Below are 144179 nucleotides of genomic sequence, written 5' to 3' on the forward strand. Positions count from 1 at the left end.
TGCTCCTCATGAATGGATGTCCCAAACTCTGGGCATTTACATAATACGGTCACAGGTTTGCTTCACCTATATACTATCTATGCTTTTATCTAATTAATATTGATAACTCTATGGACTTACTTTTAAAACTTAAATTTATTTAAAAAGGAAACGCCACGTTCCTGACCTGAATGGAGAAATCCATACTATTTTTCCTTCTTCTTCCATGAGCATCAGTGATTCTTACCGTGGTCTGAACACAGTCCCTGCTGTTGACCTGGGGCTGAGCTCTCCTGACCTTGCAGCAGAGGTCAGACTGATTCTTGTGCTGCCCACTGCAATACCCAGAAATAACCAGCACTCAGGAGGTGAGGTGACACCATGGACAGGAAGGACATCGGACTGGCACCTGCTGAAGAGCTTCTTAGCAGCTATTATGCTGAGGGTGGGAAGGTAGGTGTGTGTTGGCCAGCTTTTTACCACCCCAGATCAATTTATGCACCACCTTTGGGAAACAGCTCTTTATGTATTTATTTTGAGAAGGAGTCTCGCTGTATCACCCAGGCTGGAGTGCAGTGGCACGATCTTGGCTCACTGCAAACTCCACCTCCTGGGTTCGAGCAATTCTCCTGCCTCAGCCTCCCGAGTAGCTGGGACTACAAGTGCGTGCCACCATGCCTGGCTAATTTTTTGTATTTTTAGTACAGACAGATTTTCACTGTGTTAGCCAGAATGGTCTCTATCTCCTGACCTTGTGGTCCACTCGCCTCAGCCTCCCAAAGGGCTGGGATTATAGGCGTGAGTCCCCGCGCCCGGCCTATTTTATTTCTAGGAAATACGGAGGCAAATATAAGACTCCAGTATAGTCATGATATTGCCCTTATGGCAGCATTTGCATATTTGGGATAGTCCTGTACCCCTCCTAGGCCTAGCTCTTGATTGCCTACTACCAATTATATTTGTCCTGGTTCTTGTTTATAGTATACTGTTATTTTTGTGTTTGTATTCTTGTGTCAAGCTATCTCAAAGCCTTGTGGAACAAGGCAAAGGATATAAATAAATAAAATATCTCACATGACCTTCTCTGCCCCACGTGTCATTACTGGCTTCATCTCTAGTTAGCAGATTAAATCGGGTATTGTGTGGAGGACAGTTCCAAAACAGATGTGTCAGTGATGTCTTATTATATGAGATCTGCTTTATGACACTTCATGATTTACGAAATCCTGCACAGAAACCATCTCATTTAGTAAGCATGATAACCCTGTGAAAAGGGCAGACTCGAAGAATTTGGTAGATGTGTCAGAAGTTCAGTTCTGAGCCCACGTCTCAAGAACTCACACTTTCTCTCTGTTTCTCTCTCTTCTCATTCTCATTTTTTTCTCCCTGTCTCCTTATCTTTCTCTCTCTTATTCCCTGCTTTTCCTCACTCTTCCTCTTCTCCCCTCCTGTCCTCTCTCATCTCTTTTCTCTCTCCTCCTCCTCCCCTGACCCCCGCTGCTTCTTCACTGCTATTATGAGAACAATCCAGGACTAGCCGACTTGGGGTTGAGATAAACTGCATGAAGTAGAAGTCACGTTGTCACAGTGGGAGCCATTGGCCCCCTTGCAGCACATCAGTTGACCACAGACGGATGGCCAAGGCCCACTGAGATCGGTTGAGCCTGACCCAGATCAGCAGACCCACCTAGCCACATATTTGTGAGAAATAGTAAGTAGTTATTATTTTAAGCCATTATGTTTTGGGTTGGTTCATTACATGCAATCGCCACCTGATACAGAGACTCAGAGACTTAGGTTACGTGACAGAATTGGTGGCAGAGCTAGGAGTAGAGTCAGGCTGCTGCTTTTTGTTTGTTTGTTTTGTTTTAAATTTTTGTGGCTACATACTAGGTGTATATATTTATGGGTACATGAGATGTTTTGGTACAGGCATGTACTGTGTAATAATCACATCGCGGAAAATGGGCTATCCATCCCCTAGGCTGCTGCTTATTCTTGGTCAAGGTGTTTGATACAATGCTCTGCCACTGAACTCATTTACCTGTCTTCCTCTTGACCAGCTGACCTCTTGTCCTCCGAAAAGTAAACTCTGGTGCATTTTGTCCCTCAGGGAGTCAATCGTGGCTGCATGGGTGGATGGATGAGCATTGTTTTGCAAAGAAGATCTATTTAAATTTTGTAAAATGAATCTCTTTTTTAGAAGAAACATCAAACAGTCTTTGGTTGTTCTGTAAATGTCTGGCATCTCCATCTGCCTGTTTTTTACATAAAATTTTCATAAACCAAAATCAAATGCACTTTATTTGATTTTTACATCTTAGTAGCAGTAATATGAGACCCTACACATTATCATCTAGAGGTCATGAGATCCATCAGAGTAATTTCCCGACATTGTTTTGACTTTCTGGGAAGCCTGAGGGAATGTTTTGAGATGGATGTCCTTCCCACCCCACTTTGGCTTGATGCCTCACTTCTGATTACTGTGGTGCAAAGATCTCAACCTACAGCTTATACTAGGCTTGATTTCTAAGGTCATGCCCAACTGCAGGCTTTGTAAAATCTCCTAACAACATAGTAAGAAAGGTCACTTAACAAAAGACAATTAACATGTTCCCTCCCCATTAATGAATTTTGGTATGAAAAGAAGCAAAAATAGTGCCAGAAATAAATTACTGGCTTATAAACATGTTTATTAAATGCATCATACTTGGAGCACCAAATGTGAGGAAGACAAAGGCTAAATGCCAGCAGCAGGGTTGCTTAGTACATTATTTGGCTTGTTGCTGGTCATGAGAGGCTGTACTTGGTGGGAGTTGCTGTGAAATTACATGTTTCTGCTGTTTGGTTCCTCAATGAACCATGATCGACTCTAGAAATTGTTTGGATAAGCTTTCCCTTTGGTGTTGATAGAAAAAATAATTCTCTTTAAAAAAAAAATCTTGATAAGCCCAAATATTTTTTGTGAACCCACAATTTATTTATGTCTTCATCAATAAAAGTGATTAATAAATAAATGTATCAAATGTAATTTGATTGCCTTTAATTCTCCCCTTTCTTCATATCTTACAAAAAATTCCTGTTGATTTAGGCTGACGACTTTGTCTATATAGAAAATAGAACCTAGAAAGATGATACTGTCTGTTAGCATTTCCAGTCGTATTTCTGCTGCAGAAATGGGCACATCTTACAATAAGCCTGCTGATTTGATTAGGCAGACTAATAATTACACACCGTAGCAACACCCTCATGCACAATCTCCTATTCAGAGATCTGGCATTCTTCCTGTTTCTTCTTTAGAATAATATTTTCTGGCTTAGTTGAGAAGAATAAGTCATTAGGAGCTCCAGTAAACAATTCTGCGTGGAGTGTCCATTTGAGCAAGCAGCTGTCCTTTGAAAATTGTCTCTATTGTTTGAGGCTCCCAATTTTGCAGCCAGGAAGTTATATAAAATCAATTAAGCCAGAGGATCTCTAGGTAATCAGCTCTGAGAACTGTTGCCCCAGCTGCAATTATTTGCCGACGGTGACAGCTTACTCCTTTATTGCTGTGTTGTTCGGCCCCCACTTTAGCCTTCACCTCCTGGCAGCACTGCGCCTCCCTATCCCCCACCCCTCTCGGCTTCTTTCCTTCACCACTCTTGTTGGTGCAGCCCAGGCTGCTGTCTCCCTGGGTCTCACCCCAGCTCCTGCTTTCAAGGGATGCAAGGAGAATGCCCTGCTGGGTTAAGAGGTTGTGGCTTTCAGTTCCTTCTCACCAGCAGGTAGGAAGCTGGAAGGAGGTACCACAAATTGCAGCTGTTGCTATAGCAACCAGAGCTGTTCCTCGGAAATGCTGTTCCAGAGGAAAAGCTCCTTGAGTCGTTTGATCTGTCTTTCTGTGTCTTCCCCTTTCTTTGGCCCTTATGAGGCACCTCAAGTGATCATCTCTAAGAACCCCACCCGCCTCCCCGCCACAAGGAAGTCACTCACACCGAGGATTCGACAACGGAGGAGCCTTCCCGCACTACTCCCCTCAGAGGCATTGTCCTTGAATAAGGCATACCGCAACCAGAAGAACATGCCATATCATAACGTCTAATATTATAATTCTATGCATCATTTGGCTGGGTGGGGAAAGTATTTTGAGGGGTAGGGTAGGGTAGAGAACTCATTTGTTCATTCATTGAGTGCTTATTGAATACTCACCAGGGAGTACCTGGCAAAATGCTAAGTACTGGGGTTTCAGAGACAAATATGACAATGTTGCTACCTCACAGTCTGGTGAAGAGGCAGATATAAAGAGAAATGTTCACAATAAGGCATTGCACGTGTTTGATAAAAGTCTGTCTGGGGCTTCTAGGGCATAAGGGAGGGCGTGTGTGGGCAGCTGGGAAAGCCACTTGATGTAAGTGTCATGAGAGAGAGAGGGTGTGTGGTAAGTGCACACATTACTTTGGAGGACTCTTAAATCTTCTCTTGAATCCAATATCTTACTTTCATTTATGGCTAGTTGGGCAACACCTTGGAAGGTCCAGAGAGGCTTTGTGAAGTATAATGTAAATACGAGGTAAAGGCAGCCGGTGATCTCCCCCTTATGAGTCCCTGGAAGGTGGTGATGATAGCCCTGGAAGCAGGGCTGGTGGGACTGGGAATGATCGGGGGTGGGGGGCATTCAGAGACCCTCATGGAAAGAAAGCCTTTGCTAGAACATTCAGCTAGACCTCGGGGAGCAGAGAAGTGGAATCGCTGGAGACTAGTGTGGGAGGAGTAGTCACAGAGCCCCTGGCTACAGAGCTCCTGGGTGTGTGGCGTTCGGGAACCTGAAACTGCGTGGGGATACTGATGGGAAAAGATCCGTCTGACTGTTATTAAGGGCATGTATGTAGTGTTATGGTTAACTGCAGGGCTTTGGATTCCAGCAGATCTGAGTTTGTCTTGACTCTGCCACCAGTAACTGGAGACTCTGGACAAGTAGCAATCCTTCTGGGCCTATTTCTTCAGGTGTAAAAGGGGATTATGTCCAGGGGCTGAATTGTGCCCCCCATTCACATGTTGAAGTCCTAACTCCAAGCACTTTAAAATATTACTGTATTTGGAGATAAAGCCTTTAAAGAGGTAATTATGTTAGAATGAGGTCATGACGGTGGGCCCTAATCCAATATGACTGGTGTCCTTTTAATAAGAGAAAATTTGGACACAGACATGTACAGAGGGAAAATGATGTGAAGAATCTGGGAGAAGACAAACCAGGGAGAGAGGCCTGGAATCGATCCTTTCCTCATGGCCCTGGAAGGAACAAACCCTGCCTACACCTTGGTCTCCAGAACTGTAAGAAATAATTTTTTTAAGCCCACCAATCTGTGATAGTTTGTTATGACAGCTCAAGTTAACTAATCTACAGAGTTATTGAGAGGATAAAATCGTCTAATTTATATGATGCACTAAAGCACATGATAATATTCATTATATGGTCGCTATAATTAGCAATAGCAGTAAGATTGGCTTTACTTTAATTAGGAACAAATCTTAACTCACTTGCATGATTGGATTATTAGGGTTATGAAGATTAATTGATTTCTCTGGTTAACTGAGTGTCAGAGGATGCTTTGTTTCCATTCTGGTGATAACATCTTTAAAACATGCCGGATCCATCTTTATACTAATTAAAATGGAATCTTTTTGTAATTTGCAGGCCTGAGTGCCTCTCTTTGATTAGAAGAGATTGCAACTGCATACATGCTCTTTCTGGAAAGTTTTGTTTTGTTTTTAGTAAGCCAATTATGTCAATGTTTTCTAATAATTTGCTCCTTTTTTCATAATAAAGTGCTAAAACTCAGGTTAGCTTTAAGGTTCTAGACAATTGGACAGATCTGATGTGTTAGTATTCTTTACTTTCCATGGGTACATTTTGCAAAACATAGTCTTGCATATTGCTGTACACTGTAAGAACTCAAACTTGTTTCTGGAACTTTAATTATAATAAAAAATATGGAAATTGCTATCATTGTCTTCATGAGTTATGGATCAGCTGCTTCTGAACAACTAACAAGTGTTTTTGGTTAGGAGAAGCACCATGCTCCCAACAACAACAACAAAAAAATACAGAAGAAACAGAATTATATTTACAACTTTCCAGATTATATTTCTCAGCTGGGTTTATGGGAGCTGGTACCAAACAGCAAATTGTACTTTATAACTTGCTTGTTTCCACTGATCTTTTAAGAGAGAACTTTATTTAGCATCTTTCTCTCTCTTGGGTAGGAGGTCACAGAGCAGATGATCTCTATTAGTTCTTATCTATCTAAGAAAATGCTGCACATGGAAATTCAAGGAAAGAAGAGTGACAAAGGATGACTATGGAAAGATACAATTCAGTCTCAGGAGGAGGGAACAAAGGACCAGTGGATCATATCTTTGAAAGATGTGGTGAATTGGCGGGGCGCGGTGGCTCAACCTGTAATCCCAGCACTTTGGGAGGCCGAGACGGGTGGATCACGAGGTCAGGAGATCGAGACCATCCTGGCCAACACGGTGAAACCCCCATCTCAACTAAAAAATACAGAAAAAAAAAAAAAAAAAAAAAAAAAACTAGCCGGGCGAGGTGGCGGGCGCCTGTAGTCCCAGCTACTCGGGAGGCTGAGGCAGAAGAATGGCGTAAACCCGGGAGGCGGAGCTTGCAGTGAGCTGAGATCAAGCCACTGCACTCCAGCCTGGGCGACAGAGCGAGACTCTGTCTCAAAAAAAAAAAAAAAAAAAAAAAAAAAAAGAAAGATGTGGTGAATTAAAATGCCACTCCTTCCATGAGGAGGTGGCACCTAGTACCTTACCGCATGAATTGGGACTATTCTGAGCTGTACTTGCAACTAGCTTTGGCCAGTAGAATGTGGGATAACAAACACTGTATGATTTCCAAGCAAGGCTTCAAGAGGACTTGCAACTTCTGCTCTCACTTTCTTGCATGCATCAGTGCTTGGAGACTTCCATGGAAGGAAGTATAGTCTAGTCACCTTGAAGATGACAGACCACATGAAAAGAGATCCAGATGACAGCCAGCATCAACTGCCAGACATGTGAGAGAGGCCATCTTAGACTCTCCAGCTCCAGTCCCAGACAGGACCAGGAGATGAACAATCTAGCCAAGTCCATCCCAAACTGCTAATGTGCAAACTCAAGAGTCAGTAAAAGGGATGTTATTTAAGTCACTAAGTTTTGGGCTGTTTGTTATATAGCAATAGGTAATTGATACAAAAGCACTTGAGACATAGAAAAAGCATTTTACAAAATTCAACATTGTCATAATAAAAACGCTCAATAAACTAGGAATAGAAGGGAATTTCCTCAACCTGATGAAGGATGTCTATGAAAACCCAGTATAAACATCATACTTAATGGTGAAAGACTAAATGTTTCCCATTTAAGGTCATGAACAAGCCAAGGATGTCCACTCTTACTACTTCTATTCAGCATTGTACTGGAGATTCTAGCCAGGACAACTAGGGAAGAAAAAGAAGTAAGAGACATCTAGATTAGAAAGGAAGAAGTAATACATATTATTTGCAGGGGACATGATCTTGTATATAGAAAATCTTAAGGAGTCCTCTAAAAATATTAGCAGAAATAAGCAAGTTTAGCAAGAAGCAAGACACAAAATCAATATACAAATATCACTTGCATTTCTATACACTTGAAATGAGCAGTCAAAAAATTAAGAAAATTCCATTTACAGCAGTATCAACAATAATAAAATACGTTTAAATAAGCTTAACAAAAGAAGTGCAAAACTTGTAAAACAAAGACTACAAAACATGGTTGAAAGAAATTAAAGATCTAGGTAAATGGAAAGACATCCATGTTCATAGATGAGAGACTCACTGTCGCTAGGATGGCTGTACTACTCAAACAAATCTATAGATTCAACACAATTCTTACAATCTTTTTCAAGATCACAGCTGGCTTTTTTGAGCAGAAATTGACAGGTTGATCCTAAAATTCATATAGAAATGAAAAAGACTTAGAGTAACTGAAAATTTCTTGGAAAAGAACCAAGTTGGAGGACTGACACTTCTAGATTTTGAAACTTACTACAAACCTACATAATCAAGACACTGTGTTACTGACATAAAAACAGACATATGATAAATGGGATAGAATTGAGAAATAAGACCTTGCAGTTATGCTCAACTGATTTTCAACAATGGCACCAAGCCAATTAAATTGAGAAAATACAATATTTTAAAGAAATTATACTGGGACAAATGGATATTCACATGCAAAAGAATAAAGTTGGAATCCTACCTCACATCATTGACAAACTAAAAATTGTTGACAAACAATCTAAAAGTGTAAAACTCCTAGCAAAAAACTGTAAAAACACATCAAGACATTGGATTAGGCAAAGATTTCTTTGATACAAAATCAAAGGCACAAGTGACAAAAAATATAAAAATTGAATTTTATCAAAATTAAAAATATTTATCCTTTAAATTACATTATGAAGAAAGTGAAAGAAAACTCTGCCTAATGTGAGAAAATATTTGCAATTCATATTTCTGATAAGGGACTTGTATCCAAAATACATAATGAAACTTACTACTCAATAATGAGAGAAATAACTCAATTGAAAAAAATGGGTAAAGGGTTTGAATAGACATTTCTCCAAACAAGATATAAAAATGGCCAATAAGGTCATGGAAAAATGCTCAACATCACTAATTATTAGGAAAATCAAAACTACAATGACATAACACTTTACACCCACTAGTATGGCTATGCTAAAAAATACAAACAGTTGTTGGGTAGGATGTGGAGAAACTGGGGCTCTCATGTTTTGCTGGCAGGAATGTAAAATGGTGCAGCCACTTAGAAAAACAGTTTGGTAGAGTCTCAAAATGTTAAACAGAGTTAACCAATGACCCAGCAATTCCAATCCTAGGTGAATTGCTTAAGATAAATAAACATATGTCCAGGCTAAATTTTGTGCATGAATGTTCAAAGCAGCATTATTCATAATAGCCAGAAAGTAGACACGACCCAAACTTCCATCAAAATGATCAACAAAATGTCCTGTATTCATACAATGTAATATTATTCAGCCATAAAAAGAATTAAGTACTAACAGTTGCTACAACATGTATATTATGCTAAGTGGAAGAAGCCAGTCACAAAAGACCACATATTTTATAACTTTATTTCTATAAAATGTCCAGAATAGGCAAATCTATAGAGATAGAAAGTAGATTAGTAGTTGCTTAAGGTTAAGGTCTAGGTAGGAAGGAGGAAGAGTGTGAAGTGGCTGACAATGGTATGAGGTTTCATTTTGGGGTGATGAAGATGTTCTAAATTTAGATTGTGGTGATGGCTGCACAATTCTGTGGATATACTGAAAATCAATAAACTGTGCATTTTAAATGGATGAATTTTACGGTACATGAATACTATCTCAGTAAAGCTGTTTTTATTTTTATTTTATTTTTTGAGACACAGTCTTGCTCTGTCACCCACGCTGGAGTGCAGTGGTGCAATCTTGGCTCACTGCCACCTCCACCTCCCGGGTTCAAGCGATCCTCCTGCCTCAGCCTCCCAAGTAGCTGGGATTACAAGCATGCACCACCTCACCTGACCAATTTTTGTACTTTTTAGTAGAGATGTGGGTTTCATCATGTTGGCCAGGCTGGTCCCGAACTCCTGACCTCAAGTGATCCACCTGCCTCGGCCTCCCAAAGGGAGTTACAGGCGTGAGCCGCTGCACTGGTCCCAATATAGCTGTTTTTAAAAGTACATAGGAGGCTGTTCAGCCTATGGAGTAGTCATTTTTTTGTTTCTTTACTTCTCTCATAAACTTTCTTTCCCTTAAAAAAAAAAAGAAAGTGCATAGAAGCTCAGACCTTTATATAGTGTAGTGCTTTTTGCTGACACTTCTACTTTATTCACCACAACCATCTAACCATCTTCAGTGCTCTGGAATGGTGTGATTTGGTTGCCATTTTATAAAACAGACCTCAGTGACATATCCTAAGGGCCCCTCCATGGATAATACCAAAATCTCATTTAAGATACCTGGCTTACCCAGACAGTGTCTAACATCACAGGCTTCATCAATGCAGCAAGCTTCAATAGTATGGACTCATGCCAGCCACCATTCTGTGAGCCAGGACACAAGGGAAAACTGCACACAGTCCTTTTCCACAGGGAGTGCCTGGCACATAGGGATTCAGCTCTACAAACAATTACTGTGTAGAGTGCTGTGATCACTGCCAGCTTAGTGGTAGGTAGGTGGGAAATCCGTGACAGTACAGAGGGAGGTCGAGAGACAATGCTATTTGGAAGAATCAGGTAAGATTTACCAAGAAACTAACTCAGGAGCTGGGCTTGAAGAATCAGTGGGAGATGGAAAGTAGTGCTTGTGTTGGTGTGCAGAGGAAAGAGCACTGCAGACCTGGACAATAGACAGAGACATTGGCATAGAAAACATGGTGCATGGGGATTTGGAACATCTGGGGAAGAGTTGGAGCTGGGGTTCCTGAAGGAAGAGTGGATGGAGAGGAGGCTGTGGAGAAGTGGCAGAAGCTGGTTAGGAAAGTTTTGCTGGTAAGGAAATTGTCCTTACTCTGGATGTGATAGGGTTGTGCCTGGGTTTTGGAGATATCATTCAAGTGACAGCGAGACAGAGGAACAAGATATAGGAGAAAAGAAAAAGGGTAAACAGATCAGGTGCATAATTATTAAACTAGTAGTGCAAATGAAAGATAGTGTCCAACAGTAATTTTTTTTGTTGTTTTTTTAGACAGAGTTTCACTCTGACACCCAGGCTGGAGTGCAATGGTGCAATCTCAGCTCACTGCAACCTCCGCCTCCCGGGTTCAAGCGATTCTCATGCCTCAGCTTCCCCAGTAGCTGGGACTACAGGTGCATGCCACCACACCCGGCTAATTTTTGTATTTTTAGTAGAGATGGGGTTTCAGCATGTTGGCCAGGCTGGTTTTGAACTCCTGACCTCAAATGATCAGCCCGCCTTGGCCTCCCAAAGTGCTGGGATTACAAACATGAGCCACCACGCCCAGCCCAACTGTAAATATTTATCAAATGATTGAATGACTCCAAAGTTGGTATATATTTCTTGGATTTCCTTTCCTCAGGGGATGAATGAAGATATAGATGAGTTTGAGGTAAGATGGATGGAGTTAAGGGAGTTCATGCCTGGAGATGTCTTTTGTTTTTTCCAGAATCTTGGTCTCAACTCACAACACTCACAAAGTGAGAGGGAGAAGAGGGAATGTACCTGGCCCTGAGAAGTCCTAGTGCATTTTTCTCTTTAGTTAAGAAGAATTTGCATGCCAGCAAGGCTTAGTGTTGCTGTTTCTACAGCAAATTCTCTTGAGTAGACGCTTCTCTGACAACTCCTCTTTTGAGATAAAAATTTTTGATTGAAAATTTTTATCCATGTTAGTGAAAGTAGCAAGTTGAAGAAGGATGTGTACTGACAAATTAAAAGCTTGAAAACAAGCAAAATGTTAGTATATGCTGCATAGAGATTCATACATGTAGAGTGAAAGAGATATGCATGGGACCCTCCCAGTTACCCTGATATGATCATAATACACTGTGTGCATGACTTGAAATATCACATGCATCCCATAAATAGGTACAGTTACTATGTGTCAATAAAAAATATATGCATGGAAATGGAAATATAACACAGGGTAGAGATTACATCTGGAAGAAAGTGAGGGGATAAAATTGGGAAGAGAAAACAGGGGTTCTGTCAACCGAATGTTCGTGTCCTCCAAATTTGTATGTTGAAATCCTGACCCCTAAGGTGATAGTATTAGGAGGTGAGGACTTTATATGGTGATTAGGTCACAAGGATGGAGTCCTCATGAATGGGATTAGTACCTCATAAGAGAGATCCCAGAGAGCTCCCTTCCCCTTTCTACTGTGTGAAGTTACAGTGAGAAGACAGCCACCTGTGAACCACAAGCGGGCCTTCACCAGACATGGAATCTGCCAGCACCTTAATCTTGGACTTTCCAGTGCCTGAACTGTGAGAAATAAGTTTCTGTTGTTTACAAGCCACTCAGTTTACTACATTTTGTTTTAGCAGTCTCAACAGAGTAAGGCAAGGGGTCTCAATTGGGCATTATGTATATATGGTTTATTTGTTAAACTGACTGGTGGGTGTATGGGGTTTTAATGTTATTGTGTATACCTTTTTGTATATAAAACATTTCCAAATAAAAAATAAAAGTATGCAATGGAGTTTGTAATTAGCAATCTTCGCTCTAGGCTAGAGCTTCCAAACAAATGTCTGCTTCTGTACTTGAGGGTCTAGACTTCAGAGCCAGACTTCTTAGGCCCCAAGCCTTACTCCATCACTCATAGCTGTGTGACATGGGGCAAGTCTCTTAATATTTCTGTGCCTGAGTCTCCCCATCCCTAAAATGAATCTTCCTAAATCTCAAGGACATTATAAGCATTACATGAGTTATTATATGTAAAGTACTTAAAATAGTGCCTGGCACGTGATCAATGCTTAAAAGATGTCAGTTGTTGTTATAATTTACACACCAAGTGACTTGCTGACATTGATTCTTTCAGTTTCTTCTCATGACCAAATAAATGTATGTGTTAGGCCGATTGTTCAGGGTAGTTATCCCAGGAAATGCTTTTTGGTATTGCCCACTGCACACTTTCTTTTAAGTGGTACAAAGCAACTTGTTTCCAGAGATCAGTCAGAGTGAAGAGCTGGGAAATGTTTGACTTTGGTTTTCAAAAGCCTAAGCCCTGAGCGCTACTGAGAGGACTCTGGATATAAAGCAAACATTTAGAAAAGCATGGAGGGAGTGAGAAGGTCTTTCCCTCCTCCCCAAGGCTAGAGAAAGATCATCAAGCTTGGGAGCAAGAGAAAAGACATCAGGTGGGTTTTAGAGAAGGGACTGATGCCTCTCCTTCTAGTCAGCATTCAGCAGCGGAGGCAGGACCTGAGAAGGGCCTGAAAATACAGAATGCCAAGTATCTGAATCTCCCTTCTTGAGCTGGAGTCATTGTTAGGAGGTTCCAGGAGGCCAGCTGGACCTGGAAGGACTGTGAAGGCAGGAATGGCAGCAATGACCCATCAAGACAGATGACATCAAGGGCTTGTCAGCTGTCTTTCCCTGTGGCATGCTTCTAATTCCCCACTGTAATCTCACTGAAACTTCAACCTGGGGTAAGGGTCACAGAGCCCGGAATTAACAAAGATCAAACTTTCTTCATTTAAAAATGGGCTCAAACTAGAAAGTGTTATAGGAAAACAAAGGTTATATTGCTTGGACCCCGGAGTTGGCAGAGTAAGATTCACATGCCATGGTAGGCAGTCTTCTAAGATGCCCCATTTGTTCTCACCTCCTGGTACTAATGCCGTTGCATAATCTCCCCATCTTGAGTGTGGGCCAGACCTAAGGACTCACTTAAAATGAATAGAATATGGCAAAAGTAGTGGAATGTCATTTCTGTGACTGGGCTACAGAAGACTGCGGCTTTCCCCTTGCTCCCACTCTCTCCCTAGCTCCTGTTGAGAAAGTCAGCTGCCATGTTGTAAGCTGCCCTATGGACAGACCCATGTGGGAAAGAAGTGAGGGCAGCCTCCACCAACAGCCAGCAGCAAGGAACGGAAGTCCTTAGTCTAACACCCCTTAGACAACTGAAGTTTGCCAATAGCCACGTAAGTGAGCTGGGAAGTGGATGTCGTTTCCTAGCCCAAACCAACATCTTGATTGTAGGCATGGGAGAGACACTGAACCAAAGGATCCCGCTGACCTGTGCCCACAGAAACTGTGAGACAATCAATGTTGCTGTTTGGTGCCACTACATTTTGGGTTTCTTGGTCATAAAGGAATAGATAATTGAACATATACACTACATATAGAAATAGTCATCTTTTGAATAGATATTATTTTCACACAGAGAATATAGCAGAGAAACTATGGGAAGCCCAATCCTTGGATCTCAAAATCCTTGCTTCTTGCTCCCTCAGTCACTTTTTGCTTTAGGTACTATATAGCATGGAGGCGGGGGATTTGGGTTTCAGAGCCAGTCCCGTTGCTAGAGAGGTACGTGGATGTGGATCATTCTTACCTGCCCTAAACCCATCTTATTTGACAAGTGGGGATACAAATAATACTTGCCTTTTAAGACTGTTGGGCAGACTTTCTGAAATCATGCAGGCGAGAAGCACTTTATAAACTCCAAATTGCTATGTAGTTTTAGTTATAATATTGTATTATATGAATCATACATTTTTATTATTTGTTAATTAGTTGTTTTCCTGGGTTAAGTAAGTATCCTAGTTTTCAGTCTGGAAAGACAAAATGAAAAATTTTTTTTAAAGTTATTTTTCACTACTTCTCTGCAGTGCAATTTTAGAACAAAAATATATCCAACACATGGGGCAGAAATTATTGTCTATTAATAAATGATGAACAACTTTTTGGAAGAGAATTGGTTTATAGGGAGACTCCTTGTACAGGTTAAATTGCCATCTATATAAAGTCTAAAGCAAGTCAGGATTTGAACCCAGGTCTGTTTAAATAATACATGCTCAATAAATATTTATTAAATGAATAATTGGACCCTAAGTTTGGAATCATTTTAGCATCTCTCTTCCTATTAGAATGAATGCAACTGTTTATGAGTCCTGATGTAATAACTAATAACATATTATGATGTGATAACTAATATATTATGATGTGATAATTAATATATTAGTAACCTTATAGTTTCCATCTTAATTTGGCTTACTCTACTTTTTCAGTACCCTTTTTAAATTAAAAAATTAATATCTATACTTCTAACAAAGGGTAACATTGGCTCTATTCTCTTAGGGCTGCCAGATAAAATACAGGGCACTCAGTTGTTTGGATTTCAGATAAATAACAAATAATTTTTTAGTATAAATATGTCCCAAATACTGCATGGGACATACTAAAAATGATTTGTTGTTTATCCAAAATTCAAATTTAATTGAATGTTTTGTATTTTTGTTTGCTAGATCTGGCAACCCTAATCTTCCTCTTAAACAAAACTAGAAGTATAGCATACTTTGTATTCATTATACACCTTTCTCTCCACCTTTCTTGCTCTTGTTATCAAAAATTTTGGTTCTGAACTTTTAAAGTAAAAATATTTTTTAAGAAAATAGCTACAATAGTAACATGTTAACAATTTATCTGATGATGGCTATTCCTTGATTCCCACTCCTACTGTATGAAATAGGAAAGACCAAACTATTTTTCCTACTGCCATGCTTGACACAGCACAGAAGACACGTGATCACCAAAATGTGTGTAGATTTTTTTTCCACACACCAAGCAATTTTCCAACTGTGTGTCTATAATAATTTCATTCAGTTCTGACACTACAGCTGGGCACAGTGGCTCACACCTGTAATCCCAGCACTTTGGGAGGTTGAGGTGGGTGGATCACTTGAGGCCAGGAGTTTGAGACAAGCCTGGCCAACATGGCGAAACCCATCTCTATGAAAAAGTACAAAAATTAGCCGGGCATGGTAACGCATACCTGTAGTCCCAGCTACTTGGGAGACTGAGGCAGGAGGATCACTTGAACCCAGCAGGTGGAGGTTGCAGTAAGCCGAGATCGTGCCACTGCACTCCAGCCTGGACAATGAGCAAGAACCTGTCTCAAAAATCATTGGCTTTTTAGATTAATTAATATTTATTTCTCCAAGACCTAATATCTTTAAATAAAAGAGGAAACTTAAGACCCCAACACAAATATTATTGCATCTTACTGAAGGAACCAGCACAAACCGAAGCCAATATGGGTCCTGTGGCATGCTAATTTGTAATCTTTCTTTAAACTAAGCTGAAGACCTTAAACCTCCTGTTTAAGGCAATATGGCAGAGATTGCTAGTTGCTACCCAATATCTTTCATAATAACAAAACACTGATTTTTTTGTTGGGCATATTGCCATCTACCTAAGATTACGTTTTTTAGCCTCCCTTGCAGACAGCTGTAGTCATGTGATTACTTTTTGGTCAGTGACATATAAGAAGCATTATGTAGGCCAGGCATGGTGGCCTACATAATCCTAGTACTGTAATCCTAGCACTTTGGGAGGCTGAGGCAAGTGGATCGCTTGAGGCCAGGAGTTTGAGACCAGCCTGGCCAACACAGCAAACTCCGTCTCTACTAAAAATACAAAAATTAGCTGGACCTGGTGGCGCACACCTGTAATCCCAGCTACTTGTGAGGCTGAGGTAAAAGAATCGCTTGAACCTAGGAGGTGGAGGTTGAGCTGAGATCACACCTCTGTACTCCAGCCTGGGGGACACAGTGAAGTCTTAAAAAAAAAAAAAAAAAAAAAAATTATATTCTATGTACAGGGACCTTTTTTTTTTATTATTACACTTTAAGTTCTAGGGTGCATGTGCACAACGTGCAGGTTTGTTACATTTATATACATGTGTCATGTTGGTGTGCTGCACCCATTAACTCATCATTTACATTAGGTATATCTCCTAATGTCAACCCTCCCCCTCCCCCCTCCCCACAATAGGACCCGGTGTGTGATGCTCCCCTTCTACAGGGACGTTTTAAAAAAGGGGGCAAGATCTTCTCTTCCTTTTTCTCAGTCCTTCCGCTTGGAATGCAGATGTGAGGGCCGAGGGCTAAAGCTTTGGCAGCCATCTTCAATCATCAGAACAAATGCCAAACCCTAGGCTTGACAGAAGATAGTGCTGCTAAGGAGACTTGCTATTTCCGGACCTCTTTACACAAAAGTAAAATGTGAAGTGTTGAGCCACCACTCCTGGCCTACATAATGCTTCTTATGTGTCACTGACCCGCAGTCACACAACTATAGCTGTCTACAAGGGAGGCTAAAAAATGTAATCTTGGCTGGGCATGGTGGCTCATGCCTGTAATCCCAGCATTTTGGGAGGCCGAGGTGGACAGATCATGAGGCCAGGAGATCGAGACCATCCTGGCTAACATGGTGAAACCCCGTCTCTACTGAAAATACAAAACAAAATTAGCCAGGCGTGGTGGCGGGCGCCTATAGTCCCAGCTACTCGGGAGGCTGAAGGAGAATGGCGTGAACCCGGGAGGCGGAGCTTGCAGTGAGCTGAGATAGTGCCACTGCACTCCAGCCTGGGTGACAGAGCGAGACTCTGTAACAACAACAACAACAACAATAAATGTAATCTTAGGTGGATGGCAATATGCCCAACAAAAAAATCAGTGTTTTGTTATTGTGAAGGATATTGGATGGCAACTAGTGGTGCCTTCCATTTTCCCTTAATCAGGAGGGGGCATAGGTCTTCAGCTTAGTTTAAAGAAAGATTACAAATTAGTGCATAACAGGACCCATATTGGCTTGGGTTAGTGCTGGTTCCTTCAGTAAGATGCAATAATATTTGTGTTGGGGTCTTAGGTTTCCTCTTTTATTTAAAGATATTAGGTCTTGGGAGAATAAATATTTATGAACCTACAAAACCAATGCTTAAATTAATTTAATTAATTGAGTTAAATTAGTCATTGGCTTTGTAGACCAGCTAACATCTACTGGCTACAGATGTCTTTTGATTAATCATTTAATTTAAACCATAATAACCTATTTAATAACCTATGAGTTTAAAAAAGCACGGGCCTGGGGCTGGAAGACCTGGGTGTGCCACATACGTTCTATAAGTGTCAAATGGAACATGCAAAAGGCTTCAATAAAAAGTCAACAAATAGTCAGCAAATGCTCAACTGCCTCCCTCTCTTCCTCCCTTTTTTCCATCAAGATTTCTGTGTGCTGGTGGGGAAACCTGGTTGGCACATGTAGTTTCACAATTACTTTTTTTTTTTTTTTTTTGAGGCGGAGTCTCGCTCTGTCGCCCGGGCTGGAGTGCAGTGGCCAGATCTCAGCTCACTGCAAGCTCCGCCTCTCGGGTTTACGCCATTCTCCTGCCTCAGCCTCCCGAGTAGCTGGGACTACAGGCGCCCACCACCTCGCCCGGCTAGTTTTTTTTGTATTTTTAGTAGAGATGGGGTTTCACCGTGTTAGCCAGGATGGTCTCGATCTCCTGACCTCGTGATCCGCCCGTCTCGGCCTCCCAAAGTGCTGGGATTACAGGCTTGAGCCACCGCGCCCGGCCTCACAATTACTTTTAATGCCAACGGTGTCTGGCTAAACTGAAAGGACGTTAACTGTGGCTACCATTTACTGCCTTGGGCACATCTCTGGTTGAGGTTGCCTGGATCTAGAGTTTTAAACAGAGCAGTTCTTACAGGAAGGCAGAGGTACAGTAACAGCTTAGAGAAAATTACACTCACATTTCTAGCTCTGGACCTAAAGGGCTGCCTTAATAATAATAACAATAAACTGTAGCAGGCTTTCAGCTTTGGCTCAAGAGTGGTTTGGGCGTCCTGTGGCATGTACTTTCTATAAAGGGCACACTGCTTCAGAGGCAGACCCACGAAAGACCCAGGAACATCCTCTTTGGCTCTGGACAATTCTCATCTTGTTTCGTTCGAAGCTGCTGCCTGAATCATGTAAACTGCTGACAACAAAGAGTAGAAGGAGAAGCATTTTTGTAAAACATCTGTATAGCGTCCACTTCAAACAGCAGTAGAGGGTGGAGGGGAAAATTAATGGTTGTCTTGACAGCCTGAATCTTTAAGCCGAGGCACTAAAAAGTACTTTTCACATCGTTAAATACAACTTCTCTGCCTTACTCAAAGTTGAGATGTAACAATGGCTGATTACTATGTATAGACTACTTTATCTTGACTATTTTTCAGTATCTCGCATGGGAGGATGTTAATTACAGATGTCTTTTGAGGCTTGGATAAAGCAATTTAAGTCTTCTTAATAGATTTCACATTAAATTGGTGAAAGTTGCCTACTAAAATGTTGACAGCCTCATTACATGTTAGGGATATTTATTATCTCTGGGAATTTCAGGGACCAAACATATGAGTAATTTTTGGCATGACCTTTTACCTAAATGCCTTTTATGTGGCGGGATGGATTCTTGGTTTGCTGAGTGATAAATGCGGGAAACCAGAGTTGTGTAGTGGATAGAGTTTTGGATTTAGGGTCAGACCACTTGGTTTGATCCTTGCCTTGGAAAGTGGAGTAAACTTGATAAGGGTGACTATGAGATTCATGATGAATAATTGTGGGTGTGAGGCATTGACTCAGGCGTTTCAGCTATGTCCTGCTACTTAATTCTCAGACTGGCTCTATAAGGTGTTCTGACTTTAATCTCAGAAAGGCTTGGATACCCTCACACCCGAGATTCACCTGCCACGTTCCCCTGTGCTACATGTCTTTGTGTGGAACACCTTATGCCTTGCAAATTACAAAAGGCTGTGTAAACATAAGAAACTGGCCTTGTCTTAACCCAACAGACATGGGGCGCACAATCTAAGCAGCTCCCCCAAGATTCATAGGCTTGGAGGCTGCTGGAGGGGAAAGGGTTTCTGCAACATGAGAGAAAAAATTGTCTTATGGGTATAAAGCTTACAATTTTGGAAATAATGTCTCCTGTAAAGGGAAAGGGAGTTTGTTTCAATCTGAGGAAAACTCCTGTTTTCAAATGTTCAAAGAGCTGATATGGCAGATCTTGGGGGTTGGCTGACTCAACTGCATTTCCAACCACATTCCCCTCATTTGTTTTTGTCTTAGAGGCTATAAAAGAAATAAGTCCATCTCATGAACTGATGGGAAGATAGCACAGCACTGTTTCACTCTGCAGTGTTGCCTCGGATGTTGAGCTCTGGAGGGTTGCAGTAGATCTGCCAGTGTCTCCTTGTGAAATCCCTGCCAGTCCCACCAGACAGACCCAGGTGCTCAAGCACTTTTAAAGGGAACATGTCTCCTCTTGAAAAAGAGAAAACCCTGATGTTGGGTCCAGGGGAAGATGTTACACAGCACCACGTAAGGCTTCATTGCCTCTTCATCACATTTAGAGGTCTTTCCTCCTCCAAAATCTCATGAAATCTGGCCCCAAATTCTCTTTGCACCTTTTCTTCTTCATTATCTCTAAGCAGTGTCTCCCCCTGCTTCCCCCTTCCCCACTTCTCTCACTAGGACCCTTTCCCCCCCACAAATAGTGCAATATCTAGGCCCAATTACCATAAAAGAAAGGAGAAGGAAATAGTAAATAATGTACTTAAAATTTAATGTTGGCATTCTATTATGATTCAAACAATATAGAAGTACAAAATAAAATATTAGTGTCCACGTCTCCCCTCTTCTCCCTCAATCTCTCTCACCAGATTTAAAAGACCAGCTTTAAAAGATGGACTTGGAACCTTCTAAACTGTCCTTTATGCAAATGTAATCTTCATTTTCTAGCTCTATATATAGCTTTAGCAGAGATGGAAAAACTCGATCTTTCAAAAGTCATCAGCAATGTGAGCCCATGGTTCCATTAGGTTGGTGCAAAAGTAATTGCTGTTTTTACCATTAAAAGTAACGGCAAAAACCAAACCACGATTACTTTTGCACTGACCTAATAGAAAGAGACTGTGATTTTTTTGGGAAGATGAAACCCTTTTGTGGGTTTTTTGAAAATGTAGAGAGAAGGTGCAGAGCCCAGTCCACAGTGAAGTTGTGCCTAAATAGCACTATGCTGCTTTGAATGATAAAATAAAAGGATGTCTTTACAGGGTGGAGAATGGTATAAGCCTGGACTCATTGATAATCTTCAGAAATACCAGGGAGGTCACTGGGATTTGGAGGCTACCATCCTGAGGATGAAGGCTTGAATTGTTCTAGTTAGATGCCAAAGGAACAGGTGGCCCCAAAAGGCCAGAGAACTGGGGTACAGCTGACATACCTACTTTAAAAGGGATTCTGTTATACAGACTGTTCCGTGCTTTAGTGCTTCCCCTTAGCATGCTACCTTAGACATCTTGCTCTGTCAGTCTTAGAGTGAGTTTACCAAAAGTTTCTGGTGATAGTGAGTGAGGTACTAGTGCAGACCACAAGAGTATAGCTCATTAATAGATGGAAATAAATGAAAATCAGTGGGCAGAGAAGTAAATTGACTTTGCCTCAAATGTAAATGTTCCTGCAGGAGCTGGAAGTGCATTTTAGTGACCTTTCTATGGCCACATAGAAAACACATCAGCAGATCAGAGCTTGTCTTCTTTCCTAGACTTTAATTTCCTCCTTTGAACAAAGGGACAATGAGGTGTCTGATTCAGAACAGAACATGTTGTACGGTTGTTAAATTAAATGTGAAAAGGAAAAGACTGAGGCTTTTAAAATGTATGCTCAATTTTTCCATCAACAGGAGGCCTCTGCAAAATTATCACCCACTCAATAAGGACTCTGTCACTGGCTTATCAGATGTCCCGAACCCTTGGGAAACAAGACTTGAGGTTAGTCGAGGTCTTTTTGTTGCTGGGCTACCCTAGCATCCCTGATTTCCTCTCTGGACTCTCTCGTTGGCTTACTTTCTTTCCTCCTTTTTATATACTTTGTATATACTTGTCTTTCTCTGAAATCCTTGTCCTTAGTATATCTGGCTCTCCATAAACATTCACCTGTTGCTCTAATTCCTGACACCCTCAATTTACAATAAATAGAAGGTTCTATTTGGAGTTGAAAACCTAGGTTGGAGCCTTGACTCTGCCATTTAAGTGGCTTTATCTTCTGGTTTTCCAACTGTAAAGTAGATTAGTAATGGGTGTTTACAATCCTTGGAATGACAATGGGTGACGTGTGTTTGAATGGATATGCTTTATAAACTTCCAATGATTATAGAAATGCAAGGCGTGCACACACACACACACACACACACACACGAGGAAGATAGCCAGCTTGAACAAAAGACATTCAGATTTATAGTCCCTGTTAGCATGGTTGTGACTTCATAGCATGCCACCTCTGGGCCCTGAAATAGATATGTAAGAAATGGCATTTTACAGATTCAGAAAACATTTAAACCCTCAGAATATTGCCTCTGGCAGGCTCCTTGAGACCGTCAAAATTCTCATCCAACCATGTTATTTTCTGGATGGGAAAACTGAGGGCAGGAACTGTCCCGGGGCAAAGTGCCAAACAGAGCGGAGCCGGGCCTGGATTGCAGGTTGTTTGATTCTCAGTTCTGGTCCTTCCTCTGTCTGTGATACAGTCTTGACTCTGACTTTGCTGAGCCCTGGAGGAAGATGAGTAGCCCAGGCTGACTCTCCTGATAAGATTGTCTCCGAGGACAATGAAAATGCTGTTGTGGCCCCCAGCCCCCAGCATTTACATAATGAGTTGTTTCTAAGGCATTTCCATTAAAAGAAAATATTTTTTGGGTATGAGGGAGCAGGGTGTTGGACTAAGCTCACGTCCCTCCCCTCCTGTTGGTACAGAAGACAAGGAGAGAAAGGACAGGGAAGACTGTCACAAAGAAGGAATTGGTCTTTAGGGCCTCATTCTGAATGTTTAGCTTTCTCTGTAATGTTGGTGCTTTCTCTTCCTTCATCTACCTACCATTTGATGTTGCCCTGGCGCCCTGAGGCAGCTTTACGATGAATTCCTGTGGATCCAAGCCTTTCCTGGCTCCCTTCCTGCATCCCAACATGTAGTTTCCATCACCCATTTCTATAGAACTCTGCTCTTACTGAGAAATTCAAGAACAATAAAGCCCAATGTCTTTGTTTTTCCACATGATAACTTTGCCTATCTCTCTGATGAATTGTATTTATTGTAAAACAGTATAATGAAAACAATAAATGAAAAAAATCCGCCCACTGTTCCACCCTCTAACATGCCAACTGTTTTCATCTTTTGAGTTTCCTGCCCATATGCTGCATGTTTTACAGAGCAGTAACTCATAGTGCATCTATAATTCAGCCCTCTGCTTTTATCTATTACATTCTATTAATTTATCAGGTTGCTACATAGATTTCAGAATCATGATATTTAGCTATGGTATAATGTTTCACACCATTGCTATATCATGATTTATTTAACCATTCTCCCTTTTTTGGATGTGTGAATTATTTCTGATTTTTCTCCATTATCAGTAATACTGCTTTGAAAAATGGATACCTTCACTTCTTTTATTCTTTTGAATGATTTCCCTAGAATAAATTCCAAAGAGTTAGATTAGTGAGTCAAAGAGTAAGAATAATTTGAGGGATGCAGAATTCACTTAACAAACACCAAGAGTCTGCTGTGCTAAGTCCTGAATTGTCCCAGATGAAAGTCACAGAGCTTATACTCAATAGGCCCATGGTTACAGCCTTGCCAATGCATTACAATGGAGCAGTCTCTTGTTGCCTGAGTTATCACCCCAAGTTCTTTGTTTCACAACTGATAAAATTAAGGAGCATGAACACTACAGGTGCAAATTTAATAAGCAAAAGAAGAAAGTTCTCCGCTGTGGAGAGGAGGCCTGAAAGAGGGTTGCTGTTTTTGCAGTTGAATGCAAAGTCTTTTATAAGAAACCAATGAGGGCTGGGCATCTCACCTGCATAAGGTGCAAATTTCTGGTCTTCCTAAAGCACATTTAGGCTCTTAGCTTAAGTTATTCCATATTACTTTGTTACCTTACTGTGCATGTGTCAGGGGATGGAATTTTCCATTGTGGGCATGTCTGGGCAAGTCACCTGTGTAGGCTTTCTTATCTGTGCGGCTGTGGGCATGTCTAGGCAAGCCCCCCTGTGCAAGTACCCTTGTCTGTGACTGCAGCTTGATTTTTGAGGCTGTCCTTTTGTTTGAAAGAGTTCAACCAAGGACCCACCCTAACTGCCTGCCTGACTGGTTTCTGCCTTTCTGTTCTCTCAACAGCATCTAGCAACAGAAATATCTGTCATAATAACCCCCTGTAAAAACCCCTATTTGCTACCTGTCTGCCAGGCACTATGTTATGAGGTGTCTATACATTTTATTATAACTTCTCAATATCACCAAGAAAGCAGTACTATTAGATTCCTATTTTGCAGATGAGAGAACTGAGGCTGAGAGAAATTAAGTAGCTTGTCCAAGGTCACATAGCCAGTGAGAGGCCCAGGTGGGATTCAAATCCAGGTCTCCCTGACTTGAAAGAATATGGGCTTCCTGTTAGTGCTACCCAGTTCCTCTTTATGTATAGGTATTTGCCAAACTATTTCCTCAAGACTGTGCAGTGCTGTAGTTTGTCAATTATCTGAGTCTCTCTCTCTTTTTTTTTTGAGATGGAGTCTTTCTTGCTCTGTCATCCAGGCTGGAGTGCAGGGGTGCGACCTCCGCTCATTGCAACCTCTACCTCCTGGGTTCAAGTGATTCTCCTGCATCAGCCTCCTAAGTAGCTGGGATTACAGGCATGCATAACCACACCTGGCTACTTTTTTTTGTATTTTTAGTAGAGACAGGGTTTTGCCATGTTAGCCAGCCTGGTCTTGAACTCCTGACGCCAGGTGATCCACTCGCCTGGGCCTCCCAAAGTGCTGGGATTCAGGCGTGAGCCACGGCACACAGCCAATGATCTGAGTCTTTGTATTTCATCTCCATGCTCACAGAATAAGGTATAATTATTTTCTTATGCAATTTCGTTAATTTTTCAAGTGAAAAGCTATAAGCATTATTGTGCTTTTAGAGAGTGGTTTTCAAGAACTTAACTAAAACCTTTAAGGAATACAGTGCTTCAGGGAGGGTGGAAAGGCTCACCCTCCAATACTGCTCAAATCCACTGATTATTCCTAGGGTTTTGCCTTGATAACAGGGTAGAACTCACTCACATGGATTCTGCAATGTGATTCTGCAAATTCCCTTATGTTAGGGATGATGATATTGTCTGTCTCAGATAATATCATCATCCCTAACATAAGGGAATTTGTGGGATGTACTCAGTCTTTATCAGATTTCAGTGGCTATCAGATTCTTTGGCTTATTGGCATATGAGCTGCATTGTAATGCATTTTGTTTTTCAATAACTTTCATTATACAAGGAATTCACATTTATTTCAGAAAAATCATAAAATCAAATAAGCCAAAATTAGATTAAAAAACAATTCTATCTTAGAGCTATATTATCACTGCCTCTATTTTGTAGTATACATTTCTTGCACATCTCTCATCATGCTTAATTTCCTGTGAACTGGTTTCTTCATTCAAGATGTAGCATACACATCTTTCCAAGTCAATAAAGCTATGTCTATAACATTTCTCAAATGGCTACACGGTGTTTCATTGTGCCATAATGTACTAAATAAATTCTCTATTATTGGATAGTTAGGTAGATTCCATCTTTTTGCTATAGTGCTGCAATGAACATTCTTACTGTTTAATCTCTTACCCACATTCTTAATTGCTTTCTCATAATAAATTCTTCTAAGTGTAACTGCTGGGTCAGAAGGCTTGTGTTTTTTAAAAGGCTTTTTATCAGTATTAATAAATGGTCTGCCACAAAGACTATCTCAGTTTAAACTCCTCAAACTCTTGAAAACACTACGTATAGTATCTGTTTTTTCCTGCCATCTTAACAGGCTTATATATGATCTCATTTTAGATTTAACTTGTATTTCACTGGTTACCATGAGGTTGAATATTTTTTCTTATGTTTATTGGTAAAATGCACTTATTTTAAATACAAGTTTGAACAAATGTATTTTCAACTTACCGTGTCTGTTTAAGCTAGCTTCAATGGACAGTGAAATCTGGAGGCTTTCATTCTAACAGTGGGGTTCTTTAAAGTGGTGCATCGAGTGCCCTGCAGAGAAAAAGATGACAGGAAGAGGTTTTTCTAGAAGTGGGATTTTAATGTGCTGCTGTGGCTGAAATCAGATTACTGTTAAATGAAAAAAAATGGTGAGAGTCACAGTGTTTTTGTGTTTAACCTAAAAGACCTTTAGCAGCTGTAAGTTTTTGAGTGCACTGTAGATACCAATTTATACACAAGCGAAGGGTAGATGCTGCTGACTTATTCGCATACCATTTCTATTTGGTGTTTAAATCTAGCAATCTCTTGCCAAATGTTACTTTCTTCTCAAGAAAGCCACACATTTTAATTAGGCAAGGAGAGAGTGGGATGTTCCCTTGCCTGCCGGATGACACCTCTTGGCGAAGAAAGGAAATTGCTAAAACATTAATACCATTTAAAATATTGTTGCCTTTGTTTCCTGAAATAAAATCTCTCAAGGACATCCCAGCATGACAGGGCTGTAGGAAATACTTCATATTTTTCTAATGCTTATTTTAGTGAACTTTTGATATTAATTACTATTATGAGGGTCCATATCTTTCATGCATTTATATTTATTCACTCAAAGAAAGTTTTTAGTGTTCAGTTTACGCCAGAGATGGTGCTAAGCAGTGAAGATTGTAAGACATGGTTGTAGTCCACAGGAAATTAAATCTGGAGAAGATACACGGAAAACTCTAATATAAAACAGTGAAACAAATGCTGAGAAAGAGAGAAACAAAATTTAGAGTGGGTCTAAAAGGAGAAATTGTTGCATAAAAAGTCAACTTTATGCCTCATTTCCTGTTTTATGGTATATAAGATTCAGACAAGTTAAAATACACAATTTAAATTGTCTTGTTAAAGGTGGTTACTTCTGCAGGGTGGGGTTGACATGAAGAAGAGGTTGGGCCTTTCCCTGCCTTATGCCTCCAAAGCAGACCTGTCACTGAATACCAGTGGGTGTCTACTTGTTACTGAAACACAAGGAGTTTGGTCTAGGTCCTGTTGCTTGCTGCATAGAAAGCCAATCACTGAGACAATGAGTGTTGCCAAGGATGAAAGCTTTAACTGGGTGCTACAGCTGAGGAGCTGGGCGATCATTCTCAAATCCATTTCCTGACCAGTTAAAATTAGGGGTTTATATAGCAGGGAAGAAATGTAACTATGTGTAAGAAAATAGGAAATAGGGAGGGGCAAGGAAGCAATCTTGATGCAGGAGGGACCTGGCATTTTATTGTTTGGGTGCCATGATCTGGTGAATTTTGGTTCTTCAATACTTTTTGAGAAGCCTGGGGTCCTTTTCTGAGGAAAAAAATTCAAATACAACAAATGTAAGTTTCAAGCTTTAAGACCAGAAGGGTCAATTTCTATGGTTTTTTTTTTTTTTTTTTTTTTTAAAAGCTTGTCTGTAGGACTATTGAGTCAGTTTCATATTAAAGTTTCTAGACCTCCTGTGTGCTGAAGGCTGGTCTGATGGACAGTGAATTAGTAAGAGGTCTTGTTTCCAAGCTTAACACCGTAGGATCATAGGGAGCTCTCCTGTTTCCTAGTTTTTAAAATATATTTATTTCTTTATTTTTATTAAAACAATTTTTTTAGAGACAGGGTGTCACTCTGTCATGCAGGCTGGAGTGTAGTGGCACAACCATGGCCCACTGCAGCTGCAAATTCCTGCCTCAGCTTCCCATGTAGCTGAGACCACAGGCATGTGCCACCACACCCAGCTAATTTTTATTTATTTTTTTGTAGAGACAGGATCTTGCTATGTTGCCCAGGCTAGTCTCAAACTTTTAGGCTCAAGAGATCCTTCTGCTTCAGCCTCCCAAAGTGCTGGGATTACAGGCATTAATCACCACACGTGGCTGTTTCCTAAGTTTTGACAAATTCAGTTATGCCCTGATATATGTCTATTTGAGTTGAGACAATTCAGCCTTACAGAATATATCACTTAAGCTCCCTACTTTCGTGTACGAGGCATTTCTTAGTACTTAGGAAGACTAATTTGGATTCAGGAACTCCTGAAGCCACTGAATGCCAATAAATGCGAGTTACCACACTGCATTCTGGACAGTTGTATATTTGGCTTATCTCACACAAAGATCTGCTGTCAGAGCATTGCTGGCTTCTAGTTTGTAATAGTGATTGTCTTGTGGATTATTTTTTTAAAATATATTTTGTCTTTTTTATTTGAGCTAAAGATCTAAGATTGAGTATTGTGTGTATGATCTATATGCTGGCTAAATAATATACTATTAATTTCAGTGGTAATTACATTTTCAGAGTAATTACTATGTCAAGGGTCCATAGCTTTTAGCAGATCCTTAAAGAGGTCAGTGATCCCCAAAAGGGCAAGTTGAATTTCAACCCTATGCAGACAGACAGGGAAGGTTTTCCAAAAGGCAGGGGGCTTTCTCAAGCTCTGTAATGAAACCAATATGGCACCTGCCTGTTCTTCCTGGTCAGCTCAGGCTGTGCTTCTGAAGAAATGCTGTGTACAGTCTATGTGACTGCCTGTGAATTATTGCTCATTTTTTGGACTAGATTGAACAATGTTAAATTGCTGCTATTTGATTATTTCTTACCTACAAAAATCCACTGCAAACGTTTCAACCTAATATAAAACCAAAGGACTTAGTTTGAGCCCTTTTGGGAGGCAAAGTGGAACTTTCTCTTAAATGCACTGTGACTCATCATTTTTCCTCAGGGGTGTGATGACAAACATTTGGTTTGTTGTTAAATCACAACAATCAGCCCTCTGTGTTATGAAGGAGACTAATAATTGACTCTTTTAGGGCAAGCCCCTAACCATGAGCAGCACGACTCCTGTGCTCCAGGGCCATCTGGAACAGATGCTTGGGTTGAAAGCTAAGAAAACATAGTTATTTCAAGTGCAAGCCATACTGGGTTGTGCCAAGAGGAACATAATACACGCGAGCTGGGGAATGCACTGTCCACTTTACTTGACGTAGTCTGCCCCCAACACAAATACTTTCTGTAGTTCATAGCCCCACGATTTGACAAGTGAGGAGAAACAGGAGTGAATACTGGAGAAATGCAACAGGAGTGATTAAAAGGCTAGAACATTATTTCTTTTAAAAAAAGAGAAAAAGCATTTAAAGGTCTTTAGCCTAGAGAAGAGAAAGATTGGAAGTGATCTGATAGCTGTCTCGTATTTATGCCCCACCGGGATAACTGCCATAGTTCTCCACCTCAACAGAGGCCCGACTAAGGGGAAATTGACTTCAACTGCAGTAAGAATTGGTATCTTCATCATTATGGTAACTAAATATAGAGGGTGCTAGGTGACATTTAAAAATCATCTTTCCCCAAAGAGCTGTGTAGGATCTTAGCATCATACTTTCATGATAGCATCTGTTTCATCCTTCATCTCTAACCAGTAGAAATAACTGTCTACTACTGACTTTTTAGGAATTAGGAACAGGCTGGTGGAAAGAGTTTGAGGGGGCCAGAGACAACCCTTATGTTGTCTTAAATTGAATGATGCTTGAGCTAAGTCCAGTTCTGGCTGTGGTTAAAATTGACAATCTGTCTAGATCTTTTTCTGCCTGCCAATGGAAGGGGAACCAGGAAAAAAACATTAGAAATTAAAAAAAACAACTTTTTGAAGTGAAGTCCGTACAATATGAAGTTAGCCATTTTAAAGCAAACCATTCAGTGGAGTTAGTACATTCACAATGTTGTACAACCACCATCTCTCTCTAGTTTCAAAATATTTTCATCAATCCAAAGTAAAACCCCTTACCTGTTTAGCAGTTTCTCCCCATCCTCCCATCTCCCTAGTCCCTGGAAACCACCAATCTATACAGATTTCTGTGTTCTGGATATTTCCTATAAATGGAATCATGCTATATGTGACCTTTTATGTCTGGCTTTTTTCACTTAGCATCATGTTACAAGGCTCATCAACAATGTAGCATGCATCAATGCTTCATTCCTTCTTATGGCCAAGTAATATTCTGTTATGTGGATATACTGCGCTTTGTTTACCCATTCATTAGTGGATGACTATTTGGGCTGTTTCTACCCTTTGGCTATTGTGAATATGGCTGCTATGAACCTGTCTGTTCATAACTTCATTTGAGTACCGGTTTTCACTTCTTTGGATATATACCTAGAAGTGAGAATTGCTGGGTCATGGTAAATCAATGTTTAATTTTTTAGGAACTGACAAAGTATTTTCCACAGTGGCAGAACCCTTGACATTCTCATCAGTAATATATAAGGATCCTAATTTCTAAACATCCTCGTCAATGCTTGTTATTATCTGACTTTTTTTTTTTTTTTTTTGGACAGAGTCTTGCTCTGTGCCAGGCTGGAATGCAGTACAGCCTTTACCTCCTGGGTTCAAGTCATCCTCTCACCTCCACCTCTCGAGTAGCTGGGACTACAGGCATATGACACTGTGCCTGGCTGTTTATTATTATTATTTCTTTTGTAGAGACAGGTTTTCCCTATGTTGCCCAGACTGGTCTCAAACTCCTGGGCTCAAGCAATCCTCCCCACTTGGCCTCCCAAAGTGTTGGGATTACAGGTATGAGCCACTGTGTCTAGCCTATCTGACTTTTTGATTCTAGCCATCCTAGTGGGTGGGTGGTAAGTGATATTTCATATAACTAATGATGTTGAGCATCTTTTCATGTGCTTGTTGGCCATTTGTACATATTCTTTGGAGAAGTGTCTATTCAAGCACTTTGCCCATTTTGTAGAAAATTGAATACTTTGTCTTTTTATTGTTAAACCATTATTCTATTTTAATTTATATTAATATATCATAGTCTAATTCTCCTCTAGCATATTTAGAAGATGTTATTAAGGTGATTTTTTTCTTTGTCATGGACTGGATAATCCTGTACTCTTATGCTTCTCAAATTTTAGCATGCATGAGAATCACTCAGGGAATTTGTCTTAAAACACAGATTCATGCTCCCCTCTTCACTCTCCTTCTAGGCTCTGACTCAAAAGTTCTAGGGTGAGGCCAAGAAGTTGCGTTTCTTACCAACCCCCAGGTGATGCTGATGCTGTGGTGCGTGGACCACACTTCTTGTAACATTGCTGAGATATTACCTAAATGTATTGGGTAATATCTTTCCAATGTCTGCCCCATTCATGAACTCCTGTTCTGAGACCCTCCTCTTCTTATTCCAAAATAATAAGTCCCTGTGGCAAGGTATGTATGACTCCATGACCCCTGCCCTCAGCCAGAGGCAATTAGACCATAGGAGGAGGCCTGACCCAAGCTGGACCAATCAGATTTTCTCTCTTGGGAATTTGGAATTCAGATTCAACGACGCTAGTCAATCTCTGCTGGTTTCATGAACTGAGTTGTGTAGGTACAGAGCTGTGGCATGCCCATTCTCTGTCATGTGCCTGAAAAACAGAAAGCCAAGCTGCAGAATGGTGAGTGAGAAGAAACACACTTATCAAGAGAATGGGAGATGAGGGAGAGTAATAATAACAGCTAATATTCACTGAGCAGTTATTATGTGTCAGGTAAATCTAAAAAATATTTTAGTATTATTTTTTAAAACAAAATTTATTTTTGAATAATTTAGATTTACAGCAAATTATAAAGATAATGTTGAGAATTCCTGTATATGTTTCATCCAGTTTCTCCTAATGTTAACATCTCAGATAACTACAGTACATTTGTCAAAACTAAGAAATTAACATTGGTACTTTGCTATTAATTAAATTTCAGACTTTATTTGGATCTCCCCAGTTTTTACACTAAGCTAATGTGCTCATTTTGTATCTCTGTGTTACATTTGGGTAATTCTCACGTGTGTTCTGATGGCTCCATAAACTAGCTGTGTCTCCATCTCTCTCCCTCTCCTCCAGCCTCCCTGTTCCCTGAGACACAACAATATTGAAATTAGGCCAATTACTAACCCTACAATGGCACTTAAGTGTTCAAATGAAAGAGTTGCCTGTCTCTCACTTTAAATTAAAAGCTAGAAATGATTACATTTAGTGAAGAAGGCATGTCAGAACCCAAGATGGGCCAAAAGCTAGGCCTCTTGTGCAAACAGTTAGCCAAGTTGTGAATGCAAAGGAAAAGTTCTTGAAGGAAATTGAAAGTGCTACTGCAACAAACACAAACGTGATAAGAAAGTGAAACAGCTTTGTTGATGATAGCGAGAAGGTTTGAGTGCTCTGGATAGAAGACCCAACCAGTCACAACATTCTCTCAAGCCAAAACCTAATGCAGCTCAAGGCTCTAACTCTCTTCAAGTCTGTGAAGGCTGAAGGAGGTGAGGAAGCTGCAGAAGAAAAGTTGGAAGCTAGCAGAGGTTGGTCATGAGGTTTAGGGGAAGAAGCTGTCTCCGTAACATAAAAGCATGAAGTGAAGCAGCAAATGTTGAAAGCAACAAAGGATTTTGAATATTACATAAACTTAATTGATAAAGTAGCAGCAGGTTTCGAGAAGATTGACTCCAATTTTCAAAGAAGTTCTACTGTGGGTAAAATGCTATCCAACAGCACTGCACCCTACAGAGAAAACTTTCGTGAAAGGAAGAATTAATCAATATGGCAAACTTCATAGTTGTCTTATTTTAAGAACTTGCCACAGTCATTCCAACTTTCAACAACCATCACCCTGATCAGTCAGCAGCCGTCAATAGGGAGGCAAGACCCTCCACCAGCAAAAAGATGACAACTTGGTGAAGGCTCAGATGATCGTTAGTATTTTTTAGCAATACAATATTTTAAAATTAAGGTTCCCACATGGTTTTTTTTTTAAAGCAAAATGCTATTGCACACTTAATAGACTATAGTCGAGTATAATATAAACGTGACTTTTATATGCACTGAGGAACAAAAACGATCACTTGTTCTATTGTGATATTCACTTTATAATGGGGTTTGGAACTGAATCCACAATATCCCCGAGGTATGCCTGTATTTTCTAGAATGATCCCAATTTGCATTTTTCTGATGTTTTCTGGATGAATACATTGGGGTTAGTGGTTTCTCGGAAGAACACCACAGAGGCGAAGTCCCCACCTCTTCACATCATTTTGGGGGTCCGTGACAGCGACACGACTTTCACAGGTGGTAATAACCTTGATAATTTGGATGAGGTAGGTTCTTCCAGGTTTCTTCCCTGTGAAGTTACTATTTATCTCTTTCTAGGCTTTATTCTTTGGAAGTGAGTCATCTTATAAGTCCAGCCCACATGCAAGGAGAGGGGAATTAAGCTCCACCTCATGGCTGGTGCTGGAGCTACACATATTTGGAATTTATAAGAAAGATTTGTTTTTTCTTTCCTATTTATTTGTTTCTTCAATCATTTATTTACATAAATATGGCCTCGTAAATACATTATGTTTTGGGTTGTAATCTAATACTAGGTTGTTTGTTTTGTTCCTCAAAATGTTACAGCTTCGGCCGTTGAGAGCTCTTTCAGTTTGGTTTCTGCATCCCTTTAACATAACTTTTCTTCCCACTCCTCCTTCTCTTCTTCCTTCTTCTTTTTGTACTTCCTCACTTTCCAGGCACTATTGTAAGAAGTTCGCATACATTAGTTCATTTAATACAGCAATCCCATGAGATAGGTTCCTAATATTATCCCCATTTTACAGATGAGGAAATTGAGGTACAGAGATAACTGTATGTTATAAGTGCATGTAGTCGTAGGCATGTTACAGAGAGCATGTACGTGAGAGAAGCTGCCTGGTGTCTGAGGGTTTTCTGGTTTGTGATTCCTGCCCCTCCTGAAACCTGCCCACACTCTTCTTGGGCTCCATGAGAAGTCTCTGTGTCTCAACAACACACCGTCTTCCTGGAGAGGCGGTTTGAATGGACTCTGTGCATTCTGCCAGACAGACCTGCCCACACCATGGCTCATGGAATCTTCTTAAAGCCTGAAGGAAGCTCAGTCACCATCATTTTATAGACAACATATCTAAAGTGAAATAAACATTGGTAGAAGGTCAGAAATTGGCCCATGGACTGCTAGTCCGGGCCAGTCCCACAGGATTTAGCCATTTACTGGTTAGAGCTGTGCATGAGAGGAAGGAACTTGTGGTTTAGGTGACGAGACAGTTGAGTGTTGAAATAAAACTACATGCCCAGTACAGTGGTGGCTCAATACCTCCTCCGGGAATTTCGGGAAAGGCTTCCTAGAACAGGGGCCATTTTAAACTAGGCCAACTGATGAGCATGATCAGGGATAGGTGGGTGGGAGAGGGACAGAGAACTCCAGGCAGGGGTCACTCAAGCACAGAGGAGGCATGCAGGCAAGAGTGGTGAGAGATGGGCCCACGCTTCCTCTCCCTTAGAGAAGAGGGTGGGAGAAATTCCATTACACATTGGTGGTAACATTTGCATGGGTTCGTAGTTGATAACGTGCTCATTCACATAAAACATGTGACTCCTCTGAACTCTATTCAGCACTAGCAAATGCAAGGAGGAAAGTTAACTTTCTTGTTCTGCTTAACCCTGGGAAACTCCATTAAACATCAGGTGGAAGTTGTAGTTTTTTCAGATAATTGTTGAAAGAACAGGCTACTTTCTGAAATGATACTTTCAGAAAGTATCTATGGCCAAAAAGGTCACATGAAGTGTTTGGCAACTTTGTAACATGCTGATTTTTATCTTTTACTTGCTTTACCTAGTCTCTTTTTGCAGGACCTCAGTGTACCCTGTCCCCAAAGCCACCCAAGTGAGTGGGAGGTCAGAGGTGCTCATCTGCCCCATCTGCTATTGGCGGGAGTAAGACCCACCAATCGTGCTCTGTGTGGCAGCTGACAAAATAAGGTCACTCTCAGACTCCCCCACATACCTAACAGATGTAAGTGATGTATCCCGGAGGGAATTGTGGATACTAATATGGACAAAAATAATTGTAATAGCTTACCTTTAAGCATTCACTATGTGGCAGGCAATGTTCTAAGCACTTCACATTTATTAGCTCAATTCTTCTACACCTATGTAAGAGGAATACTAATAATAGCCCCAATTTACAGATGAGGAAGCTGAGACACAAGGAAGTTAAGTAACTTGTCAACATCATGCAGCTAGTAAATGGCACTGTGAGTGTTTGACTCAAGGTCATCATAATTCACAACCTTCAATACTGCCTCTCCCATGTCTCTAACTCATGTGCTTTTGTTGTTGCTGTTGTTGTCTGTTTGAGACAGAGTCTCACTCACTCTGTCGCCCAGGCTGGAGTGCAGTGGTGCAATCTTGACTCACTGCAACTTCTGTCTCCTGGGTTCAAGCAATTCTCCTGCTTCAGCCTCCTGTGTAGCTGGGATTACAGGCGCCTGCCACCATGTCTGGCTAATTTTTGTATTTTTAGTAGAGACAGGGTTTTGCCATGTTGGCCAGGCTGGTCTTGAACTCCTGGCTTCAAGTGATGTGCACACCATGGCCTCCCAAAGTGCTGGGATTACAGGCATGAGCCACTGTACCCGGCCTCTAATTCATGTCGATACGTGAATTTCTCAGGTAATTATCTCATGGGATATTATCTTTGCAGACACATTTCTTCTTCTCCCTATATTCCTGGAAACTTCAGAAGTGTGGAATAGGCAGAGAAAACCAAATTCGTCAGCTGCAACTCTTACCCCTAGATGATTGGAAATGCGATGTAATGGAGAAATCTCTGCTCTTTCACAAATGGTGTGTGGGTCCCTCTGTGGAGACACCTACATTTTTTGAGAAGATACTGGGACAAGCTTACTTTGGTGAGAAATCTGGGCCTCCCAAGGTGGCTCTGTGGTTTCAGGAAGTAGTGTGTGCATTGGGGTGGGGTGGAGTGGAGGATGGGGGGCAAGAGGGAGGCCTTTAGAGTGAAATGGTGTGTGCGGTGCAGTGAGATCCCTCTTGCAACCTCCCCTCACTCAACCTTCAGTTAATCCTAACAAAGTTTTAAAATAACAAAAATGATTGGATTTTTATGTGAAAACTGGTAAAGGGGTATAGTCATTGATACAGGGCCAAGACAGAACCAGACAGGGTGGGCACAGGGAGGCCAATGTCTAGGTCCCAGAAGGATGTAAGTAAGAGAAAAAGCACTGGGTTTCTAATTTTCTGTGATGCACACTTATGGGTTATAAGTAATAATAATATAAAAGCTTAATTACAAAGAAAAGGGCATGTAATTGGCACAAAATCAGGAAATGACTGACTAAATCCCTGACCCTGGCCTCGCTGAGCTCTTGGTGTAAGAGTGAGGGCCCTTCCTGGGCCAGCTTCCACTGTCCTTGGATAAGCCACCCAAATTCTTCCATGGTTATGACCCCATGAGGGTCGTAACCAAAGCCCCTCTCTCTGTGCCACTGCCCTTCCCCTCCATAACACCTTTGCTCTCCTAAATATAAACAGCCATTTCTCCAAGACGGAAGTCTCTTCTGGCTTCTCACCCTTGGGAGTCTCTCTCCTCGCCACCAACCTACATATGTGCCTCTTTCTTGGTGGTACCCACTGGGTCTCTCTGCCTACCTCCACCCCCGGTGACAGGCCCATGGCTAAAAGCATTAGCTGGCCTGCTATTTCAGGCCTCCTTACCCTGCACTGCAATGACAAGGCATGAGCGTATGGCTCCTCCTCCCCAGCTGCCAGCCCTGCCCCCCAGTGCCCAGGCATGGCCATTACCCTGGAGAGTGTCAGCCACTCACTCTGCCCTTCATTTCAAGACAGAGAAGAAGCTCTGGCCTGCAGTAACTTCCACTGCAGTGGGCGCCTGTATACTGCCCACTTCCCCAGATCTCCCAAAACTGGTTGGTTATTCTCTGAAGTGGAAGGAGGAAAATGCATTCGCTTACTTGTAAGGATGTGTTTAAAATGATATGTATTTCCAGATCTGCAAATGTATAACCTGATGAATAAGTTGAACATGTGGAAAATAAAATTAATAGACTGAAAACACAGTATAATTATGAAAATAGGCAGTTTTCAAGTGGGTGATTACCCACTCTCCAAGCTGACACAGGCAGCTGCAGCACCAAAACAGACGACAAACTCAGGCACTATTAAAGGAGCTTCTCACCCCAAACCCCCACACAGACTGTTTCCTCCATCCTTCCACATTTGTCAGCATGTTCCTGATGTTCCTAAAGCCAGGCCTCTGGGAGGTGCAGGATTAGAGATGCACCCGGAAGCCTCACTTGGGAATCGGAATCCTTCAACCTTTCTGATCCTGCCTTATGTCAGGAAGATGGCACTACAAGACTGAAATGGTTGTTGCAGCTGTCTCTGCTCTGACAAGAGAAGAGCAGAGCTTGTAATGACACAGCCTTTCCAACATTTGCAAAGGGATACTTTTGAGAAAAATGTCCCACCTGAGTGAAACGCCGCACCACCGTGGCCATGAGGAGTGCTTGGGGGTTGCTCTTGGGCAATGTGGTTCAGGCTGGGAAACTCACCTTTTTCTCTCCTTTTTTCTCTGGCTCCTCCTTCTGTCTTCTCTGTGCCTTTGTCCTGCTTCCTCTGTTTTGTTTTTACCTCTTCTTTACCCTAGACTTGCCGAGGGTACTCGTAGCATTTATCTTCCTGCAGGTAGCACTCAGGGCACAAAAGCAGAATGGTTCTTGTTAGGATAGATGTGTGTGGCACTTTCCTGGAGACAGGAAGGGAGGATGAGAGCAGAGGTCAAGAGCCAAGGCACTTGGATTAAAGAAGAGCAAGGACAATTTCTATTCAGATGCTGCAAAAATGTTCAATAAAAAAGTAAAGAAAAGGCCAGATCCACTAAAGAATGAGGATTACCAGGGCAAAACTGGGGAGTGGTGTCAGGGGTGCAGCAGTGACAGCTAATGTGTAGTTGTAAGGATTTCGATCAAGGTAATTTTTGTATCAGTTTGAGCTTCATTCAGTAAAGAAAGAAGCTGAGTGCCATAATGCAGTTAGTGCCTGGATATGCTCTTCTGGTTGCAGAGGACATCCATCCTGACCCCTTGCTTCTCAGTTATTGAAGGTAAATCTTTCTCCTGCAGAGAAAGCCACCTCCGTGGAAGCTGAGCCCTGAAGAAGCCAGGCCCGTTCTCCCAACAAGGGCCTCTCACTCCATGCCAGCAACAAAGAAAGCATGTCTCAACCATAGTGTCCCAAGCATGGATTTTCTGTTGACCAAATCACTGAGGGCTGAAAGGCTCTCCTGAATATCTAATAAGGAAAAGCAGTCACAACAATATGCACTGGTTAGGCTGTCCCAACGCCGGGAGCAGAGGCTCGTTCATGCTACCTCAAGTAATGGGAAACTTGCATCTAGGATTCTAGGGAGAACTAGGGACTTAGTGACTTGTACAGGCCTCATGGACACTGAAATAAGATAAAAACAACCAGTTTCTGGTAGATCACGTGACCAGAGGTCCCTCAGAGTGCACAGCCACTCAGGGATGCAAGCCCTAGGGTTTTCTGATCCTAACTTGAATGCTTTCCTGGCTCCAGAACTCTGTGCCATACTCCTTCTGTGTTCCCCTTTGTGCATCCTCTTGTCTCTCCTTTCCTTAGCAACTAACTAATTCTCTCTACAAAATGGCAGTGTGCTTTTCTCAGAGCTAGAGCTCAGAGAGAGAGAGAGAGAGAGAGAGAGAGAGAGAGCACTCCCAAGACAGAAGCCACAGTTTTTTTTTTTTTAAAAAAATCTAACCTCAGAAGTGACATATCATCACTTCTGCCACATTTTTTTGGTCACAGGGACTAACCCTGGTAAATTGTGGGTTTCGCCTACTACAAGTATGTGAATTTCAGGAGGCACATGTCATTGAAGGCCACCTTGGAGGCTGGCTGCCACATCATCTCTAGGTACTGGATGTTTTCTGTTCACTATACTTACCATCTGGTAACTATTTCCACCCCACTCCACACTTCCGTCCGTATCATAGGGGCTGCAAGCCTGGGAACTACATTTCTCAGACTCCTTTCCTAGCAGGGTTCTGGCTACGGTTTAGATTTGGCCAACGAGATGATATTTGGGAGCCAGAAGGAAGTGGAAGCCTCTCGTCCCCCAGCATCAATGGCGGCTGACATGTGGGTTTCAGTGGATGCGAGTTTAGTGGTTCTCACACTCTGTGTCCCACTGACAATCACTGGCTTTGGGGTTGGGGGACAGCAATGACTCCAGCAGTGACTTCCGTAGCTTTCTGACCTGTCATTGGCAACAGCAGCTTCCTGAGCGCTGGATCTTAGCTTGTTGCCATATGACCCAAACAACCTCCTATTGGCAGCGCCCCTGACATTTGCTCTTTTAGTCCCTCTAACAGTTTTGAAAGCACAAAATTCCCTGTATTATTTTTCTTCTTACTTGCATACCAAGGAAGGTTTTTGTTTTCTCAGTCTGGGAGAAATTTACAGTAGCTGAGTAGTTAAACATAGGGCTAGACTGCTTTTTCAAATTGTATCTCTACCACTTATTTGTTGTGTGGCATTGAACAAGTTACCTAACCTTTTTAAGCATTAGGTTCCTCATCTACAAAATTGGGAAAATAATAGCACCTACATCACAGGAATGTTATGAGGATAATGCAAAAAAAAAAATGTAGCTTGTGCCTGGTACATAGTAAGCACTTAGTAAATATGCATTATTACTATTATTGTTATTATTATTGCTGCTGACATGGCAGGGTAGAGTGAGACCCCAGATCTCTAACACCCATGTGCAAGTGCATGAGGGTGCTTACTAGAAAGGCAAGAGACAGCTTCAAACTATTTGGCCTCCCCTCTAAATGGGATGTGGATGTGGTCATGAGAATTGAAAAGGAATGAGCATGCAGTTGGGAGTTCAATGGAAGTCAGCTTGGGAGCACTCCTGCCGGAGGCGAGCCAGGGAGAGCACCTGGCAGGTCAGTTCGGGGACAGGGCCAGGTTGGTGCTCCAGAATGACCCTCTGCAGCAGGCAGGTCTGACCCCTTAAATATATTATCACATGCTTTCACATGCTTGGACTATTTAAAAACCCACTATACATGGAATCGGCCTATCTACAATGGCTGGGAAATCCAGCAAGGTGTAGGCAAGACAGGGCTTCCTCTGTCAGGTTCAAAAGATTGTTCAGCCCATGATTGAGAGAGACATAGACAGGACCCAGATACTTCCTCCAGATCCAAGAGCCAAGATAAAGCACCTGAGCTCTCCGGAGGGAAACAATTCAGGTTACGTCCATAAATCAGACGGCCAGGGGACCTTCAAAGTTGACAGTGAGGCTGGGAATACCTTTATCTCATGAAGTACAGGAAGGACAAATGGCCTGCCCATGGTCACACAGAGCCCTTGGGCAAGTTTCCTCATCCCTATTCTAGCACATTCTCTTCTTCTTAAACATGGCAGCATAGAGGTGGCTGTACTAAAGTGGGGAAATGTCTCACTTTTGGTGAGTCTTCAGTTACTGGGCTCTTTGTTAAAGAGCAAGGGAAGGCTGAACTTGTCCCTTAATTTTTGAGATTTGTGTTGTGTTAGAGCACAAAAATGCAAGAAAGACTAATTTCTGGACAAGCATCCTAATTTTCACCATTTGTTCTTTGTAGAGAGAGCTATCAAGTTTCAGATAAAAGGGGTATAATTGTAATAATAAAAGGCAGAAGAGGTTCTTTACCTGGAGTCTAAGTATACCATAGGTGTTTTGTGACTCGCTCTCAAGTTATATAAGAAACTGTGTTTATGTGAGACTGAGGGCTAACAGCTTTCGATATATTCACAAGAGAATCCATGACCCAGAAAAGTTTAAAAAGCATTGCTGCTGAGTTTCACACCCCTTCAGCATTGGCTGGACTAGTGTATCCACTCATTAAGCAGACATTTATGGAAACTACTTGACAACCTCAAAGGCATTGAAAGCTCAGCATGTCTAAAATCGTCTCTTCCCATGCAAACCTGGCTCTCTTTTGGTGTTCACTGCATAGTAAGTGCTACCACCGTCCAGCAGCTCTGAAAGTCAGCAGCCTGGGAGTTATCCTTGGTACCTCCCTTTCCTCAGTCCCAATATTTAATCCATCAGCAAATCTCATTGATTTTGCCTCCCAACTTTCTCTCACACTTATATATGGCTCCATCCCTACTGCCCATAGATGGTCCAAGAGGCCATCAACTTCCACCCGGCCTCACACCAATCTCCCTGGACCCTTTCTGGCTCTTCCCAGCTCACCTTCTACACTGCAGCCAGAGAAGTGACCTCTTGGAAATGAAGCTGCAATCATGGCCCCAGTAACAACCCTCCTGTTCCTAGACCTTGCTGAAAACCTTTCTATTGATTTTCAGAGTGAATAAATCCAGAACTTCTTTTCAAGGCTGAGAAATAAAAGATTTATGCTCTGTCCTATGATGCGAGCTTTAATTGTGATGCAGGTGCACTGGGGAAAGCCACACTGGCCTTCATTCAGTTCCTCAAACCCACTGTGCTGCCTTCTGCCCATGGCATTTGTACAGGCTGTTCCTTCTGTCTGAGATGCTCTTTTCCTCCCTCTTTACCTGGTTTATTCTAATCTGTCTTGCACGTTTCAGCTGTAACATCACCTCCTCAAGAAAGACTTCCAGGATCACTCCCTAGACCAGGCACTACAGTCCTGCAGTTAGTGTTTTCTTCATAGGTTTTCTTTCATAGGTTTTTTTGTTTGTTTGTTTGTTTTGTTTTGTTTTTTAGATGGAGTCTCACTCTTTCACCCAAGCTGGAGGCTGGAATGCAGTGGCGCAATCTCGGCTCACTGCAACCTCCGCCTCCCGGGTTCAAGCGATTCACCTGCCTCAGCCTCCCAAGTAGCTGGGATTACAGGCGTAAGACACCATGCCCGAGCCTTAGTATGGTTTGTAATGACATATGTAGGTGACTATTTAGTTAATATCTGAATCTCTCTTTGTTATAAGCAAATCGTGTGTCTTCAGAGCCTAGAATGATGTTTGCCTCATTTTAAGTAGTCACTAAATATTTTCTGAATGAATGGATCAGTAATGAATGAATTGGGAAGATAAATGAGACCGTGCATGTGATGTTCTTAGTACAGTATTTGCATATTGTAAGCACCAACATGGTAACTATTTTTAATTCTGGAAGAAGTAAGCATTAATTCTGAGAAGTTACAGAATTAACTTCTAACTTCTAAGCATTTTTTTCTATTATTTAAAGAAAAAGTCCTGTGTTCAGATTCTAAGATAGTCACAGATATTCCCACTGGCAAACATGCAGCACCTTCTTGGGGGCTTTCTGAGTCATCTCAAGCCCACTTAACACACTTCCTTTCTTGGAGAAGTGTAGTACTGTGGCAAGTTTTCACTTGCCAATCTCAGTTGTTTTCCAGAAAATGCTGCCTGTCCGCTTTTCAGGTCAGCCGGTTATTGCCGTCTTGTAGAACAGTCACGGGCAATCTCCATGCAGGGCAAGCACTGAGAGACCCTGTAAATTAGTCTGACATATAACACTTAGAATGTGCATGATTAAGTGACTAGTGTTTTCTTTTCCAGAATGTTTATGTGCCTTTTCATAAAATCAAAAGCAAGCTTGTCATAATATATTAATACCTCATATTTTAGTATTTCCTAATAGCTGTAAAGTAACAATGTTTTATTTAAGCTTTTTATCATGGAGGATTTTAATCATATACTAAAGTAGTACTACCCCCAACCCCCACACTAACACCCATAGGCCCATCACCCAGCTTCCATAATTATCAACTCCTGGTCAATCTTGTTTCATGCATAACCCCTATGCCCCCGTCTCCTCACTGGATTGTTTTAAAACAAATTCCACCATCTTTTTACTGATTTGTAAATATTTCAGGATCTTTGAAAGTAATAAACCCTTATTAAAAAACGCAATTATCATAAGCAAAAGACTAACAAAATTTCCTTAACAAAAAAGACAAAAAAAAATTTAATATACAGTCAGTATACACATTTTCCCAATTTTCTCAATATTGATTTATGTATTATTATTATGGTTTGTTTGAATCATGATTGAAACAAGGTCCACACATTGGAATTGATTGATATGTCTCTCAAATCTTTTCCAATCTGTACATTTTCATTCCCCTTCTGTCTACTCTTTTTTCTACCATGTATTTCCTAAAGGAAACTTTATCCTGTAGGCTTTCCCATAATTTGCTGAAGAGTTTTAATATTCTTCCTCAAATGGTATTAAGTAATTTAGTAAATAAAAGGGGGAACAACAATGTCCTATAGCTGTTTTAATTTTTAATCCTTGTTTCTTTGATTTTTTAAAAACATGTTTTATAATATCTTAATTTACTTCTTTTGTATTGTAAGGGACAGGAAGTTGGAGGCTGCCCAATCCCCTTGTTTCACAAGTGTAAAAGTCAATGCCTTGGTGTGACGGGCATGAAACCATCCAGCAAGCTACTAAGACAGCTTCACGTCTGTCTCCAGGTCTGACTTCTTTCTTTCTTTTTCACAGCCCTTACTATTCTATACAGCGTCTATCAAACTGGGATGATTATTAGTTGGCCCTACCTCCCTCCCTCCCTCTCTCTCTCTCTCTTTCTTCTTTCTTTCTTTCTTTCGGGTGGGGGGGGCGGGCGGGGGAGGGCGAGGGAGGGCGGGAGGGGGGATGGGGGAGGGAGGCAGGAGGGCGGGGGAGGGCGGAGGAGGGAGGGGGAGGGGCGGGAGTGAGGGAGAACGCAGGCTGCTCGCCGGCAGGCCGGGCGGGGGGCGGGGCGGGCGGGCGGAGGGAGGGCGGGCAGGCCCGGGGGCCGACAGAGGGCGGCTCGCCGGCAGGGCCGGGCGGGCAGCTTGCGGGCGGGGTCGGGCGAGGTTTTCTTTTTTTTTTCTTCTTTCCTTCTTTTTCTTTCTTTCTTCTTTCTTCCTTCCTTCCTTCCTTTCTTTTCTTCTTCTTCTTCTCCTTTCTTTCTTTCCCTTCCTTCCTACCTACCCTCCCTCCCTCCCTCCATTTCTTTCTTTCTTCTTTCCTTCTTCTTTCTTTCTTTCTATCTTTCTCTTTCTTTCGTTCTTTCTTCTTTCGTCTTTCTTTCTTTCTCTTCCTTTCTTCTCTCTCTTTCCTTCTTTCTTTCTTTCTTTCTTTCTTTCTTTTTCTTTTTTCTTTCTTCTTTCTTTCTCTGTTTTTCTTCTGTCTTTCTCTCTCTCCTCTCTCTTTCTTTCTCTCTCTCTCTTTCTCTCTTTCTTCTCTCTTTTCTGTCTTTCTCTCTTTCTTTCTGACAAAGTCTATCTTTGTCACCCAGGCTGGAGTGCAGTGGCACGATCTCAGCTCACTGCAACTTCCACCTCCTGAATTCAAGTGATTCTCCTGTCTCAGCCTCCCGAAGAGTTGGCATTACAGGTGCCCACCATCACCCCCAGGTGATTTTTGTATTTTTAATAGACGGGTTTTCACCATGTTGGTCAGGTTGGTCTCGAACTCCTGACCTCAGGTGATCCTCCCACCTTGGGCTTCCAAAGTGCTGGGATTACAGGCATCAGCTACCGTGCCTGTCCTAGTTTGCATTTTCACAGTTTACTTTTATCAGGATGGTTGATGTTTCTAGTAATGACCCAAGAGACCAAAATGTAAGATTGTGTTTAGTGTTAGATTCATCCCATCACATTCCAACTCCTGGAAACTGGGCATTCTTGCGAGCTACACATTCTAACACTTCCTAACCTCATTTCAGTCTCAGTCTCATTCTAAACTGGACCAGTTTAGGAGGTATTTTTAGGAGGATTTTGCACACCTTCTTCTCTGCTGTCTGTCCACCTTTTTTTCTCAGTGGAACTCATAATATCTCTTATTTCAGGCAGGCAATACTTTGCTCCCTCATGTTGCAAGTCCTTAATTGGAACTTTTAGAAAGACGTTTAATCAGGTGGTGATAGATCAGGGTGAAGAAAGCATCAAACTGCAGTATCTGCACTTTTAGAACCACACCTCAATGTCTCAGTTTTTAAGAGTCTCCCAGCTTTGCTCATAGGCACTGCCAGGGCCGCATTTCTCTTTCCTGCCACCTCCATCCCTGTGTCCATTAGTCCCTGTCTCCAGCCCTTCTAAGCTCCCTTTACTGGAATTTTCTGAGGCAGTATCTGATGTGGCAAATCTCTTAATATTTAAAAAGAAGTTGAGAGCACAGACTAACACTTTGATTCCTTTATGACTATGTTGTCTTTTTATTTTTATTTTGGTAGTTCTGTTTTTTTTTTTTTTTAATACTTTAAGTTCTAGGGTACATGTGTACAACATGCAGGTTTGTTACATATGTATACATGTGCCATGTTGGTGTGCTGCACCCATTAACTCCTTGTTTACATTAGGAATATCTCCTAATGCTATTCCTCCTCCTTCCCCCCTCCCCACAATAGGACCTGGTGTGTGATGTTCCCCTTCCTGTGTCCAGGTGATCTCATTGTTCAATTCCCACCATTGAGTAAGAACATGTGGCGTTTGATTTTCTGTTCTTGCGATAGTTTGCTGAGAATGATGGTTTCCAGCTGCATCCATGTCTCTACAAAGGACAAGAGCTCATCCTTATTTATGGCTGCATAGTATTCCATGGTGTATATGTGTCACATTTTCTTAATCCAGTCTGTCACTGATGGACATTTGGGTTGATTCCAAGTCTTTGCTATTGTGAATAGTGCCGCAATAAACATACGTGTGCATGTGTCTTTATAGCAGCAAGGCTTACAATCCTTTTACTGGTATATACCCAGTAATGGGATGGCTGGGTCAAACGGTATTTCTAGTTCTAGATCCTTGAGGAATCACCACACTGTTTTCCACAATGGTTGAACTAGTTTACAGTCCCACCAACAGTGTAAAAGTGTTCCTATTTCTCCACATCCTCTCTAGCACCTGTTGTTTCCTGATTTTTTAATGATTGCCATTCTAACTGGTGTGAGATGGTATCTCATTGTGGTTTTGATTTGCATTTCTCTGATGGCGAGTGATGATGAGCATTTTTTCATGTGTCTGTTGGCTGTATGAATGTCTTCTTTTCTGAAGTGTCTGTTCATATCCTTTGTCCACTTTTTGATGGGGTTGTTTTTTTCTTGTAAATTTGATTGAGTTCTTTATAGGTTCTGGATATCAGCCCTTTGTCAGATGAGTAGATTGCAAAATTTTTCTCCCATTCTGTAGGTTGCCTGTTCACTCTGATAGTCATTTCTTTTGCTGTGCAGAAGCTCTTTAGTTTAATTAGATCCCATTTGTCAATTTTGGCTTTTGTTGCCATTGCTTTCGGTGTTTTAGACACGAAGTCCTTGCCCATGCCTACGTACTGAATGGTATTACGTAGGTTTTCTTCTAGGGTTTTTATGGTTTTAGGTCTAACATTTAAGTCTCTAATCCATCTTGAATTAATTTTCTTATAAGGAGTAAGGAAAGGATCCAGTTCCAGCTTTCTACTTATGGCTAGCCAATTTTCCCAGCACTATTTATTAAGTAGGGGATCCTTTCCCCATTTCTTGTTTTTGTCAGTTTGGTCAAAGATCAGATGGCTGTAGATGTGTGGTATTATTTCTGAGGGCTCTGTTCTGTTCCATTGGTCTCTCTGTTTTGGTACCAGTACCATGCTGTTTTGGTTACTGTAGCCTTGTAGTATAGTTTGAAGTCAGGTAGCGTGATGCCTCCAGCTTTGTTCTTTTGACTTAGGATTGTCTTGGCAATACGGGGTCTTTTTTGCTTTCACATGAACTTTACAGCAGTTTTTTCCAATTCTGTGAAGAAAGTCATTGGTAGCTTAATGGGGATGGCATTGAATCTATAAATTACCTTGGGCAGTATGACCATTTTCACAATATTGATTCTTCCTATCCATGAGCATGGTATGTTCTTCCATTTGTTTGTGTCCTCTTTTATTTCACTGAGCAGTGGTCTGCAGTTCTCCTCGAAGAGGTCCTTTACATCCCTTGTAAGTTGGATTCCTAGGTATTTTATTCTCTTTGAAGCAATTGTGAATGGGAGTTCATTCATGATTTGGCTCTCTGTTTGTCTGTTATTGGTGTATAAGAATGCTTGTGATTTTTGCACATTGATTTTGTATCCTGAGACTTTGCTGAAGTTGCTTATCAGCTTAAGGAGATTTTGGGCTGAGACAATGGGGTTTTCTAAATATACCATCATGTCATCTGCAAACAGGGAAAATTTGACTTCTTCTTTTCCTAACTGTATACCGTTTATTTCTTTCTCTTGCCTGATTGTCCTAGCCAGAACTTCTGACACTGTGTTGAATAGGAGTGGTGAGAGAGGGTATCCCTGTCTTGTGCCAGTTTTCAAAGGGAATGCTTCCAGATTTTTCCCATTCAGTATGATATTAGCTGTGGGTTTGTCATAAATAGCTCTTATTATTTTGAGATATGTTCCATCAATACCATGAGAGCTTTTAGCATGAAGGGCTGTTGAATTTTGTCAAAGGCCTTTTCGGCATCTATTGAGATAATCATGTGGTTTTTGTCTTTGGTTCTGTTTATATGCTGGATTATGTTTATTGATTTGCGTATGTTGAACCAGCCTTGCATCCCAGGGATGAAGCCCACTTGATCATGGTGGATAAGCTTTTTGATGTGCTGCTGGATACGGTTTGCCAGTATTTTATTGAGGATTTTTGCATCGATGTTCATCAGGGATATTGGTCTAAACTTCTCTTTTTTTGTTGTGTCTCTGTGAGGTTTTGGTATCAAGATGATGTTGGCCTCATAAAATGAGTTAGGGAGAATTCCCTCTTTTTCTATTGATTGGAATAGTTTCAGAAGGAATGGTACCAACTCCTCCTTGTACCTCTGGTAGAATTCAGCTGTGAATCCATCTCGTCCTGGAGTTTTTTTTGGTTGCCAAGCTATTAATTATCACCTCAACTTCAGAGCCTGCTATTGGTCTATTTAGGGATTCAACTTCTTCCTGGTTTAGTCTTGGGAGAGTGTAAGTGTCCAGGAAATTATCCATTTCTTCTAGGTTTTCTAGTTTATTTGCGTAGAGGTGCTTATAGTATTCTCTGATGGTAGCTTGTATTTCTGTGGGGTTGGTGCTGATAACCCCTTTATCATTTTTTATTGCGTCTATTTGATTCTTCTCTCCCTTCTTCTTTATTAGTCTTGCTAGTGGTCTATCAATTTTGTCGATCTTTTCAAAAAACCAGCTCCTGGATTCATCGATTTTTTGGAGGGTTTTTTGTGTCTCTATCTCCTTCAGTTCTGCTCTAATCTTAGTTATTTCTTGCCTTCTACTAGCTTTTGAATGTGTTTGCTCTTGCTTCTCTAGTTCTTTTAATTGTGATGTTAGAGTGTCAATTTTAGATCTTTCCTGCTTTCTCTTATGGACATTTAGTGCTATAAATTTCCCTCTACACACTGCTTTAAATGTGTCCCAGAGATTCTGGTATGTTGTATCTTTGTTCTCATTGGTTTCAAAGAACATCTTTATTTCCGCCTTCATTTCGTTATGTACCCAGTAGTCATTCAGGAGCAGGTTGTTCAGTTTCCATGTAGTTGAGCAGTTTTGATTGAGTTTGTTAGTCCTGAGTTCTAGTTTGATTGCACTGTGATCTGAGAGGCGGTTTGTTACAATTTCTGTTCTTTCACATTTGCAGAGGAGTGCTTTACTTCCAAGTATGTGGTCAATTTTGGAATAAGTGCGATGTGGTGCTGAGAAGAATGTATATTCTATTGATTTGGGGTGGAGAGTTCTGTAGATGTCTGTTAGGTCCGCTTGTTGCAGAGTTGAGTTCAATTCCTGGATACCCTTGTTGACTTTCTGTCTTGTTGATCTGTCTAATGTTGACAGTGGGGTGTTGAAGTCTCCCATTATTATTGTATGGGAGTCTTAAGTCTCTTTGTAAGTCTTTAAGGACTTGCTTTATGAATCTGGTTGCTCCTGTATTGGGTGCATATATATTTAGGATAGTTAGCTCTTCCTGATGAATTGATCCCTTTATCATTATGTAATGGCCTTCTTTGTCTCTTTTGATCTTTGATGGTTTAAAGTCTGTTTAATCAGAGACTAGGATTGCAGCCCCTCCTTTTTTTGTTTTCCATTTGCTTGGTAGATCTTCCTCCATCCCTTTATTTTGAGCCTATGTGTGTCTCTGCATGTGAGATGGGTCTCCTGAATACAGCACACTGATGGGTCTTGACTCTTTATCCAATTTGCCAGTCTGTGTCTTTTAATTGGAGCATTTAGTCCATTTACCTTTAAGGTTAATATTTTTATGTGTGAATTTCATCCTGTCATTGTGATATTAACTGGTTATTTTGCTCGCTAGTTGATGGAATTTCTTCCTAGCACCGATGGACTTTACATTTTGACATGTTTTTGCAATGGCTGGTACCTGTTGTTCCTTTCCATGTTTAGGGCTTCCTTCAAGATCTCTTGTCAGGCAGGCCTGGTGGTGACAAAATCTCTAAGCATTTGCTTGTCTGTAAAGGATTTTATTTCTCCTTCACTTATGAAACTTAGTTTGGCTGGATATGAAATTCTGGGTTGAAAATTGTTTTCTTTAAGAATGTTGAATATTGGCCCCCACTCCTCTGGCTTGAAGAGTTTCTGCTGAGAGATCTGCTGTTAGTCTGATGGGCTTCCCTTTGTGGGTAACCAGACCTTTCTCTCTGGCTGCCCTTAACATTTTTGCCTTCATTTCAGTTTTGGTGAATCTGACAATTATGTGTCTTGGAGTTGCTCTTCTCAAGGAGTATCTTTGTGGCATTCTCTGTATTTCCTGAATTTCAATGTTGGCCTGCCTTACTAGGTTGGGGAAGTTCTCCTGGATGATATCCTGCAGAGTGTTTTCCAATTTGATTCCATTTTCCCTGTTACTTTCAGACATCACACTCATCAGACATAGATTTGGTCTTTTCACATAATCCGATATTTCTTGGAGGGTTTGTTCATTTCTTTTTATCCTTTTTCTCTATACTTCTCTTCTCACTTCATTTCATTCATTTGATCTTCAATCGCTGATACTCTTTCTTCCAGATGATTGAGTCGGTTACTGAAGCTTGTGCCTTTGTCAAGTAGTTCTTGTGTTATGGTTTTCATCTCTATCAGTTCTTTTAAGGACTTCTCTACATTGGTTGTTCTAGTTAGCCATTCATCAAATCTTTTTTCAAGGTTTTTAGTTTCTTTGCACTGGTTACGTAGTTCCTCCCTTAGCTTAAGAAGTTTGATTGACTGAAGTCTTCTTCTCTTGACTTGTCAAAGTCATTCTCCATCCAGCTTTGTTCCGTTGCTGGTGATGAGCTGCGTTCCTTTGGAGGGGGAGATGCACTCTGATTTTTTGAATTTCCAGCTTTTCTGCACTGCTTTTTCCCCATCTTTGTGGTTTTATCTGCCTTTGGTCTTTGATGACGGTGTCATACTAATGGGGTTTTGGTGTGGGTGTCCTTTCTGTTTGTTAGTTTTCCTTCTAACAGTCAGGACCCTCAGCTGTAGGTCTGTTGGAGTTTGCTTGAGGTCCACTCCAGACCCTGTTTGCCTGGGTATCAGCAGCAGAGGCTGCAGAAGATAGAATATTGCTGAACAGCGAGTGTTGCTATCTGATTTTTGCTCTGGAAGCTTCGTCTCAGGGGTGTACCCCGCCGTGTGAGGTGTGAGGTGTCAGTCTGCACGTAGTGGGAGATGTCTCCCAGTTAGGCTACTCAGGGGTCAGGGACCCACTTGAGCAGACAGTCTGTCCATTCTCAGATCTCAACCTCTGTGCTGGGAGATCCACTGCTCTCTTCAAAGCTGTCAGACAGGGGCATTTACCTCTGCCAAGATTTCTGCTGCTTTTTGTTTAGCTATGACCTGTCCCCAGAGGAAGAGTCTACAGAGGCAGGCCGGCCTCCTTGAGCTGTGGTGGGTTCCACCCAATTCAAGCTTCCCAGCAGCTTTCTTTACCTACTTTAGCCTCAGCAATTGCAGGCACCCCTCCCCCAGCCTCGCTGCCACCTTGCAGTTAGATCTCAGACTGCTGTGCTAGCAATGAGGGAGGCTCTGTTGGCATGGGATCCTCTGGGCCAGGTGTGGGATATAATCTCCTGATGTGCCGTTTGCTAAGACTGTTGGTAAAGCGCAGTATTAGGGTGGGAGTTACTCGATTTTCCAGGTGTTGTGTGACTCAATTTCCTTTGGCTAGGAAAAGGAATTCCCTTTCCCCTTGTGCTTCCCAGGTGAGGTGATGCCTGATGCCTTGCCCTGCTTCAGCTCTTGCTGGTCGGGCTGCACCTGCAGACCAGCACCAACTGTCTGATGTGACCCAGTGAAATGAACCCGGTACCTCAGTTGAAAATGCAGAAATCACCTGTCTTCTGTGTGGCTCAGGCTGGGAGCTGGAGGCTGGAGCTGTTCCTATTCGGCCATCTTGGGCATGCCCCCTGCCATTTTTTTTGGTAAACTTTCAGGCTACTGCTCAGACCTATCTCTCCTGATCTCTCATGGGCTTTGCACCTTTCAGGAAAAAAAAAAATGAAAACAACTCAACATATATTGCTTTGCAACAGTATTCCCTGTGGAGGTGATCTCAGAAATCTAATATCTTATTGCTTTATTAGAATAGATTAGAGAGAGAATGGCAATCAATCAGTAGTTATTAAAAACATAATGTTTATCCAGCATTGCACTCAAAACTGTTGGTTTATAAGCAAATGTAAAGTATGGTCTCTGCTCCCAAGTTATGGAAGGGAACATGATTTAGGACCTAAGTTTAGAAACCACTAACTATTTAACTTTGGGCTTCGTTAGCATTGCCTAGCCTTAGTTTCCTTGTCTGTAAAATGAGGGTAATAATCCTAAAATTTCATGGGATTTTAGTAAGGATTTCATGAAAGTGTAAACAAAAGAATATTATGTGGTGCCTGATACATAGTAAGTGCTCAATAAATGTGGCTAGCATTATTGTATACTATTTACAGTAATAAAAATTATACTTGAGGTAGATTATGTTTTCATGTTTTCACAATGAGTGGTTTAGATTTAATAGGGCTGGAACCATTCAGCAAGCCATTTAGTGTTCTGGAACTGGGGTATTAAGGAATGATGTTTTATAAATACTGGTTTAGGTATCTTAACCTGGGACAGATGTAGTAAAGGGGGACTCTATTAAAATTTTCCAGAGGAGACAAAAGAACTTCGTGTCCATTTTGATTTGGGGAAAGATGAGAGAAGAGCCCATGCCGCCTCATACTTGCTAAACTGGGAGAAGGCAAAAGAGCTGTCCATGGTAGCAATCTGGTCTTCCAGCAATTGTGTCAATTTCTGTAGGCGATATGATGACGTTTGCTTTGCAATTGTTGAGTCCAGATTAAAACTGCTTATTTAACTACCTATTTAATGTCTTACCTAGTGGGCTATAAGTGTCATGAGGACAGAGTCACCTCAGCATCTTCAGCCCTCAGCACAAAACCAGATGCCTAGTGAATGTTCAGTAAACATTCATTGAATTGAATTATTGAATTGTATGGAGTTTATGGCAATGGCTGGAAAGTCAAGTGAAGCTGGAGGCAGCTGGAAATATGAATTCCCTGGGAGTCATTCCTTTATAAAAGTGGTACTGAAAGGTACACAACAGGATGATCACACTTGAGAGTAAATAGAAAGGATAAAATAAGAAAAAGAGGACAACTTTAGAGCCATTTCCACTTTGAGAGTAAAAGGAAATAAAGGGATTGTATCAGTCAGGTCAAGTTATGCTGTACTAAAAACAACTTTAAAATCTTTGTGGTTAAATATCACAAAAGCTTATTTCTTCTTTTTTTCCTTTTTTTTTTTTTTTTTTTTTGAGATGGAGTCCCACTCTGTCACCCAGGCTGGTGTACAGTGGCCGGATCTTGGCTTACTGCAAGCTCTGCCTCCCAGGTTCACGCCATTCTCCTGCCTCAGCCTCCCCAGCAGCTGGGACTACAGGCGCCCGCCACCTCGCCCGGCTAGTTTTTTTGTATTTTTTAGTAGAGACAGGGTTTCACCGGGTTAGCCAGGATGGTCTCGATCTCCTGACCTCATGATCCGCCCATCTTGGCCTCCCAAAGTGCTGGGATTACAGGCTTGAGCCACTGCGCCTGGCCCACAAAAGCTTATTTCTAACCCACAAAACATACCCAACACAGGTTGGCAAGGCACTCTGCTTAACGTAGTCACTCAGGGACCCTTCTTGGCACAAAACTGCTGCTTCATCACATCCTATGTTACCTGAATTATCCATGTGTGATTCTTCTATTTTTTTTCAGTATCAACTACTAACTCTTTACTATGAAGCTACATTCAAACTTTTGAAGACAGAAAATCTAATTGAACCAGGAAGTCACCATCCTTCTTATTGGACTATGGACCACTGTCCAGCCTATTGTTTGTCTGCCTGTGAATCAGGCAATGTCTTCTTCTCTAATTATCTGTGGCCAAGGAAAGGGAGTTGCATTGAATGAAATGACAGTCCAAAGAATTTACTTAATTGCCTTCTCAGAGTGGTAGATCTATCCACAAGAGGTTTTTCCTGAAGCAGTTTCATTTTCCAAAGAGAGGGGTCAGTGTTGAAGTGAGAGTCCAGTGCTTTATTTTTGGGGTAGCTTTATCTATTTTTAAATCAAAATTCCAGTTCATTCATATGCATAGACCCAGTCTTATTTTTCTCTTTTTCTTCAATTCCACTTTCAACATTGAATAGAAAGAGAAAATAAGCATAGGACTCTAAAATCTATATCAGATTGTGGGCACAATCATCGTGGTGGAGGTTTGGGGGCTCTAGAGAGAGTAAATTGTTCACCAGAGATGTTAATTCTGAACAATTTTCTTTTTGATTAACTGAGAATAAGAAAAGTAAAAAAAAAATATTTAGAAGGAGCTTCCAGATGGCTGACTAGAAGCGTATCACACTCATCTCCTCCACTTATAGAAGAGCCAAAATAGTGTATAGACAATCTATTGCAAATACATTATCTAAGATAGAACACTGTAATTCAAAGAACAGTGAAAGGAAACACCAAAAGCAAAGAAGTAGAAGGAGGAGAGGCAGCCTGCTTGGTCAGGATTGGCTGGGCGCCAGGAGTATCTTCCCAACGTGGGGAAAGGGTAAGTAAGAGACTTCCAGCGGCCCATATCCCAACCATGGAATCATGCAATCCTGGCCACAGGAGAGGACCTTGACTCTCCAAGCCCTGAAACTAACATAGAGAGCTTCCAGGAGATCATGAGATACAACTGCTCCAGGGAGAGAACTCGTGCTGGGATCTGTACCCTTTCTGAGACCAAAGTGGCTACTGCAAGGTGCCCTTTTCAATCCTAGCCTTTGGCAGACTGCATGCTGTCCTGGGACCCAGGGGTACTGGGACTGAGGTGTTAGGCATACTTGGGCTGTTGCTGCTGGGGTGCAAGTTGGGAGTAGGCTCCCATAGCTGGGACTGAGAAGCAAGTGAGGTGTGAGCTGCAGCTGTTGGTGCTGGGATGTGAGCACTACCAGGACTGAGACTGTGATCTGAGCAGGGCAGAATTTGCTGCTGGGACTTAGTCGCAAGCTAGATAGGAGCTCCTGCAGCTGGGGCTGAGCCATGAGTTAGGTGCAGGTTATCACCACAAGGGATGGGTGAGCCCTGGGAAGACTGGTGTATGAGAGGGATGCAGGTTCACTACCCCGCACTGAGGCTGTGGCCACTGAGGCAGGCTTCACCCTCTTCAGTAACAGGATCTCAGTGCAACTGCTACAGCCCCTTACCCAAGCACTTTTCTTGGGGCCTGAGGAACATCCCACTCATTTCACCACAACTGGTGCCTTCTGTCACTCATGAGGTGCCTGAGCACAAGTCCTCCAAGTCCGGCTTCGTTCCCCCTCACCTCTGAGACAGAGCACATAGCCCAATATCCTGGGGATTGCCTCAACCAATACACCATTTTAGGTATCTAAGCACTTCCCCCAGATGCTGGCGATTGGGCCTAAACTCCCAGCTGCTACCATCTCAGCTGGTATCTGTCTGCAAGCACCAACCACCTGCCGGCCTGGAGACTGGCCCACCCATCACAGCCACTGCCAACATCAACACACACTGCTTGGGACCCAGAGAATCATCCCATCACTACCACGGTCATTACCTATGCCACATCAGTTGCCCAGGGGCCCCAAAACGCATCCACCCACCTGGTTCACAGCTGCCACTATCAGCAACACAGAAAGCCATCTGGGGGCCCAATAACTGGTCCACTAGTAACTACCAACACTGATGCCAGAATACTCTGCTCTGGGCATAAGGATAGGCATGCTCAGCTCACCATTGCCACCACTGGGACCTGAAGACTGGCTCAATTAGCATCCTGGTCCCCAACACAATTTTACCACAGTTTCCATTAATGACTGCACCCTAACCCACCAGAAAGTCACAGATACCACTAACACTACTTAGAACCTAAGAAAACATACAGAGATTACATTATTGCACACATCCAGAATCAAATCCACAGTGTGCAATACTTGCAGCAATTACTACAGATGTGTCTTCAGGAGAAGATCCTCCCCACAAAAGTAAATTAAAAACTGGGAAATAGCAACTGTTGCACCAGATGTGCAGAAATCATGGTGAAGACACAGGAAGACACGAGGAAGCAAGGAAATACGATGCCTCCAAATTTACACAATAATAAACCCTAATCAAAAAGAGTTTTTAAAACTTCAGATAAAGAATTAAAAATATTGGTTTTAAAGAAGCTCAGTGAGATTCAAGAGAATCCTGAAAAACAATAGAAAGAAATAAAAAAATCAAGATATGAATGAGAAACTTATCAAAGAGAAATATATTTTTTAAAATAACCAAATAGAAATTGTGGAACTGAAGAACTAATTGAAGGAAATACAAAATAAGTTTGAAAGCTTCAGCAATAGACTAGATCAAGTAGGGGAAAGAATCTCAGAACTTGAAAACAAGTCTTTTGAAATAATCCAGCCAGACAAAAATAAATAAGAGGAAAAAAAGAGAATGAGCAAAGGCTTCATGACATTTGGGACAAGATAAAGCAGCTGAACATTCAAATTATTGGTATCCCTGAGGGTCAAAAAAGAACAAAAGGATTAGAAAACCTATCTAATAAAATAATAGCTGAAAACTTCCCAAGTATAACAAGAGATTTAAACATCCAGGTATGGGAGGCTCAGCAATCCTCAGGCAGCTACAATGCAAAAAGGTATTCTCCATGGAACATTATAATCAGGCTGTCAAAAGTCAAAGGTAATGAGCAAATCCTAGTAACAGCAAGAGAAAAGCATGTAGTCATGTACAAAAGAAACCCTATCAGATTAGCAGCATGTTTCTCAGCAGAAACTACAGGTCAGAAGAGAATGGGATGATATATTCAAATTGGTGGAAGAAAAATCTGGTAGCCAAGAATACTATGCTTACTCGAATTACCTTTTATAAAGGAAAGAGAAATAAAGCCGTTCCCAGACAAGCAAATGCTGAGAAAATTCACTACCACTAGAAAGGCCCTACAAGAAATGTTCAAGGGAGTCCTAAACCTGGAAGCAAAAGCATGACACTTACCATCATGGAAATACACAAAAACATGTTGGCAAAACAAACACACAAAGGAAAGAGAAAGAATTCATATGGTATCACTACAGAAATCCACCAAACCATAACAACAAACAAGGAGAAAAAAAGAAAGAATAATGTATTAAAAAACAAGAAAACAACAAAATGACAAGAACATAGCCTTGCACATCAATAATAACCTTGAACATACATGGATTAAATTCTCCACTTAAAATATACAGAATGGCTGAAGAGATAAAACAAATATGATCCAACTACATGCTGTTTACAAAAATCTCACCTTATCAGTAAAGTGCATATAGACAAAGTTAAAGGATAGAAAAGATGTTACATGCAAATGGAATCCAAAAGCAAAGACAGGAGTAGTTATGCTTATATTGGATAATACAGACATTAAGTCAAAAACAGTAAAACAGAGACAAAAATATCATATAATGATAGCAAGATTAATCCAGCAAGAAGTTATAACAATTCAAATATAAATATATGAACTCAACATTGGAGCACCCAGTTTATGAAGCAAATATTACCAGATTGAAAGAAAGAGATAGACTGCAATACAATAAAAGTGGGGGTACTCTAATACCCCAGTCTCAGCATTAGACAGATCACCTAGACAGAAAAATCAACAACAACAAAAAAATTGGATTTCAACTGGACTTTAGACCAAATGGACGTGACAGACATTTGTTTACAGCACATTCTATTAAACGATTGCAAAATACACATTCTGTTCACCAGCACATGCAACAGTCTTCAAGACAGACCATATATTAGATTACAAAACACATCTCAACAAATTTTTAAAAGTCAAAATTATTAATATATCAAGTATCTTTTCAGACCACATTGGAATAAAACTAGAAATCAGTAACAAGAGGAACTTTGGAAACTACAGCTACATAGAAATTAAACAGCATGCCCCTGAATGACCATTGTGTCAATGAAACAACTAAGATAGAAATAAGAAAAAATTATTGAAAAATGAAAATGGAAACCCAATTTCAAAAGCTGTGGGATATAGAAGAAAGAGTACTAAGAGGAAGTTTACAGCAATAAACACCTACACCAAAAAAGTAGAAGATTACAAATGAACAATATAACGATATACCTCAAGGAGCTAGAAGAGTAAGAACAACCCAAACCTAAAATTAGCAGAAGAAAAGAAAGAATAAAAATCAGAGCAGAGTGAAACAAAATAGAGAAAAAACCCCAACAATACAAAGAATCAATGAAACAATAAGTTAGTTATTCAAAAAGATAAACGAAACTGATAAACTGCTTGCTAGATTAATCAAGAAGGCAGAAGACTCAAACAAACAAAATCAGAAATGAAAAAGGAGGCATTACAACTCATACTGAGAGACAGGACTAGCTGGAATTTCCTAGGCTAAGAATCCCTAAGCCTAGCTGGGAAGGTGACCACCTTCACCTTTGAACACGGGGCTTGCAATCAGAGAGCTCACTAAAATGCTAATTAGGCAAAACAGGAGGTAAAGAAATAGCCAATCATCTATTGCCTGAGAGCACAGTGGGAGGGACAAAGATCAGGATATAAACCCAGGCATTGGAGCCAGCAACAGGCAACCCCCTTTGGGTCCCCTCCTCTTATGTGGGAGCTCTGTCTTCACTCTATTTCACTCTATTAAATCTTGCAACTGCACTCTTCTGGTCCGTGTTTTGTTACTGCTGGAGCTGAGCTTTCTCTCACCATCCACCATTGCTGTTTGCCACCATGGCAGACCCAGCACTGACTTCCATCCCTCCAGATCCAGCAGGGTGTCCGCTGTTCTCCTGATCCAGGGAGGCGCCCATTGCCTCTCCCAATCAGGATAAAGGCTTGCCATTGTTCCTGCATGGCTAAGTGCCTGAGTTCGTTCTAATCGAGCTGAACACTAGTCACTGAGTTCCACGGTTCTCTTCCATGACCTATGGCTTCTAATAGAGCTACAACACTCACGGCATTGTCCAAGATTCCATTCCTTGGAATCCGTGAGGCCAAGAACCCCAGGTCAGAAAACACGAGACTTGCCACCATCTTGGAAGTGGCCCACTACCATCTTGGGAGCTCTGGGAGCAAGGACTCCCCCCCGCCCGCCGTAACAATACCACAGAAATACAAAAGATCATCAGACTATTATGAACAAGTATACGCTGACAAACTGGAAAACCTAGAGGAAATGTATAAATTCCTAAAACACACAATCTACCAAGATTGAATAAAAAAGAAATAGAAAACCCAAACAGATTAATAATGAGTGTGAGACTAAATCAGTAATAAAAAGGTTCTCATCAAGAAAAAGATCAGGACCAGATGGATTGACAGCCAAATTCTATGAAATGTACAAAGAAGAACTAAAACAATCCTCCTGAAACTATTCCAAAAAATCAAAGAGGAGGAAATTCTCCCTAGCTCGTTCTATAAGGCCAGCATTACTCTGATACTGAAAGCAGACAAGGACACAAAAACAACAACAAAAAAGCTACAGGCCAATATCTCTGATGAACATAGACATAAAAATCCTAAAGAAAATACTAGTGAACTGAATCTGACAGCACATAAAAAAGATAATACAACACAACCAAGTGGGTTTTATTCCAGGGATACAAAAATGGTTCAATATGTACAAATCAATAAGTATAATTCATCATATAAACTGAATTAAAAATAAAAACCATATGATCATCTCAATACATACAGAAAAAGCATTTGATTAAATTCAGCATCCCTTCATGATAAAAACCCTCAACAACCTGGGCATTGGAGGAGCACATCCCAAAATAATAAAAGCTGTATGCAGCAAACCCACAGCCAACATCCTACTGAATGAGGGAAAAGTTGAAAGCATTCTCCGTAAGAGCTAGAATAATACAAGGGTGTCCTCTCTCACCACTTCTATTCAACATAGTCTTAGAAGTCACTGCTAGAGCAATCAGGCAAGAGAAAGGAATAAAAGACATGCAAATCAGGAAAGAAGAAGTTAAATTATCTCTTTGTTGATGGCGTGATCTTATATCTAGAAAACCCTAAAGATTCCTTCAAAAGACTCCTAGACATGATAAATGACTTCAACGAAGTTTCAGGATACAAAATTAATGTACAAAAATTATCTGCATTTCTGTATATCAACAGTGCTTAAGGTAAGAACTAAATCAAGAACTCAATTCCATTACAATACACACACACATGCAAACACACACACACGCACCCTTGGGAATACATTTAACCAAGAAGTTGTAAGGCCTCTACAAGAAGAACTATAAAACACCGGTGAAAGAAATTGTAAATGACATAAACAAATGGAAAAATATCTCATGTTCACGAATAGGAAGAATCAATATTAAAATGATTGTATTGCCAAAGCAATCTATAGATTCAGTGCAATTTCTATCAAAGTACCAATATCACTTTTTACAGAATTAGAAAAACAATTCCAAAATTCACATGGAACCAAAAAGAGCCCTAATAGCCAAAATAAATCTTGAGCAAAAAGAACAAAGCTGAAGGCATCATGTGACCTGACTTCAAAATATATTACATGTCCAAGCACAGTGATTCACTCCTGTAATCCCAGTGCTTTGGGAGGATAATGTACGAGGAACACTTGAGGCCAGAAGTTTGAGAGCAGACTTGGCAACATGGCAAGACCCCCATCTCTATAAAAAATTCCAACAGTTAGCCAGGCACGGTGGTGCATTTCCATAATCCTAGCTACTTTGGAAGCTCAGGCATGAGGATTGCTTAATCCCAGGAACTCAAGGCTGCAGTGAGCTATGATCACACCACTGAACTCTATCCTCCAGCGTGGGCAACAGAGCAAAACCCTATCTCTAAATATATATACACACACATGCAATAAAAGTAAAACTAGGCTATAGTAACCAAAGTAGCATGGTATTGGTAGAAAAGTAGATACATAGATCAATGGAACAGAATAGAGATCCCAGACATAAAGCCACATATTTATAGCCAACAGGTCTTTGACAGAGCTGACAATAAATTACAGTGGGGGAAAAGACATCCTCTTCAATAAATGGTGCTGTGAAAATTGAATATTCATATGCAGAAGATTGAAACTGGACCCCTATTTCTCAACATATAAAAAAATCAACTAAAAATAGATTAAAGGCTTAAATGTAAGACCACAAACTATAATAATACTAGAAGAAAGCCTTAAGAAAACTCTCTTGGACCTTGGTCTAGGCAAAGAATGTCTGACTAAGCAATCAAAAGCAGAGACAACAAAAACAAAAATAGACAAATGAGACTTACTTAAACTAAAAAGTTTCTGCACAACAAAAGAAATAATCAACATAGTGAATTGGTAACTTATTGAATGGGAGAAAATATTTGCTAACTATTCATCTTACTGGGGACTAACATCTAGAATATACAAGGAACTTAAACAGTAAACAGGAAAACCCAAATAGTCCCATTAAAAAGTGGATAAAGGACATGAAGAGACATTTCTCAGGAGAAGACATACAAATGGCAAACAGGTATATGTACATCACTAATTATCAGGGACATGCAAATCAAAACCACAATATCATTTTACCCTAGTCAGATAGGCTATTATCAAAAAAACAAAAAATAACAGATATTGGGTTGGCGAGGCAAGATGACTGAATAGGAATAGCTCCAGTCTGCAGCTCCCAGTGAGACCAAGGGAGAAGGTGGGTGATTTCTGCATTTCCAACTGAGGTAAATAGTTCATCTCATTGGGACTGGTTAGGCAGTGGGTTCAGCCCACAGAGGGTGAGCAGAAGCAGGGTGGGGCATCATCTCACCCAGGAGGTGCAAAGAGCTGGGGGACATCCTTCCCCTAGCCAAGGGAAACCGTGAGGGACTGTGCTCCTCGGCCTGAATACTATGCTTTTCCCACAGCTTTTGCAATCTGCAGATGTGGAGATACCCGAATGTGCCTACACCACCAGGGCACTGGGTTTTAAGCACAAAACAGGGTGGCTGTCTGGGAAGACACCAAGATAGCAGCAGAAGGTTTTTTCATACCCCAGTGATGCCTGGAACCACAGCAAGACAGAACCATTCACTCACTTGGAAAGGGGGCTGAAGACAGGGAGCCAAGTGGTCTTGCTCAGTGGGTCTCAATTCCATGGAGCCCAGCAAGCTAAGAACCACTGACTTAAAATTCTAACTGCCAGCACAGCAGTCTAAAGTCAACCTGGGATGATCGAGCTTGGTGGGTGGGGGTGGTGGGAGGTGGGGCGTATCCACCATTACTGAGGCTTGAGTAGATGGTTTTCCCCTAAGAGTGCTAAGGAAGACTGGAAGTTCAGACTGGGTGGAACTCAACACAGTGTGACAAAGTGGCTGTGGCCAGACTGCCTCTCTAGATTCCTCTTCACTAGGCAGGGCAACTCTGAAATAAAGGCAGCAGTCCCAGTCAGGGGCTTATAGTTAAAACTCCCATCTTCCTGTGACACAGCACCTGGGGAAAGGGGTGGCTCTGGGTGCCATTTTAGCAGATTTAAATTTTCCTGCCTGCCAGCTCTGAAGAGAGAAGCTGACCTGACAAGGGGAATTCACCCAGCACAGTGCTTGAGCTCTGATAAGAGACAGATTGCCTCCTCAAGTGGGTCCCTGACCCCTGTGCCTCCTGACTGGGAGAGACCTCCCAACAGGGGTTGACAGAAACTTCATACAAAAGAGCTCCAGTTGGCATCAGGCCAGTGCCCCTCTGGGATGAAGCTTCCAGAGGAAGGAGCAGGCAGCAATCTTTGCTCTTTTGTATCCATGGGTGATACCCAGGCAACAGGGTCTGGGGTAGACCTCCAGCAAACTGCAGCAGACCTGCAGAAGAGGGGCCTGACTGTTAGAAGAAAAACTAACAAACAGAAAAAAACATCAACATCAACAAAAAGGATCCCCACACAAAAACCCCATCCAAAGGTCATCAACTTTTAGGTTGATGACTTTTAGGTTGATGACAAAAAGTAGATAAATCCACAAAGATGAGGAAAAGTCAGCACAAAAAAGTTGAAAATTCCAAAAGCCAGAATGCCTCTTCTCCTCCAAATGATTGCAACTTCCCTCCTGAAAGGCTACAAAACTGGACAGAGACTGAGTTTGATGAATTGACAGAAGTAGGCTTCACAAGGTAGGTAATGACAAACTCCTCCAAGCTAAAAGAGTGTGTTCTAACCCAATGCAAGGAAGTTAAGAACCTTTATAAAAGGTTATAGGAACTGCTAACTAGAATAACCAGTTTAGAGAGGAACATAAATACCTTATGGAGCTGAAAACACAGCACAAGAACTTTGTGACGCATACACAAGTATCAATAGCCAAATCGATCAAGCAGAAAAAAGGATATCAGAGATTGAAGATCAACTTACCGAAATGAGACATGAAGACAAGATTAGAGAAAAAGAATGAAAAGGAACAAAGCCTCCAAGAAATATGGGACAATGTGAAAAGACCAAGCCTATGACTGATTGGCATACCTGACAGAGACAGGGAGAATGAAACCAAGTTGGAAAACACACTTTAAGATATTATCCAGGAGAACTTCCCCAACCTAGCAAGGCAGACCAACATCAAATTCAGGAAATTCAGAGAACACCACTAAGATACTCCTCAAGAAGAGCAACCCCAAGACAGATAATCATCAGATTCTCCAAAGTTGAAATGAAGGAAAAAATGTTAAGGACAGCCAGAGAGAAAGGTCAGGTTACCTGCAAAGGGAAGCCCATCAGGCTGACAGTGGATCCCTCTGCAGAAACTCTACAAGCCAGAACAGTAGGGGCCAATATTCAACATTCTTATGTCCAACCCAGAATTTCCTATCCAGCCAAACTAAGCTCCATAAGTGAAATAAAATTCTTTCCAGACAAGCAAATGCTGAGGGATTTTGTCAGCACCAGGCCTGCATTACAAGTGCTCCTGAAGGAAGCACTAAATATGGAAAGCAAGAACCAGCACTAGCCACTGCAAAAACACACCAAAATATAAAGACCAATGACACTATGAAGACACTACATCAACTAATGTACAAAATAACCAGCTAGCATCATGATGACAGGATCAAATTCACACTTAACAATATTAACCTTAATGTAAATGGGCAGGCTAAGTGCCCCAATTAAAGGATATAGACTGACAAATTTGATAAAGAGTCACGACTAATCAGTGTGCTGTATTCAGGAGACCTATCTCAAGTGCAAAGACACACGTAGGTTCAAAATAAAGGGATGGAGGAATATTTACCAAGCAAATGGAAAGCAAAACAACAACAACAAAAAAACAAAAAACAAAAGAGCAGGGATTGCAATCCTATACTCTGATAAAAACAGATCTTAAATCAACAAAGATCAATCAAGACAAAGAAGGGCATTACATAATGGTAAAGGGATTGAAGCAACAAAAAGAGCTGACTCTCCTAAATATGGGAGCACTCAGATTTATAAAACAAGTTCTTAGAGACCTACAAAGAGACTTAGACTCCCACACAATAGTAGTGAGAGACTTTAACATCCCACTGTCAACATTAGACAGATCGACGAGACAGAAAATTAACAGGCATATTCAGGACTTGAACTCAACTCTGGATCAAGCAGACCTAATAGTCATCTACAGAACTCTCCACCCCAAACCAACACAATGTACATTCTTCTCATTAGCAAACATGCAGAAGAGGGACCTGCTTGGCACTTATTCTAAAATTGACCACATAATTGTAAGTAAAACACTCCTCAGCAAATGCAAAAGAATGAAAATCATAACAGTCTCTCAGACCACAGTGCACTCAAATTAGACCTCAGGGTTAAGAAACTCACTCAAAACCACACAACTACATGGAAATTGAACAACCTACTCCTGAATGACTGCTGGTTAAATAACAAAATAAAGGTAGAAATAAATAAGTTCTTTGAAACAAATGAGAGCAAAGAGACAATGTACCAGAATCTCTGGGACACAGCTAAAGCAGTGTTAGGAGAGAAATTTATAGCACCAATGCCCACATCAGAAACCTGGAAAGATCTGAAATCGACGTCCAAACATCACAACTAAAAGAACTAGAGACACAAGAGCAAACAAATTCAAAAACTAGCAGAAAACAAGAAATAACTAAGATCAGAGCAGAACTGAAGGAGGTAGAGATACAAAAAAAAAACCTTAAAAAAAATCAGTGAATCCAGAAGATGTTTTTCTTTGAAAAGATTAACAAAATAGACCACTAGCCAGACTAATAAAAAAGAAAAGAGAGAAGAATCAAATAGACACAATAAAAAAAGATAAAGGGGATATCACCACTGATCCCAAAGAAATGCAAACTACCGTCATAGAATACTAGAAACACCTCTATGCCAATAAGCTAGAAAATCTAGAAGAAATGGACAAATTCCTAGACACATACACACTTCCAAGCCTAAAGCAGAAAGAAGGCATATCCCTGAATAGACCAATAACAAGCTCTAAAATTGAGGCAGTAATTAATAGCCTACCAACCAAAAACAGCCCAGGACCAGAGAGATTCACAGCTGAATTCTACCAGAGGTACAAAGAGGAGCTGGTACTATTTCTTCTGAAACTCTTCCAAACAATAGAAAAAGAAACACTCTTCTCTAACTCATATTATGAGGCCAGCATCATCTTGATATCAAAACCTGGCAGAGACACAACAACAACAAAAAACAAAATTTCAGACCAATAACCTTGATGAACATCGATGCAAAAATCCTCAATAAAATACTGGCAAGCCAAATCCAGCAGCACATCAAAAAGCTTATCCACCATGATCAAGTCAGCTTTATCCCTGAGATGCATGGCATGTCCAACATACACAAATCAATAAATGTAATCCATCACATAAACAGAGCCAATGATAAAAACCACAGGATTATCTGAATAGGTGCAGAAAAGGCCTTTGATAAAATTCAACATCCTTTATACTAAAAACTCTCAATAAACTAGGTATTGATGGAATGTATCTCAAAACAATAAGAGCTATTTATGACAAACCCATAATCAATATCATACTGAATGGGCAAAAACTGGAAGCATTCCCTTTGAAAACTGGCACAAGACAAGGATGCCCTCTCTCACCACTCCTATTCAAGATAGTATTGGAAGATCTGGCCAGGGCAATCAGGCAAGAGAAAAGATAAAACATATTCAAATAGGAAGAGAGGAAGTCAAATTGTCTCTGTTTGCAGATGACATGATTGTATATTTAGAAAACCCCATCATCTCAGCTCAAAAACTCCTTAAGCTGATTAGCAACTTCAGCAAAGTCTGGCGATACGAAATCAGTGTGCAAAAATCACAAGCACTCCTGTCCACCATTAATAGACAAACAGAGAGCCAATTCATGAGTGAACGCCCATTCACAATTGCTACAAAGAGAATACAATACTTAATAATACAACTTACAAGGGATGTTAAGGACCTCTTCAAGGAGAACTACAAACCACTGCTCAAAGAAATAAGAGAGGACACAGACAAACGGAAAAAAATCCATGCTCATAGATAGGAAGAATCAATATCATAAAAATTTCCATATTGTCCAAAGTAATTTATAGATTCAATGCTATTCTCATCAAGCCACCATTGACTGTCTTTGCAGAATTAGAAAAAAACTACCTTAAATTTCATATGAAACCAAAAAAGAGCAGCCCCTATAGCCAAGACAATCCTAGGCAAAAAGAACAAAACTGGAGGCACCACGCTACCTGATTTTAAACTATACTACAAGGCTACAGTAACCAAAGCAACATGGTACTGGTACCAAAACAGATATATAGATCAATGGAACAGAACAGAGACTCAGAAATAACACCACACGTCTACAACCATTGGATGTTTGATGAACCTGACAAAAACAAGCAATGAATAAAGGATTCCCTATTTAATAAATGGTGCTGGGAAAACTGGCTAATCATATGCAGAAAACAGAGGCTGGACCCCTGCCTCACACCTTGCACAAAAATTAATTCAAGATGGCTTAAAGACTTAAATGTAAAACCCCGAACCATAAAAACCCTAGAAGAAAACCTAGGTAATACCATTCTGGACATAGGCATGAGCAAAGACAAAGTGGGCAAAGGATATGAACAGACACTTCTCAAAAGAAGACATTTATGCAGCCAACAAACATATGAAAACAAGTTCATCATCACTGGTCATTAGAGTAATGCAAATCAAAACAACAATGAGATACCATCTCACTCCAGTTAGAATGGTGATCATTACAAAGTAAGGAAACAACAGATGCTGGTGAGGCTGTGGAGAAATAGGAACTCTTTTACACTGTTGGTGGGAGTGTAAATTAGTTCAACCAAAGACGGTGTGGTGATTCCTAAAGGATTTAGGACCAGAAATACCATTTGACCCAGCAATCCCATTACTGGGTATATACCCAAAGGATTATAAATCATTCTACTATAAACACACATGCACACATATATTTATTGTAGCACTATTTACAATAGCAAAGACTTGGAACCAACCCAAATGCCTATCAATAATAGACTGGATAAAGAAAATATGGCTCATATACACCATGGAATACTATGCAGCCATAAAAAAAGAATGAGTTCATGTTTTTTTGCAGAGACATAGATGAAGCTGGAAACCATCATTTTCAGCAAACTAATACGGGAACAGAAAATCAAACATCACATGTTCTCACTCATAAGTTGAACAATGAGAACACATGGACACAGGGAGGGAACATCATACACAAAGGTTTGTCAGGGGGTTCAGGGCAAGGAGAGGGAGAGCGTGAGTACAAATACCTAATGCATGCAGGGCTTAAAATCTAGATCACAGGTTGATAGATGCAGCAAACCACCATGGCACATGTATACACACCTGCACATTCAGCACATGTATTCCAGAACTTAAAGTAAAATAATAATAACAATAATTAATAATAATAATTATAATAAAAGATGTTGGTGAGGATGCAGAGAAAAGAGGACACTTATACTTTATTGGTGGTAATTACAGCCACTCTGAAAAACAGTATAGAGATTTCTCAAAAAACTACAGACAGCAGCAATCCCATTACTTGGTATCTATCTACTCAATAGAAAAGAAATTAATATATCAAAAGCATGCCTGCACTCCCATGTGCTCCCATAATTGCTGCACTATTATGTTACGTTTATTGAAGCACAATAGCAAAGATACGGAATCAACCTAAATGTTCATTAATGGATAAATGGAAAAAGAAAATGTGGTATGTATGTATAATGGAGTACTATTTGGCTATGAAAAGGAATAAAATCATATCTACAGCAACATGAATAGAACTGGAGGTCATTATCTTTTTTTTTTTTTTTTTTTTTGAGACGGAGTCTCGCTCTGTCGCCCGGGCTGGAGTGCAGTGGCCGGATCTCAGCTCACTGCAAGCTCCGCCTCCCGGGTTTACGCCATTCTCCTGCCTCAGCCTCCCGAGTAGCTGGGACTACAGACGCCCGCCACCTCGCCAGGCTAGTTTTTTTTTTTTTTTTTGTATTTTTTAGTAGAGACGGGGTTTCACCGTGTTAGCCAGGATGGTCTCGATCTCCTGACCTCGTGATCCGCCCGTCTCGGCTTCCCAAAGTGCTGGGATTACAGGCTTGAGCCACCGCGGCCGTCCTGTTATCTTAAGTTAAATAAGCTAGGCACAAAAAGACAAATACCACATGTTCTTACTTGTATGTGGGTGGGTACTAAAATATTTGATCCCCATGGAGGTAGACAGTGGAAAACAGATAACAGAGACTGGGAAGGGTGAGTGGTGGGGGAGAGGGGAATGTGAAGAGAAGTGTGTTAAAGGGTACAAATATACAATTACATAGAAGGAATAAATCCAATTATCTCATAGCAGAGTAGGGTGACTATAGTTAACAAAAATGTATTAAACTTGGACATCCTAAATACCCTGACTTGACCACTACAAATTGTATAAACATGACATTTCACATATACCCCATACCATACATTTGTACAAGTAAAAAAAAGTGTGAACCACCCAAAACAACTATATCAAAATAAACATATCAATTTTGTGATCCATTTGAATGGAAGTAAAAGAAACAAGAAATATTTGATATATTTGATTTACTTGTAATATGAGCACAATTCAGGGAAAACAAATATACTGAGTCGTCAGTACTAGAAAGAATTTTATAATATCAACTGTCATATTTACGGATGTAAAAAGACAAAAAAAAAAGAAAAAGCATGGACAATTGGAAACTGGATCGCAAATGTTTTTCCACCAAAAATCAACATCCTGGGCTCAGAAACTTAGTATCTTAAAGGTCTGACCAGCATTCATCCTACAAGCAGAGTGCTTTGCTACCCAAAGAAAAATGCCTTACATTTGTGAAGAATTTGAGAGCTAGCAAAACGCTGCTACCTACCCTTCTCACTGTAGCTTTTTCCATCTTCAAAAGTAGACAGGGCAGGAGTTACTATGCTAATTTTCAGCTGAGGAAACCTAGGCAAGAAAACTTGTAATTTAGCCAGGATTTTGAAAGAAATATGGGCAGATGCAAGGATTATAATTCAGGCCTTCTAATTCTAAGTGTTTTGTTTTATGGCTTGAATGGTGCTGTGAGACCCCAACTCTCTCCCTCATTTCCTGCAGTGACTAAAATGCAGTGAGGTGGCACCATTTAGAGCATAGTGGCTCTTGGTGCCATTAGCTTTGTGACCTTGGACAAAAGCTTGGTTCTCTACATCTTCATTTTCCTCATATATAAAATCTGAGATAATTATAACCTAAGTCCAGGGCTTAATGCAATTTAGGCAGCATATTTACAATACTTAGAATATGTTAGACACTTATTCAATGGTGGTTATTATTATTACCATATGGAACTATTATGGTCTTCTTAAAAATGTAAATGCTCTCTTAGCAGATTAAGCCCATTTACCTACTGAGGTTACAGTTAAACTATTACGGAGGGACTGGGATAGGACACTTGTATTACTGTAGGGGAATAGCTGGTGGGTGACAGCATTAGGAAGACAAATCCAGGTGAGGCTCCCTGGGAAGGATCTGACACAGCCAGCACAGGGGTGGGTGATTGAGGGATGGTGACTCAGAGCACTGATCAGGGAGGCAGGGTAGAAGCAAAGGTAACCCTCACTTTGTCCTCTTTTTCCATGGGTTGGTATCTGCTGATAGGAATCCCTGTGATGTGTGAGAGTGAGATTGGGAATCTCTTCAGTCACAGCCGAGAAGAATTCATTCAACTTTGAGGACCATTAAAGAAAAGTTGTTAAAATGAGGGGGCCACACTCTGAACACCATGGCTGTAGAGTAGTATCCCCCTCTCTACCCCCAGCCTCATTTCCAGCTGACACCATTGGAGAGCTATGAAGGTTGGCTGGTGGCCCAGCTTGCTTTAGGGGAAAAAGAGATGACTCATAAATTGAAGAAAATATTCTCAACTTCCCTAGAAATGTAAAACATAATTATATTTATTATTAGAACAGTAATACCTCCAAATAGGTTCAACCAAGGGAGGACTGTGGTTAGAATACCATCTTAAAAAAAAAAAAAAGAAGTGCCTATAACTTTCTGGGAGCCTTTCAATGTGTAAATTATTAAAATAAAATATACTTTTAAATACCAAAATACTAAGTACTGGTATTTAGTATTTGGTACAGTGGCTCTCACCTGTAATTCCAGCACTTTGGGACACCAAGGTGGGATTATCACTTGAGCTCAAGAATTTGAGACCATCCTGGGCAACATGGTGAAACCCCATCTCTACAAGAAATGCAAAAATTAACTGGGCGTGGTGGCATGTGCCTGTAGTCCTAGCTACTAGGGAGGCTGAGATGCGAGGATTGCCTGAGCCTAGGAGGTGGAGGCTGCAGTGAGCTGTGATTACACCAGCTTGGGCAACAGAGTTAGACCTTGTCTCAAACGACGACAACAACAACCACCACCACCACCACCACCACCACCACCACCACCACCACCACCACCACCACCAGCCAGAATAGCTCAAACTGGTATTGTGACCACTATAGATCTTATTCTCACTGCTTCTTTCATTCACTTAGGTGAGCCCCCCTGATTCTGTTCCCTCCCCTTCCTTACCACTTCACTCTGCATTTTTTATCCTTCATGTTTCCGCTTCCAGAATATCACCAGACTCCACTGGCTTTTTCCTTCCCAATTCTTTTATATTTATTGTCTGTTGCATAATTTGAATATTCCATCCATTAAACATTTTTGAGTGCTTTGCAAGCAAAGGCAAAATCTTTGTACTCAAGGAGTTTGCAGCCTACTGGGTTTAAATAGGACAAAGATACAGGTAAAGGTAACGCAAGACAGAATAAGAAAAATGTCACATCTTACTACAAATTCAACACTATAGTTATGGAAAGGATGAGGAAGATATGTGTAGCTGTCCTCTATTATGCAGAGTAGATAAAGCTGAGGCCTACAGGGAGGAAGTGCCTTTCTTAGGCACCAGTTACGAGTCCATGTGTAGTGTGTAAGTTCAGGCACTGCCTCTTTATTTGCAGCATGACTCTGAGTGGTCCAGGGTTCCAGACCGAATTCTGAGGTGCTCTTATCAAATGAGGTGCTCTGCTTTCAGTGGTCAAATGTTTAGGAAATGCTGGTTATCTCCAGTCTTTTGTTCTAGTCAATGCTGCAGTGAATAATTTGAGAATTTGAAGGCATTGGTAAAACTAGGTATGACCTCCAGCCGCAAAAACACATTAAAAATATTATTTGATGATCTATAAAAATTCTCACGTAATGTGCAACACAGCAAGGCAACTTATATTAATAAATTACTGATGAATTGGGGTAGGTGAAATGTAGATAAATTATGCACACCGGTGAGCACATAGCACACATAAAGCTAAAGGCAAAACGATCCAGGACGTACAAGGGATTGGATATGGTTTCGCTGTGTCCCCAACCACAACTCATCTTGAACTGTAGTTCTCATAATGCCCATGTGTCATGGGAGGGACGTGGTGGGAGGTAATTGTATCATAGGGGTGATTATCTTCATGCTGTTCTTGTGATAGTGAGTGAGTTCTCCGAGATCTGATGGTTTTATAAGGGGTTTTTCCCCCTTTAGCTCATTCTTCTCCTTCCTGCCACCATGTGAAGAAGGATGTGTTTGCTTCCCCTTCCACCATGATTGTAAGATTCCTGAGGCTTCCCCAGCCCTGTGGAACTGTGAGTTAATTAAACCTCTTTTCTTTACAAATTACCTAGTCTCAGGCAGTTCTTTACAGCAGTGTGAGAACAGATTAATCCAGTAAATTGGTACTGCAGAGAGTGGGGCACTGCTGAAAGATACCCAAAAATGTGGAAGTGACCATCACAGGCCCGGAGCAAAAGGGAAAAATGATTTTGTGGGCTGCGTCCAGGACCCACCCCCATTTGCTGTGTGCAGCCTAGGGGCTTGGTGCCCTGAAACTCAGCTGCTCCAGTCATGGCTAAAAAAAGGCCAAGGTACAGCTAAGCCCATGGCTCCAGAGGGTGCAAGTCCCAAGCCTTGGCAGTTTCCACATGGTGTTGAGCCTACAGATGCACAGAAGTCATGAATTGAGGTTTAGGAATCTCCACCTAGATTTCAGAGGATGTATGGAAACACCTTGGTGTCTAGGCAGAAGTTTGCTGCAGGGGTGGGGCCCTTGTGGAGAACCTCTGTTAGGGCAGTGCAGAGCCACCACACAGAGCCCCCACTGGAGCACTGCCTAGGGGAGCTGTGAGAAGAGAGCCGTTCTCCTCTAGACCCCAGAATGGTAGATCCACTGACAGATTGCAGATGGCCTATTGTAGGACTTCACTTTGTGACTGCATGAGTCAATACTTTTTAATAAACTCCCTTTCATATATACATCTATCCTATTCATTCTATTTCTCTAGAGAACCCTGACTAATACACCATTATTTTCAGGATGATTATAAAATCTTTATTTCATCAGTGCATAGTTATGGATGGTGTACACATTATGAATACCTGTTACATTCTGCAAGCAGGGACAGTACCTCTGTCAATCTAAACTGGAGTTTATTACCCGTAATTTGATTCACAAATTAGAATAAGTCCTGCTCTCAACTCAAGAAATTTCCAAATTCTCAATACAAAAGGCACAAAGCAAGTCTGCAGAAAGCCATTATATTTTGTTTACAAATTGTTCCCTATCACTGTGTTTTCTGATGTTTTAGTGAACTTGATGGCTCTTCTGAATTAAATTCAGTGATCCTACCAGATCTGACAAGAGGGGATTTGAACCATAATGTGTACAGATAAAGCAGCTGGAAACTTATTTGAAGAATAAATTCAGCCTTTGAAAGAACGTGGTGGGAAGAATAAACCCAGTATCACAGCCTATGAGGAACACTTGTCTTTTGTAAAATGCCAAAGTCATTTCAGAGTGGTGATTTCAAGATTACTTTGGAGGGAACAAAAGCAAGAATCAAAATAATAATGACACACGAAGCAGAAAGACTAATGTGAGGAAGAGAAAACACTGTTCTTGTAAAAATCGATGGCTCATATATTTGAATTATAGGCCAGAAAGCTCTTAAAGTATCCAATGCTGACCACAAACTCAAAAAACTTTTAAGAATATAAAACATTTTAATTCCTTTTTATTGTGTTATCACATAGGGAACTAGAGAAGACTTGAAGGTAAAGACCAACAATGGGCATTAATGGTAAGGAAGGTTCTGGATTCTGACTGCCCAGTAGAAAACCTGGCTTCATTGTTCACTGGTCGTGTGACCTTGGAAGAGTTAACCTCCTTTGGCCTCAATTTCCTCATCTCTAAAATGGGGATAATAGCACCAGTCTCATGAGTTGCTAATAGATTAAATAAAGTAATATATGTTAAGTGCTTAGAATAGTGCATGAATATGGTAAGTTGTACTCAATACGTGGTAGCTTTAAAGATATTGTTTTTTGAAAAATTCAGTAAACGTTAATACTACATAACTAGCTTCATTGCCATTTAAGCACTATGGGACATTTGGTAACAATCCATGAAGCATTTCTGTCTTACATTAAAATAATATGGCCAGACCTGTATTAGTCCATTCTTATGCTGCTATAAAGAATTGCCCAAGATTGGGTAATTTATAAAGGAAAGAGATTTAATTGACTCACAGTTCCACAAAGCTGGGGAGGCCTCAGGAAACTTACAATTATGGTGGAAGGGGAAGCAAACATGTCCTTCTTCACATAGTGGCAGGAAGGAGAAGAATGAGCTAAAGGGGGAAAAGCTCCTTATAAAACCATTAGATCTCAAGAGAATTCACACACTATCACAAGAACAACATGAAGGTAGCTGCCCCCTTGATTTAATTACCTCCCATCAGGTCCTTGCCACAACACATAGGGGGTTGTGGGAACACAGCTCAAATGAGATTTGGGTGGGGACACAGCCAAACTGTATCATTCTGCCCCTGGCCCCTCCCAAATATCATGTCTTCACATTTCAAAACACAATCATGCCATTTCAGCAGTTCCCCAAAGTCTTAACTTACTCCAGCATTAACTCAAAAGTCCAAGTGCAAAGTCTCATCTGAGACAAGGCAAGTCCCTTCTGCATGTAAGCCTATAAAATCAAAAGTAAGTTAGCTACTTCCTAGGTACAATGGGGGTACAGGCATTGAGTAAATACACCCATTCCAAATGGGAGAAACTGGCCAAAACAAAGGGGCTACAGGCCCCATGCAAGTCCAAAATCCAATAGAACAGTTATTAAACCTTAAAGTTCCAAAATGAACTCTTTTGACTCCATGTCTCACATCCAGGGGACATTGATGCAAGAGATGGGCTCCCACAGCCTTGGGCAGCTCTGTCCCTGTGACTTTGCAGGTTACATCCCCAGTCCTGGCTGCTTTCACAGGCTGGTGTTGAATGCCTGTGGCTTTTCCATGGGCATGGTGAAAGCTGTAGGTGGATCTGCCATTTTAGATCTGGAGGACAGTGGCCCTCTTCTCACAGTTCCACTAGGCAGTGCCCCAGTGGGGACTTGGTGTGGAGGCTCCAACCCCACATTTCCCTTCCACACTGCCCTAGCAGAGGTTCTCCATGAGAACTCTGCTCGTGTATCAGACTTCTACCTGGACATCCAAGCATTTCCATACATCCTCTGAAATTCAGGCAGAGGTTCCCAGACCTCAATTATTGACTTCTGTGCACTCACTGGCCCAATGCCACATGTAAGCTGCCAAGGTTTGGGGCTTGCACCCTGTGAAGCAATGGTCTGAGCTGTACATTGGCCCCTTTTAGCCACAGCTGGAGTTGAAGCAGCTGAGATGCAGGGCACCCTGTCCTGAAGCGGTATAGAACTGGAAGGCCCTAGGCCTGGCCCATGAAACCATTTTTCCTTCTTAAGCCTCCAGGCCTGTGATGGAAGGGGCTGCCGTGAAGGTCTCTGACATGCTCTGGAGATGTTTTTCCTATTGTCTTGGTGATTAACATTTAGCTCCTTGTTACTTAGGCAAATTTCTGCAACAGGCTTGAATTTTTCCCCCAGAAAATGGGGTTTTCATTTCTATTGTATTGTCAGGCTGCAGATTTTCCAAACTTTTATGCTCTGCTTCCTCTTGAACACTTTGCTGCTAAGAAATTTCTTCTACCAGATACCCTAAATCATTTCTCTCAAGTTCAAAGTTCCACAGATCTCTAGGGCAGGGGCAAAACGCCACCAGTCTCTTTGCATAGCGAGAGTGACCTTTACTCCAGTTCCCAATAAGTTCTTCATCTCCATCTGAGACTACGTTAGTCTGGACTTCACTGTCCGTATCACTATCAGCATTTTGGTCAAAGCATTCAACAAGTCTCTAGGATAAGTTCCAAACTTTCCCACATCTTCCTGTCTTCTTCTGAGCCCTCCAAACTGTTTCAACCTCTGCCTGTTACCCAGTTCCAAAATGCTTCCACATTTTCGGGTGTCTTTACAGTAGCGATGGACTCTCTGCAGTACCAATTTACTGTATTAGTCTGTTCTTATGCTTCTCATAAAGACATACATGAGACTGGGCAATTTATAAAGGAAAAAGGTTTAATGGAATCACAGTTCCACATGGCTAGGGAGGCCTCAAAATTATGGCAGAAAGCAAAGAAGCAGCAAAGACATATCTTTTTTATTTTTATTTTTATTTGTTTGTTTTTTATTTTTATTGTTATTATTATCATACTTAAGTTCTAGGGTACATGTGCACAATGTACAGGTTTGTTACATATGTACATATGTGCCATGTTGGTGTGCTGCACCCATTAACTCGTCATTTACATTAGGTATATTTCCTAATGCTATCTCTCCCCCTCCCCCCACCCCACAACAGGCCCCGGTGTGTGATGTTTCCCTTCCTGTGTCCAAGTGATCTCATTGTTCAATTCCCACTTATGAGTGAGAACATGCAGTGTTTGATTTTGTGTCCTTGTGATAGTTTGCTGAGAATGATGGTTTCCAGCTTCATCCATGTCCCTACAAAGGACATGAACTCATCCTTTTTTACAGCTGCATAGTATTCCATGGTGTATATGTGCCATATTTTCTTTATCCAGTCTATCATTGATGGACATTTGGATTGGTTCCAAGTCTTTGCTATTGTGAGTTGTGCCTCAATAAACATACGTGTGCATGTGTCTTTATAGTAGAATGATTTATAATCCTTTGGGTATATACCCAGTAATGGGATTGCTGGGTCAAATGGTATTTCTAGTTCTCGATCCTTGAGGAATTGCCACACTGTCTTCCACAATGGTTGAACTAGTTTGCAGTCCCACCAACAGTGTAAAAGTGTGCATATTTCTCCACATCCTCTCCAGCATCTGTTGTTTCCTGACTTTTTAATGACCGTCATTCTAACAGCTGTGAGATGGTATCTCATTGAGGTTTTGATTTGCATTTCTCTGATGGCCAGTGATGATGAGCTTTTTCTCATGTGTCTGTTGGCTGCATAAATGTCTTCTTTTGAGAAGTGTCTGTTCATATCCTTTGCCCACTTTTTGATGAGGTTGTTTGAGTTTGTCTTGCAAATTTGTTTAAGTTCTTTGTAGATTCTAGACATTAGCCCTTTGTCAGATGGGTAGATTGTAAAACTTTTGTAGCAATTGTGAATGGGAGTTCACGCATGATTTGGGTCTCTGTTTGTCTGTTATTGGTGTATAAAAATGCTTGTGATTTTTGCACATTGATTTTGTATCCTGAGACTGCTGAAGTTGCTTATCAGCTTAAGGAGATTTTGTGCTGAGATAATGGGGCTTTCTAAATATACATTCATGTCATCTGCAAACACGGACAATTTGACTTCCTATTTTCCTAATTGAATACCCTTTATTTCTTTCTCTTGCCTGATTGCCCTGGCCAGAAATTCCAACACTATGTTGAATAGGCATGGTGAGAGAGGGCATCCCTATCTTGTGCCAGTTTTCAAAGGGAATGCTTCCAGTTTTTGCCCATTCAGTATGATATTGGCTATGGGTTTTTCATAAACAGCTCTTATTATTTTGAGATATGTCCCATCAATACCTAGTTTATTGAGAGTTTTTAGCATGAAGGGCTGTTGAATTTTGTTGAAGGTCTTTTCTGCGTCTATTGAGATAATCATGTGGTTTTTGTCTTTGGCTCTGTTTATATGATGGATCACGTTTATTAATTTGTGTATGTTGAACCAGCCTTGCATCCCAGGGATGAAGCCAACTTGATCGTGGTGGATAAGCTTTTTGATGAGCTGCTGGATTTGGTTTACCAGTAATTTATTGAGGATTTTTGTATCGATGTTCATCAGAGATATTGGTCTAAAGTTCTCTTTTTTGTTGTTGTTGTATCTCTGCTAGGCTTTGGTATCAGGATGATGTTGGCCTCATAAAATGAATTAGGGAGGATTCCCTCTTTTTCTATTGACTGGAATAGTTTCAGAAGGAATGGTACCAGCTCCTTTTTGTACCTCTGGTAGAATTTGGCTGTGAATCTGGCTGGTCCTGGAGTTTATTTGGTTGGTAGGTTATTAATTATTGCCTCAATTTCAGAACCTGTTATTGATCTATTCAGGGATTCAACTTCTTCCCGTTTTAGTCTTGGGAGGGTGTGGGGAAAAGAACGAGAGATCAGCTTGTTACCATGTCTATATAGAAGGAAGTAGACATAAAAGACTCCATTTAGTTCTGTATTTAAGATGCTGTTAATCTGTGACCTTACCTTCAACTTTGTCCTTGCAAGAGACATGTGCGAAGGTGATTTAAGGTTAAAAGGATTTTGGGCTGTGCAGAATGTGTTTTGTTAAACAAGTGCCTAAAGGCTGCTTGTGGTTAAAAGTCATCACTATTCTCTTAAATCTCAAGAAAGAGAAAAACATTTGTCTCCTGCCCCTCCCTGGGCAATGGAACATCTCCGGGTAATACCCATTGTGTGCCTTGTTTACTGAGTGAGGAGAAACCACCTTTAGGAATAAGGTGGGACTTGCTGGAGCAATACTGCTAAAAGGTTTATGGAGGTGTCGCATATATATCTCAAGGCACAGCATTTTCTGTTAAACTTATTCATATTACAAGGATTTTTTCATGTGTCTTACTGCTGATTTCCTCCCTACAATAGTCCTATTGTCCAGCCACTCCCTTATCCTTTTAATGACTAAGATAATTCTCAATAAATACCAAGGGAACTCAGAGGCCGGTGCCGGCGTGGGTCCTCTGTAAGCTGAGCACCGGTCCCCTGGGCCCCGCTTTTCTTTCTCTACTTTGTCTCTGTGTTTTATTCCTTTTCTCAAGTCTTTCGTTTCCACCTAACGAGAAACGCCCACAAGTGTGGAGGGGCAGGCCACCCCTTCAGGAGGGTGTATGTGTCCAGGAATTTAATCATCTCTTCTAGATTTTCTAGCTTATTTGCATAGAGATGTTTACAGTATTCTCTGATGGTAGTTTGTATTTCTGTGGGGTCGGTGGTGATATCCCCTTTATCATTTTTTATTGCATCTGTTTGATTCTTCTCTCTTTTCTTCTTTATTAGTCTTGCTAGCAGTCTATCAATTTTGTCGATCTTTTCAAAAAACCAGCTCCTGGATTCATTGATTTTTTGAGGGGTTTTCTGTGTCCCTATCTCCTTTAGTTCTGCTCTGATCTTAGTTATTTCTTGTCTTCTGCTAGCTTTTGAGTGTGTTTACTCTTGCTTCTCTACTTTTTTTAATTGTGATGTTAGGGTGTCAGTTTTAGATCTTTCCTGCTTTCTCTTGAGGGCATTTAGTGCTATAAATTTCTCTCTACACACTGCTTTAAATGTGTCCCAGGGATTCTGGTATGTTGTGTCTTTGTTCTCGTTGGTTTCAAAGAACATCTTTATTTCTGTCTTCATTTTGTTATGTACCCAGTAGTCATTCAGGAGCAGGTTGTTCAGTTTCCATGTAGTTGAGTGATTTTGAGTGAGTTTCTTAATCCTGAGTTCTAGTTTGATTGCACTGTGGTCTGAGAGAGAGTTTGTTATACTTTCTGTTCTTTTACATTTGCTGAGGAGTTCTCTACTTCTAACTATGTGGTCAGTTTTGGAATAAGTGTGATGTGGTGCTGAGAAGAATGCATATTCTGTTGATTTGGGGTGGAGAGTTTGTAGATGTCTATTAGGTCTGCTTGGTGCAGAGCTGAGTTCAATTCCTGGATATCCTTGTTAACTTTCTGTCTTGTGGATCTGTCTAATGTTGACAGTGGGGTGTTAAATTCTCCCATTATTATTGTGTGGGAATCTAAGTCTCTTTGTAGGTCTCTAAGGACTTGCTTTTTGAATCTGGGTGCTCCTGTATTGGGTGTATATATATTTAGGATAGTTAGGTCTTCTTGTTGAATTGATCCCTTTACCATTATGTAATGGCCTTCTTTGTCTCTTTTGATCTTTGATGGTTTAAAGTCTGTTTAATCAGAGACTAGGCTTGCCACCCTTGCTTTTTTTTGTTTTCCATTTTCTTGGTAGATCTTCCTCCATCCCTTTATTTTGAGCCTATGTGTGTCTCTGCATGTGAGATGGGTCTCCTGAATACAGCATACTGATGGGTCTTGACTCTTTATCTAATTTGCCAGTCTGTGTCTTTTAGTTGGGGCATCTAGCCTACTTACATTTAAGGTTAATATTTTTATGTGTGAATTTCATCCTGTCATTATGATGTTAGCTGGTTATTTTGCTTGGTAGTTGATGCAGTTTCTTCCTAGCATTGATGGTCTTTACAATTTGGCATGTTTTTGAAGTGGCTGGTACCAGTTTTCCTTTCCATGTTTAATGCTTCCTTCAGGAGCTCTTGTAAGGCAGGCCTGGTGGTGACAAAATCTCTCAGCATTTGTTTGTCTGTAAAGGATTTTATTTCTCCTTCACTGATGAAACTTAGTTTGGCTGGATATGAAATTCTGGGTAGAAAATTCTTTTCTTTAAGAATGTTGAATATTGGCCCCCACTCTCTTCTGGCTTGTACAGTTTCTGCCGAGAGATCCACTGTTAGTCTGATGGGCTTCCTTTTGTAGGTAACCCGACCTTTCTCTCTGTCTACCCCTAATTTCCTGAATTTGAATGTTGGCCTGCCTCTCTAGGTTGGGGAAGTTCTCCTGGATAATATCCTGAAGAGTTTTCCAACTTGGTTCCCTTTTCCCTGTCACTTTCAGGTACACCAATCAGATGTAGATTTGGTCTTCTCACATTATCCCATATTTCTTGGAGGCTTTGTTCATTTTTTTTTTACTCTTTTTTCTCTAAACTTCTCTTCTCATTTCATTTCATTCATTTGATCTTCAATCACTGATACACTTTCTTCCAGTTGATTGAATCAGCTATTGAAGCCTGTGCCTCCTTCACATTGTTCTTGTGCCTTGGTTTTCAGCTCCATCAAGTCGTTTAAGGACTTCTCTATGCTGTTTATTCTAGTTAGCCATTTGTCTAGTCTTTTTTCAAGGTTTTTAGCTTCTTTGCAATGGGTTCAAACATCCTCCTTTAGCTCAGAGAAGTTTATTATTACCAATCTTCTGAAGCCTTCTTCTCTCAACTCGTCAAAGTAATTCTCCGTCCAGCTTTGTTTCATTGCTCTTAAGGAGCTGCATTCCTTAGGAGGTGAAGAAGTGCTCTGATTTTTAGAATTTTCAGCTTTTCTACTCTGGTTTCTCCCCATCTTTGTGGTTTTATCTACCTTTGGTCTTTGATGCTGGTGATGTACAGATGGGGTTTTGGTGTGGATGTCCTTTCTGTTTGTTAGTTTTCCTTCTAACATTCAGGACCCTCAGCTGCAGGTCTGTTGCAGTTTGCTGGAGGTCCACTTCAGATCCTGTTTGCCTGGGTATGATCAGTGGAGGCTGCAGAACAGCAAATATTGCAGAACAGCAGATGTTGTTGCCTGATCCTTCCTCTGGAATCTTCATCTCAGTGGGGCACCCAGCTGTTTGAGGTGTCAGTTGGTCCCTACTGGGAGGTGTCTCCCAGTTAGGCTACTTGGGGAAGTCAGGAACCCACTTGAGGAGGCAGTCAGTCCGTTCTCAGATCTCAGACTTCGTGCTGGGAGAATCACTACTCTCTTCAAAGCTGTCAGGCAGGGACGTTAATGTCTGCAGAAGTTTCTGCTGCCTTTTGTTCAGCTATGCCCTGTCCCCAGAGGTGGAGTCTAAAGAGGCAGACAGGCCTCCTCAAGCTGCGGTGGGATCCACCCAGTTTGAACTTCCTGGCCACTTTGTTTACCTACTCAAGTCTCAGCAATGGTGGATGCCCCTCCCCTAACCTCGCTGCTACCTTGCAGTTAGATCTCAGACTGCTGTCCTTGCAGTGAGTGAGGCTCTGTGGGTTTGAGACCCTCTGAGCCAGGTGTGGGATATAGTCTCCTTATGTGCTGTTTGTTAAAGCCATTGAAAAAGCACAATATTAGGGTGGGAGTGTACCAATTTTCCAGGTACCATCTGTCATGGCTTCCCTTTGCTAGGAAAGGGAATTCCCCGACCTCTTGTGCTTCCCAGGTGAGATGATGCCCCGTGCTGCTCCATGGGCTGCACCCACTTTCTGACAAGCCCCAGTGAGATGAACCCAATACCTCAGTTGGAAATGCAGAAATCACCCATCTTCTGCATTGCTTACACTGGGAGCTGCAGACTAGAGCTGTTCGTATTCGGCCATCTTGGAACCTCCCCCCACAAAGACATATCTTATATGGTGACAGGCAAGGGAGCATGTACAGGGAACTGCCCCTTTATAAAACTATCAGATCTCATGAGACTTGTTCACTATCATGAGAACAGCAGGGGAAAAACCTGTCCTCATGATTCAATTACCTCCCACCAGGACCCTCCCACAACACGTGGGGATTATGGGAGCTACAATTCAACATGAAATTTGGGTGGGGACACAGCCAAACCATATCTAATGATCTATTTCTCAGTTCTCAGTTCATATGCACTCTCTCCCAGGAGGCTTTCTATGACCATCCTAATAGAAAGCAATTTCTGCTCATTTATGGATAGCTCCAGTGTCAGCTTTTCCTTCCCTTTTAAATTATCTGTATTCTTGCTCTATTGGAAAAGGGGGGATTTTGTTATCATATACTCATTCCAGTGATGGCCAGTCCTCTGAGTCATGGGATTGGCACTATCACCTTCTGCTTCCTATGGGCTACTCCTCCCTGTGATACCATGGGGCTGGGACTAGGGTGAGGCATCTAGGGAGAAAAGTGCAAGGAGGCTTTTATTCTGAGGGCTGTGTAAGGGCAGTGTTGGTGTGCACTAGTCCCAGCCTTGGCTGCATGCCATAGCCTGGAATTTATGAACTTTAGTCTCCATGGTGGGATGAATGAAGGTGAGATTTGGTCTACACCACCTTGGTGGTAGCATACCACAGTGATTAGGAACATAAACACTGTAGCTGGACATGTCACCTAATCTTTTTGTATGTCAGTTTCCTAGTTTGTAAAATGACGATGCTGCTGCGGAAAACATAGCCTACCTTGTAGAGTTGTTCTGAGCTAATACAGGTAAAGGACACAAAGCAGCCCTGGCACATAGTACATATTCAAAAAGGTACAATGTTTCGTCTTACTGTTACTTCTAGTTCCAGTCTCTCATACCTCTACAGCACCATCACCTTGTGTTGTAGAAATGCATTAAAGTTTATGAGAAGGTTGGAGAAAGTTGAGTGGAATTTTAAAAGGCAGAGGACTTAGAAATGTTAAGTAAAACTCAATTTCCCCAAGACCCAATGGAAAAGTCCTCCAGAAGTTAAAGCCTACCAGGAAATGATTCACTTCCTAATCTTCCTTTTTCTCCTGGGGGTTTCATTCGCTCTTGAAATACCTTTGTTTTAAGTTCTCTACTTTTTTGGATCTCCTTCCAACATCTATTTTGCAGACAATCTCATTCTGTCTGTGTAAAACTCTTGGCCCTGAATTCATCCCATTTCCCTAACTGGGACCATCAGCAGGACAGTCCAGGATGGACACTGTCAGTCACTGAGCAGTCTTCTACAAAATCTTACCAAATATGTCTCTCTAAGGGATATTCGTTGGTTGTTCCTTGTACACACCCACACCCTATCTGTCACCTCCTCTCCTCTTTTCCCACAAACACTACCTGATTTCCTGTTTGGGGAGTCACTCTCTCCCTATGCTGGGCCATGAGATTGGGGTATGATTCTCCTCTCCTTAGTTCCAGGGGTGAACTTAATCCAATAAATATATTCTATACCCCTGGTTCTGACGATTGGTTCAGGATACAGTTCAACATAACCAATAACAAACAATGAAACAAGAAGAGACATTTGCTGGGGCTTCTGGCAATGCTGGCTGCTTCTGCAGGAGATTCCTGAAGTAGCTTTTTGTCTCCCAAATCTTTCTCCTTCGGTGGACCTGTATGAGGAAGAATATAACCTTGGAGCTGCTGCAGCCATCTTGGAACCCAGAGGACAGAGTCTGCCTGAGGATGATGGATGATGTTGCACCAAAGTAGCAGGGACACACACACACACACACACACACACACGCAGAGACAGAGAGAGAGAGAGAGAGAGAGAGTAGAAGAGGAAATCTTGGATTCTAGAACAAGCTATGCCTGAATTTTCTTCCACTGTTCAGTTATATGAGACAATATATTTGATATTTTAAGCCAGTTTGAGTTGAGTTTTCTGTTGCTAAGACTCAGTTACCAAATTGATAGTGTCTTTGTTTTCTGAGTCCAACAGGGATCTGAAGGACCAGAATCTCGGTCTCTCTGTCTTTCTCTCCCACTAAATACACACACTCCTTAAGAGAAAATATTAATTCTTAGATGCTTTGAAGTCACTACCATTTATAAGAAGGAAGAAAACATTTTTTCCAAGTGCAGCATAGTCCATAAGGAATTGTTGCCCACAGAAATGTTAGTCTCTCTACATTGTTATTCACAGCTGTTTTAGCACATTATGTTCATCCTTACCTCAACTCTCAATTTGTGCACTTTAGACTTAACTGGAATAAGAAATGGAGCCATTACTGAGCCACTGACTTCTTAATGGCTGCTCCTTAATCTCCATGGAAGCATGGAGAGTGTTTTTTATTTTTTAATGCTTCTAGTTACACTTATTTCAGAGTTCAAGTTGAAACAGGGGTTTAGTCACATCTCCTAGAAAATTGTGGGTTTTGGTTGATACTATCTCTTTTCATCTATTAACAATGTCAGTCCCACTTCTACTATCTTAATACTCTGCTAAAGAAAGGAAATAGGAATTTTCTCTTGACATAGGATCTGAAATTCTTGCCCTTTTACTGTTTTCATATTCTGAATTGCTTACTCTTAAGAATGAGAATGCAATTCAAGGACAGCTTTAGTTTCCCCAAAGAGCCTTGGGAACGTATTAGAGACCTGAGTTAAAAATAATTCTCAAAGTGTCATACTTTCAACTTATTTTACATTTGCTATTTGGAGGGCCTGAGAAAGATGTTCCTATCTCACTTTAATAGAAAGGTCCTACTTCAAGAAAAGCTTTTGTCTGAATATTGGGGGAAATAATATAAAAAAAGGAACACATTTACATCAAACGAATTTGAAATGTTATTACATATTATCTGTAAGTAGAGTGGCAATGTAATATATTGTATAAACCAAGACAGTTTGAGGATGACTCAACCAGACTTCTATACTGGCCCAGAGGAGCAGTGGGGACTGAGTTTACTCTCTCACCAGAAACACTAAATAATCAAACAAAATATATGAAAAAACAGTTTTCAAGACATTGGACATCAGACAATGGACAGGGATGGGAAACAAATGAAGTGGGCTATGATTGTCCCATATTACTGCCTGGAGAGTTTCTGGTCTATGTCACAGGGAGCAGGGACTGAGATGGAGCCAGGTGGTCTCCCTGAGTTGAGGATACTTCTCTGCGAGGGTAGGAAAGGAAATTGGAGTGCACAGGGCTGAATGCTAAGGAGGAAACAACCAGAGAGAGAGAGAGAGAGAGCACCCTGGAGACCTTCGGAGGGTCCTCCCTGTAATCATCTGACTACTGATCAGTGCATGCAGATGATGAAGAAACTCAAGGTCAAGAAACTACCACCTGAAAAGATTAAAAGGAATTTCTGGAGCTCACATAATGCAAGGAATGATTCTTGTTCCTGTCAGCCAAAGTGGAAAACTTCTTCATTCTTGAGGTATTGGGTAGAGTACTCAGAAGAATTCAACATCAGTAGTGGAGTATGGTGTTCTTCTAGTCCCTCCTAACAAAGCTTAAAAGCAAGACCTGAAGGACTCAAACTGTTTACAGTACTTTAATTCTATCCCAAAGCGAAGTTTAATAATTTTTATAGGAATAATATAAAATAAATATAAATAATATCCAGCACTCAACAAGATAAAATTCACAGTGTTTGGCACCCAATCAGAACTTGCCAGCATACAAAAAATAAGAAAAATACAACCTAGAATAAGGGAAAAATCCACCTATTGACACCAACTCAGAACTGATGTAGAACCAGTAGACTAAATATTAAAACAGCTTTTATTACTGTTTTCCATATGCTCAAGAAAATTAGAGGAAAGATTTAACATGCTAAGTTAAAAAAATCAAACTTTCAGATACGAAAACTACAATGTCTAAGGTGAAAAATAGAGTGGATTGGATTAACACCACTTTAGACACTGCAGAAAAAAAGATTAATGACTTGAAAAACCAATATAAACTATACAAAATTAAACACACAGAGATAAAAGACTAAAAAAATAAATAAATAAATAAATAAATTGAAGCGATCCTCACCGAGCTGTGGGAAAACTTCAAGTGGCCTCATGTATGTGTCATTGGAGTCCCCAATGGAGGGAGGACAGAAAAAATATTTAAACAAAAAGACAAAAAATTCCCAAATTCAAAGAAAACCATCACCCACAAATCCAAGAAGCTCAACAAACCTCATGTATAAGAAATATCAAGAAAACTATACCAAGATACATGGTAATCAAATTACTTATAAACAGTGATTTTAAAAAAGTCTTAAAAGTAGTCAGAGATAAAAGAAACATTTAAGGAAGTCCTTCAGGCAGAAGAAAAGTTACATCAGTTGGAAATATGGATCAACCAACGAAATGAGGAGTACCTGAATTGGAAACTATATTGATAAATATAAAATTCTTTTTTTACTTATTTAAATCTTATTAAAGATAATTAATTTTTTATAGCAAAATCAACAGCAATGTGTTGTGGGGTTTCTAACATATGAAGAACTAAAATGTATGGCAACAATAGCACAAAGATGGGCGGGAGGATATAGAAGTATACTGTTCTAAATTTCTTATGCTACATGTGAAGTTGTATGATATTGAAGATAGACTGCATTACATTAAAAAATGTAATTCCTAGAGCAACCACTAAAGTAACCACAAAACTGTACAGCTAACAACTTAATAAATTGAGTAAAATGGTATCATCAAGAAAAACTCAATCCAAAAGAAGGCAGAAAAAAGAGGGAACAAAGACAGATGGAACAGATAAAAAACAAATTGCAAGATAGTAGATGTAATCACAATCATATCCTTACTCACAATAAAAGTAAATGGCCTAAACACCACAGTTGAACATAGTGATTGTCAGATTGTATTTTTTTTTTAAAAGCAAGAGCCAATTATACCCTGCTTCCAAAATAAAGATAATAGCTTAAAAGTAAAAGGATGAGGTTTAAGACGGAGGCTTGAGCCATGTCATCTAGGACTTGCAGCAATTAATGTAACCAATTCTTCAAGCTAAAGGAAACTCATTAATGAGAGCTCAGGTGCCCCGTCAGCCTGGAGCAACCCCATTGACTGCATATCTTTCAGTAGAAACTGGACAAGGACAAATGTAAGAATGATCCAAAATTAGAAAAGATCTTAAAAGACTGAAATTATTTCTATATTGACATAATAATCATGTGCAAAAATAAACTATCAAAGTGTAAAGAAAATGTTTCTGTAGGCACGGGTGAATTAGAAAAATACTTGTACAAAGAAACAGAAGTTTTTTCTTGTAGATTAAGATAACTGATCAAGAGCATCTACACGTGGATGCTAAAATTCAATATATCTTTGATAGAAGTGGATATTTTTATGTAAGGGATAAAGAGAATAAATTAATTCAGATTTGTATGAAGAAAGGAGACATGATAACTATTCCTCAAGGGATTTATTACCACCTCATATTGGATATAAAGGACTATGTAAAGACAATGAAGCCATCTGTTGGAGAACCAGTATAACCATATGTAACCGACCAGCTGACCAATTTGTTGCTTAAGGATAGCTCATCAACTTTTGGGCACAAACAACATAATGGTGCTTTCTAGAAATGAATGCATTCTTTAGAAAATCCCAAATGTGACAATTAAGCAGAAATGGAATCATTTTCACTTTGCTTTATCAGCTTGAAGCTATATTATTTTTCCTTTGTTAGGTTGCTTGAGCAGTTTTTTCTAAATTTTTTTATTTTTTATTTTATTTTTAATTTTATTATACTTAAAGTTCTGGGATACATGTGCAGAATATGCAGGTTTGTTACATAGGTATACATGTACCATGGGGGTTTGCTACACCCATCAACCCTTTATCTATGTTAGGTATTTCCCCTAATGCTGTCCCTCCCCTAGCCCCCCGCCCCCCGACAGGCCCCAGTGTGTGATGTTCCCCTACCTGTGACCATGTGTTTTCATTTTTCAACTCCCACTTATGAGTGAGAATATGCGGCATTTGTTTTTCTGTTCCTGTGTTAGTTTGCTGAGAACAATAGTTTCCAACTTCATCCATGTCCCTGCAAAGGACATGAACTCATCCTTTTTTATGGCTGCATAGTATTCCGTGATGTATATGTGCCACATATTCTTTATCCAGTCTATCATTGATGGCCATTTGGGTTGGTTTTAAGTCCCTGTTTTTGTGACTAGTGCTTCAATAAACATATGTGTGCATGCATCTTTATAGTAGAATGATGTACAATCCTTTGGGTATATAACCAGTAATGGGATTACTGGGCCAGATGGTATTTCTAGTTCTAGATCCTTAGGGAATCACCACATTGTCTTCCACAATGGTTGAACTAATTTACACTCCCACCAACAGTGTAAAAGAGTTCCTATTTCTCTACATTCTAACTATTGTGAGATGGTATCTCATTGTGGTTTTGATTAGTATTTCTCTAATGACCAGTAGTGATGAGCTTTTTTTCATATGTTTGTTGGCTGCATAAATGTCTTCTTTTGAGAGCTGTCTGTTCATATCCTTTGCCCACTTTTTGATGGGGTTGTTTGATTTTTCTTATAAATTTGTTTAAGTTCCTTGTAGATTCTGGATGTTAGCCCGTTGTCTGATATATAGATTGCAAAATTTTCTCCCATTCTGTAGTTTACCTGTTCACTCTGATGATAGTTTCCTTTGCTTTGCAGAAGCTTTTTAGTTTAATTAGATACCATTTGTCAATTTTTACTTTTGTTGCCATTGCTTTTGGTGTGTTAGTCATGAAGTCTTTGCCCATGCCTATGTCCTAAATGGTATCACCGAGATTTTTTTCTAGGGTTTTTATGGTTTTAGGTCTTATGTTTAAGTCTTTAATCCATCTTGAGTTAATTTTTGTATAAGGTGTAAGGAAGGGGTCCAGTTTCAGTTTTCTGCATATGGCTAGCCAGTTTTCCCAACACAATTTCTTAAATAGAGAATCCTTTCCCCATTGCTTGTTTTGTCAGGTTTGTCAAAGACTAGATGGTTGTAGATGTGTGGCATTATTTCTGAGGCCTCTGCTCTGTTACATTGGTCTATATATCTGTTTTGGTAGCAGTACCATGCTGCTTTGGTTACTGTGGTCTTGTAGTAGTTCGAAGTCAGGTAGCACAATGCCTCCAGCTTCATTCTTTTTGCTTAGGATTGTCTTGTCTATATGAGCTTTTTTTTGGTTCCACATGAAATTTAACGATTTTTTTCTAATTTTTGAAGAAAGTCAGTGGTGGCTTGATGGGAATAGCATTGACTCTGTAAATTACTTTGGGCAGTATGGCCATTTTTACAATATTTTACAATATTTTACATGCTCCTATCCATGAGCATGGAGTGTTTTTCCATATGTTTGTGTCCTCTTATATTTCCTTGAGCAGTGGTTTGTAGTTCTCCTTGAAGAGATCCTTCACATCCCTTGTAAGTTGTATTCCTAGGTGTTTTATTCTCTTTGTAGCAATTGTGAATGGGAGTTCACTCATGATTTGGCTCTCTCCTTGTCTATTGTTGGTATATAGGAATACTTGTGATTTTTGCACATTGACATTGTATCCTGAGACTTTGCTTAATTTGCTTATCAGCTTAAGGAGATTGTGGGCTGAGACGATGGGGTTTTCTAAATATTCAATCATGTCATCTGCAAACAGAGACAATTTGATTTCCTCTTTTTCTATTTGAGTACCATTTATTTCTTTCTCTTGCCTGATTGCCCTGGCCAGAATTCCAATACTATGTTGAATAGGAGTGGTGAGAGAGGGCGTCCTTGTCTTGTGATGGTTTTCAAAGGAAATGCTTCCAGCTTTTGCTCATTCAGTATGACATTGGCTGTGAGTTTGTCATAAATAACTCTTTTTGTTTTGAGATACCATCAATACCTAGTTTATTGAGAGTTTTTAGCATAAATGGGTGTTGAATTTTGTTGAAGACCTTTTCTGGATCTACTGAGATAATCACTTGGTTTTTATCATTGGCTCTGTTTATGTAATGGATTACATTTATTGATTTGCATATGTTGAACCAGCCTTGCATCCCAGGGATGAAATCAACTTGATCATGGTGGGTAAGCTTTTTGATGTGCTGCTGGATTCGGTTTGCCAGTATTTTATTGAGTATTTTCACATTAATGTTTATCAGGGATATTGATCTGAAATTTTCTCTTTTTGCTGTGTCTCTGCCAGGTTTTGTTATCAGGATGATGGTGGTCCCATAAAATTAGTTAGGGAGGATTCCCTCTTTTTCTATTGTTTGGAATAGTTTCAGAAGGAATGATACCAGTTTCTCTTTGTACCTCTGGTAGAATTTGGCTGTGAATCCGTCTGGTCCTGGGTTTTTTTTTTTTTCTTTTTTTTTTGGTTGGTAGGCTATTAATTACTGCTTCAATTTCAGAACTTGTTATTGATGTATTCAGGGATTCAATTTCTTCCTGGGTTAGTCTTGGAAGGGTGTATGCATCCAGGAATCTATCCATTTCTTCTAGATTTTCTAGTTTATTTGCATAGAGGTGTTTATAGTAGTCACTGATGGTAGTTTGTATTTCTGTGGGATCAGTGGTGATGTCACCTATATCATTTTTTATTGTGTCTATTTGATTCTTCTCTCTTTTCTTCTTCATTGTTCTGGCTAGAGGTCTGTCTGTTTTGTTAATCTTTTCAAAAATCCAGCTCCTGTTTTTTTTTTAAGGGGTTTCTGTGTCTCTGTTTCCTTCAGTTCTGCTCTGATCTTAGTTATTTCCTGTCTTCTGCTATCTTTTGAATTTGTTTGTATTTGAACAGTTTTTTAGTGGAATAATAAAATTGATTTTGTCATAAACTGAAAATGTGGATAAATCATGTCTGAAACTCATTGAGATTGAGACTAAATCAAAACTAGTGTTTTATTTAGTACAATGATCTCCAACCTTTTTGGCACAAGGGACTGGCTTTGTGGAAGATAATTTTTCCCTGGATGACCTAGGGGGTTTCAGGATGAAACTCTTCCACCTCAGATCATCAGGCATTAGATTCTCATAAGGAGCAAGCAACGTAGATCTCTCTCATGTGCAATACACAATAGGGTTCATGCTCCCATGAGAATCTAATGCCACTCATCTGACAAGAGGCAGAGCTCAGGTGGTAATTCTTGTACACCCACTACTTACCTCCTGGTGTGTGGCCTGGTTCCTAACAGGCCACAGACTGATACTGATCTGCAGTCTAGGGGCTGGGAACCCCTGGTTTAGTAGAACTGTGGTAATATATGCATTAACTATGATCTGAGCCATAGCTTAATCTCCCAAATTATAACTACTTAGCATATTTTATGTGAATATTATTCTTAGCTTATAAGTCAAATATAAGTCAATTACATCCCTGTACTACATGGTATAATGTAGATAACAAAATTAACCAAATAAAAGACACTTTCTAGCCCTAATCCCACAATTTCCTTGAGTCAAAATGTTGAGGAGAAAGCCTATTATGGGACACACTCTCAGTTACTTACACCTTTTACCTGTTCAAAATAAAATAATTGTCTTAGTTTTATGCAAATGAATGCTCATGCCTTAAAATAAGGTGTGTATAACACTCTTTTCTGGTTCCTTAAAGTTTCTTCTGCTTAGATTCCTTGTTTTAGAGTCTATGCCCCTCTGTGACAAATAGGTGGCGACAGCTTGGAGCAGGGCACCTAAACTAATCTCCCACAGTGATGAGGAGATAGGGTTGCTGTGTTTCTCAATATTCATATTTCAGAAGAGATGGGTTCCAAGACCTTGAGCAAAACATTTCTGGCTTTTGAAGTCGGCAAAAAGCTTACCTAACCTTTGCAAAGATTGACCTACATGTCGAAGGAGGAGAAGAAGGGTTCATAGATATCAGGTTTCTTATGGAAATGCTTTAAAAAAGAGAGGAGGAGATGAAGTCTCTTTCCCTTTGGGCAACAGGGAAAATTCTAAATGTTTTTACTTACCTTCACAGTACCCAGGAACAAGGTGGACATGGGGCTAATGCTGTAGAGCACAGAGGAGGCAGAAGACAGCACCAGGAATAAGCCAAGTCTCAAAATCATCATGATATTACAGAGCCCCTTTCTTACACACCTGGGTGATATCGTGAAGAGTGTGGGAGAAGAAAATCTGAAGGTCTGGACATTTATCCTGTTGATATGAAGTTTTCTTAAAACTGCTTAAAGGATTAGATAGAATGGAATTTATCAGATTTGGTTAAATTATTTTTTCTTCTGATATCCAATGGAGTAGGGGCCCATGGGGAGGAAAAACAAAACAGAAAGGTTTTGAGAGATGTAGAAATTACGTTTTTTTTTTTTTTGCCAATTTGTGTTTAATGCATAGATTGTGCTCCTGTAGGATACCTTTCTATAATTCACTGACACCATTGTTTTTAATTTGCATCATTGGCCATAGCTTGGCTCGTTTGTGGGAAAACCAAACCAAATCAAATCAAACCAAAGCACACGAAACCTTTTTAAGCATAGGAGGAGTATCTGATATATGCATGACCAAAATATGAGGTAAACATGTATACTTAGAAGCTAATATCAAGTCTGGAGAATTGTAGTATACATAGTATAAACATATGTTTTTTATATATCTTAATATAAAAATTATTAAGGCTTTGTTTGTTGTTTTAACTTTTTTTTTTTTTTTTTTTTTTTTTGACAGAGTCTTGCTCTGCTGCCTAGGCTGGAGTGCAGTGGCACAATCTTGGCTGACTGCAACCTCTGCCTCCTGGGCTCAAGCAATTCTCCTGCCTCAGTCTCTTGAGTAGCTAGGATTATAGATACGTGCCACCACACTTGGCTAATTTTTGTATTTTTAGTAGAGATGGGGTTTTGCCATGTTGGCCAGGCTGATCTCAAACTCCCAAACTCAGGTGATCTGCCTGCCTCAGCTGCCCAAACTGCTGGGATTACAGAGGTGAGCCACTGCACCCGGGTGCCATTTGCCATTTTCCAGGGCTATCCTACCTGCACTAAAAATAAACAAATAATTACATTATCATACATATCCTACTATTTCAGAGAGGGGGAACAAATATTGCATATAAGTATTTGTTCAAAATTTGGCTCAAACAGATCTCAGAATTGGAAACTCTTCTTTGCTGTTAACATCAAAGACTCACAGACAAAATGGTACAATTAGGCTAAATTTAATGGTAGAGAAAAGATTCTTAAACAGAATAGTACTTCAGCAAAAAAGAAAGACCTTTTTTCAGAACTGGCTACAAGAAAAGGAGCTCCCTTGGACAATGCTTTTGGTGCAATTATTTTAAGCTTCCCCTTAAACATGATGTGCTCTGGAAACTCATTGTGCCTGCAAATATCTGAGCTGATAGAAATCCACATGAATGGCCTTTTCATCTTCCTGCGTTGAGTCTAAAACATGGGATGCTGGATGTAGCTGAACTTTTCCAGAGGACTGGGTTACCAAACCTATTTTCTTTCTAGAAGCAGTGAATCCAATTTCTTGAGAAGTCCAGAATAAATCGTATCAAAATGGCTGGAATTTTCATGTTAAAAGAACAATCACTGAGCTAGAAGCAGTGGCTCATGCCTGTAATCCTGATACTTTGGGAAGCTGAGGCAGGAGGATTGCTTGAGCCCAGGAGTTTGAGACCAGCCTGGGCAACATAGCAAAATTTCATCCCTCTAAAATACAAAATAAACTAAATGTAAAAAGAGCAGTAATTAGATTGTATGTACAGAGCTTCCCTCAGACTGTGTTAACGCCACAACAATTTAGAGAAAAAAAGGTCGTGCAGAGGCCTGAGGCTGTCTATTCTTAGGTAAGAGTCCTTGATTTGCCCTGTTTTATTTTGTTCAGAAATAGTAAGCAGATCTAAATTTACATACAAAGCATCTTCCATTCTAGAATTTTGAGAATTCATCAAAAACAAATCACATTATTTTAATAAATTTTACACCAAAAAATTTCACTGCCACACTCAATGTCTTAGAAAAATCAAGAGACTGCTAATCAAACTTTGTTTTGGTTCTTAGGCAAATATGATTTTGTTATTTAAAAAAGTTGAACATTGCCTGTCAAGAAATATCTCACAACTTCAAACATTAGAAAAATTCCTTTTGCTTAACTACTTCATAAAGGCTAATATCCAGAACCTACAAAGAACTCAAACAAATTTACGAGAAAAAAACAAACAACCCCATCAAAAAGTGGGCAAAGGATATGAACAGACATTTCTCAAAAGAAGACAGTCATGCAGCCAACAGACACATGAAAAAATGCTCATCATCACTCGCCATCAGAGAAATGCAAATCAAAACTACAATGAGATACCATCTTACACCAGTTAGAATGGCAATCATTAAAAAGTCAGGAAACAACAGGTGCTGGAGAGGATGTGGAGAAATAGGAACACTTTTACACTGTTGGTGGAATTGTAAACTAGTTCAACCATTATGGAAATCAGTATGGCAATTCCTCAAGGATCTAGAACTAGATGTACCATATGACCCAGCCATCCCATTACTGGGTATATACCCAAAGGATTATAAATCATGCTGCTATAAAGACACATGCACACGTATGTTTATTGCGGCACTATTCACAATAGCAAAGACTTAGAATCAACCCAAATGTCCATCTGTGACAGACTGGATTAAGAAAATGTGGCACATATACACCATGGAATACTATGCAGCCATAAAAAGGGATGAGTTTGTGTCCTTTGTAGGGACATGGATGCAGCTGGAAACCATCATTCTTAGCAAACTATCACAAGAAGAGAAAACCAAACACCGCATGTTCTCACTCATAGGTGGGAACTGAACAATGAGATCACCTGGACTTGGGAAGGGGAACATCACACACCAGGGCCTATCATGGGGAGGGGGGAGGGGGGAGGGATTGCACTGGGAGTTATACCTGATATAAATGACGAATTGATGGGTGCTGACGAGTTGATGGGTGCAGCACACCAACATGGCACAAGTATACATATGTAACAAACCTGCACGTTATGCACATGTACCCTAGAACTTAAAGTATAATAATAATAATAAAAAAAGAAAGTATTTTCTGGTAAATGTTAATTTTTATTATACTATATACTGAAGACGACGTATCCTGTCACTCACTGCCTAATTACGAGGGTAAGTTCACAAACTCACATATTTTTTAAGCAATAAATGTTCAGATAGTCCAGACAAACAGGAGACAGGATTTAAAAATAAATCCTGGACCGTGCAGAGTACTCAGTGGGAACTCAATATTGACTGATGGCAGATCACCTGATACAGTTTGGCTGTGCCCCACCCAAATCTCATATTGAATTGTAGTTCCCACAATCTCCATATGTCATGCGAGGGACCCAGTGGGTGGTTACCTCCATGCTGTTCTTGTTATAGCGAGTGAGTTCTCACGAGATCTGATGGTTTTATAAGGGGTTTTCCACCCTCTATGCATGGCACTTCTCCTTGATGCCATCATGTGAACAAGGACGTGTCTGCTTCCCTTTCTGCCATGATAATAAATTTCCAGAGGCCTCTCCAGCCATGCTGAACTAACTGTGAGTCAATGAAACCTCTTTCAGTCTCAGGTACGTCTTTATTAGCAGCATGAGAACGGGCTGATACACCATCCTTTGCTAGGACCTATGTAGTAAAAAAAAAAAAAAAACCTTTGAGCAAAATACTTAAAATGTAAAATAAAAGTTAGATGGTAGAGCTACCTTTGATTATTTTCTCAAAGAACATTTGTAATTTCATTCCAAATTCTGCTTCTAAGGGACTAGAACTCACTGATGCTGTTACTCAAAGCCCAACATTAACTTTGAAAATAAAATAGGCCTTAAAATTTTTAAGCCAGGTGAAGAGAGATTCTATACTTAATTTTTAATGAATACCACTCCTGAGAAAAATTTTTAAATGGAATAGGAAGTAGTGAGAGAGAAGACTGGAAACACGATTTGAGGCATATGACAAAACCACATTTGACACCAGGCTCTGTGGCACAAACTCTATTCTATGTAGAAAAGGCAGCTACCAAAGATTTTTCAATGAGCAAAAGAGGAAAAGGGTAGGAACAATATTTTAGGAATAGCAGTCTGGCCTTTAGAGACCCCAAATCCTTGATTCCAGTTCGATGTTTAACTTAGGCATGGAAAGAAATTGGCCAACTATGAATCTCAAATGCATTCTGCTGTCTCACTTCTGCCAACCCATTAGGGCATCTTTACTGTATTTAATAATCAGACTTCATGCCCATGTTAATATCCTTGAACTTGACACCCACCCCCTTGGTATATACTATATTTTAAATTGTATTTGCAAATCCTGCCATTTCTTTAACCCCATTTAAGCCTCACCTCCTCCAAGGAATTTTTCTCATCCCCCATTTCCCACAGGGACCAGGGATTTCTTTCTTTAGATAACTCCAGTAACTCTTAGCTGGGTCATTCTCATAATGTTGATCACAAACGGCCTTGTAGTATGGCCTTCTGCATGTGTTATCTCATTTCTACAACGTCCTTAAGCCAAAGGACTGTGACTTACTTATGTGAATTGAACACAACTCCTACCCCAACATTAAGTTACACACAGTATTTCAGTTTGGTAGATTCTCTTCATTACTCTGTATGTTCATGCTATCTGTAATAAGGTAGCTTTAATTTTCTCTAAAGAAGATTATAATTCAATACTAAGGAACAAGTGATAACACTATATTTGCAGTTCCTCCCATCAAGAGGTGGAGTCTATTTCTCCACTCTTTGAATCTTGGTTTGGCCATATGACTTGTTTTGACTAACAGGACATTAGCAAGCATGGTATGAGCAGAGTCTGACAAATGCTTGTGTACTGGGACTTGTTCTTTACCTTAGTGCTTTTGGAACTCAGTTGTCATGTGAAAAAGCCCAGCTGGACACCGGAGACATGTGTCCCAGTCACTCTGTTACCACAGCTGACCACCAGACATGCAAGACCAACCCCTGGCCAATCTGCCAGTCAGCTGCAATAGCATGAGTGAACCCTGGTGAGACTAGCAGAGGAACTGGTTAGTGACACCCAGGTGAAATTGCTTGACATACAGAATCATCAGCTAATAAATGATTATTTTTAAGCTTCTAAGTTTAGAGATGTTTTATTACATAGCAAAAATCAAAGCAGGATATTAAAAAATCTCATTTTCATATATATTTGACAGAAAGCTTACTGTGCTTTAAGGAAGAGCATCTTGGGCCAGAATTAAATTTTTATTCCTTGATGAATCTAAGTAAAAACAAAGAAACAAGCAAACAAACAACAACAGGAAATCTACCACCCTGGCAAACTCATTAAGTCAAATTAACCAGGAGTTCTCAACCCCTGGGCCATAGACCAATACTGGTCCATAGCCTGTTAGGAACCAGGCTACATAACAAGAGGTGAGAGATAGGCGAGTGAGCATTACCACCCGAACTCTGCCTCCTGTCAGATAGCAGTGGCATTAGATTCTCATAGGAGTGCAAACCCTATTGTGAACTGCACATATGAGGGATCTAGGTTGCATGCTCCTTTTGAGAGTCTAATGCTTGATGATCTGAGGTGGAACATTTTCATTCCAAAACCATTCCCCATCCCCTAGTCATGGAAAAATTGTCTTCCATGAAACCAGTTCTTGGTGCCAAAAAGGTTGGGGACTGCTGAAATAAACTGTTAGATTCCATCACTAAATGACAGGAACGGCTTCTTCCCTCTCTTCCTAGAAGGAAAAATAGAAATAAAAGCAGTCTTCTATTTTATTTACGTGCAAGAAAAGGATAGAATTTCAGCTTCCCTTCAGCTGATGTGATTGTTTCTTTTTGACTGTAAAATGCTTTAACAACCGATCACATAAACAGAGCTCACAGAGTCTAGGCACTATGCCAAGAGCTCCTCATAGATGATGATCTTGTTAAACTCTCCCTGTGATTCTATGAAGAGCACTGCTCTGATGTTCATGTTAGAGGCGAAGAAATTGGATTTCAAGTGCTTGAACAACTTGCCCAAGAGAATATTTAACTAATAAAGTTGTGAAACTGTGATTCAAACCCAGGAAGCCTAGATTCTTAGTCAAGAGTTTACATTCTTAAAGAAGGTGCTATACTACCACCCAAGTAAAAAGCTAAAACAAAACACCTTATGAGGACTGCTTCATAGTTTAATATCCTACTTCAGATAATAATAAGGGATAGCTTCACTTTCATTTCAACTGTAACTCATAAACCTTGGAGCTAAAAAGAAAAGGTGTAATCATTAGGCTACTTTCACATCGAGTACTGTAATTTTCCACTTCCCACTATTTTCAATCATTACCATTGTCTCCATGTGTAAGAGTTTAGTCATAGCAAGGAATAATGTTTCTTTACAGTAATAAAACTCTTGTGAATATCAGACTATCAGAGAAAAGGGTCTCTTCTGTTCCAGAAGAATCATAGTAGAATTCGAAAGCATGAGATTAAGGGAGTTTAAGAGGTTTACACATCCACACAGTACCCACAAACACAAACCTGAGCACTATAGAATCCACTTGTAGTTCAAATTACTAAGTGAATCAGTAAACTCGCATATTTGAAGCACTCTGCCTATTATAAAGTGCTATACAAATGTTGATTGCTTTTTCTAAATCAATTCTTCAGAAATGTAGACATTATAGGAAAATAAGATCGAAAGGCCCTAATGCTAACAGAGATTACACTTTATTGTTGATTATATTATGAGATTCTGCTTTATGGCAAATACTCCTGGGAATATGTTTAGGCACCTTAATTCAAAAGACTACCTGATGTCAGTCTAACAACCCTATTTGTGTGACAAACCGCATGCTTGAGTCAGTTGCAGAGCTCTATGTAGTGTCATAAAACAGAGGTTTGGTTTTGTTTTTTTCCAGGTTAATTGATTAGAGGTTTTCAGCGCGCCTTAGCCGCTTGGAAATAGCAAAATCAATCATAAAGATCAACTCTGCGGGCTTTAATTCAAGAAGGAAAACAGGAATCCACCAGAATAGTGAAGGACATCTCATCCCAGGTCCCAGAGAGGAGAAGGCGGGCAAGCTGCCCCGATGATGGCATTTGTCTGACAAAAGTGAGTGAAGCCCCAGAACGGGACAGGAGGAGGTAGAAAGCCTCCCTCTGTGATTCAGCTTTGCACTGGGGATCCATACAACCCAGGCTAAGGAAGAGCACTTTGTTTCTCCAAAGCCTTGGCACCAATTTGGGGAGAGGCTTGGAGACACTGAAAGGGAAGGACACCAGACAAAGCTGCAGGCATTTTCCCAGGCCTGAGTTGGAGACTGTGGCACCATTTTTAATCTGGGTGCATAAAACATCCGTCATTATTTGGTAGCCTGGCACCATGGCCATGCAGCATTTTAGTCTTGGACTAGAGATTGGAGCACCTGCTCTGGAGCTGAGTAGGAGCCTTCACAGTCAGAATTGAGTGACAAGTATGGAAAACAGCCAAGCTGTAGGAACTGTAATTGTTCTCTCCCCAATTGCAGGTCTGGTGCAGGAGGAGAGGGCCAACAGCCAGTTTCTCCTTGGTGAGAAGATGTGCAGCCAGGGCCAGTTTGGAGACCTGGAACTGATCTACATGTGCCATTGCTGGGTGCCCCAGCCTGCTCCCCGAGATTGTGATGTAGTAGAGCCCTTTCTGCTCCACACCCAGGCTGATCTCCAAGCATTCAGAGCACCCGCTCTTCTAGATCAGCATCCTGAGCTACTCCACCTTTCCTGTGCACAGATTTGGATGCCATGGGGCCTCTTCTGTTCCATATCCAGGCAGGTCTCTAGGCAGGTAGAGCACCCCCTTGATGGAATCAGCAGCTTGAGCCACCCTACCCTTCCTGTACATAGAATGTGGTGCAGCAGGGCCCTTTCCACTTTACTTCCAGCAGATCTCCAGACATTTGGATCTCCCACCCACTTAGACCAGCAGCCTGAGTTGCCCAGTCATCCTACACATAGATTGTGGTGCAATGATGCCATCTCTGCCCCATGTCCAGGCTGACCTCTAAGCATTTGGAGTGCATCACCTGCATAAGCAGCCTGAGCCACTCCACCCTCTCTATGCAGAGATTGTGGTGGAATGGGGCCCTCTAAACTCCACGCCCAGGCAGAGCTCCAGGCATCTAGAGCAGTCATTCTCCTGGGTTTGGAATTTAGGTGACTGCATTCCCTGTGCAGAGAACTCAAAGTCAAAGAAGTTCCTCTTCAGCCCCAAGGCACACCTAGACACACCTCTGGGCACTTGGTGGCTGTGCTCTGGACCTCCCTTGGTGCTGGTGCTTGTGCCTGCCATTGAGTGACCTGTAAGCAGGCCTGATCTAGCCCCAACCATCTTTATCCCTCAGCTATGGTGCTGAATAGGGTGCTCAAGCCACTGTGAACTCCACGGATCTGCCATTTGCCTCCAGAAACAGAGACCTTCTCCAGTAAACAAGGATTAAACATATACCCATCTATGTTGGCCACATCTGGCTCTTACTCATTAGAACCATTAACTTGTCTGTAGGTTGAACTGCCCAATATAAAACTGGCTGACAGAAGTGCATAGAGATATTGAAACAAAGGCAAAAGTTTCTACCCTACATTCTCTACAGTCATATTCCCTAGGGAGAGGGACAAAGGGGAAGAAAATAATAACACAGGAAAAGAGAAAGGAAAAAAAAATCCTATTTGCATGAAAATAATGACAAAATTTAGAAGTGTCAGTGGCCTCAGATGAGAAGGAGCCAGTGCACAAATTCTAGCACCATGAAAAATCTGAGGGCTGTGACACCATCAAAGGATCACACTAGCTATCCAGCAACAGTCTCTAATCAAAATGAAAACTCAGAAAGGAAGGATGAAGAATTCAAAGCGTGGATTACAAGGAAGCCCAATGAGATCCAGGACAAGGTTGAAAATCAACACAAAGAAACTTCTAAAGCAATCCAGGAAATGAAGGCAGAGATAAACATCTTAAAAACGAATCAATCTGAGCTTCTGGAATTGAAAAACTCACTTAAGTAATTTCAAAATACAACTGAAACCTTTATCAATAGACTAGCCCAAACAGAAAAAAGAATTTAAAGCTAGAAGACTGATCTTTTAAACTAACCCAGTCAGAAAATAAAGAAAAAAAGAATTTTAAAAATGAATAAGATCTTCAAGAAATATGGGATTATGTAAAGCAACCAAACCTGTGAATTAATGGCATTCTTAAGAGAGGAGAAAAAGTAAACAACCTGGAAAATATATTTGAAGGAATAATCAAATAAAATATTTCCAGTTTTGCCAGAGACGTAGACATCTGGTACAAGACATCCAGAGAACACCTACAAGATACTATACAAAATGAACATCACCAAGGAATATAGTCGTCAGACTGTCCAAGGTCAATGCTAAATAAAAAATTGTAAAGGCAACAGAAAAGATCAGGTCACACACAAAGGGAACCCAATAAGGCTAACAGAAAACTTCTCAGCAGAAATCTTTCTACCTACAACAGTTTGGGGGCCTATTTTCAACATTCTTAAATAAAACAAATTCCAAACAAGAATTTTATATTCCACCAAACTAAGCTTCATAAGTGAAGGAGAAATAAAATCTTTTCCAGACATGCAATTGCCAAGGCAATTCATCACCACTAGACCGGCCTAACGAGAGTTCCTCAAGAGAGGTCTAAACATGGAAAAGAAAGGACAATACCCACTACCACAAAAACACACTTAAGTACACAGTCCAGAGATGCTATAAAGCAATTATACAGTACAAACTACAAAGCAACCAACTAATGACTCCGTGATAGGATCCAAACCTCACATACTAATACTAACTTTGAATGTATATGGTCTAAACACCCCTATTAAAAGGCACAGAGTGGCAAGTTGGATAAAAAAAGCAAGAGCCATTCATTCTGCTGTCTTCAAGAGACCCATTTGACATGCAATAACACCCATAGTCTCAGAGTAAAGGGGTGAAGAAAAATCTATCACTCAAATGGAAAAAAAAAAAAAAACAGGAGTCACTATTCTTATATCGGATAAAATAGACTTTAAACTTACAGCAGTAAAAAAGGACAAAGAAGGGCATTACATAATTATAAAGAATTCAATACCACAAGAAGACTTAACTGTCCTAGATATATACCGCCCCCCCCAACATTGGAGCACACAGATTCATAGAACAAGTACTTTTAGACATACAAAAAGACAGTCACACAATAATAGTGGGGTCTTCAACACCCCTACTGACAACATTTGATGGGTCATCAAAGCAGAAAACTAACAAAGAAATTCTGATCTTAAATTTGACACTTGACCAACTGGGCCTAACAGACATTTATAGACTGCTCCACCCATCAGTCACAGAATATACATTCTGCTCATCTGTACATAGAGCATACTCTAAGATTGACCACATGCTCAGCCATAAAGCAATAAATAAATTCAAAAATTCAAAACTATACTAACCATACACTCAGATCACAGTGGAACAAAAATAAAAATCAATATCAAGAAGATCTCTCAAAACCACACAATTACATAAAAATTAAACAACCTTCTCCTGAATGACTTCTGGTAAACAATGAAGTTAAGGCAGAAATCAAAAGAGTTTGAAATAAATGGAAACAGAGACACAACATATCAAAATTTCTAGGATGCAGCAAAAGCAGTGTCAAGAGGAAATTTAATAGCTCTAAATACCTACATCAAGAAGTTAGAGAGATTTCAGATTAATGATCTAACATCACACCTAGAGGAACTAGAAAAATAGGAGTAAGCTAACCCCAAAGCTAGCAGAAGAAAAGAAATAACTAAAATCAGAGCAGAACTGAATGAAGTTGAGACAGAAAAACTCCATACACAGAATCAACAAACCAAAAGTTGACTTTTTAAAAGGAGAAACAATGTTGATAAACTGCTAAGTAGATTAACAAAGAAAAAGGAAAGAAGATACAAATAAACAGAATCAGAAATGACAAAGGTGACATTACAACTGATACCACAGAAATACAAAGAAGTCCCAGAGATGATCACGAACACTTCCATGCACACAAACTAGAAAATCTAGACTAAATGGATGCATTTCTGGACACATACATCCTCCCAAGACTGAACCAAGAAGAAATTGAATCCTTGAACAGACCAATATTGAGTTTTGAAATGGAGTCATTCATAAAAATCCTTCCAACCAAAAGAAACCCTGGACCAGATGGATTCACAGCTGAATCCTACCAGATGTACAGAGAAGAGCTGGTACCACTGCTACTGAAACTATTTCAAAAAATCAAGAAGAGACTCCTCCCTAATTCATTCTTTGAAGCCAGCATCTCTCTGATACCAAAACCTGACAAAGATACAACAACAAAATAAGAAAACTACAGGCCAATATTCATGATGAACATAGGCAAAAAGAAAAAAAAAATCCTCAACAAAATATCAGCAAACCAAATCCAGCAGCACATCAAAGAGTTAATTCACCATGATCAAGTAGACTTTATTCCTGTGATGCAAGGTTGGTTTAGAACACAAGAATCAATAAATGTGATTCACCACATAAACATAATTAAAAACAAAAACCATCTGATTATCTCAATAGACTCAGAGAAAGCTTGTGATAAAATCCAACATCCCTTCATGATATAAACCCTCCAGAAAGTAAGCATCAAAGGAACATACCTCAAAATAATAAGAACCACCTATCACAAACCCACAGTAAACATCACACTAAATGGGCAAATACTAGAATCATTCCCCTTGAGAAATGTAATAAAACAAGTATGCTCATTCTCACCACTGCTATTCAACATAGTAGTGGAAGTCTTAGCCAGAACAATTAGCAAGAGAAAGAAATAAAAGGCATCCAAATAGGAAAGTAAAAATTCAAATTATCTCTCTTTGCTGATGATATGGCTTTAAACTTAGAAAACCCTAAAGACTCCATCAAAAGGCTCCTAATCTTGATAAACCACTTTAGTAAAGTTTCAGGATACAAAATTTATGTACAAAATTAGTACCATTTCTGTATATCAATAGTGTTCAAGCTGAGATCCAAATCAAGAACACAATCCTATTTATAATAGCCAAAAAAAAAAAAAAAAAGAAAGAAAACCCTATGAATACACCTAACCAAGGAGGTGAAAGACCTCTAAGGAAGAGCTACAAAATTGCTGAAAGAAATCAGAGATGACACAAAAAAATGGAAAAACGTCTCACACTCATGGATAGGAAAAAAATAATCGATATTATGAAATAGCCATACTGCTCAAAGAAGTCTACAGATTCAATGCTATTCCTATCAAACTATCAATCTCATATTTCACAGAACTCAAAGTATTGTAAAATTCTTATTAGACCAAAAAAGAGCTCTAACAGCCAAAGCAATCCTAAACAAAAAGATCAAAGTTGGAGGCATCACATTACTCAACTTCGAATTACACTATAAGAAGACAGTAACGAAAAAAGCATGGTACAGGTACAAAAGTAGACACATAGACCAATGGAACATAATAGAGAACTCAGAAATAAACCTAAACACCTACAGCCATCCAATCTTTGACAAAGTTGGAAAAAATAAGCAATGGGGAAAGGAGTCCCTATTCAATAAATGGTGCTGGGATAGCATCAAAATGCAAGGTCTGAAACATACTTCAAACATCAGTCTTAGGTTTTACAATTGTGATGTTATCTAAAAGAGAAATTGGGGAGGTTACAAATCTTTTAACCTCTGGCTACATAACTCTTGAACCACAATTCTAATTTTGTGGCCAGTTTGTTAGCTTTACGAAGGTGGTTTTTATATCCAAGCAAGGAGAGGGTTAGTTTTGGGAAGGGACTAATATCTTTGTTTTTAAAGTTAAACTAAAAACTAAATTTCTTCCATAGTTAACCTGCGCCCAGGAATGAGCAAAGACTATTAGCTTGTGAGGTTAGAAGCACGGTGGAGTCAGCTATGTCAGATTTTTCTCACTGTCATAATTTTTCAAAGGTGGTTTCATTCCAGCTATTGTCACCTCTTTGTGTGTGTGTGTGTGTGTGTGTGTGTGTCGTTGTTGTTGTTTTGCCTATATGCCTCTCCTTGCTTCCATTTTCACTTTGATACTTGTATGTGCCAGATGTGAGACCTTGGGTTGCCCCGAGAGGGAGAAAAGGCATTTTTACTACCACATCCTGCCATCTCTGTGACTGGATATATAAGATCATTAGACAGTAACAGATGCTGAGGTGACTGTGAAGCCTGTGAGCTTAAAATGGATTAGGATGAATAACCATAACATCATTTGTTAGGGTTCAAAGCTTCAGGACCCAGGGAAATTATCTGGCATGGAGAGAAGGAGGATAGCAGGCCCACCAACCCAGAGGTCAGTGGGCACTTCTTAGTGCTTGTAAAGCTTGCTGGTGGGTGCCCTGTCCCCTACCCCTCAGGTACTCCCCACCAAGGGGCAGAAGCTCAGAAATATGTGCAACCTGTTTCCTGGAGATAAATGACCCTAGGGATGAGTCACACCTTATTTGCCTCCTTCTGCTCATTTTCATATTACCTGTCAGTGCAGATTCATATGCTGTTTGCTGCTTAAAGTCTTATTTCCTAAAATAATGAGAACACAAACATTTTCTATACTTTCCCAGAGTTATGGCTGTATTTACGGGCTTATTTTATTTTATACCTGTGGGTAGAGTTCAATTATATCCCTGTCTTTTTCAGATATATAAAAGATAGGGCTTTCTTTATGATTCAAGATAGCTCTCTACAATGACAAAAGCAGGGAAATAAATCAAAGGGATGAGAAAAATACTCATAGAGAAATGATGTTCTGGACAGGAGGGTCCCCATTTTATGAGCATCAGAGTAGATGGATTTCACCTAGGTCTAGAGGGGAAACAAATGGGCTGATGGCTTGTGATCTCTCTCTCTTTTTAAAGAAAACATTTGCTGAGTTCTTAAAGTACGCAATGTTTCTGAAGACAACTGTGAAATATTTGGGGTATGAATACAAGCACAGAAAAAAACAACAAAGCAATTATTTTTTATTCTCTGAAGTCTCTTGGGATACAAAAAATATTTGCTTTTTCCTCAACATGATTTATCAAGATAAATCCATTTGGATTACAACATGAGAGAGAAAGAGAATTATTCAAGCCAACTAAGGCTAAAGAGAAAATTAGGCATCAAAAACTTTTCTGTCATTCTGTCCTCCTAAAATAGAATGCTAGATAAAAAAATCTCTTCGAGAAGGCATTAAATACAATGTAGAGAACTTGAATAATGAAATTGGGAAAAAACAGTGAAGCCCAATATAATCCAACGTCTAGTTATCAGTAGAATGAGAATTGTAGAACTGAATTCACAGAGTTTTAAATGTTTAACATCACAATGAACCAAAGATACAGTAAACAGTGTCCTAAAGTCTAGGAAGGAGTTAGGATACATTTTCTCCAGCTATTACTGTTACAGGTGTAATACAGCAGACCATTCACCTTGTAAAAATTAAAATGTTACAGGTAAGGCTAAATTCTTTTCTGCCTACTTCCTCAAATCCTAGTGCCCTCTGCACAGGAAAAATTTGTGAGCATTCTTGAATATATTTACTCATGCAGTTACAAACATTTAGTACATGTAGAAAATATATACTATTTTGGGGAAATATGTATTTTTAACAAACGTAATGATTACATTCTATATGTGTAGTTTTGCAACTGCTTTTTTCCATCAACAGTCTGTGTTCAAGATCTTCCATGTCAGTATGCATAAGTGTATCTTATATAGTACATATCTCATATTACCCACTTAAACATCAGCTGTTGTAAAGATGCGCTTATTTGGCCATTCTTGTATTGGTGGACATTTAGCGTGTTGCCAGTCTCACTCTTACATAACTTGAACATAGAAAACAGAATTATCAGAACATAAGATATGCCCCATATAGAATCCCGTTAGCTGGCTATGAGAATACACATTTACCTATACTCTCTGCTACAGCTGATAATATCAAACAATTTCTTTTTGCCAACCTGAAGGGTATAACAAGAGTAAGTGATTGTTTAATTTTCATTTTCTTGATTTCTAATGGAATTGAGCATTGTTTTGTATATGTTTAATGTCCTATTTGTGTTTCCCTTCTGTGGATTGCCCACTCGGGTTTTTTTGGTCCATTTTTACATTAGATTGTTTGTACTTCCTTCCATTTTTAGAGAATTTTCCTTTGTCTATCCAAAAACCAATATTTTATCTATCATATGTTGATATATCTTCTCTTAGTCTTCCATTAAAAATCTTTCTGTATATTATTTGTCATATTATAAAAGTTTTATTTTAAAGTAGTCAATTTACCAATTCTTTCTCTTATGACTTAAAAAAAATCCTAAGAAGGATCTACCTATTCAATTTCATGCATGCATTTTCATTTATTTGTTTTGAACACTTTTATACACTTTGTTTCTTTTTCTTTTTTTTTTTTTTTGAGACGGAGTCTCGCTCTGTCGCCCAAGCTGGAGTGCAGTGACGCTATCTCAGCTCAGTGCAAGCTCTGCCTCCGGGGTTCACGCCATTCTCCTGCCTCAGCCTCCTGAGTAGCTGGGACTACAGGTGCCCGCCACCACGCCTGGCTAGTTTTGTTTTTGTATTTTTAGTAGAGACGGGGTTTCACCATGTTAGCCAGGATGGTCTCGATCTCCTGACCTCATTATCTGCCCACCTCGGCCTCCCAAAGTGCTGGGATTACAGGCGTGAGCCACTGCGCCGGGCCAAACACTTTTATACACTTTTTAATCTTACCCTTCGGATTTTAATCTAGTTGTAATTTACTTTGTAATTAGCATGAAAAAATGATATATTTTATTTCTTTTTACCAATGGATACCCAGTTGATATAACACCACTTATTACATAATTGTCTACCTACAAATTTGAAATGTCATTTTTAGCATATACTAAATTTCCATATACAGTATATGTGTACTTTCTGTTCCATTGCAAAGATCCACTTATCTATTCTTACTTCAGTACTATATTGGTTGTTACTCTACCTTATAATAAAGTTTGGTGTTAGAAATTAAAGAACTAGAATTTATTTTTTATTTCCAAAATTACCTTGATTACTGCTCTGCATTTACTCTTACATATTAATTTTAGCATGATACTGCTAAGTTATATAAAAAATAGGTTGGGGATTTTTATTAGGATTGCATTGAATTTACAGATAAATTTGTGGACAATTGAATGTTTACAAATATTGAATCTTGTCCCTCATAATCTGATATACTTTTCAGTAAAAATTTACAGTGTCTTGCACATTTTTGTAAATTCATTTGAAGTACTTTACAGTTTTGTTGTTATTGCAAATGGCATTTTAAAAATTACTTTTTCTTCAGGTATATAGGATAGGATAGTACTTTTAAATCTTTTTTCATAATAGAACTTACTCTTTTCAATGCTGAGAAAATGTCTTTAAAACTTTAGAACTTTGGACAGAAATGCATACAAGCTTTTTCTTTCATCAAGATGTCAGGTCTATTCTCCTCAATGTTTGAGTAGCCCTGGAGTTGCCTATTGCTCAAATTGTTTTAAATGCAGCTTCTGCTGCTCCTCTGATCTCTCATATAAAGGTGTTCTGACATTAAAATCAAACAAGGCCAAATAGATATCAATCTTAAATGCACTAACCTTAAATGTAGATATATTTTTAAAACAAACCAGTAAACACATATTGAAAACCTTTTATGCCAGACACAGTTACTGTGAAGTGTATAAAGATGAATAAAATGTTTCCCCCATGCTCCGGTGCTTACAACAGAGTTAGCAGTGGATGTGTTTTGAAGTTCAGTGACCACAAATTCAGTAAGATAATAATAATAGCTAACACTCAAAGAATGAGCATTATATTCCAGAAATATATATTACTTTAATCTTTATGAAATGCCCATGCATGGGGCATTATTATTCTCCTCATTTTAGAGATGAGTCCTCTTTGTACAGAAGTATAAATAAAGAATTTGGGTGACTCTTTCTGTGTGACCTGAGCCCCTTCCTGGTCCCTTTGTCTCCTGGAGTCACAGCCTCTCAGCCATTGGTGCCATATTGTCTGCCCTGCTTGTTGGAGAGGGTCTTGCCAGAATGCTTTTTGTCTGGCTGCTGCAGGGCAGCCTATGGACACGGGGAAGGACAAGGACACGAGGAAGGACTGGGACATAAAACAAGAGAAGGATGTTTCTCTTGGGGAGGCTGCGGTTCTGAGAAGCAATCAGGGAGTTAGTGGTAAACTGAACCCTGGACCTTCCAGGCAGGAGCTGTTCACCAAACCAGAGCATCTTCAAGAAAACAGTGGACATTTGATTTCTAAAACCAAAGACCCACAGGAAGCAGCATGGAAACGTCTGTGACAATTCATGAGAACATGTTCCTGCTGGATAGATTTCAGACACAGAAGCTCTAGTTACCTTTGAGACTGGTAACTTGAGTTATTCTGAAGTTTCAAGAAATGAAAGACTTGAATCTCCTGTAGCAGAATGGGTATTCTGGAAAAGGACAAGAGACATCTGCTAAAGCAGCTACATGTTTTGCAGAGAAGTTGCTTTCTAGCAACTTGCTCATAGACAGAGCCAAAGAAGTGAGCCTAGCACAATTGGACTTGGTTGACTATGAGGACTGCGAAATGTTGTCTAGGAACTCTTCTAGGGGAGATGTTGGTTTCGGTGGCAGTCTTGAGGCTCCAGGGTTAAACCTAAAGCAGGAAATGGATAATGGCAGAAGTACTCTAGTGGAAGAAAGAGTACACAGAAAACAAAGAGGGTAGTAGCAATATCTTCAGAGTTTCAGCAAGTTAGTGTCAGGTTCCAGATCCATTATATCACAAGCACTGATGTGCAATTCATTGCAAACTGGAAACCATGAGAGTCTTAGGAGATGGAACACTTACATCACACCTTACTATTGCAAGGCTGCATTCTAGACTCATACTGTTTTCCTGCCAGCAGGTGCAGTGGTGGAGTGGAAGTTTGTGTTGGTAGAGAATGGGAAAGTTATCTGCTGGGAAAAATGCTGCAGTGGATTCCTAGAGAATGGCCATGAGGATAAAGTGGTTCACGCATGGTGGGGATTCACTCATTGAGTTTGCCTAGTATTGCAGAGGCTGTAGAAGAATGTGGGAGATGCTGAGGTTGTAGAGTGAACTGAATAATTTAAAATAAGATAAAGACAGTGTGAGTCCAGCCATCTGAGTTGTTTTAAATTTGCCAGTGGCATTTGTCTAATGTGCAGAAAAGAATATATTAATATACACATACATGTGCAGATAATGCTTTCAGTGAGTATGGACTTTTTGTCCCCCTCTAGTATCATTGAATGATTAATTTGTACTGAATCATTATTACTTTAGGGTTTGATCCTCCTGGGGAGTGACTTGGCTAAGCTTCAGGTAAGGACTGTGGTCATGGAGCAAAGAAACTAACCAGCTGCAAATAAACTAACCAGCTGGAGCAGAGAAACTAACCAGTTCCACAGGGTTCAAGCTTGAGCCTTTGGGTGATCCTTAGACCATGGTAGCAAAATAAAGCTCATTCAAACATAGCTGATCTCCTATTGATACTTTGAGAAACACTCTTTACTACATGCACATTTTATATTAAAAAATAATATGGAACTGTGATCAGAAAATAATGTGATCTAGATGTGATTAATAAGGATATGAAGAGATACTCCAAGACTTCCCAACATTTTTTGCTTGATTTTACATGCCAGGCACAGGTTTGAAGGTAGCAAGCATGTCTTTGTCTTAATGATCTAAGGCTGATAGAGAAACCAGAGGCCTAATCAGAACCAGTCATGATGGAAGTCAGGCACAGGAGCAGCCCATGAGGAAAGTGAACATGAATGGGATTAGGGACTGGGCTGAGTGAGGTGGCCAGAATGACACCTCTTAGAGGACTGGGAAGTATAGGTACAGCCTGACTGCAGAGAGGGATGCACCCATCATTTACCCACGGGAGCCTCTGTGGGACCATCTCTCTCCCACCCTCACTCCCCTATCCCAGTAGATTTGGAAGGATGGACTGTCCTGTAGCAATCATTTCCGTCCATCACCCTCTTCCCTCTCCTTTCATACAAGTAGCTATCTTGGCTAACAAATTTATACAGGATTGGCCAGGCGCGGTGGCTTACACTAGTAATCCCAGCACTTTGGGAGGCTGAGGTGGGCAGATCATGAGGTCTGAAGATTGAGACCATCCTGGCCAAGAAGGTGAAACCCCATCTCTACTAAAAATACAAAAATCAGCTGGGTGTGGTGGTGCGTGCCTGTAATCCCAGGTACTTGGGTGGCTGAGGCAGGAGAATCCCTTGAACCTGGGAGGCGGAGGTTGCAGTGAGCCGAGATTGTGCTACTGAACTCCAGCCTGGAGACAGAGCTAGACTCCGTCTCAAACAAACAAACACACAAACAAAAACAAATTTATACAGGATAGTAATACAGAAGAACACTTTTGCTCTGAGAAGAAATACAGCATACATTTAAACTTTAAGTTTTTATAACTGAACAAATAAAAGCTGAGTTTTAATATCTTTTAAAAAAACAAAACCAAACAACTACAACAACAAATAATTTGGCTAACATTTGTCTCCCATTCCTGGGAAGGGGCCTCTAAACTCTGGACATTTCCTTGAGTGGTAGCATTATCTATGTTATTCATGGTGGACCCCTCAGATCACAGCTGATAGTTTATGCTAATGTGGTGACTCAGCATGGGGGCTGGACACACTGGAAAGACCAATCCTATGATTACAGGTTTGGGGCTTGAGCCCAACCTCCAGGGAAGGGAGAAGAATTGAAGACTGAGTTTAATCACATTGCCAATGAATCAATCAATCATGCCTGTGCAATGAAGCCCCAATAAAAACTCTGCATGCTAAAGTTTGGATGAGTTTCTCTGTTTGGCAAAACTCTTTGAGTATTATCACACATCGTATCCTGGAGGAGGTAATGTTGTGTGGGACTTTGCAGAGACAGGATGATTGCGACCCTCCCAGAACTCCCTTTCTGTGTCTCTCCCTGATTGGTTGTCACTTGTATTCTTTTGTTATAACAAAATTGTAATTTTAAGTATAGTTCTTTCCTGAGTTCTATGAGTCATTCTAGGGAATTATTGAATGTGAGGGGCTTCATGAGGACCTCTAGATTTGTAGCCAGCTGATCAGAAGTGAGAGTGGCCCTGGGGACCCCAAACTTGCAGCTGGTGTCTGAAAATGAGAGAAGTCTTATAGAGGACTGTGCCCTTAACCTGTGAGGTCTGGCTTAACTCTGGGTAATTGGTGTTTACAAGTAACAGTGGAAAGTTTGTTGCTTACAAACACCTGCTAGAGGTGCCTTGTGCAAGGTAAACGACCACCCTCGAATTTGTCTTTCTAAAGTTTCAATGTTTGTATATTTCATATTTAGATGGGGGAGGGGAAATTCCCCTCACTAATTATTTTCCATTTCCTGTGCTGGGAGTAACCATGCTGTGGCTTTCCTGTTTGTATATAAGCAGGAGTCTGTAAGGGGAGAAGCTCACTTTATATCATCAGTGCATCCCAACTGAAATTTGTCACATCAGAAATTTGTCAAAGAAAACCGGGCATCCAGGTTAGTGGAGAGCTGTATACAGACTCCTTAAGAAAGAAAACTCCCAGGCGAGAATTCTGTGAGCCTCTCGAAACTTATTCATCTTGCGCGTTAATTAATAGGCACTAAACACAGAATGTGTAAAATGCAATTAAGATGCAGATGTGAGTCAATTTTATAGCCACTGGCTCAGAAAACGTGTGCTTTCCCATTTGAGAACTGGAAGACTTTTTTTTATGCCATGCAGCCAGAATGATACACATTAAACTTGCTTTCAGTTAATAGTTCTGTTAAAGTGTCCTGTGTTCAGTCTGCATTGACTAAGCCCCTATTTACATAGATATCCCAGCATGCAGAGCAACCTCACCTCCAAAACAAAACCACTGATATGATTTGGTTGCATCCCCACCGAAATCTCATCTTGAATTGTAATCTGAATGATAATCCTCACGTGTTGGGGGAAGGATCTTGTGGGAAGTGATTGGATCATAGGGGTGGTTCCCCCATGCTGTTCTCATGATAGTAAGTGAGTTTTCATGAGATCTGATGGTTTTATAAGGGGCTTTCCCCTCCTTGGCTCTGCATTTCTCTCTCCTGCCGCTCGTGTAAAGAAGGACATCTTCGCTTTCCCTTCCACCTTGATTGTAAGTTTCCTGAGGCCTCTCCAGCCATGCAGAACTGTGAGTCAATTAAACCTCTTTCCTTTGTAAATTACCCAGTCTTGGGTATTTCTTCATAGCAGTGTGAGAGCAGACTAATACAACCACCCTCCCAGGGATTTTTGTGAGTTCCAAATAATATTAATCACATTGCCAGTGAATTAATCAATCATGCCTATGTAAAGAAGCCCCAGTGAAAACTCTGTATGCTAAAGTTTGGATGAGCTTCTCTGGTTGGCAAAACTCTGAGTAGTATCATATATTGTATCCTGTAGGAGGTAATGCTATCCAGGACTCTGCAGGGAGAGGATGATTGCAGCCCTCTCAGAACTCCCAAACCAAATACTCATATAAAATATTGGACAGAGTTCCAGAAAGTCTATTCATAAAAGAATTCCAAAAAGTGTTCCTTTTTTAGCCAGTGAAAGTTTCTTGAAAATGTTATGAATTTAGATGTTTGAGTTCCTGAGCTGGGTTGGGATGCTTGTGAGTTTCACTGGGGGCTGGAACACCATGAACTCCTTTTCTGAGAGAAGCCTTTGTGAGTCTGTCTCATTCTCGATGGCTGAGACAGCAGAGGTGATTTCTTTAGAAGCCACAGGAGCTGCAGCTGATTCTGTGCTTCATTCTTTGTGGAGGCTGGTTTTATAGAACATTTTTGAGCTGTGGCCACCATGTATATGGGAAAGAAGTGACGAATTAAAACAAATCTCCATATGTGACATCTGTGTTAGTTTCCCAGGACTGTTCTAACAAATTACCACAAATTTGGTGGCTTAAAACAACAGAAATGTATTTTCTCACAATTCTGGAGGAGAAAGAAACCAAGGTGTCAGCAGGGCCACATCCCCTCCAAAGGCTGTGGGGGAGAATTCTTCTTTGATTCTTCCAGCTTTTGGTGGCTCCAGGAGTTCCTTGGCTTGTGGCTGCCTCACTCCAAATTCTGCCTCTGTCTTCATATCTGTGCCTCCTTTTCTGTGTTTCTGTGTGTCAAATATCTCTACTCTTTTTCTTAACAAGACACCAGTCATTAGATTCAGAGTCTACCCTAAATCTAAGATAATTTCATCTAGAGTTCTTTAAGTAATTACATTTGCAAAGACCCTATTTCCAAATAAGGTCACATTCTGAAGTTCCAGGTAGGTGTGCATTTTAGAAGGAGACTATTCAACCCACTACAGCATCCACAGATGCAGATTTGAGTGATGTATTTGTTTCATCTCATTTCCCTCGTTTTTAAACCAAGGCTGATAATGACACCTACTCTAACCCCCTCACAGCACTGTTAAGATTAAAGGAGATAATTGGTGTGAAAATCCTTTGTAAACTATTACAGGAGTAACAGGATGGATATAAAACAAAAGATCTTAACAGCTGACCATAGGATTTACTATTTTTGTTGAAGAAAATAACCTAATGAGACTTCTTGCTGTGGCAGGGACAGGCTGAGGCTCCCAGGTGGGCAGTAACTGAAGTAACAAATATGGATGCCTGATCTGTTTTGTATATGGCAAAGAGAGGAAGATTTTATTTTGTTTTTCATTTCCCCAAAGAGGGAGTGTGACCTGGGAGAAGTTAGGACACTATATGGAGCTAAAGGCAGCAACCAAAAGCAGGGAGACCGCAACAGTTCTTAAAAACAAAAATTGCTGATTTGTGTTTTATGTTGTTTGCTTTCTGGTGTGTAATGTGACCCTCTTCCTATGATGACCAAGTCCTCAGAAATGTCAACTGCACTCAGGGGTGTTTAGAGCAGATAGAATTTTTTTGGACAAATTTTGGAAATCGTGTCAGGGGATCAGTTTCAGGTTTCAGCAGACATGACTTGAGAAAGAAAATGCACACATATAAACTGGCACCAAGAGATAAAGAAGACTATGAGAATATCATCCTTTCCCCCCAATTTGGGAATTAGCAGAAACTTGGGGGAAGGCTTTGGTTTCCACCAAGGCATGGAATTAGGATTGAGCTATCCTACATTTCCCAGGGCAGAATGGCTCCAGGTAATATGGGGTTACTTAGCACTAGATGTAGGTATTGAGAAACTAATGTGGTTTGGAGAGGGACACAAAACATTTACAAGTGGCAGTGGAAGATCCCTCCCCAAGATTGTAGCCTTGTGAAGGTACTGGGCTCATAGCTCTTAAAGGTACATTCTAGAGAAGCTCAAGTTGTAGATGAGATGGTCTTGTGAACAGGCAGTATTCCACATAATGATGAGCTCATGGAGAGTGGTAAGTAGGTGCAGCTAAGGAGCAGGTGGGACTTGGCTCAGATACCTAATCCAAGGTTGGATTTTGGGTGGAGAGGTGTCATAACAGCTTTTTGGAACTGAGACTTCCCAATTGTCTTAATTCAGAGTTGGCTGGGGAAAAAACAAAGTGGAGGAGATACTTCCAATGCCCCTTGCCTGACTTGCCTATCTATTAACACTTTCCTTTTCAGTAAGAATATCAGGAGCTCAGGAAGAGATGTTTTGGAGAGGGCAGGATCTAGTTGTGCCCCTTAAATCACACTTCACTGGGAGTACCACTTCCCTATATAGCTAATAATCAACTGTATTCCAATTGGTTGATTGCCACTTCACAGAAACTAACATGAAAGATGGCAAGAAGTTCCAGTGATGGTTATAAAAAAGCAAAAATAGTTATAAGGAAAAATAAAAGCAATGTAAATATATTAATATTCAAGCAGTTAAAATTTTGTTAGAAAGCTAAAGAAATTGTGTAAGAAGTAAATTACTGAACAACTAATCATCCTTAGTCATGAAGGAAATAGCTACTGATGTTTTGAAAGCTTTGTAGTACCAATTGAACAGCCCTTCTCTCCAAAAGTGGCTCATTACTTATCCAGCTTTGATTGCACCAGCTGAATCATTAGTTGTTAGGGTGGATCCTCTTGTCATTTGCTCTGGAGAATGAGGCTTCTATTCCCCAAGCTGTGCATATATATACATATACATATATGTACATCTGTATGAATAAAAGCTGGTAGCTTACAAATACAGACATAAAAGTAGGTCATATATGTATACACAGTCAATCCTCATCATTTGTAGATTCCATATTTGTTAATTTGCTTACTCATTAAAATGTGTGTGTAATCCCAAAATCAACACTCTTGGTGCTTCTCCAGTCATTCGCGGATATATGCAGAGTGGTGAAAAATCTGATTTGCCCAGACATGTGCATTCCCAGCTGAGCTCCAGGAGAGAACTGTTCTGCCTTCTTGTTCAACTGTCTCATACAAAGATGGCCAGAGGCTGGAGCCAATGCAGGGTGGTGCAGGAAGCTCTGGCTCTGGGGCCAACTGGACCAGGCTTGAATCTCAACTCTGGCACCTGATGGTGGGACGTCCTCAGGCAAGTCATTGAACATTTCTGACCATAATTTTCCTTTCTGTAAAATAAAGTAAAAAGAATCTACTGGGATGAATTGTTCTCAGGAATTAATACTATAATCTTTGTAATACACACACACACACAAATAAAATATATATTATAGATATATATTTTCCCTGCATACAGTGGTTCAGTTTTCACTAATTTTATGCCCACAGCAACTTCATACAGTGTAACTACCATGAACATACCATATACTTATATATGTATGTATACACACATGCACATATGCAGTTACATGGAGAGAGGAACACATACTTTCATGTTTGCCCATCTTTGCTATATATTCTCAAATCAATACAGGTGTAATCAACAGACTATTGTTAATGGCTCTTGTTTCTTCCATTTTTAGAAGTGAAGAAATTATCTCTCAAAAGAACTTTCCTCCTTATGAAAAGAAAGTAAATTGCTCACTTTTTATAGATGCATTCAGTCTTTTGGGGAATGCTTACGTGAGCCCATTCAATAAACTACCTCTTTCAATACACTGAATAGTATCCCATTAGTCTGACCATGTTAATGCAACTTCAAAAGGAAAATAATTCACTCTTTTATCATAAGTATGATGAGAACTATAATGCACATATTCTCCAACTCTTTTTCTATTCATTGGCTAGGACTGCTAAATGAGGCTTACATTATTACTGTAAAAGGATGGCTGCCCATGACAAGTAAAAAACAATGTCACTAACTTCACAATAGCATGGAAATTTTGAGAAATTTTTTCAAAAGTTATAATAAGTTTGGAATATTCCATTCCCACTCTTCCTCTAATAACTCTCGGTGACCAAAGGAACACATTTGCAAGACAGCTGAAAGGCATCAGGGCATCTGACCTTGGAACTGAGTGAGCTAACTAGTCTACGATGGCTATGGACCTTCAGTCTTGACCTCTGTTATCCTATAATATAAAGCCATTGAACTAGTGGAAAGTATTCAGAAATGGAAGTGTGGTGTTTAACTTGCTACAACTAAGGGTAAAACCATTTTATATTTATATTTGATGTTACGAAGAAAGAATTCCTGTACACAAGTCTTCTTACTAGATGGGAATTAAAGTTGTGTTCTAAATGTATTAGTTGGCATAGATTAAGTCAAAGAATAAACAGACCCCCAAACTAATGATGGCCCAAATACGAGAGGAATTAGTCTCTCTTTTATATAAGAGTTCAAATGGGTGTTTCTGGATGACAGGTGCGTTTCCTCTATGAAATGTTTAAGGGATCCAGGTTTCTTATATCTGTGGCTCTGCCATCTCTTAGGCCCTCATTGTCATCTGCATCTATCAGGAAGAAAGAGGAAAAGAGTGTGGGGCAGGTAAAGTCACTTTGTAAAAGCCTTGGCTGAGAAACTTTGTGCATTATTTATGGATTCCGTTGGCTGGAACTCAGTTCTGTGGCCACACCTAACTGCAAAGGATCCTGGGAACTGTGGTTTCCTTATGTGCCCAGGAAGGAAAGGAGATCATGGGTTTTGGCAAGCGTCAGGCCATGTCAGGCATAGGTGTCGTTATGCTACTGGACCTGAAGGAGGAGCACAGACCCTTCCCCCTCCTCCCTTGACCATGGCCATAGATAAGGGATGAGATTTCAGAAGAGGGATAGAGGTATTTATGGGGTAAATATGCTGGGGAAGATGCTAATTGCTATTCAGAAGCAAGAACCAAGACAAAAAGATCAAAGGCAGAGGGCAATCTGTCATTGTCTGTCTCTCACTTGATTTCTCTCTTAATCTTAAAATTGACTGAAAAAATAGTTGAGATGCTTAAAAAGCAGTTCCTCACGTGAAAGTGAGAAACCCAAGCAACATGTCTATGAAATTATGCCAGCAACTTGGAACTCAAAGCTTCTCCCTCCTGGCATGTGGAAAAGTAATGCCATTTGTAGGAGTGAGTGGACATTTTCATAGTTCTCCATCTGTTGAGACGTCCCCATCCCTCAACAAAGTAATTATGCTTTCCAACCTCCCTTGCCCCTAGGATGCACATATGATGTATGTTCTTAGAGGTATACTACCTGTGGAAACTGGCAGAGCATTGGGGCACCTGAATCACTGGTGTGGAAATGAACAAGACAAGGTATTCCGGGGGTTGATAGTAGTGGAGGCAACCTCCTGGTCACAGAAAAGTTTGAGTGGTTCTGGAGTTGGTGACAGCAGCTATCCCATTACTAGGCCAGCTTTGTGGGCTAGTTCTGGGAGTTGTCCCTGGTAGCTTAATCTAAATGCTATTCTTCCAGATCGTCCAGTGATTCTGTGACCTTTCTAATATTCTTTAATGCATTTCTTCTGCTTTAACTAACTAGAGTGAATTCTGTTGTCTGCGACTAGGAACTTTTACCAATACTGAGATCCAGCTAGCCATTGTAGAATCAGAATGCATTGCTTTGCCTATAGAATGATTGATATTCCTTAAACTGTTTATTCGCATTTTCTTATTCCAGCCAGAATTAGTGCTGTTCTAAAGATGTGCAAAAGAAAAGTTTTGTCTATGTCATACAGAATGTTAAAACTAGAGCAAAACACACTTGGAAGATAGTACATTTGTGGCTGAAATTCTGAAAGCAGGAGAACCCCAAGAGGGGATGTTACATTTCATGACACTGAGTCAAGACCACTTGTTCAGCAGCCCCTCTATCCTAGGGAATTTTCCTTCCTTAGTTAAACCCTGAAGGTTCTGCAGCATGATTTATTAAAGAAGAAAAATCCCTTCAGATATGGACTACAAAAAGAAATCAGCTACTCTTTACAAATAGATATCTCACATTTTATTCTGATTGCTCTAAAAGGCAATGATTACTTGGGCGTAATGTTTGGAGAAGTTAGTTATTTCAAAAACTCAAAATTTCCAAAATTCAAAAATTTTCCACACCAAGTAATGTTCCTTGTATAATATAGGCTTGCCAGAGACTGAAACCAAGGGCATGCCATGAGTACTGGATATGCAGAAGAGAGATGGCCTTGGTTTTTGAGAGGAAGCTTGGTGTAGTGGAAATAGCATTTGGGTTCTGTTACTTACCAGCTGCCTGTGACCTTAAGCAAGTCATTTAAGTTCTCTGGGTCTCATTTCCTCATCTGTAAACTGGAGACAATAATCATAGGACCTTACTCAAAGGGTGATTAGGCTTAATTAAAAGTGTATCATGACTCTTTGTTGCAGGCAGTAGAAACCAATTCTGGCTGACTTAATCAGAAAAGGAATTACTGGGAGACAACTGAGATGCTCACAAAATTGACAGAAAGGTGAAAGAACCGGGGCCAGAAAATGAGCAGGTGCTAAGAGAAATCAAGCAAATAAAAATGAAATCCACTGTCAACACTAGGAATGGCTGGTTGGGATTCCCCCGCTGGTTCCCTGGAACTGGTTTCTCTACCACTGAGGCTAGTTCCTGCTGCTGCTGCTGCTGCTGCTGTCTGGGTGGGTCAGACATTGATGCCATGACACTCTCGCCTCCACTGACTCTCGGCATCATCCCCTCTCGATGATGACTTGAACCTGAATGGAAACTACTTATGAGACACAACTGCTAAACATTCAGGAATTTCACCAGCTGGTGTTAAAGAGTTTTAGTTTGAAATCAGCCATGGTGGGAGTTATTTACACCACGGAAAGTGGCAAATATTACAAATCAGGTCTGTTTTTGTTTTTTTCCCAAAGAGCCAGTTTACCTGCAAAATACTGCCTCAAATAACAAATTTCTCGGTGTCAGTGCCTGATTGGGTGAGTCTAAGATACATGTCTGTGTTTTAGCTACCAGGGGATGGGGAAAGGAAAAGACTAGCTTTTTAGATAGCAGGAGGAGGACCTCTCTCTTACCAAGACTGAAACGGTTGGAGGGTTCCTTTCAAAAGGATGAGGATTTCAAGGCTGAAAAGCCTCCTGAAATTTCAAATATTCTCTGCAGTATGCAAAGGGCTTACCTAAATCTATGTATTTACCCATAACAAGTACCAAGTACATTTTGTGTCCTTGCTCATTCATTTTCTCTTTTCCCTAGTTTTTGCCACACGTATAATCCTTGCTTTTCTATTTGATACATGCTTTTAAATTCTGCCCATAACAAAATAAAGCCTTAATAAACCCTGTCCTAAGTTATATCTAATTAAGGAGAAAGGTTAGCTCAGAGGTTCCAACTTTAAATTGATGACTGTAGAATGCTGTTCTCTGTGAAGGGAATGTGTGTCTTTAGAAAGAATCATTCTTCACATGTAAGTGTTTTTGAGATAAAAATAACAAAATACGTACAAACATTTACACCAAGATAAATTTCTTACTAAGATACTGAAGGTCTTTCTATTTATTAAATTATCCAACATCCTATCAAAAGAATTTTTATTTTACTTTTTAAAGTTTCAACCTCTGGGAGTATAGAACAAGGAATTTTTATCTTAGAAAATTTAAAGTAGAGACTCTTCCAAGTGAGAAGATATGACAAGCAGCTACTATTATTTTTCCTCCAAATTCATAAGTGTAAGGTACCTGTTTAATCAGCTAGAGGTTAGAAAAAATACAAATAAAATATTTTTCATGAAAATTGCTTCTTTATATTGGCTACAAATGATTTATGTCCTCGGACTTGGATGAAGGGGAACAAAAATATTTTAATAATAGAAATTGCATTGCAAAACTTTTTTCATATATATCTTGTTTAATTCTTCATGTTTCATATTCATCACTTTATCCATATAACTGGTGGGTGCCTGAACTCACATTTGAAATTAGGAAAATTTGTCACTGTTCAGAGTCAGCTTTAATTTTTCTAAATGTCTCAAAAAGAAGGGAATTTTTTCCTAGGTGAAGATTATGTATTCTTAAAGAGGCATTTGGAAGTTCCTTTACCTGCAGCTTTTACTCACATGTTTGGAAGTGTTGATACAAAGATACTGCTGTGGGTTGAGGGGATGAAGCACTTCCCTGGGTGCTGGGAGAACAGAATCTACTCTGACCCCAGAGCGGTCAGTGACTTGAGCTAGTTTCTCCCTTCCTGGGTTCATTCAGTTTCCCCATTTGAAAAGTAAGTACCCATCCAGAAGTGCTTTATATTTCCTTCATCCTTAAAAAATTCTGCATCCTGAGGTTGGAGCGTCACCTCACCCAGGAAGTGCAAGGGGTTGGAGAACTACCTCCCTTAGCCAAGGGAAGCCATGAGGGACTGTGCCATGAGGGACAGTGCTATCCAGCCCAGATACTATGCTTTTCCCACCGTCTTCACAACCTACAGACCAGGAGATTCCCTCGGGTGCCTATACAGCTAGAGCCCTGGGTTTCAAGCACAAAACCGGGTGGCCATTTGGGCACACACCGAGCTAGTTGCAGGAGTTTTTTCATACACCAGTGGCACCTGGAACACCAGTGAGACAGAATCATTCACTCTCCTGGAAAGGGCACTGAATCCAGGGAGCCGAGTGGTCTCGCTCAGCAGATCCCACCCCTACAGAGCCCAACAAGCTAAGATCCACTGGCTTGAAATTCTTGCTGCCAGCACAGCAGTCTGAAGTCGACTTGGGACTCTTGAGCTTGGTGGGGGGAGGGCGTCTGCCATTACTGAGGCTTGAGTAGGCAGTTTTCCCCTCACAGTATAAACAAAGCTGGGAAGTTCAAACTGGGTGCATAATCCACTGCAGTGCAGCAAAGCCACAGTAGCCAGACTGCCTCTCTAGATTCCTCCTCTCTGGGCAGGGCATCTCTGAAAGAAAGGCAGTAGTCAGGGGCTTATAGATAAAACTCCCATCTCCCTGGCACAGAGCACCTGGGGGAAGGGGTGACTGTGGGCACAGCTTCAGCAGACTTAAACCTTCCTGCCTGCCGGCTCTGAAGAGCACAGCAGATCTCCCAGCACAGCATTCAATCTCTGCTAAGGGACAGGTTGCCTCCTTAAGTTGGGTCCCTGACCCCTGTGCCTCTTGATGGGGAGACATCTCCCAGCAGGGGTCAGCAGGCACCTCATACAGGAGAGCTCCAGCTGGAATCTCGTGAATGCCCCTCTGGGACAAAGCTTCCAGAGGAAGGAGCAGGCACCAATCTTTGCTGTCCTGCAGCCTCCACTGGTGATACTCAGGCAAACAGGATCTGGAGTGGACCTCCAGCAAACTCCAGCAGACCTGCAGAAGAGGGACCTGACTGTTAGAAGGAAAACTAACAAACAGGAAGCAATAGCATCAACATCAACAAAAAGGATGCCCACACAAAATCCCCATCTGAAGGTTACCAATATCAAAGACCAAAGGTAGATAAATCCACAAAGATTAAAAAACAAAACAAAACAAAAAACCTGTGGAAAAAAAAAAAAACCTGAAAATTCCAAAACCCAGAATGCCTCTTCCCCTCCAAAGGATCACAACTCTCCAGCAGCAAGGGCAGAAAACTGGACGGAGAATGAGTTTGACGAATTAACTGAAGTAGGCTTCACAAGGTGAGTAATAACAAACTCCTCCAAGCTAAAGGAGCATGTTATAACCCAATGCAAGGATGCTAAGAACCTTGATGAAAGGTTACAGGAACTACTAAGTAGAATAAGCAGTTTAGAGAAGAACATAAATAACCTGATGGAGCTGAAAAACACAGCATGAGAACTTTGTGAAGCATATACAAGTATCAATAGCTGAATTGATCAAGCAGAAGAAAAGAATCAGAGATTGAAGGTCAACTTAATGACATAAAACATGAAGAAAATATTAGAGAAAAAAGAATGAGAAGGAATGAACAAAGCCTCCAAAAAATATGGGACAATGTGAAAAGACCAAGCCTACATTTGATTGGTGTACCTGAAAGTGACGGGTAGAATGGAACCAAGTTGGAAAACACACGTCAGGATATAATCCAGGAGAATTTCCCCAACCTAGCAAGACAGGTCAACATTCAAATTCAGGAAATACAGAGAACACCACAAAGATACTCCTCGAGAAGAGCAACCACAAGACACAAAATTGTCAGGTTCACCAAGGTTGAAATGAAGGAAAAAATGTTAAGGACAGCCAGAGAGAAAGGTCAGGTTACCCACAAAGGCAAACCCATTAGACTAACAGCAGATCTCCCTGCAGAAACCCTACAAGTCAGAAGAGACTGGGGGCCAATATTCAACATTTTTAAAGAGAATAATTTTCAACCCAGACTTTCATATTCAGTCAAACTAAGCTTCATAAGTGAAGGAGAAATGAAATATTTTACAGACAAGCAAATGCTGAGAGATTTTGTCACCACAAAACTGGCCTTACAACAGCTCTTAAGGAAGCACTAACTGTGGAAAGTAAAAACTGATACCAGCTACTGCAAAAACATTTCAAAGTGTAAAGACAATTGACGCTACGAAAAACTGCAAAACACTGAAGTTTTGCATACAAAACTATGAAGAAACTGCAAAAACATTCCAAAGTGTAAAGACCATTGGCACTATGAAGAAACAACTGATGGGCAAAATAACCAACTAGCATCATAATGACAGGATCAAATTCACACATAACAATATTAACCTTAAATGTAAATGGGCTAAATGCCTCAGTTAAAAGACACAGACTGGAAAGTTGGATAAAGAGTCAAGACCCATCGGTGTGCCATGTTCAGGAGACCCATCTCACGTACAAAGACACATATGGGCTCTAAATAAAGGGTTGGAGGAATATTTAACAAGCAAACAGAAAGCAAAAAACAGCAGAGGTTGCAATCCTAGTCTCTGATAAAATAGACTTTAAACCAACAAAGATCAAAAAAGACAAAGAAGGCATTACATAATGGTAAAGGGATCAACACAACAAAAAGAGTAAACTATCCTAAATATATATATGCACCCAATACAGGAGCACCCAGATTCATAAATCTGGTTCTTAGAGACCTATAAAGAGACTTAGACTACCATGCAATAATAGCGGGAGACTTTAACACCCCGTTGACAGATCAATGAGACAGAAAATTAGTAAGGATATTCAGGACTTGAACATAGCTCCAGACCAAGCAGACTTAATAAACATCTACAGAACTCTTCACACCAAATCAAAGAATATACATTCTTCTTAGCACCACATAGCACTTATTCTAAAATTGACCACATAATTAGAAATAAAACACTCCTCAGCAAATGCAAAAGAATGGAAATCATAACAGTTTCATAGATCACAGAGCAATCAAATTAGAACTCAGAATTTCAAAATTCACTCAAAACCACACAACTACATGGAAATTGAACAACCTGCTCCTGAATGACTACTGGGTAAATAACAAAATTAAGACAGAAATAAATAAGTTCTTTGAAACCAATGAGAATGAAGAAACACCATACCAGAATCTCTGGGACACAGCTAAAGCAGTGTTTAGAGGGAAATTTATAGCACTAAATGCCCACATTAGAAAGTGGGAAAGATCTAAAACTGACACCCTAACATCACAATGAAAAGAGCTAGAGAAGCAAGAGGAAAGAAATGCAAAAGCTAGCAGAAGACAAGAAGTAAATAAGATCAGAGCAGAACTGAAGGAGACAGAGGCACAAAAAAAAAAACCCTCCAAAAAAATCAATGAATCCAGGAGCTGGTTTTTTGAAAAGATGAACAAAATAGATAGACCTCTAGCCAGGCTAATAAAGAAGAAAAGAGAGAAGAATCAAATAGGCACAGTAGAAAGTGATGAAGGGGATATCACCACTGATTTCACAGAAATACAAACTACCATCAGAGAATACTATAAACACCTCTATGCAAATAAACTAGAAAATATAGAAGAAATGGATGAATTTCTGGACACATACACCCTCCCAAGACTAAACCAGGAAGAAGTAGAATCCCTGAATAGACCAATAATAAGTTCTGAAATTTAGGCAATAATTAACAGCCCACCAACCAAAAAATGCTCAGGACCAGATGGATTCACAGCCGAATTCTATCAGAGGTATAAAGAGGAGCTCGTACTAATCCTTCTGAAATTAATCCAAATGATAGACAAAGAGGGACTCCTGCTAAACTCATTTTATGAGGCCACCAACATCCTTATACCAAAACCTGGCAGAGACACAACAAAAAAAGAAAATTTCAGGTTAATATCCCCGATGAACATTGATGCAGAAATCCTCAATAAAATACTGGCAAACTGAATCCAGGAGCACATTAAAAAGCTTATCCACCATGATCAAGTTGGCTTCATCCCTGGGATGGAAGGCTGGTTCAACAAATGCAAATCAGTAAACATAATCCATCACATAAACAGAATCAATGACAAAAACCACATGATTATCTCAATAAATGCAGAAAATGCCTTCAATAAAATTCAACATCTCTTCATGCTAGAAACACTAATTAAACTCGGTATTGATGAAATGTATCTCAAAATAATAAGAGCTATTTATGACAAACCCACAGCTAATCTCACACTGAATGGTCAAAAGTTGGAAGCATTCCCTTTGAAAACTGGTATAAGACAAGGATGCCCTCTCTCATCACTCCTATTCAAAATAGTATTGGAAGTTCTGGCCAGGGCAATCAGGCAAGGGAAAGAAATAAAGGATATTCAAATAGGAAAAGAGGAAGTCAAATTATCTCTGTTTGCAAATGACATGATTATATATTTAGAAAACCCATCGCCTTAGCCCAAAATCTCCTTAAGCTGTTAAGCAACTTCAGCAAAGTCTCAGGATACAAAATCAATGTGCAAAAATCACAAGCATTCCTATACACCAATAATAGACAAACAGAGAGCCAAATCATGAGTGAACTCCCATTCACAATGACTGCAAAGAGAATAAAATACCTAGGAATACCACTTACAAGGGATGTGAAGGATCTCTTCAAGGAGAACTACAAACCACTGCACAAGCGAATAAGAGAGGACACAAACAAATGGAAAAACATCCCATGCTCATGGATAGGAAGAATCAATATTGTGAAAATGGCCATACTGCCCAAAGTAATTTATAGATGCATTGCTATTACCATCAAGCTACAAATAACTTTCTTCACAGAATTAGGAAAAACTACTTTAAATTTCATATGGAACCAAAAAAGAGCTCATATAGCCAAGACAATCCTAAGCAAAAAGAACAAATCCTGAAGGCATCACACTACCTGACTTCAAACTATACTGCAAGTTTACAGTAACCAAAACAACATGGTACTGGTATCAAAACAGATATAGACCAATGGAACAGAACAGAGGCCTCAGAAATAATGTCACACATCTACAACCATCGGATCTTTGACGAACCTGACAAAAACAAGCAACGGGTAAAGGATTCCCTATTTAATCAATGGTGCTGGGAAAACTGGCTAGTCATATGCAGAAAACTGAAACTGGACCCCTTCCTTACATCTTGCACAAAAATTGACTCAAATGGATTAAAGACTTAAATGTAAGACCTAAAAGCATAAAAACCCTAGAAGAAAACCTAGGCAATACCATTCAGGACATAGGCATGGGCAAGGACTTCATGACTAAAACACCAAAAGCAATTGCAACAAAAGCTAAAATTGACAAGTGGCATCTAATTAAACTAAAGAGCTTCTGCACAGCAAAATAAACTATCATCAGAGTAAACAGGCAATCTGCAGAATAGGAGAAAATGTTGCCATCTATTTATCTGACAAAGGGCTAATAACCAGAATCGACAAGGAACTTAAACCAATTTACAAGTAAAAAACAAACAACACCATCAAAAAGTGGGCGAAGGATATGAACAGACACTTCTCAAAAGAAGACATTTATGTGGCCAAAAACATGAAAACAAGCTCATCATCACTGGTCATTAGAGAAATGCAAATCAAAGCCACAATGAGATACCATCTCACACTAGTTAGAATAGTGATCATTAAAAAGTCAAGAAACGGAGGGGCGGAGCAAGATGGCCGAATAGGAACAACTCCAGTCTCCAACTCCCAGCGCGAGCGACACAGAAGACCGGTGATTTCTGCATTTTCAACTGAGGTACTGGGGTCATCTCACTAGGGAGTGCCGGACAATCGGTGCTGGTCAGCTGCTGCAGCCTGACCAGCGAGAGCTGAAGCAGGGCGAGGCATCGCCTCACCTGGAAGCGCAAGGGGGAAGGGGATCCGTTTTCCTAGCCAGGGGAAATGAGACACACAACACCTGGAAAATCGGGTAACTCCCACCCCAATACTGCGCTGTAAGCATACAGGCATTCCAGGAGAATATATCCCACACCTGGCCGGGAGGGTCCCACGCCCACGAAGCCTCCCTCACTGCTAACACAGCAGTCTGCCGCGATCTATCCGCAAGGCAGCAGCGAGGCTGGGGGAGGGGCGCCCGCCATTGCTGAGGCTTAAGTAGGTAAACAAAGCCGCTGGGAAGCTCGAACTGGGTGGAGCTCACAGCAGCTCAAGGAAGCCTGCCTGTCTCTGTAGTCTCCACCTCTGGGGACAGCGCACAGCTGAAGACCAACAGGGGAAGTAGCGGGAGCCGGTGCAGACGCGAACGACTCTGTCTGACAGCTTTGGGGAGAGCCGCGGATCTCCCAACGCGGAGGTTGAGATCTGAGAACGGACAGACTGCCTGCTCAGGTGTGTCCCTGACCCCTGAGTAGCCTAGCTGGGAGAAATCCCCCACTAGGGGCAGTCTGACACCCCACACCTCACAGGGTGGAGTACACCCCTGAGAGGACACTTCCAAAGGAAGAATCAGACAGGTACACTCGCTGTTCAGCAATATTCTATCTTCGGCAACCTCTGCTGCTGATACCCAGGCAAACAGGGTCTGGAGTGGACCTCAAGCAATCTCCAACAGACCAACAGAGAGTCCTTCTGACTGTCAGAAGGAAAACTATCAAACAGGAAGGACACCTATACCAAAACCCCATCAGTTCGTCACCACCATCAAAGACCAGAGACAGATAAAACCACAAAGATGGGGAAGAAGCAGGGCAGAAAAGCTGGAAATTCAAAAAATAAGAGCGCATCTCCCCCTGCAAAGGAGCGCAGCCCATCACCAGCAACGGATCAAAGCTGGTCAGAGAATGACTTGGACGAGAGGAGAGAAGAAGACTTCAGTCCATCAAACTTATCAGAGCTAAAGGAGGAATTAAGTACCCAGCGCAAAGAAACTAAAAATCTTGAGAAAAGAGTGGAAGAATTGACAGCTAGACTAATTAATGCAGAGAAGATCATAAACGAAATGACAGAGATGAAAACCATGACATGAGAAATACGTGACAAATGCACAAGCTTCAGTAACCGACTCGATCAACTGGAAGAAAGAGTATCAGCGATTGAAGATCAAATGAATGAAATGAAGCGAGAAGAGAAACCAAAAGAAAAAAGAAGAAAAAGAAATGAGCAAAGCCTGCAAGAAGTATGGGATTACGTAAAAAGACCAAATCTACGTCTGATTGGGGTGCCTGAAAGTGAGGGGGAAAATGGAACCAAGTTGGAAAACACTCTTCAGGATATCATCCAGGAGAACTTCCCCAACCTAGTAGGGCAGGCCAACATTCAAATTCAGGAAATACAGAGAACGCCACAAAGATACTCCTCCAGAAGAGCAACTCCAAGACACATAATTGCCAGATTCACCAAAGTTGAAATGAAGGAAAAAATCTTAAGGGCAGCCAGAGAGAAAGGTCGGGTCACCCACAAAGGGAAGCCCATCAGACTAACAGCAGATCTCTCGGCAGAAACTCTACAAGCCAGAAGAGAGTGGGGGCCAATATTCAACGTTCTTAAAGAAAAGAATTTTAAACCCAGAATTTCATATCCAGCCAAACTAAGTTTCATAAGTGAAGGAGAAATAAAATCCTTTACAGATAAGCAAATGCTTAGAGATTTTGTCACCACCAGGCCTGCCTTACAAGAGACCCTGAAGGAAGCCCTAAACATGGAAAGGAACAACCGGTACCAGCCATCGCAAAAACTTGGCAAAATGTAAAGACCATCGAGGCTAGGAAGAAACTGCATCAACTAACGAGCAAAATAACCAGTTAATATCATAATGGCAGGATCAAGTTCACACATAACAATATTAACCTTAAATGTTAATGGACTAAATGCTCCAATTAAAAGACACAGACTGGCAAACTGGATAAAGAGTCAAGACCCATCAGTCTGCTGTATTCAGGAGACCCATCTCACATGCAGAGACATACATAGGCTCAAAATAAAGGGATGGAGGAAGATCTACCAAGCAAATGGAGAACAAAAAAAAGCAGGGGTTGCAATCCTAGTCTCTGATAAAACAGACTTTAAACCATCAAAGATCAAAAGAGACAAAGAAGGCCATTACATAATGGTAAAGGGATCAATTCAACAGGAAGAGCTAACTCTCCTAAATATATATGCACCCAATACAGGAGCATCCAGATTCATAAAGCAAGTCCTTAGAGACTTACAAAGAGACTTAGACTCCCATACAATAATAATGGGGGACTTCAACACTCCGCTGTCAACATTAGACAGATCAACGAGACAGAAAGTTAACAAGGATATCCAGGAATTGAACTCATCTCTGCACCAAGCGGACCTAATAGACATCTATAGAACTCTCCACCCCAAATCAACAGAATATACATTCTTCTCAGCACCACATCGCACTTATTCCAAAATTGACCACATAATTGGAAGTAAAGTACTCCTCAGCAAATGTAAAAGAACAGAAATTATAACAAACTGTCTCTCAGACCACAGTGCAATCAAACTAGAACTCAGGACTAAGAAACTCAATCAAAACCGCTCAACTACATGGAAACTGAACAACCTGCTCCTGAATGACTACTGGGTACATAACGAAATGAAAGCGGAAATAAAGATGTTCTTTGAAACCAATGAGAACAAAGATACAACATACCAGAATCTCTGGGACACATTTAAAGCAGTGTGTAGAGGGAAATTTATAGCACTAAATGCCCACAAGAGAAAGCAGGAAAGATCTAAAATTGACACTCTAACATCACAATTAAAAGAACTAGAGAGGCAAGAGCAATCACATTCAAAAGCTAGCAGAAGGCAAGAAATAACTAAGATCAGAGCAGAACTGAAGGAGATAGAGACACAAAAAACCCTCCAAAAAATCAATGAATCCAGGAGTTGGTTTTTTGAAAAGATCAACAAAATTGACAGACCGCTAGCAAGGCTAATAAAGAAAAAAAGAGAGAGGAATCAAATAGATGCAATAAAAAATGATAAAGGGGATATCACCACTGACCCCACAGAAATACAAACTACCATCAGAGAATACTATAAACGCCTCTACGCAAATCAACTAGAAAATCTAGAAGAAATGGATAATTTCCTGGACACTTACACTCTCCCAAGGCTAAACCAGGAAGAAGTTGAATCCCTGAATAGACCAATAGCAGGCTCTGAAATTGAGGCAACAATTAATAGCCTACCCACCAAAAAAAGTCCAGGACCAGATGGATTCACAGCTGAATTCTACCAGAGGTACAAGGAGGAGCTGGTACCATTCCTTCTGAAACTATTCCAATCAATAGAAAAAGAGGGAATCCTCCCTAACTCATTTTATGAGGCCAACATCATCCTGATACCAAAGCCTGGCAGAGACACAACAAAAAAAGAGAATTTTAGACCAATATCCCTGATGAACATTGATGCAAAAATCCTCAATAAAATACTGGCAAACCGGATTCAGCAGCACATCAAAAAGCTTATCCACCATGATCAAGTGGGCTTCATCCCTGGGATGCAAGGCTGGTTCAACATTCGCAAATCAATAAACGTAATCCAGCATATAAACAGAACCAAAGACAAGAACCACATGATTGTCTCAATAGATGCAGAAAAGGCTTTTGACAAAATTCAACAGCCCTTCATGCTAAAAACGCTCAATAAATTCGGTATTGATGGAACGTACCTCAAAATAATAAGAGCTATTTATGACAAACCCACAGCTAATATCATAATGAATGGGCAAAAACTGGAAAAATTCCCTTTGAAAACTGGCACAAGACAGGGATGCCCTCTCTCACCACTCCTATTCAACATAGTGTTGGAAGTTCTGGCTAGGGCAATCAGGCAAGAGAAAGAAATCAAGGGTATCCAGTTAGGAAAAGAAGAAGTCAAATTGTCCCTGTTTGCAGATGACATGATTGTATATTTAGAAAACCCCATCGTCTCAGCCCAAAATCTCCTTAAGCTGATAAGCAACTTCAGCAAAGTCTCAGGATACAAAATTAATGTGCAAAAATCACAAGCATTCTTATACACCAGCAACAGACAAGCAGAGAGCCAAATCAGGAATGAACTTCCATTCACAATTGCTTCAAAGAGAATAAAATACCTAGGAATCCAGCTTACAAGGGATGTAAAGGACCTCTTCAAGGAGAACTACAAACCACTGCTCAGTGAAATCAAAGAGGACACAAACAAATGGAAGAACATACCATGCTCATGGATAGGAAGAATCAATATCGTGAAAATGGCCATACTCCCCAAGGTTATTTATAGATTCAATGCCATCCCCATCAAGCTACCAATGACTTTCTTCACGGAATTGGAAAAAACTGCTTTAAAGTTCATATGGAACCAAAAAAGAGCCCGCATTGCCAAGACAATCCTAAGTCAAAAGGACAAAGCTGGAGGCGTCACGCTACCTGACTTCAAACTATACTACAAGGCTACAGTAACCAAAACAGCATGGTACTGGTACCAAAACAGAGATATAGACCAATGGAACAGAACAGAGTCCTCAGAAATAATACCGCACATCTACAGCCATCTGATCTTTGACAAACCTGAGAGAAACAAGAAATGGGGAAAGGATTCCCTATTTAATAAATGGTGCTGGGAAAATTGGCTAGCCGTAAGTAGAAAGCTGAAACTGGATCCTTTCCTTACCCCTTATACGAAGATTAATTCAAGATGGATTAGAGACTTAAATGTTAGACCTAATACCATAAAAACCCTAGAAGAAAATCTAGGTAGTACCATTCAGGACATAGGCATGGGCAAGGACTTCATGTCTAAAACACCAAAAGCAACGGCAGCAAAAGCCATAATTGACAAATGGGATCTAATTAAACTAAAGAGCTTTTGCACAGCAAAAGAAACTACCATCAGAGTGAACAGGCAACCTACAGAATGGGAGAAAATTTTTGCAACCTACTCATCTGACAAAGGGCTAATATCCAGAATCTACAAAGAACTCAAACAAATATACGAGAAAAAAACAAACAACCCCATCAAAAAGTGGGGAAAGGATATGAACAGACATTTCTCAAAAGAAGATATTCATACAGCCAACAGACACATGAAAAAATGCTCATCATCACTGGCCATCAGAGAAATGCAAATCAAAACCACAATGAGATACCATCTCACACCAGTTAGAATGGCAATCATTAAGAAGTCAGGAAACAACAGGTGTTGGAGAGGATGTGGAGAAATAGGAACACTTTTACACTGTTGGTGGGATTGTAAACTAGTTCAACCATTATGGAAAACAGTATGGCAATTCCTCAAGGATCTAGAACTAGATGTACCATATGACCCAGCCATCCCACTACTGGGTATATACCCAAAGGATTATAAATTAGTCTACTACAAAGACACATGTACACGTATGTTTATTGCGGCACTATTCACAATAGCAAAGACTTGGAATCAACCCAAATGTCCATCTGTGACAGACTGGATTAAGAAAATGTGGCACATATACACCATGGAATACTATGCAGCCATAAAAAAGGATGAGTTTGCGTCCTTTGTAGGGACATGGATGCAGCTGGAAACCATCATTCTTAGCAAACTATCACAAGAAGAGAAAACCAAACACCGCATGTTCTCACTCATAGGTGGGAACTGAACAATGAGATCACTTGGACTTGGGAAGGGGAACATCACACACTGGGGTCTATCATGGGGAGGGGGGAGGGGGGAGGAGGGAGGGATTGCATTGGGGAGTTATACATGATATAAATGATGAATTGATGGGTGCTGACGAGTTGATGGGTGCAGCACACCAACATGGCATAAGTATACATATGTAACAAACCTGCACGTTATGCACATGTACCCTAGAACTTAAAGTATAATAAAAAAAAAAAAAAAAAAAAAAAAAAAAAAAAAGTCAAGAAACAACAGATGCTGGAGAGGATGTGGAGAAATATGCACACTTTTACACTGTTGGTGGGAGTGTAAATTAGTTCAACCATTGTGGAAGACAATGTGGCTATTCCTCAGGTATCTAGAACTAGAAATACCATTTGGCCCAGTAATCCCATTACTGGTTATATACCCAAAGGATTATAAATGATTCTACTATCAAGACACATGCACATGTATGTTTACTGCAGCACTATTCACAAAAGCAAAGACTTGGAACCAACTCAAATGCCCATCAATGATAGACTGTATAAAGAAAATGTGGCACATATACACTATGGAATACTATGCAACCATAAAAAGGATGAGTTTGTGTACTTTGAGGGACATGGGTGAAGCTGGAAACCATCATTCTCAGCAAACTAACACAGGAACATGTTCTCACTCATAAGTGGGAGTCGAACAATGAGAACATATGAGTACAGGGAGGGGAATATCACACACCAGGGCCTGTCGGGGGTGTGGGGGACAAGAGGAGGGAAAACATTAGGGGAAAGACCTAATGTAGATGACAGGTTGATGCGTGCAGCAAACAGACCACCATGGCACATGTATACCTAGGTAACAAACCTGCACGTTCTGCACATGTATCCCAGAACTTAAAGTATCATAAAAAATAAACAAAACTATAAAAAAAAGAAGAGACACCAGAGAGTCTGCTAAAAAAAAAAAAAATCTGCATCCCAATTACTAATTCTAATCTCATTTCTCAGTTGAAAAACACACTTAATTATTAGTAGCTCAGCTGGGCACTAATGAAAACTTTTCAAACAGCCATGAAAGGAACAGAATCTCCAGTTCACACCTGCATTACAGAAATCCCCTCCTCTGGCCTTTTTCAATGAGTAAACACTTATTTTTGGCAGTGTTGGCTTGGGAATAGTGTCTCTATAGAAACCACTGCCTGGGTGAACACTTTCCTTGGGAATGAGCAGCTTCTCAACATTTACATGTCATCTTAATTGGTAGAACAAGTAGATCTTTCAAGATCTCCAAGCCTTTTTGTCAGCTGGCAGGTTAAATTCTAAATTAGATGCAATGCCTGAAGGAACATGAGAGCTGAGAAGCATCAGTGTTTTCATGACAGCTGAGAATGCCATGTCTCCATACAAATGTTAATTCCACTGTCATTGTGGGCTTTTATATACCATTAGTTTTATTTTCAACATTGAGTGGAAATGAAGAGACATTTTGGGATTTCCTTTGGGATTTCAAAGCCATTTGTGGTTGTTGTTGTTGTGTTTTTTCCTGTGCTACTACCCCAAGCTGGGTGCTTTCAGAGCTGTAAGTGTGGTGGGACTCAGTTCCCTCAGTACATCTCAAGAAGCTCTGAGCAAGCTTTGGGGGCTGGATCCAGAACAGTGAAAATCTGGAGCACCTCCCATTTCATGCCTTGGAGTCTCGACAGATTCTCAAACAGAACGCTGTAAACCTACTTTATAAGTTTGTTAAGAATAAACAGAAACATATGAAATCCCCCAAATGTATCACCCCAGTGCCGTTACACCCAGAAATAGCTTCCATTTGACACCTAAACTATAAGGTGTACAATGTTACTGCTTTTTCCCCCCCACCACCCCACAATGTATGGATAATTGTCAAAGTTCCAGAGTACCACCTGGCCTCTGGGGAAAGTGGAATGGTAAATTTGGGGGAGGAAAATTTTCTTATAGGTCAGCTACAAAGGCCAGTCTTAGCAAGCTGAATCTTCTTGTGCCTGATATGTTTGAGTGAACCAAGAGGCGAAAACAACTCTATGCTCTGGATTGGAAATCCTAGCAAGGTTGGTGTCCAGGCAGGATGATAGGAAATATATCTTAATTTTGAACAAAGCACTTTGCTTAGAATGTTAGGTGAATAGGGAAATCGCGATGCAGAGCTGGTCAGGGCTGTCTGATTTGTGGCTGTGGCACAGGTAGCTTTGGCCTCGTTTAGAAATGGCAACTTGATTTCTCACCGTGAAGTGCTCCCAGTGTTCTGATAAGAAGAGCAACACTCTCTGTTCTGAAGCATATGTTGTTCCTGCTCTTTAGGACGGATGGGGACAAAGAGCCCAAATGAACGCACACAGTTTTTAATATTTTGGGAGCAGTGTGTGCCTCTAAATTCACTTGGTGCTTGCTCAATTTTTCATTTCCCATGTAGATTCATTCTTAGATTGGAAACAACTTCATTACCCACATATTCAGATTAATTCCTGAGTCATGCCTGGTTTCTTCTCTTAAAAACAGATAACAAATCTGGACTTTGAGAGCCAGAGTTTGACCATTTTTCAATCTGAATGTATTCAGGATAAGCTGTTCCATAAAGATCAACTGTGATGGGACCACTTCTGATTTATTAGGCAGGCTGAGCATCCCAAATCGTGCAGAGAAAAGAAACAATAATAATTCAGCAAAATGACTGCCATTTCTTGTCTGCTAGATTCCAGGAATTTTGCACATATTAACCTCGTGTTATCTGCACAACAATCCTGTGAGTTACATTTTATTTTCAGATAAAGAAGCTTATTTCAGAAATTAACTTGCCCAGGCCACACACAGCATGCAGTGGTCAAGCTAAGATGTGCACCTGAGTCAGACTGACTCTTGAGACCGATGTTTACATACTGCCTTATGAAAGGACTACTTCTGCAAAGCAACTCTCAAATGCTGAAGAGCCAAGAAACCAAAGAAGGCAGACAAATCCAGTTTGTCTCTATTGGGTGATGTATTGAGAGAACTTACAGACAGACGCGTGGTCTTGGGTGGCTGCAAGAAAGGTAGATCTCCATGCTGTTGTCCCTCAGACCCAAGGCCTATATATCATAGGAAAGGGGTATATGTGTTCCACCAAGATAGTTAAAGGCAGTTCTCCAGAACAGGCAAGAATGCGGTGTGTGTCCTAGCCTATAACTTGTGTTATAATGTCAAAATTGCTTTTTTCTTGCACTAGGAGCAGTAAATAAAGTAGAAACCAGGAGGCATTCCCAGGACTGGGGCAAATCAGAAGTCAACATGGCAGATTGGCATTCAAGATGGAGTCACTTTTGTCTCCACATATACTCAGCAATGCTGCATCACCAGTCAATAAGCCACATGGCATGGCGTATTTTTGCTTGTACCTGTGAGTTTCGGATTTAGTATTTTTGTCTGTGTTTAGAAGACTGTGGCTTTCCATTACAGCTAAGCCTACTAGAATCCTTCATAATAATGGAGGCAAATACTGGATGAAAAGAAATTGAATGGTGATAAATAGAAACCATATTATGTGAAACGCAGAGAAGATATTTCTTATTAACTAAACGAGACTGTAGCCTGGAATATGAGAGCCAATCCTTCAGTAGTTATTGAAATGCCAGCATAAGCAGAGTCCTATAGTATGGTCCCAGCAGAATTCATTGTAAGTTATTGGTCAACAATTACTAGAGGAGGTTTTAATGTTTGTGAAATACAACTATAAGGGATCAGTTGTACTCTGTGAGGTACAATTGTTTGAAATTGTGAAACAACATACATTTGTAACCGTGTTTGAAAGAAGACATTTTAGGAAAATACTGGAGCATGAAATATCATTTTAAAAAACCTTCCTTTAGTTTTTCTAAGAAATAGGATGAAGTAATGTAGGGCAACTGTGGCACACAAGAAAAAGGGTTGCCATTTGCACAGATTGCAGTGCAAGTGGTGCCAGTTGGATTTGCACAACAGGGGCAGCCCTCACTGAATTAGGAAAACTCTTAAGAATCTTCTCTACTTAGACATATGAGGCTTTCTGCTGGTTTCTGAGCAACTGGGTAGATGATGGTGCCACTTAGTGAGATGCAAAATATTGGGGAAGAAATGAGCTTGCTTGGGGGAAAACAAGGGGTTCTGTGGGGAGGTTGAGTTTTAGAGGTTGACTATGCTGTTGGGTTCATGAGACTGGAGCTGTGGGGAGAGGTTGGGACTGGAGATAGAATTTGGTGAGTTATCAGTGTATGGATAATTCTTAACCCCATGAAACTGAGGAAGATGTCTTAGGGAGAAGGGAGAGAAAAAAGAGGCTCAGGACTGGTGCCCTCCAACATTTAGAGGTCAGGAGAAAGCAAAGGAGACTGACAAGGGAGCAGCCAGTGCAGTTCAAGGAAAACTAGGATAGTTTAGTGTCCAGGCTGGAAACAACTGAGAAGAGGGCTTCAAGAAGGAGAGTCAAAGGCTGGGGCACACGCTGCTGAGAATTAGCAGAGTCTCACTGGCTCTCTCTTCCTTGTTTTTCTAAATGTGCTTCCTTATCCCCAAACCCATGACTGCTGTCTTAGTTCAGAAATACAATGGCCTCTCCATGAAGCTCCTCACCTCTTGATTCAGGTTCCTACAGTCCACACTACATGCTATCCTGGGCGAACAATCTCTCTAAAATGCCAACACGATTATGTCACACCCAGATTTAAAACTGTGCAATGGCTGTCCATTTTATGGGTAGTTATAAGTTATTGGTTAACAACTACTAGAGGAGCTTTTAATGTTTGTGAAATACAACTGCAAGGGGTCAGTTGTACTCTGTGAGGTACAATTGCTTGAAATTGTGAAACATACAATTGTAACCATGCTTGAAAGAAGCCATTTTAGGAAAAGAATATTTCCTATGAGGCTATCACCTGGAGCTTAACTCCCTCCCCACCAGATCCAGCTTTATGGTCTCCCACACACCCTGTGCTATACCCCAATTCACCACATCTAATATGCCATCCTTTTTTTCTTTAACCTCCATGGAGTTCCTCTTGGCTGGTACTGTTTCCGCTGACTGAAATGCTTTTCCCCACTCTAGTCCTTCTGACATGTCTCAGTATATAGGTCTCGGTTCTAGAGTTATTTTCTCTGTAAAAGTTTCCCCTGATCTCCCCTAAACATATTAGACATTGTCCATTCTACCATCCCATAACTTGCCATAAACATCTTAATTATAGCCCTGTCCATGTGTATTGCAACTGCTTTTTATTAATATTATGATACGATTAAACCATAAATTTCCTTATGAGTGGGGGCCATGCATTTTCTTTTTAATGTTCCCAGTGCCAAGTACAGCATTTTGTTCCTATGAGAAGTCCATAAGTAAACGTTGAAAGAACAAGACCTCAAAGATTTTATAAAAGTTCGAATGTCTGTATTGACTATGCTTCCACAAAAATGTTCCCTCTCTCTCAGGGGATTAGTGATCATTAAAAACCAGTGCTAACTAACCTGGCTCTTATCTGCATGTTTGGGATGAATATACTGAATATAATGCCAGATTAGGGGCTCCTGGTGATTGTTCCATTTTATGATTCACCAGAGGCCATTTCTGACCATTTCCTTCAGGTGCTCAAAATTGTGAGCCGTGCAGCTAGCTCCTTACATAAGGAAAAAACCCTGCTCGTCCCATTTATTGGAAGCCCAGAGCGATATTACTTCAATTAAATTGATTCAGTATTTGTCAAAGTTCTCCCAGCTACAGAAATTGTGCCTTGAAACAATCAGAAAGAAAATTTAACCTGGAAAGACTCTGCATTTTTATTAATATAATTTTTAAAGACAATGCCTTATAGAACCCAGTCATAATCCCTCTAGGATAAGATAGAGGGAGCAGAGGGAAGAAGACTACATTAGCCTGGAGTTGAAATCATTTATTGTGAAGATTCATGGAAAGCACTACAAAGTCAGATTCTGGCATTTAAGAAAATAGAAAATACTTTAGTATTTCCCTGGCACTAGGTTACATAATAGTAGGCACATGATCACCCTGTCTTGTTTTTTTCTGTCTTTGCACATAAAAAAAGTTATATAAAGATAATCTACTGCTGAAAAATAAAAAAAAAATGAAGTTCAGGCTTCAGAGTGTTATTAAAGCAGCCACTTTGACCTCTCAAAACTTCACCTCTTAGAGGTCAACTATTCTAGCTCTTCCCTCTGTGTTTCATCAGAAGTAATTGAAACATACCAGAAGAATGAGAATCTTCTATTTTTAGAGACCTAGAAAATAAATCTCCATCTTTAACTCATTTCTCTGTACACTAACCCTCTGAAACTTCTTCCGCATGTCCAAAGGCCCTCAGGCTTCCTTTGCCTTCCTCCAAACCTGATCAACACCATCCATAAAACCACATCTTGCTATTGGAATGCTCTGGGCTGCACTTAACAGAAACCCTGATGCAAACTAACTTAGGAAACTTACAGTATCTCCCCACAGCAAATCTGAGGTCATGTGGACTCTGGAGTTGTTTGATTTTGTGACTGAAGAATATCCTCGAGGATGCAGGTTTTCCCATCTTTCCTTACCAAGCGCAGAATTTGTTTTAATGTCAGGCTGGTAGCAAGATCCAGTACACATCCAGACAGGACAAAATCCAGAGGGAGAAGAGCCATCACTTCTTCCTATGTATCCTCTTAGAAAAAAGAAAGCCTTTTTTGGAAATTCATCAGCAGACTTCCTTCCATGTTTCTTGGTCAGGATTGGCCATTCTTGAACCAGGTATTGCAAAGAAGGATAAAATGTTCACATTCAACTGATCACAAGTGGGGTAGACCACAAAGACCACTACATCTGTTTGTCCTTCCTTCTGCTGTTTCTATCTGGCCTCTGGCCCTCTCCGGTACCCTATACCATTTACTCCGCTAATTGGGAAGAAAGACAAAAAAGAGAAGGACAAGAGAACAAATAGGAGTGCAGGGATAGATCGAGACTGTAATTGGGGATACAACTTAAAAGTGGGAGAATTGAATTTATTGAACGGAATATTTTCCATATTTTTTTAAGTAAGCGAGTTAGATCACATGTTACTAGAGTTTTCATTTAACCTTAAAAAGTTGTGATCTGACTATTGATAGGGGCATTGTCAGTGAAGTCAGACAAGCACTTGTGTCTTTAGGTCAAGCAGTTTAATTGTATTGAGCCTCAGTTTCCTTGTCTGAAAAATAGAAATAATAATCACCTTGTTGTTTGCTGTTATCACTAGAAATATCATACAACCAGTGCTAGCATCACACCTGGTACTTTATATATAGATAATTAATTTTAAAAAACCAGGTGTTTATAATAAAAAAGAGAAGGAATTTGAGATGCTGGAGAAGCCACCAAGAAAGTTGACAACAGGGACCCCAGAAAGGCCAAACACTTTTGATTGGTGATCGTAGAGGGTATAACTGCCAATATTGAATCATTCGTTGTACTAAATGCTTTACTTATGTTGTCTGCCCTAAACTTGTATTTCTTTCTTCATTTTACAGATGGGCATTCAGAAGGTCATATGACTGGTGAGTGGACAAGCCCGCTTGGAGATCTGGATTTGCCTTGTGCTGAAGCCCAGGCTCCTGACCAGCACGTGATCATGTTTCCAGACATAATTCCCTTTACTCAAGGTTACCTGGGTTGTTCATTCTGAACAAACCAGGCTAACACAGTATCCTAGCTTTTAAACTTCTTTGACTTGTGCTTTATTTATATATAGAATCTTTTAAAAGTGCATGTATATTGATAATTTATTATCATATACAGTATGTTTTCATCCCATACCAACACTGATAGAGAACAAAAAATCTCTTCACATTTTCTAGAAAGAAGCTGCTGGCACCAAAAGATTAGTGAACAATGAAGATTTCGCTAAAGACGTTATGGAAGGCACAGAGGAGGGAGGTTACATTGCACATCGCACAGCAACCTGCTGATACTTCTCATCCAAACTATCTGCTCTCGAGATTCCTTCTTTTCCAATGAACCTGCAGCATGAGGAATTGTTCTCAATGCTTTCCCATGGTAAAGCCCCATGAAAGGTCAATTCCAATTCCTTTCACCTTGCTCCCACCCCCACGTAGAATTCTACCCTTCCCAACCTGTACTATGCAGAACACTCAGCACTTCTCTGTTTTGGCTTTTACATCCCAGCTCATCTTTGGAATCAAATAGAAGTGTCTCCCCCTTACAAGGGCCCAACCAACTTAGAAAATGGGTGGAGAAGAGAGTGATATGTAATCATTTGTCTTTTAAAAATGGAAGCTGCCTCACATCTTCTTGAAATGAAGTGAAATATAAATAAATTCCTCATCTATACTTCCCAGGCTTACTCTCCAGTATTCCTTGATCTCAAGCTCTATTGAACTGTTTATTCACTTTTATCAGGATAGTCTGAGGGCCACTTGAAAATGTTTATGAGATTACATGGCTGTTAAAAAGAACAGTTTCTCCTCTTTACTACCTGAAGATATCTATATATCTTTAAAGATTTTTTCCTCTGACTCTAAAAGTAATGCATGCTCATTATAGGTTATTCGGAAAATTCGGGAATGTATCATAAAAAATAAAAAAATCTTTTATAATTCTACTGCCCAGAGTGAAATTCTGTTAAAATTTGGGTATATTTTCTTATAATCTTTTCTTCTATTCTCTTTCTTTCTCCCTCTTAGTGATTTAAGAAGTGAATAAGAACAGAAAACTCTCTTACTTTTGCTTGTAGGAGAACAGACTGGCAAATGAGAGTTGGAGGACAGCATCAGAATGACCCTATTCTCTCTGTGATGAGTTGAGCAGACACACAAGAAAGAAGAGAAAACTCCTAAATAACAGCATAACTTCTGTAACTGTAGTCCCCAAACTTAAGCCACTCAGGAAGTGATATGAAGATATAACAAATATCTTTATAATTTTTACTTTTTAAGAAGATAAAAGGCAAATATGCTAATGCATCTGGAAATTGTAATTTATTTTTAAATAGAAAAGAGTAAACATAATGTTTTTAAAGAGATGAAGTTTAAAAGAGTTTTCACCCATAATTTAATATCTGCTGAAAACAACCTGCATATTTTTTTTTTGGAATCAATGTTAAAGGTATCGTTTACTTCTTATGCTTAATCGGCTATCCTTACTGGGTCTCTCACTCTATTGCTAAAGTTGGTTATGATTAGGGGCATTATGGAACCCTGTGGACTTTGTTTATCCACATAAACAATTGCATTGAAGTCCATGGATTTTAAGAATTAAAAATCTTAAAGCCAGGCGAAGTGGCTCATGCCTATAATCCTAGCGCTTTGGGAGGCTGAGGAGGGCAGATCGCTTGAGCCCAGGAGTTGGAGACCAGCCTGGTCAACACGACAAAACGCTGTCTCTATGAAAAATACAGAAATTAGCCAGGTGTGGTGGAATGTGCCTGTAGTCCCAGCTACTTGGGAGGCTGAACTGGGAGGATTGCTTGAGTCTGGGAGACAGAGGTTGCAGTGAGCTGACATCACACCACTGCAGTCCAGCCTGGGTGATGGTGATAGAGCAAGACCCTGTCTCAAAAATGAACAACAACAACAAAAGCCAGCTATTGTTATTGTCTACTGAGCACTTACAATATGCCAGCTGTGAGGCTATGTGCTTTTTAAAAAATACACAATCTCATTTAATTCATATAACACCTTTAGAAATGAGTTTTATTATCTCTCATGTTTATTGCTTGTGGAAGAATTGGAGTTTCCAGATTTTATGTTATAAACTTGCTCATTGTAGCATATTGCATGAATGACATTATTGTATAAATCTAGACTCGGTGTTCTTAGCTAATAAGTACCTTTTCTGTATTGTCATGCCAACAGTTCAGACACTTTTAGGTAATGCTATTTGGTTGTGGTTATACATACGTGGGTCTGGCACCAGTCCTATAATATTAGTGGAGGGCCAAGAAGGCCTTACCACTCAAACCTCTTAACATGAAATCTTTGAATTGGGGCATAAATGTTATCCTAGGAGTGCATTGAGATGTGGGGAAGGAGATTAAATCATTATCAACCATTGACATTTTATCCTGAATTGGTTTATTGATTAGCTCACTGGCCATCTCACAGGATTCTGAGAAAATAAAATTGCTGTTCCTTTTTCTAATGAAAGTCTATTTCTCAGAGTGTGATATGGGAGGAGGGCATCTGGAAAGCCATGGAGAAACAGGGAGACAGGAGGGAAGATCAAATGCCAAACTCCGGGAGTGGAATGAAATGTAGAGATGGAACTCCACATACAGTTTTCTCCAAATTGATAGTTGTGCCCATGTCTGGCCAATGTACTGAATGTCCTTACCTATACCAAAGACCATAGTCATGAGACAGAAAATCCAGGGGCAATTTTATTTTATTTTTTCATTTTTTCCATAAGTTACTGGGGTACAGGTGGTATTTGGTTATATGAGTAAATTCTCTAGTGGTGATTTGTGAGATTTTGGTGCACCCATCACCTGAGCAGTATACACTGCACCCTGTTTGTAGTCTTTTATCCCTCCCCGCACTCCCACTCTTCTCCCCAAATCCCCAAAGTCCATTGTATCATTCTTAAGCTTTTGCATCCTCATAGCTTAGCTCCCACATATCAGTGAGAACATACAATGTTTGGTTTTCCATTCCTGGGTTACTTCACTTAGAATAATAGTCTCCAATGTCATCTAGGTCACTGCAAATGCCATTAATTCATTCCTTTTTATGGTGGAGTAGTATTCCATTGTATAAATATACCACAGTTTCTTTATCCACTCATTGATTGATGGGCATTTAGGTTGATTCCATGATTTTGCATTTGCAAACTGTGTTGCTATAAACATGCATGTGCAAATATCTTTTTTGTATAATGATTTTTTTCCTCTGAGTAGACACCCAGTAGTGGGATTGCTGGATCAAATGTTAGTTCTACTTTTAGTTCTTTAAGGAATCTCCATACTGTTTTTCATAGTGGCTGTATTAGTTTACATTTCCACCAGCAGTGTAGAAGTGTTCCCTGTTTGCTGCATCCACTGTTTTTTGATTTTTTGATTATGGCCTTTCTTGCAGGAGTAAGGTGGTATCACATTGTGGTTTTGAGGAAATCCAGGGGAAACTTTACATCTTGTTTAGCTTGTATTTTATCATGAAGTATTTGAAAAACAGATCAAAAAAATTTGAAAGTATCAGGATATTTTAATCATACAGAATTATGCCTTAACAATGGGCCATAAAATTGATAAAAATACAAAAAAAAAAAAAAGAAAAACAAAGTTAGTTTTTCATCACATACCAAACCCCAAATAAATTCCAGATGATTTAAATGTAGGGACTTTAAAGAAAAAAGTTAACAAAAGAAAATATAGGTAAGTATTTATTGAGAATATTGTGGTAGGTTACAAACGTCTAAATATTGGGGGCCGTGCCCAGAATGGCCGAATAGGAACAGTTCCAGCCTCCAGCTCCCAGCGTGAGTGACACAGAAGATGGGTGATTTCTGCATTTTCAACTGAGGTACCAGGTTCATCTCACTCGGGAGTGCAGCCCGACCAGCAAGAGCTGAAGCAGGGTGAGGCATTGCCTCACCTGGGAAGCACAAGGGGGAAGGGAATCCCTTTTGCTAGCCAAGGGAAACTGAGACACACAACACC

The 144179-nt window shown here is 40.3% G+C and overlaps 1 pseudogene; it reads left to right on the forward strand.

Annotated features, from left to right (window-relative positions):
* The first annotated feature begins 360 nt into the window (after positions 1-360).
* Positions 361-109231, forward strand: LOC104654862 (annotated as a pseudogene).
* The last annotated feature ends 34948 nt before the right edge of the window (positions 109232-144179 follow it).

This window comes from Rhinopithecus roxellana, chromosome 10 (genome assembly GCF_007565055.1).
Source record: "Rhinopithecus roxellana isolate Shanxi Qingling chromosome 10, ASM756505v1, whole genome shotgun sequence".
NCBI classification, from domain to species: domain Eukaryota; kingdom Metazoa; phylum Chordata; class Mammalia; order Primates; family Cercopithecidae; genus Rhinopithecus; species Rhinopithecus roxellana.